Source organism: Molossus molossus, unplaced genomic scaffold, assembly GCF_014108415.1.
Source record: "Molossus molossus isolate mMolMol1 unplaced genomic scaffold, mMolMol1.p scaffold_m16_p_1, whole genome shotgun sequence".
NCBI lineage: Eukaryota > Metazoa > Chordata > Mammalia > Chiroptera > Molossidae > Molossus > Molossus molossus.
In genome coordinates, this window is record NW_023425344.1 from 213,102,759 (window position 1) to 213,224,654 (window position 121,896).

Genomic DNA, 121,896 nt, shown 5'->3' on the forward strand with positions numbered 1-121,896 from the left:
ACCCAGGTACTTTAAGAAAATGTTTCTAGAAGACGGGCTCAGAGGCAGTTTATGAGCTGAAGCCAAGGCTAAGCCATTGCTAAGGGAATCTGTTTCCCTGGGATACTAATTAACTCCAAATATCGCATATAAACTAAGCCAGCGGCTACTGAGAGAAGCAGTTTACGGCAGAGGAAAATGAAAGAGGTTTAAAAGAAAAGTACTGACTTCTAATTGGAGGGAAAGAGACCTCAGGGAGGAACCTTTTTTCCTCCACCCCAGCATTCTACTTTTTTCTAGAAGCTTCCATCCTATTTCCTTTAGTTTTCCTTTCTCCACTATGACAGGTGTAATTTCTTGGACAGCTGCCTAGTGAGGGTCCCTCCCCACAGGGTCTGCTCTCCCTTCTCTCTTAGAGACAGAAGTGGTTCTTTGGGTTGATGCTCTGCTACCTGTGTAGCCAGACTTGCCTGGGCATGGGCACCCCAGCTTCTCCCCCGAGACTCTGGTTCAGAGGGTCTGAGGCAGGGCTTTGGAATCGGTGTGTTTAACAGTCCCTGTGCCTGTAGTGGGACCCCCACAGTCTTGACGGAGAAAATTCAATTCAGAGGGGCAGGTGTCGGCAGCTGAAGCTGCAGCTATTACCCCAGGCAGCTCTGTTCCGCTCACTGTTAAATGTTTCAAGCTTAGTGGTTAGAATAAAGAGCTGACTCTTCCTTTTTCATGTGCAAATATAAGCACATGAATCATTTACTTTGGGTGGTCGCACCAGTGCCTGACCTGCTACTTGCACTCTGGTCCGCGTTGGCCAGGACCTCCTCCGGCGGCAGCCTCTATTCCCAGGCTTTGTTAAGAACACGACAGGCAGGCTTTCCTGATGCTCTTTTTTTTTTTAACCATATTTTTTTTATCCTCACCGGAGGACATTTTTCCATTTTTTGTTGTTGTTCAGACAGAGTGGGAGGGAGAGAGAGAAAGAGAGAGAAACATCAACGTGAAAGGGACACATCAAGTGGCTGCCACCCACACGACCCAACCACGGCCGGGGACAAACTGCAACCGAGGTACATGCCCTTAGCAGGAACCGAACCCGGTCTCTCGGGACCGCAGGCCAACGCTCTAACCGCTGAGCCAAACAGGCCAGGGCACTGATGCTCTTAAATCATCTGCTCCACCCACTGAACATCGTTGCTCCACAGCGCAAAGAAAATGGCCAAAATAAACATACCAGCTGAACCATCCACAGAATCTTCCATTTAACCCAGATATTTAAAAAGGTTTGTAGAGCCTGGCCGGTGTAGCTCAGTGGATTGAATGTCGTCCCATGGACTGAGAGGTCCCAGTCGATTCCTGGTCAGGGCACATGCTGGGGTTGCGGGTTCAATCCTCAGGAAGGGGCATGCAGGAGGTAGCCAATTGATGTTTCTCTTTTACATCTACATTTCTATCTCTCTCTCCCTTCATCTCCCCTAAAAAAAAATCAATTAAAAAAATTAAAATTAGCCCTGGCCGCGTCGGCCTGTGGACCAGAGAGACCCGGGTTTGCTTCCAGCTAAGGGCACGTACCTCGGTTGCAGTTTGTTCCCGGCCCTGGCTGGGGTCGTGTGGATGGCAACCAGTTGATGTGTCTCTCTCACATCAATGTTTCTTTCTCTCTCTTCCTTCCTCGTTCCCTCCCACTCTATCTGAAGATAAATGCAAAAATGTCCTCGGGTGAGGATAAAAAAAAATTAATTAATTAAATTAAAGAAAAAAGATTTGTAGAAAAATTTGTGATGTGAGTAAACTTTTTCTGTAAACAGTCACCTGTTCCAAAAAGGACTGAAGAGACATTCTGCTTAGGCCTAAATGCACATACATGTCATCCCCATAGCCCTCTGGGAAAATAAAAATATATTATTGGTGACTGTATAATACTATAGTTTGAGACTCCCATGGTCTAGTTAAGACTGAAGCTTCAGAGTAGCCTGGGGCAGAAATATCACCCCTGTGCTGCTAAATGCAGTAGCCTAGTGTGTGTCCCCTACCAACCACTTGTCAAGAATAAAAGACAGTAATGTCACATCATGCTTGCCTCCTCCCAAATGTAGGAATACTTACAGCAAAGGGCTGCTCCTAGAGAAGGAAACATACCCCGTGCAGTGCCAGGATGTCTCTCCTCATGAAATTGCAAATTACTTCTGAGTGTCATGGTTCTGGATTCTATTTTTAAACCTGACCTTGAGCTGATTTGTCACCCCATAACTTCTACTTGACTGTACAGAGCTTCTCGTTTCTTTTGACCAACTTCACCCATTTGCTTACATTTTTTAGCAAAAAAGAATTTAAATTATTTGATGAAAACATTCTTCTAAGCCAGCTATCATTCAAGAATGGATTCTGGAAAGATTTCTCTGTTAGTTCCCCAGAGGTGATACTTAAATGTACGTGACTGTAAAGGAGATCGCTGAGGTGGAAGAGGAGAGAAGTTGTGTGAGTGAGCGAGAAGGGGTAAGGCATCGTCCATGTAACAAGGGCAGACACTTGTATGAAATGTTCCTTGACTAAGCAGCTATTTCCTTAGAACCTTGATTTTAAAGAGGGACCAATGTCACTGCTTCCTCCCAAGTATGTGGAAAGGGCACTGAACTGAAGACAGGGGTGCATGGTTTTGAGTCCAAGTGGATTCTAGTCCTGATTCTTCCTGGGTATAACTCTGCATACTCAGTTCATTTCTCTGCTTCCGTTCTGTCTTCAGATGAATAGAAGAATAAAAACATATGTCCTACCTCACACAGTAGCTATAAGACAAAACTGTGCATCCTGCCTTAAATATAGAACAGACTCCAATAAATGGGAACAAGTCCTCTATAGTGAATAGCACTACGAACAGTGTTATTAGTAACCTCTATTCCCCCACAGAAGTGAGCCTGCTCTTTACCCAAACACTCAGCTTACTGGAAGTCTCAAATACCCAGATTCAAAAGATAGGGCAAGAAATTACATTCCAAGGGGAGTAAGAAATTATCTAACATGGTCCATCATCCCTGAAGTGGGGTACCTTGAGGGAGGCTGGTTTTTTCATACTCTTCGCTGTATATACCAGGACTCTGGCCACTGAACCTACTTCTACCAGAAAATGTCTGTTTTCCTAATAAAGCCAAATAAGGACCAATGGCAGCCCAATCAGTCCATGACCAAGACCACAGGTACAGAAAAGCAACACTTCGAATAATTCAAAACAGTTGTCGTGTAGGCACAGTACCAAATGGTAGAGAGAAATGCTCTGGGAACTTACCTACCCTCATGTTCTTCTTGATTTCTTCCTCATTTCTTCTTGACAAGGTCAGATGGTACCCAAAATGGACATCTCACATCACTTAATGATAAACACGTAAGAATCTACTGATAGGTCTATTGGACTCAGTTAACACTACTTAAGAAAGCAAGCATACATTTAGACTGAGAGTCAATTTAATGTATATTTCTGGAGCATTTTTTTTTTCCTTGCCAAGAATAAGAATAAATCAGAAAGAGAAAAAGGATAAAACTGGGAGACTGAAATACATAATGCAAGATACATACAAATCTACATATAATCTTCATGTGCTGAAAGATTTTCTTGACAAAAGATTTCATTCCAAGTTGCTGCTAGTTTGGATGCAAATGGGATATGTATCTTGGCCCACAGGCCTGTGGTTTCAAGTAGGTAGAATGCAGTCATCACAAGCTATTCTTTGTTCAGAGTTAAGCATGCCTTGGTAGCAATAACTGTTATACTTAGTGCAGGTAATCCAAACCAACGAAAAGACACTGTGGAAAAACACAAAATATTTACTCTACCTAACCTAGCAACTCCTAGAGAACAACATGTGTGCTGCATATGTATGAGTTGTAGCTCGTGGTTGTGGAAAATTCACTACAGAATTAAAACCAACACTGCATATCACATTTAGTATACAGCATGCCTTTCCCGCTCAGTGCAAGAAAAACCTACTACCCCGAAGTTAATGAGACTGGTGCCTGACTGCAGCCATGTGGCGAATGTTGTTCTTTGTTTTGCCCCCAAATAAAAAATAAAATAATAACGTGGTTGACTATCCCAATTAAATTCCAGTCCAATTCAAAACTCATCTTCGGAGCTGTCAGCTAGGAGCATTACTCGATCTTGCATGCTGTTGAATTCTCTCTGCTGGAGAAAAAAAACAGAAAAGTATTAAAACTCCTCCTGTAGCAGAGCAAAGCTGAGGAACAGGCCCCCTTGAAAAGACACACTAAGGAGTGAGCGAGCCAAGGCAGTGGCTCACGCTGCTAATCCCAAACCTCTGGGCACAGCCAGACCGTTCATGCATCATTAAGCCCCATGTGCTTTAATAGACAAATTAGAAAAGCAAAGAACGTTCTGAAACTGATGAGGTTTTTGCTGTTGTTGGTTCCATACCTTTCTTTTGTGCCTTTTGAAGCCGTTTCTCCTTCTGCGATTCATCACCTTAATGCTGTAGAACGCTCCCAGGATGAACAGGGCCCCCGCGATCCCCACCCCTACGGGCGCCAGCATCCCAGACATGTAGCCAGCCTGCAGAGAGAAGGGACCTGCATCAGGACTCTCGACTGACCGCTGCCCTGGGGTCCTCATCTCTGCTGGAGGGCAGCAGGATTTTAGACACAGTGAATTCTCCCATTGGCTTCAGTATAAAAGAAAATAGCATCTAGAATAAAGTCACTTTGGAGGGGAGAAGGCAAAGAGAGAGAGGCATGATGACTCTTTTGGGATATTTCCAACACTCAGAAGTATTACCATAAATCAGCCAGACCAAATGGCACCTCCAGCCACTTGATTATGCACATTTGTCAACATCAGGTTTGGGTGACGGGAATATAATTTGTATTAAAGATGGATGAAGTAAGCTTCGCAGAATGCCAGGACTATTAAAATGCTATAAATTGGAAACATCAGCCTGAGTCGAGCTCCGGGGCAAGTCGGGGGCTGGGGAAGTGTCCTCTGGAATACCATGTTTCCCAGAGGGCGAGCGAGAGCCTTGACCTTGGGGGTCTGCTCTCTCAGTCTTGGCGGCATTGCAGGAAGAAAGGAAGAGGAATGTGCTTGTGAGTGAGTGAAAGGTGAGGGCTTCTGGAAACAACAGGGAAGAGAAAGACCTGCAAAGGAAAGAGGGAGGATGTTAGAGGTTGGAGCACAGGCAGAAAAGACAAGGACGAGGACAGAGTGTGCACAGAGTGGATGGATTCATGTCTATGAAAGGGAAAATCTGCCCAGTGGACAAGACTGAAGTTTGGGAATTCTGAATGTCCTCAGCCCCAAAGAAAGGAAGTGGCAGAGAAGGGCATAAAGATCACTGCCAATAACATGGATACCTCCAATAGTGCCCGGAAGTCTTAAAGCCATGCCTGTCTCCAATGTCCCCAAGGTGTCACTATGGATACCTGGGTCCTAACAAAGCAACGTGATCTCCCCACATGCCTGGGCTTGAGTAAGCAGCTCCGGACCTACCCAAGCTCAGGGTAAGGCCATGACACTAAGGGTGCTCCCCGCATCTTAGCCAATGAGAAACCTAAGGGTTCGAGGAGTATGTCCTAACCAGAGCCCTTTCATTGGGGAACCTGACACTGGGAGGCCTTCCAAGAAGGCCCTTTCTAAAAGCCTACCCAGACAAAACACATAAACAATTTAAAACTTTTAAGCTATAATAAGTACTTTATTTTTTTTATTATTATTTATTTGAGAAAGAGAGAGAAAAGGAGGGTAGAGAGAGAGAAAAAAAGACATCGATTTGTTGTTCCACTTCATGCATTCATTGCTTGATTCTTGTTTGTGCCCTAATCAGGGATCAAACCCACAACCTTGCCATATTGCAATGATGCCCTAACCAAAGGAGTTACCCCGCCAGGGCTTAAGCTGCAATAAGTACTTCAGATAGGCATTATTTTAAGGGGGAACTATCAATCTATTTATTTATTTGACTATTTCTCAAATTTCTAATTTCTCAAATCTATTTATTTATTTGACTATTTCTCAAATTTCCAATTTCCAGTATCTTTCCGAATGAGCCAAAAACAGAGGGACAGAGAATAAAAGTTTTCTAAAAAGTGCTGAAATATGCAGTCTGCGATGCTTTCCCAACATCTTTAGAAGTAAACGAGAGGCGCAGACAAGACGACAAAAGTGCACCCTCCTCTGCACAGCTGGCCGGCTCACTGGCTCTGCGTCCCAGTCTTCAGTTAGGGCAGAATATAAAAGCATTTCCATTAATTTGAGAACAATAGCATTGTTCACCAGCATATTAAGTGTTTTCTCCTACAGAAACAAAGCCCAGTCATTTTTTTCAACAAATCACTGGGCTTTGCATTGACCCAAACTTTTTCTGAAGTTCGTCCAGATCTACTTAAGACGTATAAAACTTCGTAATTTTCCATGCGGGAGAATATCGAACAACAGCAAGATCTGGGGACTCTTACCACAACTGTGAATTTCTTTTTTTTAATTACCACTCCCAGAGAATAGAAACATAGCTACATATTGAAAAATTATCAACTTTAAGCAGAAGAGACGACTTGACCGAGCTGTACATTCAAATGGTGATACCTGAGCTTTTGGAAGTTCAGCTTGATCAACGTCTCTGTGTGGGTCTCCTTACGCTACGTAACTTAACCCCACACCAGTAACAGGAACGTCACAAAGTACGTCACTCTTGCCATATTTCTTATTTACATATTTAAACTTCTTGTTTCTAGAGCTTTAAATCATGTAGACTTCACAAAAATTCAGTTAATATCTTTCTCCCTCTCTCTCCTTCTTTGTCCCCTCTTGTGTATGTATGTATGTATGTGTGTGTGTCTGTTTGTCTGACTGTCTATGTGGCATCTACCTGTGCTTTGAATAAATTAAGAGATGGGAACACAGCAACCTATCCTCTTCAAATATAATTTAACCTTTCCTCTTTCAAACCTACTAATTGAAATTAAGCTCTCCTTTTAGAATTGTCCATGACTTGCTTCCTGCAGAAATGAAGACAAATAAGAAGCATGTACATATTTTGTAAGTTATAAATTCTGCCTAGTACCTTTTGTCTGTTCAAAAGCATTGTTTGTGTATGTAACACCCTGAGAAAATGACTACAGTGTACATTCCAGCCGAGAACGTGTAACTTGAATCTAGTCACGAGGAAACAGCCAAAAAACCTAAAATGAAGGATATTCTATTTGTTTTAAAAAGAACTACAGCCCTAGCCGGTTTGGCTCAGCGGTTAGAGCGTCAGCCTGCGGTCCAGAGAGACCCGGGTTCGGTTCCCGCTAAGGGCATGTACTTCAGTTGCAGTTTGTCCCCGGCCCTGGTTGGTCGTGCGGGTGGCAGCCACTCGATGTGTCCCTTCACGTCGATGTTTCTCACTCTCTCTCCCTTCCTCTCTCTCCCTCCCACTCTATCTGTACAAAAAATGGAAAAATATCCTCGGGTGAGGATAAAAAATAAAAAATAAAAAAATAAAATAAAATAAATAAAAAAGAACTACAGGCCCTGGCCAGTTTGGCTCAGCGGTTAGAGTGTCTGCCTGCGGTCCGGAGAGACCCGGGTTCGGTTCCCGCTAAGGGCACGTACTTCGGTTGCAGTTTGTCCCCGGCCCTGGTTGGTCGTGTGGGTGGCAGCCACTTGATGTGTCCCTTCACGTCGATGTTTCTCTCTCTCTCTCCCTTCCTCTCTCTCCCTCCCACTCTATCTGTACAAAAAAATGGAAAAATATCCTCGGGTGAGGATTAAAAAAAATAAAAATAAAAAGAACTACCGTATATTCTTCTTTTTTATTTTTATTTTTATTTTTTATTTTTATTGATTAGAGAGAGCAATATCGATTTGCTATTCTACTCATCCACACATTCATTGGTTGCTCATTGTATGTATCCTGACCAGGGATCAAACCCACAACCCTGGCATATGGGGATGACACTTCAACCAACTGAGCTGCCTGGCCAGGGCAAAAAGGACTAAGTTCTTAAAACATGTCAGTGTCATAAAAGACAAAAGATGGCTATTAAAAAATGCTTCGGATTAAAAGAAACTGAAGAACCATGACAACTGCCTTGGCTGGCGAGTGTTGGCCCACGCACCACAGGGTCACAGTTCAGTTCCCGGTCAAGGGCACATACCTGGGTTGCAGGTTCGGGGTCATGCGGGAGGCAATCAATTGATGTGTCTCTCTCACATCAGTATTTCTCTCTCTCTCACACTCCCTCCTGCCTTTTCACTCTCTATAAATCAATGGAAAAAATATCCTCAAATGAGGATTAACAAACAAACAAACAAAAAAGCACAACAACTAAATGTATTACACGACCCTAGACTAGATTCTGTACTGGAGGAAGAAACTGTTTTTATAGAGAACATTTTGGATTTATTGAAAAAAGCGAAATATGGATGCCAGATTAGATAAAGGTACTTCTTGATGTTAAGTGTACTCAAGCTGATAACTACACTGGCTAACAGAATGTTCCTATTCATAGGAAATACACACTGAAGTCGTTGGGATCAAGCACCATGATGTATGCATGTTTTCCTCAAATGGTTCAAATGGGGAGACAGTACCAGCAAATAATAAAGCAAATGAGGTAAAATGTTAACGACAAGCGCAGCTGGGTAAAAAGTATAGGGGTATTCTTTGTAATATTCTTGTTCTTGTATCTTTTCTGTAAATTTGAAATTGTTTCCAAATAATGTTTTAAATTTTTAAATAGATGGTAAGCCAAGGTAATGCTAGATACAGTTGATTTGTGTTTGTTTTCTGTTTGTTTTGCTTTACATTTATGAAAAAGGTATCCTTCCTTGGGATAATGTATTTAGTTCAGAAACATTTTCAAGAAAGCGGTAAGGAAACTAATGATATACTGTACTGACAGTGCTCTTACGATTTCTCTGCAACAGTGGTTGTCAAGCTTGAGCCAGCATCAGAATCACCTTCAAGACTTGTTAAAACACAGCTTGTTGGGTCCTTTCCCAGAGTTTCTGACTCGGTGGGGCCCGAGATTTTGCATTTCTAACAAGCTCCCAGGTGATGCTGATGCTGCTGGTCCAGACCACACATGAGAATCACTGTTATGAAGTATAGTCGGGGGCTTCTATTTCCTGGATAAGTTCCTAAAGCTAGAAGAAATAGAACAAATGATCTCGGGGACCTAACAACAGAGCTAGTCTTTATTACATAACTAAAATTGTTATACATCTTCAGTGTTGAGAAGCAATTTAGATGTTGAAAAACATATCAATAGGGAGCCAAGTAAGGATTTGCCTAACAAACACCACTAACTTGGACATTAACCAGGAAAAAGGTTCATGATGGAAAGAGGATAGGAGCTGCCCCTCAATCTCCATTTGCCCCTTCTTTAGAGCAATAGAACTTCCCATCTGAGCTGGGTGCAGAATTGCGATGACATCTCCCTGCCTCTGTGCAGTTGGGTGTGACCATGCGATGTCTCACTAAGGAGATGGCACGTTAGCAGCACATGTAACTTCCAGGACATGCTCTTTAAGAGGGCAGGGGAGCCTTTACCCCCTTCTCCCCCACCCCACCTTTAAGAATGTATATGTCAAGTAAGCATATATTTCACTAGTGGGGGAGGAGAGATTTTGGAAAGATTAGAGCGAGTCCCTCCAAGAAAGACTGAAAATATGAAGACATAAGGCATATGAAGGACACAAAGGCAGTGCCTTTGTCCTCCCTTTTAAAAAGGAAAGGATATCCTGACTTCCCTTTTTCCTCCTTCCTTCTGGTTAGAACACAGACCTAGCTAAATTGATACTGCCATCCAGGACTTTGAGGTGACCTTGAAAATGAAGGTCACAAATGGTGGAGCATCAGACGAAGGAGCCTAAGCTTTCACAGTGTTTCTCCCCATTAATTCTTGACTGCTACCTCCAGACCCATAAATAAGATACAAATTTCTATCTAGGTTAAGCCAATGTCATTGGGGTGGTCTGTCACTGATCTTAATCCCAACTAATAAATAAACAATAACAACAAAAGAAGTAACTCAGAACTTTTGAAAACATCACCCTTTCTGGAGCCCAACTAACTAACAGGGAAACCAATATTAGGAACAATGAAATGAATATTAGGAACAATGAAATGAAGCTAAACTGAAAAGTTCAGTCCTGGGTTGGCTGAAGAGCCAATTACACAAGTAGTTTAGTTTTCACCTCTAGGGTATTCTGTGACTTTCATCAAAGAGACAATAGTTTTGCCCTGACCAGTTTGGCTCAGCAGTGAGAGCGTAGGCCTGTGGACTAATGAGTCACAGGTTCAGTTCCACGTACCTCAGTTGCAGTTTGTCCCTGGCCCTGGTCAGGTGGTGCCAGAGGCAACCAGTTGATGTGGCTCTATCACATCGATGTCTCTCTCTCTCTCTCTCTCTCTCTCTCTCTCTCTCTCTCCCCCTCCCTCCCTCCCTCCCTCCCTCCCTCCCTCTCATTCTATCTGATAATAAGTAGACAAATATCCTTGGTTGAGGAATAAAAAAAGAGAAACAATAGTTTTGTTCTCAAATAGTTTCTGAAGATAATGACTAACAAGACTTTTATAGATGATAACTAGCTAGATGAAGAGAGAGAAGAAGACAGGAAGGAGGGAGGAAGATATATGTATATATATATATATACATACATACATATATATATATACACACACACATATATGTATATGTATATGTGAATGTATATGTCAAGTAAGCATATATTTCACTCTTGAGGGAAGAGAGATTTGGGAAAGATTAGAGTGAGTCCCTCCAAGAAAGACTGAAAATATGAAACATAAGGCATTAAGTAAGTCAGCCATGGTAGGAGTCTCAACTATTTTTCCCTGAAAAATAACAAGAAGTACTACCAAGGTAAACAGATCCAGCTCTAAACTTTTGAGCTTTTCTCCCCTCCCCCCAAATCTTTTTGTTTTAATTTATTTATTTTTATTGACTTTTTTTAGAGAGGAAGGGAGAGGAAGAGATAGAAACACACCTGACTGGTGTGGTTCACTGGTTGAGCATCGACTCATGCACCAAGAGGTCACCAGTTCAATTCCCGGTCAGGGCACATGCCCAGGTTGTGGGCAATCAATGTTCTCTCTCATTGATGTTTCTCTCTCTCTCTCTCTCTCTCTCTCTCTCCCCCTTCCTCTCTCTCTCTCTCACATCAATAAAAAATATATATATTTTAAAAAGAAAGAAACATCAATGAGAGAGAACTTCGATTGGCTACCTCCTACATGCCCCCCACTATGGACTGGGCCCACCCCTGGGCATGTGCCCTGATCGGGAATCAAAATGGTGACCTCTTGGTGCATGGGTTGACACTCAACCACTGAACCACACCAGCTGGGCTTCCCTCAAACTTTTGTTTAGCTCATCTGATCAGACCTCCCTCAGACAACTGGACCCTGTATTACAGATGCCAAAATGGCCTCTATGATCCTCAAGAGGCTTAATTTTTTTCAATATCCCTTCCAATATTTATAAACACAAATAGTTTCATTCTCAAAAACTGTATTTGCTAAATTTTACTGAGAAGCATAAAAATAATAGTGAGGAGAATAAACATAATTTATAAAGGTAATCACAATTGCATCTATTCTTTCATTTTTTTTTTTTTTTCATTTATCTTCAGATAAAGCAGAAGGGAGAGAGGGAGGGAAAGAGAGAGAGAAACATCGATGTGAAAGAGACACATTGACTGGTTGCTACCCACATGACCCCAACCAGGGCCTGGGGACAAACTGCTACCGAGGTACATGCCCTTGTCGGGAACTGAACCCAGGACTCTGTGGTCCGCGATCCAATGCTCCAACCACTGAGCCAAACTGGCCAGGGCAATTCTTTCATTCTTTAACATTGCGCTATAGTAAAATAAAATATTAACCATTTAAATATGGAGAAAATTGACCCCAAATAATAAAAAAGATGTGGATGCCATCAACAGAAGTATATTCTAAGACAGATGAATTCGAGGTAGCTCAGTATCTGGCAGTTGAAAAGATTCTCCTTTAACTAACCGCCAGGGAAAGCTGAGCTGGGCTGTAGTAATGGGACATGACAGCTGCGGCAAGGCATTCGGATGCCGTCAGGATTTTCATGAGTAAGTCCAAGTTAAAATTACAAAGTAACCAGAAATGAACATTTGGACAATGCTGAAAATCAAAAGAAAATGAAAAATGTGAACCTAGAATGAAGTTAATATTGTCAGTCACCAAGTAGATGGCAGAATTAAAGCAAGAGAGGAAAATATTTTTCTATAGTTGGCCATTCCAGACAGGTCTGCTCATTATCATTTAGTAGGTAGTGGCACTGTGATGAACCACATAAAATTGGGTCTAGCCCAGCTGATGTGTCTCCGTGGTTGAGTGTCAGCCCATGCACCAAGAGGTCACCGGTTTGATTCCCAGTCAGGGCACATGCCCAGGTTGTGGGCCCAATCCCCAGTGGATGGCATGCAGGAGGCGGTCAATCGATGTTCTTTCTCATCGATGTTTCTATCTCTCTCTCTCTAAAACCAATAAATAAAAAATATTTTTAAGTAAAAATAAAGACAGTGCTCAAGTATTCAGGTATTTTTGTCCCACACCCACTATAGCTTAAGGATGCCTGTTTCGTCCCAAACTTTAACTCCCAAATCAAGTCCACTCATGAGTCAGAAGAATCAATGCCTTCTAAATCCAAGGTACTCATACGGGAAGATGAGGCTTAAAAGAGCCTTGCATTGGGACAAGAAATGCCCAATAGAATGGGATTACAATCCTGAAATTCCCTAGAAAGATCTACACTCTGCTATGTCAAGGATATTGTTTCTTGTATCACACTTACTCTTTAGAGTACCATTCATCCTTAAGGCAATGTTTGGTATGGTCAACGACCAGAGATGTTGCCCTAAGAATGAATGGTACTCTAAAGAGTTATACAAGAAGAAATTACAGGGAAGACCTTTCTTGCTGGGCCCTGAATCTTTGCATAGATTACTGGAATCAGAACAATGAATTAAAGCTCCACTACTCTGAAGATTTTGTATCTGCCAATACCCTCTAAGGTAAATCTGATGAAGAAAACACTTCTCTTACCTTGTCTTTTAGTTTTTCCATCCAGCTTCTCACTAGGGAAAATAAGAGAATAAAATGTAAACAGCCATCATTTTACTTATATTGCATCGTATTAACTTGATAACTTGTATTTCATGGTATTAAGTTAATGTGATACAATGTTTTATTGTATGAAATACAGTAAAAGGGTCAACAGTATTCACATGACAGAATAGCCTTATTTTTAATCCTCATTTATTTTTCTAAAATGCAACAGAGAGCATAAACATATCCCTCATATCATTGTTAGATGAACAGAGAATATTTTGGTTTGCTAAATGTATTTTTGTACTATTATTAAATGCCTTGCGGGGAGGTCTGGGGAAGGAGAAAGGAAATCATCTTTAAAGTATCAAGTTCATTTCTTATCTGACAGTTCTCCTGAGCTGTACTCCTCATCGTTCTGTTTTTAAGCTCAGTGAGAATTCTGCACTTGAGTCCGTGTCAGAGCAGGCCAGCGCCGCCCAACGCTCGCTCCGAAGAGTAGCATTTGCTTTCACATTTGAAGAAAAATTTGACCAAAGGCAAGAGGGTAGGAAGTACTTCTGAAATATATGTAGCTTGCAGAGTGTGCCTTTCCATCACAACATAACCACTATGAAAAAACAAAAGCAATAAGTAGTATTTGTAAAAGGCAACTGGAACGGACTGCATCACCTTTGAAATGCTTCCTAGACCAGTATTTCAACCATTTGGAAATATGTGTGCCAAGAATAGAAGGAAGCTTCAGTCGAAATAAAGGCATGTATTAGAATGACTGTGGAGAGGGTGGTTTGAAGTTAGTGGTGGTATTTTTCATCCTCACCTGACTTTTTTAAAGTTATAAAACTGAATGAAAATTCATTTTTAAAAACCATCAAAAAGGAGAAAAAAGACAAACATGTCCTCATTTCACCTTTATTATCAAATAAAAGAAATGTGTTGGGTTTTTTTAACTTCTAATATTTCCCAAAATTTCCTGTCCTCTCCAGGAATTTCAATAGACAGGAAGGCAGGACACAGACTGGCAGACCCAGAAATGGCTCCCAAAAGGCGTAGGCCAGGGCTTGACACACTTTTCTTGGAAAGAGCGAAGTAGTAAATATTTTAGGCTTTGTAGGCTGTACAATCTCTGTCACAACTCTGCTGCCCCGGGTAAAAAAGGAAGCAGCCACAGACAGCACAACAGTATATAAATAAATGTGTTTCGGCCATGTTCCAACAAGCTTTATTTATAGACATCGACATTTGAATTTCATGTTATTTTTGTACATCACAAATACTTTTTTCCCCAACCATATTAAAGCGTAAACAGCATTCTTAGCTAATAGGCCAAATGAGAACAGTTTGCTGACCCCTGGCACAGTACCCAAAAGTTGGTGTCTCCATTTACAATTTGACTTCAGCAATCATACACCTGACAACAGTGGTAACAGTGAACACGTGTACGGCCTTACCTCCTCCCAAAGCATGTTCAACTGGAGCATCATTTGACCAGCAAACCAATGACAAGCATGACAGTCAAGTAAGATGATGCTCAGGAAAAAGATAAAGAAAATGAGATTAAAAGAAACTAAGAGACTTGCCCATGATTAACTGGGAGTAAAGAGTCATTGGAACTCCTACCACTATCTGATGTAATGACCTACAGGAACAAGACGTCCCAATTTCCCTTTTGTTTTGTTTTGGGTGTTTTTTTGTTTTTTTTTTGGTGATAGCACCACTCTCTGCTCTCTCAGGTTGAGGGGATACTTTTGCCTCTTCTATCTCCTGGAGTCCACAGCATCAATCCCTCATGTCAAGACCTTGGCAAGACCTCTCAGGTTTGTCCTCCCTTCTTCACTCCTTTCTCAACAGGATTCAGGCAAAGACGATGGTGAGCAATCAGAATAAGATCGGAGTCATGGGAAGGTCAAAAGAAGAAAGTGTGGAAACTTTAAGAATGAGGCCAAAAATTAGTGATTCTAAGAGTGGTTCTGTGGACAAGTGAGGGCAACCACTGATTTGCTAACTGACTTTGGAGAAATTAATAACCTCTTGGACCACAGTTTCCTCATATATGAAATGAAAATGATAACACCTATCTTGCAAGATTGTTGTGAAGATTATAAATAACAGGTGCAAAATGTCTAGTACAGTACTTAGTGTAGAGAAAACAGAAAACTGAAACAAGAAATCTGGGACAAGAGGGTGAAATTTGACTATTGTGTTAACATGTCTCAACTAAACCCAGGACATAAAGTTAAACTCAAGTAAGAGAATGCTTCCAATTCATTCGTTCATTCAACAAATATTTATTATACTTATTGTGTTGGCCAGGTATTGGGCTCTACACTGGGTCAGTAGAAGGCATGGGGACCCAATTCCAGTGGGAAAAGGTATAGGCCACCAGGTCTCTGGGAAGTAGATGACAAGCAACAATGTAGACCCAGAAAGACTGAGAGACAGAGCAGGAAAGCCAGTTACTGTAGCTCAAGGCAAAACTCCAAACTCTGAAGCAGAAGTTTGTAATTAGGGACTAGGTTGGGTATCATATAAGGGGCCAAACAAGGAAGGTGGGAGCAGGGATGCTGGTGTGAGCACCTCCTGGAGGAAGTGAGCTGGGGCTGGCAGGGCAAGGGTAGCTCGGAGAAGAGGGAAAGGAGCCACAGATCAAGCCGGGGTCTGAGGCACTGATGGGCTTTTGAACTGTAGGAAATTCACTGCCAAGAGAAATGTTTTCAGCCTCATCAAGCCGGGCTTCACTAGTAAACTGTTCATATTTAAGGTTCCTAGAGTAAGATGATCCTTAAGGCAGAAATTCTCCACTGAAGAAGGGAAGGCACATCAGCACGGGTGTGCATATGCACAGGTAGCTTGAAAGAGCGCGTTCAGAGCAGCTGGTTCTGCAGTGTATAAGAGAACTACCGAAAACAGTGTATCACTGCTGTGATACACTGAAGACGAGACTTGTTTGTGGGGCTGGGGCATGAGTCTAAAAAGGATTGAGCAAACACAGTTCTTTAGAGTATGTCAGCTTGGTTATGTTTCTCCATTTAAGAACATGAGACTGCCTGGTTGGTGTGGCTCAGTGGTTGAGTGTCAACCCATGCACCAAGAGGTCGCTGGTTCAATTCCCGGTCAGGGCACATGCCCAGGTTGTGGGCCTGATCCCCAGTGGGGGCATGCAGGAGGCAGCCAATCAGTGTTCTCTCTCATCGATGTCTCTATCTTTCTCCCTCTCCCTTCCTCTCCCTAAATTAAAAAGAAAAAGAAAAAAAGAACATGAAACTCCTGAGGGCCACGCCTTGTGTTTCTCAGACAGAGAAAGAAGTCAACAGCATGACAGGTGAGGGGATACACACTGTGCCCCAGTTTGGGGATGCCCTCATCTTTAGAACTTGAAAAAGCCCTACTGTATGCTCTGATTTGGTCCCCCACACCCCTTCCCAAAATGACCCTCTGTCTCCTCCATGACAAATGCCCTCCTCTTTCTGCTTCTATGTGAATCTCCCTCTGACTCTGTCTCCTCTGGCTCTGTATATAATACCGTGGCTTGTGTCTCCTCTCTCTTTGTCTCCTTTTTTCATTCTTTCTCTCATACTCTGTCAGTGTATCTATATGGCTCAGATGTTCTCTGTATGTACCTGGCTTTCTCTTTCCTACCCACCGTGTGTGTGTGTGTGTGTGTGTGTGTGTGTGTGTGTGTGTGTGTGTGTGTTTGAGAATAAACTAGATCTTGGCCCAAAGATTTTTCCAACTCAGTCCCGTGTGCCAGGGTTGCTCTCCATTGGACAACAACAGTCCTGAGTGGCAGAAATCTTAGGATGAGATTTATAACTCGAAATGAGCAATACTGAAGGTATTGCGTTTGGGATCAGAGTACATGGTGGACACTATAAAAAAGACAGAATAAGAAGCAGGAACAAATTCCTAGGGGATAATAAGGGGTTTTACTCTGAATATGCAGAGTTCGAAGTATTTACATGGTACCCATGTGGATGTGTCTGTTGGCAGTTAAAGATGTGGATATGGAGAATTGCCAGCATATTGATGGAAGCTGAAGTCAAAAGAGCAGATAAAATCACCCTGGAATATACAGTGTATATTAATTAGACAGAGTTCTCCAGAGAAACAGAACCAATAGGATACATGACATTTATTATAAGGAATTGGCTCATGTGTATGGAGACTGACAAGTCCCAAGATCTGTAGGATGAGTCAGCAGACTGGAGACCCTGGAAAGCAGGCAGTGTATGTCGTTCTAGTCCAAAAGCTGGAAGTTCAACACTCGGGAAGGATTGACATTTCAAGTTCAAATGCAGGAAATAAAAACCCATGAGTCAGGGACACAGACAACAGTGTGTTGATTGAGGGGGTGTGGGGGGAAGGTGGAGGAGGGTATGGGGGGATCAATGGTGATGGGGGGAAAAACATGAGTCAGCAGAAAAAATTCTCCCTTATTCATAGGAGTATCCGCCTTTGTGCTCTGCCAGGGGTGGGGAACTTCCAGCCCGCAGGCCTATAAGGCCTGTGAAATCAATCCCAGCTAACATCACACACCTCACCAAATGAGCCTGACCCAAAATAGCAGGCTAATTTTTAAGTTAATAATTTTGTATGGCCCTCAAATGATGTTATAAATATCCAAATGGCCCTTAGCAGGAAAAAGGTTCCCCACGCCCTTCAGACCTTCTCCTGATTGGATGAGGGCCACTCATATGAAGGAGGGCAATCTGTTTTACTCCGTCTACTCATCCAAATGGTAACCTCATCTACAAACACCCTCACAAACACACTCAGAATCATGTTTGACCAATACAGTGCGCAGCACAAGGCCCAGTCAAGTTGACACATAAAATTAACCATCGCAGCCAGGCTGGTGGGGCTCAGTGGACTGAGCGTCATCCCATGGACTGAGAGGTCCCAGTTGGAATCCCCGTCAGGGCACATGCCTGGGTTTCGGGCTCGATCCCCAGTGAGGGGCGTGCAGGAGGCAGCAGATCAGTGTTTCGCCCTTATATTGATGTTTCTCTCTCTCTCTTCCTCCCTCCCTCTAAATAATCAATAAAACATTTTTTTTTTAAATTAACCATCACAGAGTAAGGCTGGACAAGACCAAAGTCATAATGCAAAGAATCTCAACAGGTAAAGGCCAGGCAGAAGAGACAGCAAAGGAATGGGCAGAGGGCCTCAGAAGCCTGGACTGTTATATAAAACAACCCAATAGCTCTAAGTGTTTATGAAGACATTTCCAAATTCTCTTGATCTAATCCTTTTCCAGGTACAGCCGAGTCCACTGAAGAGGTGCTCTGCAGAGGGCTCCTTCCCCGGCAGGCCGGAGAGCCTCCCCTCTTGAGGGTGTCCTGAACGGAGCTGGCCAGGAGCACCGAAGAAATTTTGCCCTAGAAGCCATCCTCAATCAATGAGAGCTGCAAGATGGCAGTTATATTGGTTTCCTGTAGCTGCTACTGAAAATTTAATGGTTTAAAACAAGACAGTTTGTTATCTTATATTTCTGGAGGTCAGAAGTCCAAAATCAGTCTCATGGACTAAAATCAAGGTGTCGCTGGGGCTGGTTCCTTCGGGAGGCTCTGGGAGAGAACCTGTGTCCTTGCCTTTTGCAGCCGCTAGAGGCTGCCTGCACCCCTTGGCTCAAGGCCTGTTCCTCCATACTCAAAGCCAAAGCATAGGACTTGAAGTCTCTCTCTCTCTCTCTCTCTCTCTCTCCCTCTCTCTCTCTCTTCCTCTCTCTCTCTCCCTCTCTCTCTCTCCCCCCTCTTTCTCTCCCCCTCTCTCTCTCGCTCTCCCTCTCTCTCTCTCCCTCTCTCTCTCTCCCTCTCTCTCTCGCTCTCTCTCTCGCTCTCTCCCTCTCTCTCTCTCCCCCTCTCTCTCTCCCTCTCCCTCTCTCTCCCTCTCTCTCTCTCTCTCTCTCTCTCTCTCTCTCTAAGCTCTGCTTCCTTTGTCATATTTTCTTCTCTCTCACCCTTGTACTTCTCTCTTATGAGGACCCTTGTGATAATCTTCCTCATCTCTGGGTCCTTAACTCAATCTGCATAGTTCCCTTTGTAAGGTAACATATTCACAGGCTCTGGGGATTAAGACACAGACATCTTGGGGAGAGGGGCGTTATTCTGCTCACCACACCAGGTACATTTCCCAATTTTCTACCCCTGAGGTGTGTTCCACGTGGCATCTCGGAGAATCCCCAGCAGTAACTCACTCGGGAACACCCCTTCACTGGCCCCCCACCCACCTCTGTCTCACTCATTCCCTCACACGCTTCCTGGGTTCAATTCCCAAAACACCTCCTTGCCCCCCAGTCCAGATTCAGGGTCTGCTTTTAGGGAAATCTCAAATGAAGACACTATTCTGCCACCAAAGGCAGGCCTGCCCTTTGCCATGCTAATTTCATTTATTTGATACATTAAAACGAACTCTTAGAACAAACAAAAAGGAACAAGGAAGACAGCAAGCTGGCCAAGTGCGAGGCAGACGCCATCTCCATTGACCTCAGCTAATTCTGACTGAAGGACTTCAGGCTCCCCGAGTTTACCAGACACACCTTTTCCAGGTCGCATTATGGAAGGTGTAGTTCATATCTGGTTCCACTTACCTCACATTCAATTTTTAAAAGGTTATAAATATAATGTCTTTGATAATCAAATTTTCAACATCATTTATATCTTAAATAATGTAGGAAACTTGATTTTTATCTTAACCAGTGAAAAGAAAAATGTACATTCCACCTAAATAAAAAATAAAATGTCAAAACATAGTCTTTTGCTCAAAGCACAGGTAACTTAATTTCAACTACAGTAATTCTACAGTATCAATAAATAAATGGAGACCAGCTCTTAATCTTCCATGGTATTTAACCATAAGTGCTTCTTCTAGCCCAAGAAACAGACAAAGCTTTTCTCCAACTTATATAATACATTTAAGAATAATAAAACTTAACAAGTTTTAAATATTGTCTGTATGTTGTTATTTAAAAAAAAAAAAAAAAACCTTGAGTTTTTCCAGCTTTGGATTATTCTCTAACGATGCTAAATTTACCTGCTTTAAAATTACACAGAAACCCTATCTATAATCATTTGCTCTTCACATAATTACAGAACAGCAAGATCCCGATGAATAGAATGACCTACTTCTCCACATAGGGCTAAGTGAGCAGTAATCATGCATCTAAGAAGCAATTAATTCTGAAGGCTCTGCACAGATACTCACAGAATAGGGTGCAAAAAGCCAGATATCCTAATCTCAACTTTCAAGTAATATTAAGTATGTCTTTAGTTCACTGCAAGCTAAGAATGATACTAGATACCAACTGGGAAAATGCAAAGAGAACGTCTTGTAATCAACTGCACATTTTGCCAGGGTCATTTATTATTACCAACCAAGCTGATGAATTATATATGGTACAGTTACCAACACTAGTGATGAGAAGGCTGTTATGAATTTCAGCCACATGGAAATACAGGGTGCCGAAATGAAGAAGTGTGTGTTTCGTCCTAAAAAGAGACCCATGATACCCAACATTGCTCACCAGGGGAGAAAACAACGTGTCTATGCTCCTCTACACCTGGTGGCGAGAAAACAACAAAACAGACAAGTCACTGTGCTTTGCGAGACAGCCTTGAACATTCTGCTAAGCACTGAGGTTTCTGGTCTACGCTTCTACACTCAGCAGCATCGAGTCCACACTCAGGGGACCCGAAATTCATCCTACTCACCATTACAGGTCTCTCTTCACATCTGCACTACCCGATTTTCAATCCTTTGGTGAAAAGAAAACATTTTGGTATTCAGACTTTTTTTTTTTTTTTTTCTTTATCCTCACCCGAGGACATTTTTCCGCTTTTTGTTCAGGTAGAGTGGGAGGGAGAGAGAGGAACAGAGAGAGAGAGAGAAAAACATCGATGTGAAAGGAACACATCGAGTGGCTGCCACCCGCACAACCAACCAGGGCCGGGGACAAACTGCAACCGAGGTACGTGCCCTTAGCGGGAACCGAACCCGGGTCTCTCAGAACCGCAGGCCGACACTCCAATCACTGAGCCAAACCGGCCAGGGCCAGACTTTATTTTTAATAGAAAGTGTACTGTTTCCTGAAGTGCAGTATCATCAGGCCTCCAGGGCAAGGTCACGTCTGTGTGCTGCTTGTCGGATCTACTGAATCTAAAATTTACCATTTCAAGATACATGTGAGGCTTTAACAACTGTCAAGTCCATCAGCCCTGCCTGCAGCCCCCCCCCCCCCATTATCACTTTTATGTAAAGTTATAGACCACTTCACTTTAAGACAAAGTCCCCATGTACCCTCTTCTTCATATAAATTTGGGGGCTTCTACTGATAAAAGTCATGGCTTGATCCTAGGGAGAGACAAAGAAAAGACTGGCTATTGACTAGATAATTCTGAAGTCTCGTGTTCACTGATGACCTTACCTGAGCTTTCTGACACGATTCTACATAATCCACATGGAGTTCCCACTTCCCTGGTGTCATGGCTCAGCCACTGGTGAAACCAATGAGAAGTGGAGAGCTGAGTGAGTCCTCAAATGGTGTCCAAGGCAGTTTCAGGGTTTGCTTCCATTCACCAGTCCATAACGTGTCACCCCTCAAAATGAGTAATGGACAAGTAGCAAGCCGCACTCGCATGAGAAATTCAGGCAAATCTCTGGTTCCGAGCACCGGGGCGTGGCAGTTAACCAGAGGCAGCGCTTTGCTGCCATCTCAGTGGATGACTTCAAAGGCCTTAGAGAGCAGGCAGGCAGCTCCGGTGGGTGGGGTTGATGGGGTGGTGGAGGGACTGAACATAAAAGAGAAAGAAGCCCTGGCCGGTTTGGCTCAGCGGTTAGAGCGTCGGCCTGCGGTCCGGAGAGACCCAGGTTCGGTTCCCGCTAAGGGCATATACCTCGGTTGCAGTTTGTCCCCGGCCCTGGTTGGTTGTGCGGGTGGCAGCCACTCGATGTATCTCTTTCACATCGATGCTTCTCTCTCTCTCTCTCTTCCTCTCTCTCCCTCCCACTCTATCTGTACAAAAAAATGGAAAAATATCCTCGGGTGAGGATAAAAAAAAAAGAGAGAGAAAGAACTCATAGACACAGACAACAGTGTGGTGATTGCGGGGACGGTTAGGGGTGAAAGAGGGTGTAGGGAGGATAAAAGGGTGATGGAAAAAATTTTTTTCAAAGAGACTGAAAAAAAAAAGAAAGAAAGAAAAGTCTCCCTGAGCTCTTGCTCCTTAGGGCTACAAACCTAAGGGTTCCCCAGACCACTACAGGACAGCAGGTGAACAACCCTGGTCTCCACCTTTTCCCCTGTTAAGTCCCTTAAGCAAACTTGACACACACGCCCCTGGAGCAGCTGTTCAAACCACCCTGGGGGAGCCTTTTATTAAGGTAGTAGAGCCGATCTCAATGTCCTTATTCTTCAATCATGTCAAAAACAATTCTTTTTTTTTTTTTTTTTTAATATGTTTTCTTGATTTTCTAGAGAGAGATGAAGGGAGAGAGAGATAGAAGCATGGATCAGATGCCTCCTGCATGCCCCCTACTGGGGATAGAGCCCACAAACTGGGCATGTGTCCTGACCAGGAATCAAACAGGGACTTGGGACAACAGTCCTTGGGACAACACTCAGTCCACTGAGCCACACTGGCTGGGCAAACTGATTCTCTTTTGCCAGGTTCCTGTGTGTTGTGCTTGCTTACTTTCCCTCATGCTGGAATACTTCCTTGTGTGAGCTGTAATTTTTCACGTGAACCTATTTTTCAGTGGCTGTTGTTTTTCCCTAGGAATCTTGTGCACCCTGACTTGTGGAAATGTCACTGTAGATGAGCATTTCTTGCTTGATTGTGCTGAGTACACCAGAGCTTTCACCCACCCAGAACAGGGTTGTACGTTAATTTCTGAGTTGTGGGTTCTTAATGATGGAGGCAGACCTGGGCTTCCGCATGTCATTTCTTTCCCACCCAGAGCCCCAGGAAGAGAGACATTCCCTTGCTGCTTCCCTGGCTTCAGGGCGGTAGGGGGGGGAGGGATGGTATTTTTAGACCCTCTTTTACAGAGAGGGCAGCTTTTCCAGAATGCATTCTTGTGCAAGGATTTTAGCTCCTGCTCCCTGCCCTACACCAGCCCAAGGCCATGTCTCTTGACCCCCACATTGGTGTCAAACTCCACTGCTCATCCTAGCATCTAAATGTGGTCCCCTAGACACCTCAACCTCAGCTCAGGAAGCCACTGCTCGGATCTCAAGTTGCAGCCTTTGAAAACAATGGCTTCTCTCTCAAGCTCAGTTGTGTATTTTAAAATTTTGTTTTAATTTATGCTGAATTTCTCTAGTCCACCATGCTGCTGGAATTAAAAATGTACATTCGACTTCTAACCAGATATTTTTGTTTTTTCTTTATTAAGGTAAAATTCACATAAACTAAAATTGACTACTTTAAAATGTACAATTCAGTGACATTTAGCACATTCGCAATGTTTTATAACCATCACCTCTGTCTCCTTCCAAAATGTTTTTGATCACCCCAAAAGGAAACCCCATACCATTAAACAGACTCTCCATTCTCTCCTCGACTAGCCCCTGGCAACCACTAATTTGCTCCCCACATTTATAGATTTACCCGTTCTGAATATTTCATATAAGTGGAAGCGTACATTGTGACCTTTCTGTGTCTGGCTTCTTTCACTTAGTATAATGCTTCAGATGTCCATCTATGTTGCAACATGTACACAAATAGTCAACAGCACATGCAAAGATGCAGAACAGCATTAACCATTTGGGAAATGCAAATCAAAACCAAGAGAGATACCACTTCACACCTACTAGAAAAGCCATAATAAAAATGTTTTAAAGTAGAGAATAACAAATGTTGGCAGGGATGTGGAGAAACTGAAACCCTCATACACGGATGATAGAAATGTAAAATGTGCAGCCACTGTAGAAAACAATTTGGCAGTTCTTCAAAAAATTAACTATAAAATTACCATATGATCTCACAATTCCACTCTTAGGTATATATCCCCAAAAAATTGAAAGCGGGTCCTCAAACAAATATTTGTCCCCTAATGTTAATAACAGCACTATTTACAATAGCCAAAAGGTGGAAACAGTTCAAATGTACATCAACTAATGAACTGTATGGTATATCCATACACAATGGAATATTACTAAGCCATGAAAAGAAATGAAGTACTGATACTTGCTATGACATAGATGGACCTTGAAAACATTATGCTAAGTGAAAGAAGATGGGGTATTATGTGAACCCTCCTGGAAGTTGGGTGAATGACATAGAGAATGAAAAGAATAGATTCATATTTCATCCACACATATTCCTCTCACTGTGCCTCAGACCCCATGTGACACCCACCTGAGGCACTCCCTATTGGAGCAAACACCCAACATCAGCCTGCCTGGATGACTAGAAAATAGGAGTCTCCTATTATTGAAATATACAAATATAAAATTTCTACCCGGCCAGTGTGGCTCAGTGGTTGAGCATCAACCCATGCACCAGGAGGTCACTGGTTTGATTCCCGGTCGGGGCACATGCCCAGGTTGTGGGCCAAATCTCTAGTGGGGGGCATGCAGGAGGCGGCCAATAGATGTTCTCTCTTATCGATGTTTCTATCTCTCTCTCCCTCTCCCTTCCTCTCTTTCTAAAATCAATAAAGAAAAAAAATTAAATATATAAAATTTCCCACTTAGATTATTTCTCTGGAGTAATCATAAAATGTATAAAGTCTACTGCTAGGCAAGAAACATAGGAACCAGAAGCAAAGCCTTACTTACATTTCCTATGTGATATATTTTCATTCGATTAGAAGAAGAATCCAACATTTTTTGAGTATCTAATAGGTACCAAGTACTGTGTCAGAAAATATCTATAAAGCCTTGTATATTTATCAATTAAAATGAAGACTGCAGTTATGTTTAAAAGAAAGGAGGAGAAATTGAACTGTATTTTGTCAACAGAAATAATTAAATCCCAAAGCTCTGAGCATCAATTAGACACTAGAAATAAAATCTGAATATCCCAGAGACTCATTTCCATACAAACACTTTTATGAGTTATCTAACTGTGCATGGCCCTGAATTAGCCATCAACCAAAATGGATTTGTTTTTACCTAGTAACAAACAACCCTGAACCCATTCACGAGTTACTAATGAAGCAGCCAGAAAGCTTTCATTTAATTGCAAGATAATCATCTACATTCTTAATAATAAGTTTATTTTCTTCTTAATGTAGAAATCTAAAGGCCATCAATGCTAAGTAACCAATGTACACTAAGAGAACCTCACCAGACAACATCCACTTTCTCTGTGGCCCGATTATTATGGAGAAATATTGTTCAAGATTTGTGTGAAGTTTCATGTTCACACAGACACATCCACAATAGACTTCAGAGAGAACTACAGCCTCTATAAACATCTGAACTCTAAAAAAGATGCTTCCAAAATTTCAATGCAATTTGCAATAGACTAAATTGAAAGTCTAGACCCAGAGCCAAAATGAAATATAAAAGGAATAACTTGAAGTCTTTTGACACTGTTTTCTCCTATCACATACTTCATAGAAAGTTGCCATCATTTTTCTTTTTTTTATTTTTATTAATTTATTTTTGTTACAGATGTTTCTCCTTTTCCTCCCTAAACACCCTCCTCCCCAAACACCCTCCTCCCCATCCCGCCCCACCCCCAACCCTTAGCATTGTTGTCTATGACCATTGGTTACACATACATGCATATAAGTTCTTTGGTTTATCTTATCTAACCCCCCTACCCCCCTCCTCTGAGGTTTGTCAGTCTGAACCATACTCTTTTCTATGTCTCTGGGTCTATTTTGTTCATCAGCCCACCTTGTTCATTATATTTCACAAATAAGTGAGATCATGTGGTATTTGTCTTTCTCTGATTGGCTTATTTCGCTTAGCATAATGCTCTCTGAGTCCCTCTATGTCATCTCAAAGGATAAGAGATCTTTTTTCTTTTTTTTTTAATCCTCACCCGAGGACATTTTTCCATTTTTTTGTTCAGATAATAGAATTTATAATCGTTTCTTTAGCATTTTATATTTTTATTTTATGCATTTAAAAAAAATCCTCACGAGAGGATACTTTTTCAAATTTCTTGAGATAGAGTGGGGGGTTGGGGGGTGGGAGAGAGAGAGAGAAACATTGATATGAGGGGGACATATTGACTGGTTGCCTCTCGCACTACTTCGATCAGGGCTGGGGATAAACCACAATGGAGGTACATACTCTTGACCGGAATTGAACCCACGACTCTTTGGTCCTTGGGCCAACGCTCTAACTGCTGAGCCAAACTGGCCAGGACTATTTTATGCATTTTTTTTTTTATCCTCACCCGAGGACATTTTTTTCCATTTTTTGTTCAGATAGAGTGGAGGGAGAGAGAGGAAGAAAGAGAGAGAGAAACATCGATGTAAAAGGGGCACATGGAGTGGCTGCCACCCACACGACCAACCAGGGCTGGAGACAAACTGCAACCGAGGCTCATGCCCTTAGCGGGAACCGAACCCGAGTCTCTCTGGACTGCAGGCCGACGCTCTAACAGTTGAGTCAAACCGGCCAGGGCTACCACAGTTTTTTTATCCACTCATCTACTGATGGACACTTAGGCTATTTCCAGATCTTAGCAATTGTAAATAGTGCTGCTATGAACATAGGGGTGCATATATTCTTTCTGATGGGTGTTTCAGGCTTCTTAGGATATATTCCTAGAAGTGGGATCACTGGGTCAAATCATTTTTCATCTTAGTACCATAAGAGCCTCCCTTGTTTCTTTCCAAGCAGTATTTTTGAAAGGCAATCTGATCACATGACTCCCTGCTTAAAAACCCTTTAAAACTTCCTATTGCCTTGGGGGGGAAGGGGGGGTCTAAACTTCTTCACTTGGCTTACAAGGTCTGCCTGATTTCAGTTCTTACAACAAGCTAAGTTCACCTCTCCTCCAAATCTTTGCTCCTACTCTAACTTCTGTCTCCACCTCCCCTTCTCACAACTCACTCCTCCTCACTCTCTAGAGTACTTTTTAAGAAGGTCTGTTCTGACCTCTAGACTAGCTCCTTCTCCTGGGGCACCCAGAGCGCATCGTGTTCTCACGTTGTTAACATCACATGCCTCGTGTAATATAACATTGACTGTTTTTATTTAATAAGTGTCTTTCCTGTTAGTCAATACAGCTCTCTGAGGTCGAGACTGTGATGCAGTTCCAGCAACACAGGGCCTGGCCCATGAAGGACACTCTCTGTTGACTTAATGAACCATCTTCCACGACAATGTATTCTCATGGGGACTGGGGCCAGGCTTCCATATTTGCAGCCAGGTAAAGGATAATTGAGCTAATATATTTAATATGGTCCTACTGAATACTATCTGCAGGAGGGGTTTTTAAACACTTTGTGCAATGCACCCGTATGTCAGATGAAGTCTATCGACTCCTTCTTGAAATAATGTTTATAAAAATCGATAAAATAGCACTGGCCAGTTTGGCTCAGCAGGTAGAGCATCGGCCTGTGGTCCAGAGAGACCCGGGTTCGGTTCCCGCTAAGGGCACATACCTCGGTTGCAGTTTGTCCCCGGCCCTTGTTGGTCATGCGGGTGGCAGCCACTCGATGTGCCACTTTTACGTCGATGTTTCTCTCTCTCTTTCTTCCTCTCTCTCCCTTTCTTCCTCTCTCTCCCTCCACTCTATCTGAACAAAAAATGGAAAAAAATGTCTTTGGGTGAGGATAAAAAAAAAAATGCATAAAACAGTCCTGGCCAGTTTGGCTCAGCAGTTAGAGCATTGGCCCAAGGACCAAAGAGTTGCGGGTTCAATTCCGGTCAAGAGTATGTACCTCCATTGTGGTTTATCCCCAGCCCTGATCGAAGTAGTGTGAGAGGCAACCAGTCAATATGTCCCCCTCATATCGATGTTTCTCTTTCTCCCATCCCCAACCCCCCACTCTATCTCAAGATATTTGAAAAAGTATCCTCTCGTGAGGATTTTTTTTAAATGCATAAAATAAAAATATAAAATGCTAAAGAAACCATTATAAATTCTATTATCAGGTTATTTTTAAATGTGTAATCCAATAGTAAATAAGCCTTTTTACTCTCTCATTAAATCAGGTCTAGTGACAGGTCTAATAACTACCGTAATCTTAAAGTAATGATGAGCATAGTGACATTGAGATATCTGTAACCACTTGCCCTGGCCAGTTTGGCTCAGCAGTTGGAGCGTCGGCCTGCGGTACAGAGAGACCCGGGTTCGGTTCCCGCTAAGGGCACATACCTCGGTTGCAGTTTGTCCCCGGCCCTGGTTGGTTGTGCGGGTGGCAGCCACTCGATGTGTCCCTTCACATCGATGTTTCTCTCTCTCTCTCTCTTCCTCTCTCTCCCTCCCGCTCTATCTGAACAAAAAATGGAAAAATGTCCTCGGGTGAGGATAAAAAAAAAAAAGAGAGATATCTGTGACCACTATAATTTGATATAAAACTATGTGTAATATTTATTGTGAGAAAGATGCTATTACTGCTATGGATACTGGCTACACTTATTAGACAAAACACTACAATTCAGTTAGAAGTTAGTGAAAACAAGGATGTAATTTTACCATCCAAGTTCATGGGCCTCTAGAGAGTCCCCGGAAAGGCGGAATCGCACTGCTTCGCTCTCCTGCTGTGGGGGAGTGTGGGTCACCCCCACCAATTCCTGGACCCATAACCACACTTGTGCAGTGTCCATGTTTTCCCTGGCTGCTCTCAGAGCTGACTGGCTGAGCGTGGTGAGGTACCAGTACAGGCCCATCCCTGTGGGCCGTGGGGTCCCCTTGTGAGCAACGCTGGCTCAAGAACTCAGTCGGCCTGGCCAAAACCTTCTCAGACCTCAGCTGTCACCTGAGTCTCTTCCTCCCCAGCCTTCCCCTCCCCCTCTCCTCTCACAGATGTCAGCCTGCACTGCAGTGGGAGCTCTCCCAGCCTGCCTGCTCCCTCCCCGGATCCCACTACTGCTCCCAATAAATCTCCTGCACACATAATCCCCTCTGGACTCTGCTTCTCAGAGAATCTGAACACAGTCCCTTTCAATTAAGGAAAAAAGAAAAGCCCATTTAACTGAATTCATGCAGACCTGATCACTCTGAAGATATCTGGACACACTGCATTTACAACACTTGACCAGTATCTACTCCCTGATTTCAGAACAGAGTTTTACAAAGAATTTTTATTTTTAAAAAACTGTTCTATTAACTCTTTGTCATCTAAAGGAAGGGCCATATAGGGTTAAGACCAAGGACTAGCCTCCCTAAACAGATGACAAAGGCCTTTTAAGGGGCCTGGAACAAAAGGAAGAGGGCTGTGACCTGCAGCCAGCACAAACACTTGGTTTGAAGGCTGCGCAGTGTCAGCCCCTCAGAACAGCCTGCTTGTCTTTCCTGGGAACTCCTCTGGCTCGGTACCATGGGACCCGCCGTGAATACATCGGGACTCCTCATGCACAGTGAAGAAGTCAATACACTGGATGGCGAGGGCAACAGCACCGGAGCAGACGCTGAGAAAACAGGACGAGGACACGTGAATTCTACGAGGGAAGCGAGACAAGGCGGTTGGGAGCACAGCATTTCCCTTTCTCACTCTCCACTCCTTGCACATGGGACTTCAGATATAAGAACTACACAGAAAGTCATATTAGAACCAAATTAGGGAACAAGAACACACCAGAGGGGGCGAGGACAAGCACACAAAAATCAAGATGAGAGAAATAAACACAAATACCAAGTTTCTAAGAGCTGATGGGGGAACATGTGTTCTTAACAGCCCAAGTTGAAACTTGGGATCTATTTTTCCGCTGAGATCTCTTCCGGTGCATTGGTAAGATTTTATAGGATCCCTAGATCACAGTGCATTGTGAGCCAAAGAGTCGTTATGGGCTGCCCCAGGGACCTCACCGTGACATGTAACATGGTCTCTAAGGGGTAATGTCCTCTGCATTTCAAATCCATTTGGGGAAAAGAATTCACTCAGAAATATAAAACATTGTGTGTTTCCCTATGTAGGAAGAAACATGGTGTTATGGGTCTCCCAAAAAAGATATGTTGATGTCCTAACCCCCAATACTTCAGAATGTGACTTAATTAGAAATAGGATGCTTGCAGATGTAATTAGTTAAATTAAAAGGAGGTCATGCTGCAGTAGGATGGGCCCTAATCCAATACAACTGGTGTCCTCATAAGAAGAGGAGAGAGACACACAGAGAAGAGAATGCCATGTGAACCACAGAGACACGCCGCAGCAAGATGGCCATGTGATGACACAGGCAGAGACTGGAGCCCCACATCTACAAGGCAAGGAACACCAAGGATCCCCCATAACGCCAGAAGCTAAGGAAGAGCACTGAACAATCAACGCCTCAGGGAGGAACCAACTCTGTCGAAACCCTGATTTTGACTCCTAGCCCCCAAAACTGTGAGAGTGTAAATTTCTCTTGTTTTAAGCCACCCAGGTTATGGTACTTTGTTCAATGATGGCCCACGGAAGCTAATACAGTAAGAACAGGGCTCCCCAACACAAACCTCCCCTGTCTAGCCTTCCTGCCTTTGTTACCACCAAGTTACTGATTTGTAAATCTCACAGTAATGTACCAGGTTTCGTGGGGCTTGATACCATGCCAGAGATGGACCAACGCTTTTGGAAACTGAATCCTTGGTAGCAAAATCAGCTTGCTAATGCTCTCTAAGGACCGGAGTCACCTCTCAGTTCCTTGGGAACAATTTGCATGCTGAGACAATGCAGTTCAATTCTGGCCTCGATATATGTACTTTTATTCCAAGAACACTTATGAAAATTGCCTCATTAATTGTCATGACTCTCCTATACAGAAAGAAAGGGACAAGTACTATTATCTCGATTTTGCTGATGAAGACACTGAATTCTAAGATCCCAGGACTACGATAAACACTGAGAAGTCATCTGCTCCAAAGAGGCCCTGTTGCTTAGCAGAATTACCTGAGCAACTCAGCAAAAATACAGATTCACAGGCTCGGCTCAGCAGCTCCAGGACACAGCCCGACGTTTATTTCTAACAAGTTTCCCAAGGAATTTTTTTTGTCTAAATAACCTGACTAACACAATTTGTGAAATGTCATTTGGGAATCACCAAGTAGTCTAGTCTTTCTCGAGTTTTAGAAAGATTATGACATTTTGTCAATGATGGACTGTGTGTATGACAATGGTCCCATAAGGTATAATGGAGCTGGAAAATTCCTCTGGCCTAGCCACGTCATAGCTGTCATTAACAGAGAGATGTCCATGATGCGTATCTGCCTACGATTGAAAAAAGAAACAAACCAAGCAAACCGCCATGGACATATTTCTGAAATATGAGTGATACCTCCTCAAGAAGAGCCTCAGGAAGGTCCTCCAGGAGGTTTCTGGAAGAAGGCATTGTCACCGTTGGAGATGTCACATCCATGAGTGTGACTGCCCCGCAGACCTCCCAGCAGGACCAGATGTGGAAGCATGACCCTGGGTGAGCCTAGGCTAATGTGTGTGCTTGTCTTAGTTTTGAACAAAAAGTTCAAAAGTAGAAAAATTAAGTCTTTAAAATAGGAAAAAAGCTTAAAGAATAAGGATATAGAGAAAGAAAATATGTTTGTATAGCTATATATCGTGTTTGTGTTTTAAGCTGTATTATTATAACAGTTTTACAAATTACAAAGTTTATAAAGTAAAAAAAGTCACAATAAGCAAGGTTAATTTATTGGGGAAAAAAAATTCTTTATAAATTTAGTGTAGCCTGCCCTGGCCAGTTTGGCTCAGGAGTTAGAGTGTCGGCCTGTGGACAGAAGAGTCACAGGTTCGATTCTGGTCAAGGGCACGTGCCTGGGTTGCGGTTTGGTCCCCGGCCTCAGTTGGGGCCGTGCAGGAGGCAGCCAATCAATGCATCTCTCTTGCATTGATGTTTCTCTCTCTCTCTCTCTCTCTCTCTCTCTCTCTCTCTCTCTCTCTCTTTCCCCCTCCCACTCTATCTGAAGATGAATGGAAAAGTGTCCTCAGGCGAGGATTAAAAATAATAATAATAAAAATAAATTCTGTGTAGCCTCAGTGTACAGGGTTTATAAAGTCTACAGTAGTGCACAGCAGTGTCCTGGGCCTTCACAGTCACTCACCCCCCCCCCTCACTGACTCACCCAGAGCCATTTCCAGCTCTGCAAGCTCCGCTGGTGGTGAGTGCCCTCGGCAGGTGCACCACTTTTTATCTTGTATGCCATGTGTTTACTGTACTGTTTCTACGTGTAGCTATGTTGGATATACAAATACCACTGTGTTTGTATGCCTACAGTATTCAGTACAACAACATGTGGTACAGGTTGCAGCCTAGGAGCCATGGGCTATACATACAGCCGAGGTGTGTAGGCTCTACCACCTCGGTCTGTGTGAGTGCACTCTATGATCTCACAGTGGAGAAATCACCAAATGGTGCATTTCTCAGATTATATCCCCATCACTAAGCCACACATGACTGTATATGATAAACTTTTACAAGATAAACTTTCTATGATCCTCCAGTACTAATAAATTATTTTTATTATAAATTTAGAAAAAATGCAACCCTAGCCCTGGCCAGTTTTGCTCAGTGGTTAGAGCGTCGGCCTGCAGACCAGAGAGACCTGGGTTTGGTTCCCGCTAAGGGCATGTACCTCGGTTGCAGTTTGTCCCCGGCCCAGGTTGGGGTCGTGTGGGTGGCAGCCAGTTGCTGTGTCTCTCTCACGTCAATGTTTCTCTCTCTCTTCCTCCCTTTCTCCCTCCCACTCTAAATGAAGATAAATGCAAAATGTCCTTGGGTGAGGATAAAAAAAAATGCAACCTTAAACCTAGATAAAATCCCTAATTCTAATAATTCTTTTATATGACTATAAAACCAAAACAAATTCAAAAATTAAATAGAATCTCAATAAAATTCTAATGGACACCACCGGTCTCCGTGGCTACTGCACTGACTGCTGCAGAGCGGGTCCCCAGCAGCAGGCTCAGGCCACATGTGCTGCCGGAAACTCCATCCTCACCGCTCTTCCCTCCAAGGACCGCGGCCAGGACTGCCTTCCTGCAGCCTGTCTCAATGTCACGGCCTTTACTGCAGGAGAACGTGATCATCAACACAATGCAAACGCAGGCTTGCCAATCACATGGCATGCTCAGCTTCAAGGAGTCATCCAAATGATCTGAAATAGGCTTATCCTAAAGCATTCACATTTTCATCCAAAAGTGAGCACCAGATTTAAAATTTCTCATAGTAAACTTGTGGAACTCCCTTTGATAAACCTAGAGCTCATCCTGCCTTCTTTTGGACAATGTCATAGTTCAGTGAATGTGGGCTTCAACTTCTTAGTAGAGTTAACACTATACCATGCTTACTATATAGCAAACACACTGTTCTAAGCCCATTATATGAGCTAACTTGTCTATTCCTCACATCAACCATGAAAAGCGGGTACAACCATTAGCTAGCTCCATTATGCAGATACGAGAACTAAGCAAGAGAGGGTAAGTAATTTGCCCAAGATCATACAGCTCCTAATCGGCAGACCTGGGATTTGAGCCCAGGGAGTCTGGCTCCAGAGCCTGGGCTCTTCACCACTAACTACAAATACTTCTCAAGTGAGGTATTAGCATTCCAAGATTAATGGTAGAGTCTGGCTTCTCTCTGCTCCCGACAAGTGGGACTCCAAGGCGGTGGACCCAGGCCAGCATGAGTCGTAGCAATTAGGAGCTTGGGCCAGGACGCACTGCATAGAGAGAGGGAAAAAGGGCCTTAGGGACTCACCAAGTCAAAAAGCCAGGCAAACCACCCACATAGGCACCCATCCAGAAAAGCTGGGTAAAGTGGAAAAATCCAGGTAGCTATCAATAGGACAGAAACCAAGGAAACCAGATGAGTGAGCAGGTCTGAAGCCGAGTGAGGCAGAGCTTAGCAATATTCTCTAAGCAGAAAAGAACAATGTCTGCAGCCTTGGGTATGTCAGGAAGGAAGCTGCTAAAGTTGCCAATTTGGCTCCAATTGAATCCTGCAAAGAAAGGAACCCCGGGGAGCTGAGTATGAACCTATACATGTTACCTCACAGGAGAGGTAAAGGGGACGTTAGACTCTCTGGAGAATTCAAGTCGTCAAAGCTTACAACAGGAAAAACCCAAGGCTCCATCTTCAAAGATAATTATATGTTCTGTCTTGTCTTCTGAACTTTGCTCACTAATACTTACTTCGTACATTCTAAAAATATAAAGACAGCAAGCTACATCAAGTTGTTATGGGCTCACGCAGAGATAAAGCAGGAAGATTAAGGTTGCGCGACCCCAGTGGACGGGCTGCTCTTTGGAAAGCTTAACTGGACATAATTAATAGAAAGCTACCTAAAAGGAAAACTGGGTGTGCGTGGTGAGGATAAACGATATCCTTGCAATACTGACCAACAGGGCTTTCCCCCTCCCTTCGAATTAGCTGGACATTCACCTTGGCAGTCAGCACTGTATGCCCGTCTGCCTCCAGAGAAATCTTGGAACTTTTTCTAATAAAAGGGCAATTTTTTTAAGGGAACAACAACAACAAAATCACAAGGAAAATATGGAAAACAAGAAAATGAAAAAAATGTGAGGACAGGAAGAAGAGAAGTGACACTTATGATGCAGGAAAGCTAGAGAAGGGGGGGCAGAGGAAAAGAACCTTTGTAAGTGACCGACACTGAGTAAGAAGAGAGAAAGTAATTGGACTTTGTGCTCAGAGTTAAACCTTTTGCTTCAGAAATAAGAAAATCAACCCACTGGGCTTTTGATCAAAATGGCACTCAGCCTCACTGATGAGAGAAAAAAACATAAGCAAAATCAAAGAAAAACTGTGCCAGAGAGAACACATGATCTTTCACTGCTGCAAGATACACTTGTTCTGAACTATAAAACACCGTCATCATCACAGGTACTCACATTTCACGTTTGTTTGTTTGTTTGTTTGTTTGTTTGTTTGTTTGTTTGTTTTTCAGAGTCTCTCTCTCCCAGTCTGTCAGCACTAAGGTGTATGTATGGTGGTTTGGCACCAAAGGTAGCATGTATTTTAGGTTGCAAACTAGAAGCAAAGATGTAGATGCAGAACTGAATGTTTTGAACCTGATAAGATAGGTGCTCTGTGCTGACCCAATTCAACAATTTATTAAGCTTCTTCTATGACAGGGCACTTGCTGTAGGTTAGATACAGAGATGATCAAGACCCAGTCCCTGAGCTCATATCTCATAGGAAAGACCTCACAAGAGTTCATATAAGACACGTGGTCAAGTCCCCGTGGTGGCAAAGACGTCTGTCACAAATAATGAATAAAGGCATTAACTAAGGAGTAGTTTTACTACTATGGACACTCAGAGAGAAACTCACGTCCCTTTGAGGATTTTCAAAGTTAACAAGAGCAACGTGAAGGTGCCACACAGGAAGCTCATCCTTCCAACAACACAGGCACTCCTAGCGCAGCTCAGAGAAACAGCACCCTTGTGTTCGTTAAGTCTGAATGTTGAATTCTGACCCTGACGCCCTAGTGCTTCCCCTTATGAGTCACCCTTCTTATGGCTTAAAGAGTGAATGATTCCACCTGGAACCATCTCTGGTAAAGGATTTGTGTCCATCTGGGTTCTCACATGGAGAATCAAAACAACTGACTCAAACCTGGGTTTCACACCTGCTTAGTCTGCGGTGCCCATCTCAGGTCCACAGCATGACATTCACTTTCCACCTGCTGGCTTCCAGTGGAGCACTTTTCAGACAGCTTTTGCCTCTGTGCTTTGATTTTCCAAAGACAAGGCCAATGCCGTTAGTACAACATTGTCTAACCCTGCAGATGCAGTAATACAGAAAGGGGAGCAGATGAACAGACCCTTCTTCAAGTCTGCAGAGCCTGGAGTAGAGCTTTTGGCTGATTTACTTGCATCCAGCTCAGTCCAAGCAAGTCCAATGGGGACCATATTCCTTTGCTCATTATTATTATCAGCTAACATTTACTGGGTGTCCTTACTGGGCACCAACACTGTGCTAAGTGTTTTACAAACATCTCTAGAACTTCTCAAAACAACTCCACTGCCATCCCAACCTATGAAGGAGAAATGGGGAAATGCAAGGTTCATGGGGCCATTCTACAAATGCTTGATCGGAACTGTCTCTTGCCTTCTGAGCTTCTTGTCAAAGCATTTTCAAAACTGTTGTGTGTTTGCCTTTCTGCTGCATTCCCTCAGTCTACCAGTCCCTCTATCTTGTTTTTTTTGTTGTTTGTTTGTTTGTTTGTTTGTTTTCTTAGTACATGCCCCTAGCGGGAACACTTCTCACCTCTCTGATTACTCCTCCTCTGACTCCCTTGGGAGTCTGACCTACTCTCTCTCACCTTTAAATTATTAATGTTTCCCAAGGTCTTCTTCCAAGCCATTAGCCTTTTCCCTCTAAACTCACTCCCTAGGCATTATCATCTACTCCCAAGGCATTAATTACCATTCAATGCTGATGACTGCAAAATTCATAGCTCCAATTCAACCTCTTCTCTAAAACACAGCTTCAAGTGTCTCTCATGTCAAAACGTAAGTCACAATCTCTTCTGCTCCCCTTCCCTACTCTTCCCCTAACTCACATCCTACACTGGTCTTTCCCATCTCTCAGTAATAACATAACTACCCACCCAACTGAATCAGCCATAATCCTATGAGTCACCTTTAACTCTTCCCTTCCATTCCCCTCGAGATCATAATAGAGGCCATATATGACAAACCCACAGCCAGCATCATACTTAACATGCAAAAACTAAAAGTATTTCCCTTAAGATCAGGAACAAGACAGGGATATCTGCTTTCACCACTCTTATTCAACATAGTACTAGAAGTCCTAGTCACAGCAATCAGACAAGAAGAAGAAATAAAAGTTATCCAAATTGGAAAGGAGGAATAAAACTGTCATTATTTGCAGATGACATGATACTATATATAGAGAGAACCCTAAAGATTCCTCCAAAAAAAACTACTAGAATTGATAAATAAATTCACTAAAGTTGCAGGATACAAAATAAATATCCAGAAATCAGTCATATTTTTATACACCAATGATGAACAATCAGAAAGGAAACTACATAAACAATCCTATTTACAACTGCATCAAAAATAAAATACCTAGGAATAAATTTAACCAAGGATGTAAAAAGCCTGTACTCAGAAAACTATGAGACACTGAAGATAGAAACTGAAGAAGATACAAATAAGTGAAAGCATATACTGTGTTCATGGATAGGAAGAATTAACTTCATTAAAATGTCCATACTACTCAAAGCAATCTATAGATTCAATGCAATTTCTATCAAGATACCAGTAGCATATTTCACAGAACTAGAACAAATATTCCAAAATTTTATATGGAACCACCAAAAAAAAAAAAAATAGCCATAGCAATCTTGGGAAAAAACAAAACTGGAGGAATCATGCTACCTGATATCAGACTATACTACAAGGCCATATTAATCCAACAGCATGATACTGTCCTGGCCAGTTTGGTTCAGTGGTTAGAGCGTCAGCCTGTGGTCCAGAGAGACCCAGGTTTGGTTCCCGCTGAGGACACCTACCTTGGTTGCAGTTTGTCCCCGGCCCTGGTTGGTCATGTGGGTGGCAGCCATTCGATGTGTTCCTTTCACATCGATGTTTCTCTCTCTCTCTCTCTCCCTCCCACTCTATCTGAACAAAAAATGGAAAAATGTCCTCAGGTGAGGACTAAAAACAACAACAAAAAAAACCATCATGATACTGGTATAAAAACAGACACATAGATCAATGGAAGAGAATAGAAAGCCCAGAAATAAATGCCTTTAATATTTGACAGAGTAGGCAAAAATATACAATGGGGTAAAGATAGTCTATTCAATAAATGATGCTGGGAAAATTGGACAGATATGTGCAAAAAAATGAAACTAGAGCACATTCTTACACCATACACAAGTATAAATTCAAAATACATTAAAGACTTAAATGTAAGACTTGAAACCATAAAAATCCTAGGAAAAAATATAGGCAGTAAAATCTCAGACATTTCTTGTAGCAATATTTTTTTCTGATATATCACCTCAGGCAAGGAAAACAAAAGAAAAAATAAGCAAAAGGGACAATATCAAACTAAAAAGTTTGCACAGCAAAGGAAACCATCAATAAAATGAAAGGACAACCCACTGAATGGGAGAATATATATGCCAATTATATATCTGATAAGGAGTTATCCAAAATTTAAAATGACTTAAACAACTCAACACAAAAAAATTCAATTAAAAAAAAAACGGGCAAAGGACCTGAATAGAGATTTCTCCAAAGAGGACATACAGATGGCCAATAGACATATGAAAAAATACCCAACGTCAATAATCAGAGAAATTCAATTTAAAAACCAACAAACAAGTGTTGGCGAGGATGTGGAGAAAAGGGAACCCTTGTGCACTGTTTGGGGGAATGCAGACTGGTGCAGCCACTGTGAAAAACAGTATGGCAGGTCCTCAAAAACTTAAAAATGGAACTGCCTTATGACCCAATAATTCCACTTCTGGGAATATATCCAAGAAACTCAAAACACTAATTTTAAAGAATATATGTACCCTTGTGTTCGTTGCAACATTATTTACAAGAGCCAAGATTTGGAAACAGCCCAAGTGTCCAGCAGTAGATGATTGGATTAAAAAAAGCTGTGGCACATTTACGCAATGGAATACTACTTGGTTGTAAAAAAAAAAAAGAAAATCTTACCCTTTGCAACTGGAGAGTATTATACTAAGTAAAATAAGCCAATAATGGAAAGACAAATACCATATGATTCCACTTATATGTGGAATCTAATGAACAAAATAAACTAGCAAAAAAAATAGAAACAGACTCATAGATACAGAGAACAGACTAACAACTGTCAAAGGGGAGAGGGTTGTGGGTACTGGGTGAAAAGCTGAAGGGATTAAACAAAACAAAAAAAAACTTGTAGACACAGACAACAGCATGGGGAGTAGCAGAGGAGAAGGGGTTTGGGGGAGGTAGGAGAGGGTAAATGTGGAATAAATGGTGATGGAAGGAGACTTGAGTTTGGATGGTGAACACACAATGCAATATACAGATGATGCATTATAGAACTGTACACTTGAAATCTGTATAATTTTATTATCTAATGTCACCCCAACAAATTCAGTAAAAAAAAATTTTAATTAAAAGAATATTAGAAAAACAAAGCTTGGCCCCAGAACCAGCAGCATCAGGGCACCACCTGGGAGTCCGGGAAACATGACCGTCTCAGGCACCACCCCAGACCTGCTGAGTCAGAATCTGCGCTGTAATCAGATCCCCAGAGGACCTGAACGCTCAGTCAAGTTTGGAGAAGCACTGCTTTACATTCCTGGGCCCCCGGTCACTGCCCACCAGTAACAAACCTGATGGAAGTCTACTTCGAAAAAGGGACTCTGATTTTGTTGTTGTTACTGTTATTTATCCTCACCCGAGGATATTTTTCCATTGATTTTTAGAGAGGCTGGAAGGGAGAGAAGGGAGGAGGGAGAGAGAGAGAGAAACATCTCTCTCACATCAATTGGTTGCCTCTCACATGACCCTGACAGAGGCCAGGAATCAAACCTGCAACCCTTTGATCCACGGGCCAATGCTCTAAATAATGAGCCAAACTGGCCAGGGCAGGATTCAGATTTTATAAAACAAATGCTTCATACACTGTTTTTAAAGTAAATTTTTGAGCCCACTGGTATGGCTCAGTGGATTGAGCATCATCCCATGGACGGAGAGGTCCTAGTTTGATTCCCAGTCAGGGCACATGACCAGGTTGTGGGCTCGATCCCTTGGGTGGGGGAGGGGGGGAGGCATGCAGAAGGCAGCCAATCGATGTACCTCTCTCACATCTCTCTCTCTCCTTTTCTTTCTCCCTAAAAATTCAATAAAAACATATTTAAAAATAAAAAAATAAAGTAAATTTCTGGGAGATTTGTTTTAGTATTTAAATGTACAAATGTGATTCACAAGCTCAGCAAACTACATGGCCCTGCATTTCAATGATCTGTGTGTGATCCTCAGACCCTTGCCTGAAATGCTAAGGGATTGAAAACTGTAGTTCTAGTCACAGAGGTGAGAATATGTCCTTTTAAAGTTTAATATGTATTAAGTTGACCTCGCAAAAGCCACTAGAGGAGATGAAAACTTTTATCCAGAAGTTAAACTTGATGATAAAAATCTTTTCGAGGGAATGTCACTAAAGGGAATGAAAATGAGATTTCTCCCACTTTAAGAGCTGCTGAGTCACAGAATCATAAAATGTGAACAAAGAAAATACCTTAGAAGTTACCCTCAGCTCTACTTCCCTCCCAAGAAAACCATTCTGCAGCATTTCGGATCTATAGTTTCTCTTTCCAATGACCTCCAAATGATTCACATTTATCAACCAACCGATCAGCTAACCCATAAATATGTATTGACCTTCTGATACCTGCAGAGTGCTGTGAAGACAGAAAGGTACACTTGCTCCTTTGCAAAGCTAATAGTTCCGTGAAATGGAGTCAAAGCTCCTAACAAAAGTGTACGAGTTGTGCGCTGTGGGACGCACGGAGCTGCTTTAGGACTCAAGAAAGAGAGCCCTCGAGATGAGGTGGTCAAGGGGCCCTCCCAAGGCTAGAAGGACTCCTGGAGCTCATGATACTAAGGACACTGAGGGGCGAGGGGTTCGGTCTTTGGCCAAGGACTGTACTGCAAGTCTCTTGACGAACTGGAGTGAGAAGCCAGGCTCCTGACTCCTTCTACCATGCCACACAGCCCCTCATCGTGTTGGCTTTCTGAAGCTGAGCTCTAAGACAATGTCTGCAAGTTGTCCACCAAAATCCATTCTCCTGTTCTGTAGCAACAGAACCATTCCTGGGCATGAGCTGCCCAGTTGCCCTAGTTTTTTCATTCTTTTGAAGTTAAAGAGATGGCCCTGTGACTAAGTTGTTGCCAATGAAAAATCAGAGGAAGTGACATATGTGACTCTGAGGCCCAGATGTACCTCCTTCAACCTTTCCATCCCTTTCCCACCAACAGCAACCCCAACATCAACTACACCCTAGGGGATGCCAGAGCAGCAACTTCAGAAGGAACCTGCATCTCTGAGTCACCCGTGGAGCAGAGCCACCTAACCAGCCTGGACTGCTCACCTCAGACGTCCATGTGAGAAAGGACTCAACTTCCCTCTTCATTAAGCCACTGGATTTATTTTGGAGTCTCTTTCTTTTTTTTTTATCCTCACCTGAGGACATTTTTCCATTTTTTGTTCAGATAGAGCAGGAGGGAGAGAGAGGAAGAGAGAGAGAAAGAAACATCGTTGTGAAGGGACACATCGAGTGGCTGCCACCCGCACGACCAACCAGGGCCGGGGACAAACTGCAACCGAGGTACATGCCCTTAGCGGGAACCGAACCCGGGTCTCTCTGTACCGCAGGCCGACACTCTAACCGCTGAGCCAAACCGGCCAGGGCTGGAGTCTCTTTGTTATAACAGCCCAGCCTTATGAGCAATATAATAGCCAAAGCGAGGCTAAATGAAATTGTATAGGAGCTGTGGTGAGAAGTCTGGTTCTTTCCTACTTTAATAGGAAGTAGTACTTTGCATCCACGTCTTGTCCTAGCTTAGCGCCTGGTATACGTGATGGAGATATAAGTGGACATTTTACTGGGCAAACAGACAGACACACTACTGGGCACTGATTAGGTGCCAAATGATTTGTTAAACACCTGGCATACACATTAAATTAATTAATCCTTACAACAACCCTATGAGCTTGGTATTATTATTGTATTTACACATAAGCAAAAAATGAGGTGTAGAGGCATGAATTAAGTCTATAACTAGTGTTGAGTATGACTGACTCTAAAGCCAGTACACTTTTCTAAATGCTATATTCCGTGTGTGCACATGTGTGTGTGGTTGTATTTTGATGGACAGGGATCAAGTGAATGAAATCAGTGTGGCCGCTAGACATGGTGACCGGAAACACTGAACAGAGACACAAAAGACCTGGGGTTTTCATATGTTATAACTCTGTCCAAGCTGTTTAGCTTCTCAGGGCCTAAGTGCCCTCTAGGGTAAAATGTGTTACCTGAACTAGATGATCTTTAAAGAAACAGCTCTCGCAATCTGCAGCAAATGTACAAAGACCCAGTTGTCACTCACTCACTACCACTGATACAACCAGTCTTTTTCTCTCAAATCCAAACCAAGCAGAAACCCCTGCTGGAGAAATAAGGGCAGTGTGGCTCTGAAGGAACAGCATGGTACGAACATTTCAACAAGCCATGTAAGACAACCACAGTGCCCCCACGCACTCCAGCCATGGAGCTTCAGAGTGTCATAGGTTATGACCCTTCTTCCTGTTCAAATCTGGTTCTTTATTTTTCTTTAGCAAAGGGAGACAGTACTAATAGCTGTCCTAGAATGAAAAGAGAGAAAAGGTAGTTCTTTTCCACCATTGTTTTTCATTGCAGCCTTGAGTATAGAGCAGTAAAGTTAAAGAAGTAAGCGCAGGAACACTATATCACAGGCCATAGAACGGCAGGAGAAGAACTGAGGAGAGTCTTAGGAATAAGCCCTAAGGACGCATGAAGGAGGTGGCTGGTTCCCGTGGCAGGAATCATTAAATGCTGCGTAATGTGGCGGGGAGGGTAGAAAGAACGGACGGTTTCAAGCGAGGCACACAGCCCATCCTGGAGACACAAAGAGCAGGAATTGTGGGGTATAGATGAGCACCAGAAGCGAGCTGCATTGGCACAGGTTAAGGCTGAGACTCTTTAGGAAGAGGAGAAGACTGCATAAAATATTTTAACAGCCTTTCTGGTGTTTTGTGTTTCCCATGTTACATATAAATCCAGAAGGTCACATTCTCAACGATCCTGCTGAATGTCAGATGCTAGGCCACTTTGCCAAACACTTTGCACAAACCTAGACAGTGAGAACATAGAAAGAGGAGCAAGATTGCAGAAGATTCCTGGCCAGGATGGTAAATCTCATCACAGAGTGAGCTCTACTTGTAAGGCCGACATTTACAACCAGACTTTCACTAAGCATGCATACCTAAGACCCAGGGAGTGCAGATTCAAAACCTCTCTTCAGCTGCTGCCTATGGATAAGATTCCAAGTGGACAGTTGGATATGACTCAATTCATGTTTGGAACACTAATCATCTCAAAAGTACCCTGTAAACCCCCATCCATACCACATCACGCACCAAAATCATACCACTGAAAACCCTCTGAAGCAATAACTCTCTCTGCATATGGCGTTTATGGGGAACTAATGACCAGCTGGAGTCTATGGACCATGCTAGAGCAAGCAGTTTTAATACATAGGAAAAAAGTTATATTCTGATTCATTTTACCAAAGGTAGCATCCTTTGATGTGTGCAGAATACAAAACCCTGGACGCTGCACAATATGTGAGTTCCCTGGTATTTTTGTGCAGGCTGGTGGTCTCCCTTGTGACCACAGCTCCAGATGTCAAACGATGGAAAAGCTAAGTAACAAGATGTTAGGAGAATATTACATTCTTAAGCCATATCACCAACACACAGAAAACAAAGTGAGAATTCAGACAAACTGAATCATAAAACTGTCCTAGCATCTGCAAAAAGGAAAAATGTTTTCAATGTCTTCCTATTAAGTCTATTGGATTATAATCCATTTGAATCAATATTGGATTAGGTTTTAAATCTTATTTGATATGATCACAATGGCAATTTCAACTTTTCCTGAGCTATATTTTATGCACTCTTTCACCTGTCCTCCTATGCCATAAAGACTGAGTCATTCATCTCTAGGGTCTCCTGAACAGGGGGATAAAAGCAGCGTTAATGGGTCGGCTTTACTGTTGTTTCTCATAACTCTTTGTCACTAATAGGGAATAGTTTGTTCTTGGCTTTGTACCCCACTGCATTCATTTGCCTCTTTATTCTAACTCCGTGAACTTCTGGAAGGCAATTTGCTTCTAATTCTAACAGATAAATTGAATTCCATCAGCAAAGACTGGTGACGGCCTGATAGGGACATAAAGATTTTGAAAATATCTTTACCCCTTTAGAACCAATGGTCCTCCAAAACCGTGGTTTGCTCCCTAGACACTGCAGCATTGGGGAGCCTTAGATCCGATATTGCAAACAAGGAATAACTGGAAACTATGACATTGATTTTGTACATTATCTCACTAGAACTGCCTGGTGAATCTGTAAAGAGAAAACAACCACAAGGAGCATTTCTAAGTCAGAAAATCATTTACAAAATACTTCTCTGGCTGCAAAAGGCCTCTGCTCTTCACAGCAGTCGAGACCAGGGGGAGGCATCTCCATGATGGTTTGGGCTGGCATGGGGCTTTCACAGAGCACGGACAGTAAATGCACAAAAGAAAGATGTTTGCAGAGTTTCCAGATTCCCAAACTTCCTCTGTGTGTATCTCTTTGCTTATTTCCCATGCCGCTGCCTCCCCAGGTCTCCCCAGCTGGGACTACTGAAGCAACCTGGGCCCCGGTTCCCAAGGGAATGATGACAGAGACAGTCTGCACCAACAGTCCCCACTTCAGCCCCTCAGCCCCATTTGGGAGGCATACAGCTAATTCACATCCAGCTTCCATGTTGTTTTCCAACCCCGTAAGGTTCCTGAACACTGGCCCGGCCTATGGCTGGCTAAGGGAAGAGTCTAGCCATCCACTGCAGCCCTTCCTCTCCAGGCCAGGGGAGGCTCAATCCAAAGCATCCAGATTCTCAGTTCTGTCAACTTCCCAGTCTAGGACCAGAGACATTTCCTAAGCCCCAGCTCCCTGGTCAGGCTCTGAAATCCTGCCTGGTTTGTGCCAGGCCCTCCTCCGAGGCTTGATCCTGGCACCCCACCCACCAGAATTCAATTCTCATACCTATAGCCCACTTCCTACTGCTGACAACCATCCTGCGAACATCTCAGATGAACCATTTCTAGATTACCCGCTGATTTGCTCAGCAACACTCAGTGGCTGCCTTAGATTCAATCACTGCTGAAATCAGGACTGAAATTGTTGATTTCCACCAGACATCATGCCTGGATGACCTACAAACCCCTCTAAAGCCAGAGTCCGGTTTCTGCAAAAAGAGGATATTTCTAAAAACAATAGCAGAAATCAAAGCCAGAAGACGTGGTAAGGACTAAATGAAGACACTAATGATATTAAAACATCAAATATGACTGAGGTTTCCATCTGGTAAAACTTTTACTTAAACATAGTCCATAGATTTCTCACTCTACCAAAAGATCCAGGGCTACTGGATCATCTTAATTCAAGTAAATGACTTCCGTTAGAGTTGTGGAGGACTCTCACCCTAACCCTATTCCTAATCCTAACCCTAACCCTAGCCCTAACCCTAACCCTAACCCTAACCCCTAACCCTAGCCCTAATCCTAACCCTAGCCCTAACCCTAACCCTAACCCTAACCCTAACCCTAACCCTAACCCTAGCCCTAACCTTAATCCTACATGGCAGCTTTCAAGTAGGGGGTCAGAGGCAAAATCAGAACCCAGCTCATACTAGGCCCTATGCTTACATCATCTCATTTACTCCTTACACAAGCCCAGTGAGGTCAAATTATCCCTCATTTTATCCAGAAAACACTGAGCTCAGAAGGTTAACCTGCCCAGAGTCACCCACGTAATAAGTACAGAGAACTGAGCCTGGATCTGTTAGATCCCACCATTTGCGCTCTATTCACGGGCTACAGTGCTCTCCTCAGGGAGGCTCCCTCCGAGCGGCAGCCAGAGGCAGGGAGGACAGCCAGAAGGCAGGGGACGCAGGGGTCCTGGAGGGGGAAATGGCCAGCAGAGTCCAATGTCCAAGAAAGGCAACGGGAACAGAAAAGGGAGGGCATACGTGGGAAATGATATTAATGGAAATAAGTGGACAGGAAGTGCTAGCTCTGTGCCAGGAACTAGGCTAAATGCCTAGCTGTACCAATTCTCGTAAGCCTTACGACAGTCCCCAGGGGTAGTCTCTTCTAACTGATAAACACCAACTAAGACATAGAAAGATGAAATAATCTGCCTAAGTTACATAGCTAGCAGGGAATGGAGTCTGGACTTGAACCCAGGCAAGCGGGCCCCAGAGTCTGCAGGCTTAGCAACTCTGGGAGGTCGCTGAGGATCTCAGCAAGAACAGCTTCAGTGGGGTGGTGCGATCTAGCCAACTTGCAGGTGGGCTGTGACGGGAAGGAGAGAAAGAACGCGGAAACTCAAAGGGGGATGTGTTGGTTTCCTGGGGCTGCCATAACCAAGTACCACAAACTGGTGGCTTAAAACAACAGAAATTATTCTCTCGGTTCTGGAGGCTACAAGTCCAAAAGCAAGGTGTTGACAGCTGTGCTCCCTCCAGAGACCCAAGGGAGGCTCCTTCCTTGCCTCTTCCAGGTTCTGGTAACCCCAGACGTTCCCTGGCTTGTGGCAGCATCAATGCAACCTCTGCCTCTGTCTCCACAGGGCTCCTTGCCTCTGTGTCTGTGTCCGTGTGCCTCCACATGGCATTCTCCTGTGCCTGCGTCTGTCCAAGTGCCCCTCTTCTTACAGGGACCTCAGTGACGTGGGATGAAGGCCCATCCTAATGAGCTCATCTTAATATGATGAAATCTGCAAAAACCTTAAGTCCAAAAAGGCCACATTCACAGGTCCTGGGGTTTAGGACTTCAATATATTTGGGGGTGAGGAGGATACAATTCAACCCATAACAGGAGCTATGGGTTCAAGAAAAGGGTTTACAAAGATAAAGATGAGAAAGATGACCCACTTGCTCTTTTAAAATAACATGTTATTAAAGATGGTAGGCAGGTCCTGGTTTTAATATTCTGCTTCGACTCAGTTGAGTCGGAGAAGGACACAGACTCACGGAGTTTGCTAAGAACATTCTGGTACTATCCATCCATCACACCCTCCCCGGCTCATGTCTCCTCTGATCAATAAGAAAGTGGAATCGATGCCCATGTCAAGCTGCACGGTTAACTCTCAATCACACAGACAGACAAAGGCAGCAGTTGTGCAAACACTAAAACTAACCAACAGAAACTTGCCACCTGGCTGGAATTTGGCTGTTTTTGTTGGTATTTATTGATATTTCTCTTGGGCAATTTAAAAACATAGTTTGAAATCCCTCAGTTTACATCAATTGCAAGTAGGAGTCCAAGAAGTAGCCTGGAAAGAGCTAGACTGTCAAAAAGGAAGCCTTTCTGAGAGTAGACCATCAGTGCAGATAGTCCATACATGTCTAACCAAGGATTAGCTATACTTACAATGTCGATAATAGGCTGATCCAACACTCAGAATATTAGTATTAAGATTTTGCCTTAAACAATTCCAGCACAAAAATTAGTTACCGTATAAATTGCCACTTGTGATATTTATGCATTCTTTAACTTTTCCTGAAATGTGTATTACCCACTCCTTCTTGACTAGTTTAGCATAGTATCCTAAGCACAAAGTTTTCTCAAAACTCTAATTAAAAGCATCTAGCCTGGCTGGTGGGCTCAGGGGTTAGAGCGTCAGCCCGCGGACCAGAGAATCCCAGGTTCAGTTCCCGCTAGGGCACATACCTCAGTTGCGGTTCGTCCCTGGCTCAGTTGGGGTCATGCGGAAGGCAGCCACTTGATGTGTCTCTCTCACATCGATCTTTCTCTCTATCTCTCTCTTTCTCCCTCTCTCCTTCCTACTCTATCTGAAAAACTGTCCTTGGGTGAGGATAAAAAAAAGAAGGATCGATAGCCCAGACAGTGTGGCTCAGTGGATTGAACGTTGTCCCATGGGCTGAGAAGTCCCGGTTCAATTCCTGGTCAAGGCACATGCCTGAGTTTCAGGCTCGATTCCCAGTAGGGAGTGTGCAGGAAATCAGCTGATGGATGTTTCTCTTTCACACCGAAGTTTCTCTCTTTCTCTTCCTTTCTTAAAAAAAAAAAAAAATCAATAAAAACATATTATTTTAAAACCTTATTTCTAAAAAAAATTTTAAATTATAAAAATATCTATAAAGAATGAGCAGGCAGTAGCTGTCAGATAGTTTTAGAGGCCTTGAGACACCTCTGATCCTCACTATCTTTGCTCTTTAAATTCACCACCACTGTGTTTGCTGCAGTATTGGAAGCAAAGAGTGACGGCTCCCAGCTGAGGCAGAAGACATCAACATTATCAACAGGCAAGAATGCTCTTAAAACAAACACACGACTATCTATACAATGGATGTTGTTCTGTTCAAATAAAGAACGCAAACGCTACCATTTATTCAACATCAATTATTACTGAAAACATTCAAAAGACTCCTTTCCTATGATTACCCCCAGATTGTGTAAAACATTTTGCATTCATCAATTCAGCAAATTGTTATTTAGTGCCTGCCATGTACATGATGTTGTGCTAGGTGTCATTGATTTTTTTTAAAGATTCAAGAGTAATTCAGAGCAAAATCAGATGAATGACATTGTTAATTAAGCAGTGTAATGTTATTTAGGATCAAAAAATGTTTCACAAAATGTCCTTCCAGTCAAAGCACGGTTCACTCTGTGTGCATCTCCTTCAGTGGCTCCAGAATCTCTTCAGATTAAGTCTGGCTGACACATGACCTTGGGGGATGAATTCTTAGTAAAAAAAATGCCACTGACGTAAGAGAATCTATCTGCTTTTTCTTACTGTGTGGTCGCAGCCATTCTGGTCCCTCAAGCCTCAAAGCTCCAGGAGACACCTCAAAAAAGACACTTGAGCTGAGCTCACCAGCCACCATCACTATTTATTGCCTTCCTCAGAGACTGTTGATTTTTTTTTGTTTCCTTTGAGAGATCAAAACAAATGGTGAGTCATGGTTTCTGTGCATCACTGTGCGTGTGCAGCATGCTCTCCCAGAGCTTCTCCTCATGCCTGCATCGTCCTTTAGAATGAGCCCGTCTCCTTCCTAATTTACTCTTCAACAGAGGATGGAAATGAGACAGCTGTGCAGGCAGACGTGAGTGACTGGGTGACCTATTTACACAGCAACATGGTTCCAGGTTCTCCCCACCACCTAATACCCGTGTCCTTGAGTGTCCTGATGGTCCTCTTGAGTGTGGGCAGAACCTGTGGTTCACGTCTAACCAACAGAATACGGCGAAGGTGATGCAATGTCCATGTTGTATAAGACTGTAAGGTCTTCCTTGCGCACAAACGCCCCTCTCGGCTTGGATGAAGCACGCTGCCACGATGTGAGCTGCCCACGTGAGGCCTGTGGCAAGGAACTGAGGGCAGCCTTAAGCCAACAACCAATGAGTCCCGAAGCCCTCCGTTCTCCCACCAGCAAGACACTGAATCTGCCAACAGCCATGTGAGCGCGGAGACAGATGCCCTCCAGTCGCCCTGAGACGAGACCACAGCTCAGCTGACACCTGACGCAAGGTCCTGAAGCAGAAGACCTAGCCAAGCCGCGCCTCGCCCCTACCACTGCGTCATCTCCATAAGCTTCCCTCACCACGGCGGTAGTCCGGGTTACTCTCCTCACATAAAATGACTACTACTTTTTAGAAACTCCCAGGACAATTCCACAGCTGCCAACAGCATATATATATTTTTAGTGGTCAACTTCGACACTAGTATCTCAGCATGTACAAATGTGTTATAACATGTCACCGTCACGCCTGTGCACATTCTCTGCCTTCATGTGCCAGATGAGAAAGCTAAACATTTTCTTCATAGTTACCTTCAGGAGGAACTAGGAAGCCCCAAATAGACACATCCAGAGGACAGAAGGCAAGCTCGTGGCTTCCAGGGTAGAGGAAGAGAGGAGTGGGTGGCTGCTTACTGGGTACCGGGTTTCCTTCTGGGGTGATGAGAATGTCTGAGAACTAGACAGAGGTGAGGCTGGTACGACACTGTGACTACATTAAATGCCACTGAACTGCATACTTTAAAATGGTCAGTGGTTATTTTATGTTATGTCAATTTTACCACAATAAAAAAAATTTTAATGTAAAAAAAAAAAAAAAGAGTAGAGATAAGTAGAGACTCGGAGGCTTTGAAGGGTTCAGAGAAATACCTTTTGGACCACAATAGAAGGTCAATTTTCTGAGGAAAAATAAAAAGTAACTGTACTACATACTGTTTTCATTTACTATATTCTTGGACCCTAAGAGATCACTGATTATAAAATTTACGAGCACCATTAAAAATACACATTGTGTGCAATACTCATGCATGATTGTAGAAGCATTAAAATGCAAAAATCATTGTTATTAAAATCAAAGGAAAATACTATCATAAATAAGCACAGTTACTACTATTTTAAGCAGATACATTTTACTTGACTAATCTACACTGCAACTTAGAATGCAGTGATATAAAATGGAAAAACCATAAGGTCAACTATGGAAAAACAGCATAGAAAAAAATCTGGAAGATGACAGGTCGTTCGTTTGCTCTGAATAGAGGGGTTGTGGATGAGTTTTCCCATCTCCTTCTAACACTTTTGCAATGTGGCAGGATAGGGTTCCCTTTCCTTTCTTTTTTTACTCATTTTTAAGTTTATTTTCATTGTTGACACTACTGCAGATACAATAATCACAACCATATTAACAAATCAAAAACCTGCGCACACAAACAAGATGAAAAAAATATATGAAGATGTTAACCACCGTCTTTGGATGGTGAAAATATGGGTGAATTTCTCTTCTCCACTTCTGCATCTTCAAAGTTTCTATAATGGACATGTTCTGTGCTTGTAATGGAAATATATGTAATAAAGATGGGTTGCTAGAATGCTATGACAAAGACCATTCAGGGCTTCCTTCCCTTTCATCTCTCTGTGCCTTCCCATCAACTCCTGGTAAGAAGAGAGCCTTCTGGCCCCAGCACCAACGTGTGCAATCAGAGGGGAAGGCGACGGCAATAGAGAGGTGTGTTTATCTAGGTTGATACTTTCCTCTAAAAACTTCATTTATTCAGTAAAAGCTTACTGACGGTCTATTACCAGGTAGGCCAGGAACAAATGTGAATATGAAGTCTCTGACTGTGAAGCTCCCAGTCAAGACCATGGGGAGAAGTTAGAGCCCCAGCAGGAGGATGATACAGAGGAAGAAGGTGCTGGAGACCAGGAAAGGGGCTCATGCCGGGAGGGTCAGCACACTCTGAGAAGCAAGCCCAGGAAAAGGGTCGCACGGCGTCTGCACTGTTCTCTGGCCTCCAGGTGAGTCTGTGGTCTGCGCTGAATAAAGGCAGAGCCAGAGCCGACCCAGCTGTTCCTGGGCATAATGCCAAGGTTATATTCTTTATCCAAAAGCTTTGCTTTGAGCATCTACTGCTTCACAGCCACAATAAACAAAAACGGGGAAGTGAACTAATAGTAACCCTTGCCTGACTCCTTTTAGCCAACCAAGCAGATGGTTTAGGAGGTCAGAAGTCATGATCTGCAAAAAGAATGACCTTATGAAAACATATATAATAATATCTCCCCAAAAAAGCTGAAATTTCACTTTAAGTAAACAAAAAAGAGAGAAATAAGTGAGGAGAGTGTCACACTTCCCTCTGGAAAGTGTTGGCTTTTTCTGAACTCTAACAGACTGTATGTCACTGAAACAGCATTTAAGTGGCCTGACTGATGTCTCTTTGCAGGATAATAATGGATGTGACACAGTGCTGGGGGACTAAAAGGAAGCAAGAATATGAGCAGGCACTTACTGAAAAGAGATCTTGTAAAAGGTTTTAGTTCTTTTTATTATCCTCATATCTGGAAATGGATATGTCTGCAAACTGATTATAAAAATCAACTTTAGAAATGATATAGTGGATTAGCAATTCATTCTCCAACTACCCCCCTCCAAAAAATAGTTGAGTTGCTGATGCTTTTGCATTAAAGGAAGCATTAACATTCCCACCTTAAGCTTTACACATTGATTAGCACTCACCGACTAGAGTAATTGCCTACACTTGAGGTACGCTGAAGTCCTAAGAGATATTCTTTGCTTCTCGGAACACCACATCACCATGCCTGTCATGATGAGGTAGCATCCTATTTGCCCTGCTCAGCTGTAACTAAGATATTTCACTAGTCTTCATGATGCCTACCTGACAACCAATTCGTCTGGGAATGAGCCTCATGATTTGGCAGTGAGGGACACAAGAGTCGATTTCAGAGAACTAAAAAAAGAGCCAGTGACAAGTTAAGTTGAACAACACGACCTTGTTAACTCAACCAGCAGGCAAAAGTGTTACAAGGGAAGTGTTCCAACTCTTGGATTCGACATGGCCTAGCCAAAATAAAGTTATCAACTCTTACAGCTTAAAGAGGACTCTAAAGATAGGTTCCAAAGATTCCCTGGCCATCAGCTCAGAATGTACCTGCAGGTATCAAAGCCTTGCCTGGAAGATCAGCAAGCCAGTTCTATACTCCCAGTTCTTCTCTCCACAGTTATTGACATTTCCACTGAGATGAGAAATACAGCACTAGCCACATCCATCCATTCATGTACACACATGCAATTCACTCATTTATTTTAATCAATCAACAACCACTTATTGAGCTGCTAAAACAGGCTACAGCTATGATAGGTCATAGGAAATACAAAGATGAATAAGGCATGACTCCCTGCCTTCAAGTAGCTCACAATGGTATAAGGAAGACAGACATTAAATACAATGTAACACATACACAAAGGGTTATAGAAGTATAAACAAGGAAGCAATCAACTCATGAGAATTCTCCCAAATAGGATGACATTTGCACCAGGTATTGCAGAATGAATAGGCATTCTATAGACAGACAGGGGAGACATGGGAAAGAAAATCCCAGAAAGAGAAATCTGGACATGCAAATCTTAGAAACACGAAAGGACATTGCATGCTCAGTTGGAGAAGAATTCAGTGTGCAGGGATGTGAAGTACACACGTGGCAAAGAAGAGGAAGAAGAAGTTTTAGGAAGGCAGATTTGACGCCAAAATGTGCACAGCCTCAAAGGCCATTCAGAGGAAACTCATTTTACCCCACAGGAAGTAAAAGAGGTAGCCCGCATAAGGTTTTAATTTAAATGGGACAATGCTGTCTTATTCAAATTGATTCTCTCTCAGAACCTGTCATAACACCCTCTCACAATATGAATATTTGTTCAGTGGGGTGGCTGCTGCTCAACAGACATAATCAGATTTGCGCTTTAGAAACGTTATCACTGAAAACAGTGTAGAGAATGGACTGAAAGTGGAAAAGACTGAAGAAAGGAAACCAATACAGAGGCTCCTGCAACAGTCTGAGCAAGAGATGCTGCTGCTGGCCAGGAAGGATGAGCTCAACATCACTTAGGAGAGAGAAGTAATGAGGACTGAGTAGAACAGAGAGGAATTAGAGAAGACACCCAGGTTTCTAACCTAGACAAGTGAGTGTTTCCAAGTGGCTCAGTACCCCATCAGCTCAAAGAAGAGGAAACAAGATGGATAGGGTCCAGATCACAAGCAGAAAGGTTAGACTTGGACAGGGGCTGGGTCACCCACTTTTGAGTCAAAAGAAGATACGTTGGAAGTGAGCACAGAGGAAAACACATAGTGACCTCAGATCTATCTAAGGCCCCTTTACATATATGAAAAAACTAAGGCTCAGAGCAATTAAGAGACCACACCACACATTAGAAGCTAAGCCAGAGCAATATAAGAATTTGCCCAGGGCTTCTCCCATGATATTACAATGTTGCCTTTCACAAATTAAGACAGTATCAATCATTTTAACCTCTTGAGCATGGACAGGGACACATATGTAAATTAAATTGTGTACAACTGTCCCTTTCATTATTCTGAATGTCCAGCTCTTGGCAATTTATTTCATGACCTGGTACATTGGAACATTTATTGTTTTTGTTCTAGGAAAATATTTGGAAAGATCAATAGTCATACTAGCCTTGGAGCCATGGTTTTTGTAATGTGACAAATAAATGTTTTGAATAAATTAAATACAGATGAGCACATATCCCAGAGTTAAGCTTTAAAAACAACAATACTAAGTTTTGTAATTTCTTAATTGGAAAAGGAGACAAAAAACATTGCTACTGATTCATCAGAAGACATTTCTGCAGTCTCTGCAATACAATTTTTAAGTCTCCTCAAAGGAGGCATTCAGATTTACTAACTTGTTTTTACTCATCCAAATCAATATTTGGGACTTTTAATAAATTGAATTTAGGGTTTTGAAATGCAATTCATGAATTGCAGGAGATACAGCAAATATTGGACAGAATAACTTCATGTTCCTTATAATATTTCGTTCTTTATTATCTGCTTAAAATGTCACGAATCTAATGCATGGCCCATCCTTCCCTCCAGCCAAGTCACGTAACTGCCACCAAAGTGGCTCCCCATTGTGTTTTAGGCTGCCTTGAACATGAAGCCTCTCGTTTAATCCAAAACCCCAGTGAGCAGGGAGAGTAGAAGCCGGGAAAAAACAGACTGCTTCAGCATTTCAGTTTCATCTTCCATGTATGACACACTAATAAAATATTCAAGAGTATTTGTCAGAGTACCTGACATATAAAAGATGGCAATATAAATCATGGTTAATTTTTTAGACCTTTCAAATTTTCCAAGTAAAATTAGGAAGGAAAGTAGTCTTTATATATTTTAAATGGTGCTAATGACGAAGGAGGTAAATTGGACCACAACAGGAGCCTGTGAGAACCTGAGAGTGGAGGAATCCAGACACTGGCCTTCTTATTTGTGAGTTGACACATGCTACAGGCAGCTTCTGAAACACCATTTTACCCCAGAGACCATCCCTGACCCCTCCCCTCAGCCAAGTCCCATTGTCATCTGCTTCTATTTCATCTAACACATGCCCTATGATTGCACTAACCTCTCTGTACTATAATTACTTTCTTTCTTTTTCTTTTTTTTTTTTTTTTTTTTGCTATTATCTCTTTAATTGCCTGTCTTTCTGAACAGACAGGAAGCTCCATAAAATCAGACTCTGTACTGTTCATCACTGGAAGCCCAGAGCCTCGAAAGTGCCTCATACTTTGTAGGTGCCCAGTAAGTATTTCTTGAATGAACAAACGAGTAAATGAATGAAAGGTGAAATGGAATGATTTCCTGAATCAACTTTTTTTTAAAAGGGCCTTGCCCATAAAATAATATGTTACTGAAAATAACAAATAGTAGCATAATGTAAAGGATTTGAGTTTGAGGTAGAGAAGAAAGTTGGTGCTCAGTTAAGATTAATAGCTACTATGTTCTTTTCCTTTTTCCTCTAACAGAAGCCTTCTTGGTGTTGTTGAAAGTATTACAGTTGTCAGGCCTTTTTTCCCCCATTGACCCCCTCTTTCTTATTCCCACACCCCTCCTGCTTTCCCCAAACTAATGTCTGTGTCCACTGATGGTGCATATATGCATATAAGTTCTTTGGTTTCTCTCTTTCCACCTACTCCCCATCCCCCATCCCTGAGGTTTGTCAGTCTGTTCCCTATTTCCATGTCTCTGGATCTATTTTGATTGCCAGCTTCTTTTGTTCATGATATTCCATAAATAAGTGAGATCATGTGGTATTTGTCTTTCTCTGACTGGCTTATTTCACTCAGCATAATACTCTCTAGGTACATGCAAAAAAATGAAACTAGACCACCAACTCTAACAGAAGCCTTTTGGCCAGAGCTTTCCCGGGATTTTAGTTGACTGCAGCGACATCTACTGCTGAGTTGGAGGAAGATCCATCTTTTCACTTGCTGATTGCAGGTGGTGCCTGATCCAGGGCACTTAGGAGTCAGCCTGTCATCCTGCATAACAATTCTTACAGACCATTATTTCACAGATAGGAAACTCGCCTGCATGTTTCATTAATATATCCCATAGCAAATTAGGGACAACGCCTTCAACAGCAACTCCTGGCTACAATACCCCTCACGGAAGCCTTGCTGAATGAGAAGAGATGACTATAGCTAGAGGAAATGCACCACTAGCATAGTTCCTATTATCTGAATACCATGTTTTTGAGAAAGTCTCACCTCTAGGAATTTGTCCCATAAAAATGTGGCGGATCCAAAGTAAATGAATGGTAAAGGGGAAAAAATCAGAAAACTTTTCAGAAGAGTATATATAAGGAAGCATCCTTATATGCCATTTTGCAAAAATAATATATTCCTCTTATTTTTCTAGTGCCCCTGGTTCAAGAAAGAAGTCACTCTGTTAGCTCATTACTGATGCCAATCTGCTGGCTAGGCTGTAAGAAGCCTAAAAATACCAGAGGCAGTGTTGCTTGTGATTACAAATAAACATACCCCACGCGGTACACTCAAATGCTTACAAAATTCCAGAGTTTTCACAGGGCTGTGTTTATTGCCTGGAATAATGTAAAAAGTCAAACACCACCTGCCCCAAACTGCTGTCCCCTCAAAAGGTCTTTCTGCTGACCAATGCCCCCCTGGTGTGTGCACATTCATGCTCATTGCCTGGAGTTTCAAAGCAAGTCTTGTCCTAGCAAGCAATCCACTGTTACTTCTCTTCACCTCCTCGGGTAATCTTAGAAAGGATGGATTTATTGATTTCATCAGAAAAAAAAAAATCGTCTTTCTAAAGCTGCAATCTACCTTTAGACAGACTTATTTTTCAACTTGGGCTTAGAAGACATATGGTGATGTGACCGTCACTAGCTCAATGCTATGTTCTGTCAGTGATCGAAAGGAAAGGACATTGGAGATGGAGAAAACAACCTGGAAGCCCCGGACCTACATTCTCTGCCAACCAGCTGTGCACTTGGAATAAGTTATGAACTGGCCTGACTCTCAGTTTTCTCAGCAATCAAATGAGGATATTAATAACTCCTTGTTTATCTCACTGTTGAGACAAACATGGTAATATGCATCAAAATGTTTAGTAAACTATAAGAAAGCCATCCAAATTTAAGGAAGTATTAATTCTTAAATCTCCTCATTGAATCATTCAGGAGGTTCTATTATACTTGCGTTTATCTTGATAAATAAGCACAATACTTAATAGCATAAGTTCAAGAAGCAGCTATAGAAATACAAGATTTGAAATTGAAGAGAACTCTTGAATTCACCTTAATTCAAACGTGTGCTTAAGATGAGGAAACTGAGGAGATAACTCATAAGGACTCCTCACTGCTAAGTCAATGTTCATTCCAGGCACCATCCTGGGCCCCCACGAGGCAGGTCTCCTGCCCGGCCCAGCCAGGATCAGCTTCTTTCTGGAATCTGTCAGGTGCCCAGTTCTGGACACCTCAAGTAAAGAAAGGTTCTTGCCCAATTCCAGACTCCTCAGAGGAAACCTGGAAAATAAAACCTACAAAGATAAATGAATTATAGATTATTCCTCCTAGAAAAGAGAACGCCTTGGAAGAACTCCGTAGTACCGTGGTTACAAAAGGTCTTCAGTTCCACAGAGTACCCAACAAATGCAGATGGTGGTGATATACAGGTAAATGCTTAACAATGAGCTCTGCTGAGAAAAGAAAGGGGTGTGTGTGTGTGTGTGTGTGTGTGTGTGTGTGTTACAAATTTTACTCACATTTGTACACAATGTACAAATGACAGTAACAGACATAATATTCTTTACTGTAAATCTTATACAGCCAACTGATTCTCACAGAATGCTTTCACTGGGTTTTGCTAACTTTTCTATCTGTAACTAACCTAAGATTGTAAATCATCTATGATTTGACAAGTGGGGTTGCATCCATTCCACTAACTCTTCTCCCAATAAATTTACTGTCATTAAATCATTTCCTGTTCAACTATTCCTCACTCCAATACAAATTATATTTGTTAAACTGAAGCCACTTTCAACTTTGGCACTAGATACAACACACTTTTTTAAAGTTTAATCTGCATTATTAACATTTGCTCCATCACTTTAAGTCTAGACGATGAACAAAACAACCAACCAAGCCCTGATTTGCAGCATTCATCCATTTCAGCGGTGTAAATAGTCCCAGCACAGCCAGTTCCGAGCTGCCAATATGCCCTCACCAAATGCAGAGGGGAAGCATGCACAGCCACGCAGCTTTATAGGGCATTATTTCCTCCATACAGATGCATTCGATGGAAACAAACTCAAGAGCACAGAGAGAAGTGAAATAATTAGGAAATGTTTTCAGTATGTTTACGTGCATTTAAATTTTTTTTTCTTTATTGATTTGGGAGAGAGAGAGGAAGGGAGAGGGAGAGAAAGATAGAAATTAATGAGAGAGAACATAGATTGGCCACCTCCTGTGTGCCTCCCCAATGGGGATCAAGCCCACAACCTGGATATGTGTCCTGACCAGGAATTGAACTGGCGACCTCTTGGTTCATGGGTTGATGCTCAACCACTAAGCCACACTGGCCGGGCTACCTGCATTTTTAAATAATTCATTTAAATTTAAGTTTATATAATTTGAGTTTTTAAATGGCTATGTTGAGTAATTGGCTTAAAAAATTCCTGCAACTTTAATAATCAGCTCTTGCAATTCGGCACGAGCTGGCTCCAGCGTGGCGCCAGAAAAGGCTCACAAAACCGAGAGAAATGTGAGTTCATACCTGTAAGAGCGGCCTCTTTACAACCAAATAGACATGGGTTTAACTCTTGCCTCTCTCACTTACTGGATATATGAACTTAATCTTCAACTGATTCTTGTTAACAAAAATAACAGTCATGGAATGATCTGCCTGAGTAGCTGGGTTCATGGTGAGAAGATTTAGCAGAAAGAGACTTCCGGTCAAGATGGCGGCGTAGGTAACTGCGGTATCGCCTCCTCCCACAACCACACCAAAGTTACAGCTAAACCACAGAACAACCATCATTCAGAACCGCCTGACATGGAGCTGAATGGAAGTCCTACAACTATGAAATTAAAGAAGTAGCCACATGGCCCTGAATGGTTTGGCTCAGCGGTTAGAGCGTCGGCCTGCGGTCCTGATAGACCCGGTGCCGTTCCCACTAAGGGCACGTACCTCGGTTGCAGTTTGTCCCCGGCCCTGGTTGGGTTGTGCAGGTGGCAACCAGTCGATGTGTCCCTTTCACCTCGTTGTCTGTCTGTCTCTCTCTCTCTCTCTCTCCCCCCTCCCCCCACCCACTCTATCTGAACAGAAAATGGAAAGATGTCTTTGGGTGAGAATAAAAAAAAAAAAGTAGCAGCAGCCACATGGAGACTGGTAGGAGAGGTGGAGGTGCAGACGGGCTGGTGGATAAAAACCAGGAGGATACCTCATCTGGGAAGGTCCTCCATGAGAAGTGAGGGGTCCCCATTTTACACCAGACACCCAGCTCAGGGTTCCAGTGCCAGGAAGAGAAGTCCCCATAACTTCTGGCTATAAAACCAGCAAGAAATGAGGCTCAGGGATGCTGAGGAGGCTGGAGCCCCAGGCAGCTCCTCTTAAAGGACCCGTGCTCGGACTTACTCGGACCCTCTCCCTCCAGGCTCCAGCATGGGGGAAGCAGCTTGAAAGGCACCAGAAACATAAGGGAAAGAACGGAGTTGTTTGGCATTGAGCCAGAGTTGGAGAGGCAGCTTTCTCCTGGACAGACATGCTGGCAGAGGCCTTTGTTCCTTTGGTGGGCCCTTCCTTCCCCCACAGGGCCAGCAGACGGGCGCCATATCAAGGACTCCAGCAACCTGGCTCACACTATTTGCCCCTCCCTGGTGATTCCCTGAGGCCCTGCCCCACCCAACTTTCTGGCTCACTACCATCAGATTGGCCTGTCTTGGCTCCTTCTGCATATTTTCCTAAATTCTCTCAAAGAGCATCTGGTCTTAGCAAGTCTCTACTTCTCTCTAAGTGACCCCAGGCCCAGCACCAGAAGCTGCCAGCCTTGGTTCACAGCTTGACTTTGCCTGGGCACCTCCAAGCCCAGCACAAAAAGAAACCATCTGCAGATTACTTTGTAGCTTATGCCAGGTGGCCCTGGATAGAACATAGGCAGTGGCTGACCTTGCCCCAGAGCCAGCACACCCAGTGGACAGCTTCAGACCATGTTGAAGCACCACCACCCAACCACCTCCACAAGTGACACACTCAACAAGTGGACTCAGTGGGTACCAGAGCCCTGCTGAAGTAAGTCTTGCTCTGTGTGGTGGGCCCCTGCACAGCTGATCTTCCAAGGTAGTCAGAGGTCAATGGTCAGTGGGCACAACCAGTCCTCACAGCTGATCAACCTGAATAAGTAAGTCCCTCCCACTGACGTGCCAACAGCAATCAAGACTCAATTACAACAAAAGGGTGTACAGTCCACATGAGGGGTGCACCTCGAGGGCCCAGCTTGGGGTGATCAGGGAGGCTGTGCCACTGGACCCTACAGGACACCTACTACAAAGGCCACCCGAGGAAGCCTAAGAGACATAGCAACTCTACCTGATACATAGAAACAAACACAGAGAGGCAGCCAAAATGAAGGACAAAGAAACATGTCCCAAAAGAATAGAACAAAACTCCAGGAAAAGAACAAAACGAAACAGAGGTAAGCAATCTAACAGATGTAGAGTTCAAAATACTGGTTATAAGGATGTGCAAGGAACTTAGTGAGAATTTTAAGAAACTTGGTGAGAACTTCAAGGAACTTAGTAGGGACCTTAAGAGCATAAAAAGGGACCAGTCAGAAATGAAGGAGGCACTAACTGAAATAAAGAATAATTTACAGAGAATCAATAGTAGAGTAGGTAAAGCCAAGAAGCAAACCATCAATTTGAAGTACAAGGAAGCAAAAACCACCCAATCAGAACAGCAAAAAGAAAAAAGAATCCAAAAAAATGAAGATGATGTAAGGAGCCTCTGGGACAACTTCAAGCATACCAACATTTGCACAATGGGGGTGCCAGAAGGAGAAGAGAGAGAGCAAAAAATTAAAAATCTATTTGAAAAAATAATGACAGAAGATTTCCCTAACTTGGTAAAGGAAACAGACCTACAAGTCCAGGAAACACAGAGAGTCCCAAACAAGATGAACTCAAAGAGGTTCATACCAAGACACATCATCATCAAAATGCAAAAGGTTCAAGACAAAGAGAGAATCTTAAAAGCAGCAAAAGAAAAGCAGTTAGTTACCTACAATGGAACTAAGACTGTCAGCCAATTTATCAAAAGAAACTTTGCAAGTCAGAAGGGAGCGGTAAGAAATATTCAAAGTGATGAAAAGCAAGGACCGACAACCAAGATTACTCTATCCTGCAAAACTATCATTTAGAATTGATGGACATATAAAGAATTTCCCATACAAGAAAAAGCTAAAGCAGTTCATCACCACCAAACCAGTATTATGTGAAATGTTAATGAAAGAAGAAGGGGAGGGGGGGAGAGGAAGGGAAAGGGAAGGAAGAGGGGAAGGGGAGGGGAAGGAGAAGGAGGAGGAGGAGGAAGAGGAAAAAGAAGAGGAAGAAGAAGAAGGGGGAGGGGGAAAATATGAACAATAAAATGGCAATAAATACATATCTATCAACAACTAAATCTACAAACAAAATGAACAAGCAGAACAGAAACAGACTCATAGATTCAGAGAACTTTTTGATGGTTGCCAGATGGGAGGGGGTTGGGGGGATGGGTGAAAAAGGTGAAGAGATTGAGAAGTACAAATTGGTTGTTAGACTGTTGAACCTCAAAGGGAAGGGGGGTGGGAAGAGATAAACCACAGAACTTATATGCATGTATGCATAACCAATGGACATGGACAACAAAGCTGGGGCGGCGGGGGGGATGGGGAGGAGGGTGTCAATGGGGTAAAAAAGGAGAAACATCTGTAACAAAAATAAAATTAAAAAATAAATAAATAAATAAATATAATTTTAAAAAAGAGAATTCTATGACCCTCCTACATGTTCTGAAGATTAAAATAAATAATTAACGGGGCGGGGGGGAGGGGGGGGGAAGAAACCTTAAAGCAAAAATGTAGAAAAGACACAGAAACCTCATCAATAGCTTGAAGAAGTAATAACTGAAAAGTAAAAAAAACTCTAATCAATCGTTTGTGTTGTCTGAAAGGCAATCACTCCAAATCTCCTCACACGACACGTGAAACCTAAGGCCAGCTGTGCGTGTACAGACGAGCACTGGGTCGTGCCGGAAAGAATGAATGAGCAAAGGTCACTGGAAATCCTTGTCATGTTTTTAAATAGTTCAACTATTATACTCTCAAGCACAACTAGATTTTCAAATATTTGGTACATAGGATTTGGGGTAGTAGATTCCCTTTTCTCAAATGCAGTCTTACTGGGAACTCCCAATGTGTAAAAACGCTCCCTCAGGAGCGTGAGGAAAGGGCCAGAACGTGGGGGCTTCTCACCAGGTGAAGTCACCCTGACCTTTAAGATCTCATAGAAATGAGCTTCTGCTTCACTTTGTACATATGGATCTACTCAGGCAATGTTACAGCAACCCTATGAGCTGAGAGTTAGTATGCCCTTTTGAGAGTTAGGAAAACTGTGGTGCAGAGAAGTTAAAAACTCATCCAGGGTCGCCCTGGCCAGTTTGGCTCAGCGGTTGGAGCGTCGGCCTGCTCTCTGGAGAGACCCGGGTTCGGTTCCCGCTAAGGGCACGTACCTCGGTTGCAGTTTGTCCCCGGCCCTGGTTGGGTCGTGCGGGTGGCAACCACTCGATGTGTCCCTTTTATGTCAATGTTTCTCTCTTTCTCTCTCTCTTCCTCTCTCTCCCTCCCACTCTATCTGAACAAAAAATGGAAAAATGTCCTCAGGTGAGGATAAAAAAAAAAAAAAAACTCATCCAGTGTCATTGGTGGCAAAGCGAAGGCTTGGATTCAGGATTTCCTGACTCCACGTTCTAGACTCTCCTCTACCATCCTGCGTGTTGTCTCGAATGCCTTCCGCAGTTCCCCTCGGTTGAAATTACTATTTCACCCTTTGGTACTTCCAGAGCTTTTTTTTTTTTTTTTGATCCCACAGCATATTATATATCCTGCCTCACATTATAGATTCTTCCTCTCATGACTCTTATGCTCCTGGAGAGCAGGCCCTGAGTTCTGTTCATCACTATTGATCTAGCAATAACTTAGAAGTCGCAAACAGTTTTCTGGGGGTTGCCTTCTTTAAGGTGAGCGCACCCGGAAGCAGACCCCTGAAGATGCAAAGTGCTCCCCAAGCTGGTGTTGCCTCGGCTAAGCTGAATTTACCACCACCTGCTCCACCTCCACCAGGTGGGGTCCTGTGACCAGTTCTCCGTTTCTCCTGCCTCCTGGCTGGATGCAGAGGATCCAGGGAGGTTGCTTAGGCCCAGAATGATGGTGGAGACACTTGGGGGCAGTGGACTGAGTGACAGTGGGAACTATAAATTGACTCTGTTAAGCCACTGACCTTCCCTGACAGACGTAATCCACGTATCCAAAGTCCACCACTCAGCTCTTTCAGTAAACAAGCATTCTTTCACAATGTAAATGCTTTCAAACAAATTAGGGTTACTAAGTATTCTTGCGTTTGTATGTGAGAAAAAAATTTAATTTTGGAATAAGGAAGAGATGATTGGACATCCTTTTACTGGCGTGCTGGAGCCTCTGAGAATTATCTGATTCTATCGGGGCCTTTAGACTATTTTACAGCCCTTTAAACTGTAGGTAACTGGTTCTTCTCTAGACTGCAAACTGACTGTCTGGTGGAGGACCAGCCCTCACCCCTTGGAAAAAGTCAGTCCTGCATCATTTGTACTTTCATTTGAACAGGCCTTGACTCCAGGTAAATACGTGATCTTCTGATCTCTCCTTGAACCAGTGGAGGCATCTGCCTGGTTCCTTTATGAATTAGTGAGTTTTTAAAATGTCTGGTATAGCCCTGACCTGTTTGGCTCCATGGTTAGAGCATCAGCCTGCAGACCAAAGGGTCAAAAGTTCGATTCCAATCAAGAGCATGTACCTGGGTTGCAGGTACACTGATCCAGTCAGGAGGCAACGTCAATGTGTCTCTCTCACACGAATATCTCCACCCCCCCTCCCTCTCTCTTTCTCTCTCTCCCCCTCACTCTCTCCATTCCACTCTATCTAAAAAAATCAATAGAAAAATGTCCTCTAGTGAGGACCAACAAACAATAAATAAACCGAAAATATCTGGTATACATTCGTTTTGTATCTGAATGAAAATCGTGGTGATATCTTCTTTGAAAACTTATCTGTCCCTGAAGAAGGCTCTATACCGAGGTCTTAAAGAAAGAGTGTACTGATGAAGGGACAGGGATTAAAAGAAAGCTACAGCCCCTTTGGATCCCAGGGCAGTCCTGGGTGGGGGCCACCAGTGCTCAAAGGAAGAGTCCAAAGTGAGGATGACTAGGAGATGGCCAGGGAGAAGGAGGAAGAAAAGAGTCCACTGAAAGCAAACTTCCCTGCATCGTGGTTTCTCCATTTTGCCCCCACCTCCTTTGGACCAGTGGATTAAGTACACGAGCTTTCTTCATATCTCTCTGCGGTTCCTATGGCTCAGCCATGAATAGCAAGGTCTACCTGGCAACAACCTTCACTTAACTCTGAGTGCGTGGCCTCTACTACCCATCTGCTTCCCACACAGCAAGGCCTGGAAGCCCAAGGCCTTGGTCCTGTGGGATGTGCAATAGTTTATCAGGCTCGTGAGAAACAAATCCCGGTGGCCGTTCACCCAGTGCCTGTGGCTAACTTCACATCAAACTTCACACAGCGGGAAGTCACCAACATTACTTTGGGTGTTTATCCCCAAGGAGTCATCCAATCCATCCTGTTCCAAAGAGTGGCTGTCTTCTTTCAAGAGGAGCAGCTTGAAATTCAAATCCCATTATTTCAGAAACATTTCAGCCCTGCAGGGAAACGTACAGATGGAAGGTGTAATCAAAATTCCCTTCGCTGTGAGCACTCCTTCTCTTTAAATGCCTTCCCTTCGTGATGGGTACATTTGTAAAGTTTATTTTGGAGATTCTTCCCATGAATTGAAACAGGGACCCCTTGTTGACCATCTATCTACATTTTGTGCCAGGTTCTGTGAAAGAATCTTTCTGTCCAAGAGAAAGGTGGGACGTTCTGAGTTAGAAGAGCAGAACCCCATGGTTATCAATCCTCAGATGCTGAAATGAAATAAACAAGATGGCCAGTGACTTCAGCCTCACCTGATCACTACGCTTAGCTTTGAAGCTTTCACATCCGTCTTCTGTGGTCTCAACTGGAGTTGGGAAAACGTCACTTGCTCGAGTTTCTAAAATGCATAAGTGCATTCTTTTCTTTTTTAATCCAGATTAAGTAAGACAAATAAAACGTGGGAGACTCCAAATGTTCCAGATTCTTAATAGAGTAAACCAATAACATTCAATTAATTGAATTAAGTAACCTGAATTTAGCATCATCTAATTTCGAATCAAAAGGTAAAGACTGTTTTCACTACTTTCTCAATTTTTTTTTATCCTCACCCGAGGATATTTTTTCTATTTTTTGTTCAGATAGAGTGGGAGGGAGAGCGAGGAAGAGAGAGAGAGAGAAACATCAACGTGAAAGGGACACATGGAGTGGCTGTCACCTGCATGACCCAACCAGGGCCGGGGACAAACTGCAACCGAGGTACGCGCTCTTAGCGGGAACCGAACGCGGGTCTCTCTGGACCACAGGTCAAAGCTCTAACCACTGAGCCAAAGCGGCCAGGGCTTCTCAATTTTATTTTAACATTAATTGGAAGCTTTTTAACATCATCTTTGCTTACTTTCCTCTGTATTTTTCAAAGAGGACAATTTATACTCAGTTTCTTCCTTTCTGAAAATGTTCTCCCAGTTCTCACAATATTTATTCTGGTTTAATTTCTCAGAGAGCCTGCTAGATGTTTTCACATGTTAATAATTTCCCAACTGAGCCTATAAATGCATTCTGATTACAGAGAAATTAGTTCACAGCACTCTCCTCAGATGTAATGTGCCTTATTAATGTTTTTATTAACTGTTGCTGATGAAGAGATTATTATCTGGCTTAGTTCCAAGACTCCTTTTCTAGCTCTCAAAAGGAAAAGTGACTGCTGAATTCACATAAGAAATTCATTCCTAGAGAAAGAAATGGGATTTTGTTAGTCCAATTCCTTAATTCAACATAATTTGATTATGAAAATACAAATAAGGGCTTCAGCTTCTGGAAAGCATTAGGTCTATTATCTCATACAGATCATTCCAATAAATAAAGATGAATCCTTTGGAGCTGAGATGTTTGGATTTAGGTTTCAGAAGGATATTCCGAATTAACAAGTTCAAATTTATTTTTGGTGAACCTCTGATACAAGAACCCAATATCTAAGATCTCCTACATGGCATTAAAGACATGAAAAGAGAAATTATTTTTTCAAACCAGGACTCTAATGCATTTTTTTTTTTAATCCTCACCCAAGGACATTTTTGCATTTATCTTCAGCTAGAGCAGGAGGGAGAGAGGGAAGAAGAGAGAGAGAGAAACATCGATGTGAGAGAGACACATTGAGTGGTTGCCACCCACACGACCCCAACCGGCCGGGAACAAACTGCAACTGAGGTACATGCCCTTAGCGGGTCTCTCCAGTCTGCGGACTGACGCTCTAACCACTGAGCCAAACGGGCCAGGGCATCTAAAGCATTTAAAATACTATATTATAGTTGTAATTTTGCTGCAGCCAAAAGTGAGACACAAAAGTGAGATACAATTCTCTGATTCGGTGAAACAATGAACCAGTGACCGAATTAGGATTGATGAACAACTCACTTGCATCCAGGTGATGCTATGGCTGCTTTTATTCTTTAATAGAAGCTATTAACTGTTTGGAAATTTTTTTAAATGATTGATCACTGTGAGAATACAATCATCTGATTCTCATCTGATTCGGCTGCTAATAATTATGACGGTAGTTGGCCCAACATTTCCAAGATCTGACCATTTCTACAGTGTAGAATCATTCAAAGTTCATTCTGAGCCCTGGCTGGTTTGGCTCAGTGGTTAGAGTGTCAGTACATGGACTGAAGGGTTGCAGGTTCAATTCCCAGCCCTGAGTGCGGGAGGCAACCAATCGATGTATCTCTCTCACATCAGTGTCCTCTCTCTCTCTCTCTTCCTCCCTCCCTTCCACTCTATCCAAAAACCAATGGAAAAATATCCTTGTGTGAAGATTAACAACAACAACAAAAAAGTTCATTCCGAAATGTTAGATTGCTTACCAAAAAAGAGAAGTGGCAATTATGTGACATGATGCCAGTGTTAGCTAATGTTATGGGGGTAATCACACAATATATAAGTGTATCAAATCAACCGGATGTATACCTTCAACTTGCACAATGATATATGTCAATTATATCTCAATAAAACTGGAAAATAAAATAATATGTTAGATTATGTTCCAGAAAACCTCGCCTCAAAATGTTATCTGTGATTTAATGACCTGAAGGCATGCTATAATTAATTTATTACTAAAGATTTTGTAGATGTAAATTTGGGGGAAGTAGAGAGAACCAGAGAAAGTTAAGATCAGATGAAGTTCTACCTGCCATGTGATATCTAAGCTTAAGGTCAATTGTAAGCCCCAGTACCTGATCACTTACCAGTTCCCCATGAATCAAACTAACTCTATTTTAAAATCCCATTCCATCACCACATTGCTCCCAGGACGGTTACGTAAGGAACTTCTAACTGGTAGAGTGCAATAAAGCATCCCTGTCCCTCCTCCCAACTGTGTTTTGACAGCTTCAGGCCCATAATGGCTACAGGCTGGAAGAGAACCCCTTATAAGCAACCAACAGTACTGCTGAGTGCTAGGTGCTGTGAGGGCTTGAGAAAGTAATAAGCAAAAGGAGATAGTGCGGTGAGTGGAAACTGAGCAGTATTGACAACTGCTAGAGCAGTTTCCCAAGGAAGGAGTCAGCATGAGTTAGGGTAGCCAGGAAAGGCTTCCGCAAGAGCTGGGTACGGACGGGTGCACGTCCCCAGAAATGCATGTTCTGGTGACTGCAGCAATATCCCAGTGAAGGCACAGGCCTCAGACAGGGCTCCTGGTGAAAACAAAGTGGGTACATAGACCCCAGACAGATCATGGAGGTCCTTGACTATATCAGGGATATGTGTATAAAAGAGACAAATACATTTTCAGAAATGCTATCCGTGAACTGTCTAATCCCCGAGTAACCCGATCTAAATCTCTGACTCCTTGTTTTAACAATGAATCCCTCCTTCACTTCTGCTGCACTGTATTTTCACTTTTCACCACCAATCCTTAGACTTTCAAAAGCGTTGGCTCCCTCAGGCCAGCTTGAGAGGTTGGCAGTTCTTTTCAATCACACAGAACCTATTACTATGGTGCTGGGGAGACCCAGCTGGTGCAGTTTCATTTTCACACCCAAGACTGATTTCCCTCCCTCGACACAGGAACATCCCGAGGAGGCTTTGTGCCCGAAGCAGTTGGCTGCGTGCTCTGGACACACAGAATCATACAAAAGTGTGGTTGCTGTACACACTCTCTCTACTATTTATGGATTTCCCTCATTCGCATTGGAGACTTCGAGTTGACTTCTCACTCATTTTCTCAAAAGAAAGCTTACAAGAGAAAAGGAGTTTGCAGTGTTCCACGGCTGACGTGGGCAAAAGCAAATGGTGTGCGTGAGTGTGGTGTGGGAGGGACTCGGGGGGATGACCTGAGTTATGCCTATGACTCTTCAAATTAATGAATTTCTGAAGCCTCAGTTCTGTCTGCCCGAGATTTCTGGTACTAAAGTCCAACAAATAACCGTGGGAAATCAGTACATGTCAGTCTTTTAAAAAAGTGGGCACAACCCACGAAATCACCCATGCCATCAATCCTCCCCTCTTTCCAAACAGCTAACATTTCCTGTGTTAAAAGAACACAAAAGTTTGACTGTAGCCAATATACAGAACTGTTCATCAGTGGTGTCATAGACATCAAAATAAAAGGAACAAAGGAACAAACAAACAAAAGAATCCAAAACACCAATCAGAAAGAATATATGCACCCCTATATTCATAGCAGCATTATTTATAATTGCTAAGATATGGAAACAGCCTGAGTGCCCATCAGTAAATGAGTGGATAAAAAAGCTGTGGCACATGTACACAATGAAATACTACTTGACTGTAAAAAATGAAATAAAATAAAAACAGGGAATCTTACATTTTGCAACAGCATCAATGTACCTGGACAGTATTTTACTAAGTGAAATAAGCCAGTCAGAGGAAGACAAACACCATATGATTTCATTGATATGTGGAATCTAATGAACAAAATAAACTTATGAACACAATAGCAGCAGACTCACTGACACACAGAACAGACTGACAGCTGTCAGAGAGCAGGAAGATTGGGAGTGGGAGACGCTTGGTGGAAAAGCTGAATGAATTAAGCAAAAAAAATAAGAAGAAAACAGAGTACATTAAAGTGTTTTTAGTCCAGCACCAGATTTTCTTTGGACATGGCCAGCTCTCTTTTTTATTGTTGGTTCATATAAATTTTTGCACTTGTGGTCCTCCGCACACTCCGGCGAGCACAGTGGGAAAGGGGCAGCAGGAAGGAAGTCCATTCATGTCTATGAATTTAACCTATTTATAACCTACCTTGTGCTATAAAGAGGATTTAAGGCTTCTGACAAAAATACCAACAATACAGCAGGATAAAAATCTTTCACCACAGGTGTATGGACAGAATGTGTCCCCTAAACATCCCCAGCTACTACTAATCTGCAAGCAAGCAACAGCTCAGATGGAAAGCTCTGTGAAGAGATACCACCTTGGACTTGGCAAGCATTCTCCTCTGCAGACCTGATTGCCCTCCTGCCCTCATCCTCACGGGGCAAGGAGAGGCAGGGACCACGACCTCTCATTAAACTCTGGTACAGGGTGTCTTGCCTATATGCAAAAGGAGGTCTGACCCCAAGTCTTTAGCTCCTCCTGTCTAGGAAAAATAATTCAGTTCTTTCCAAAAAAAGGGTGCATGACATTACCCATAAATCCAGAAACCTGGGGTACCATCTCAGGACCAGAAGGAACCCCATCCAGGTAACTGGCAAGATGCCCCCTCATACTGGGAGATGCTCAGTCAGCCCAGATGCAGGAGTCTGGGTACGAACTTCCATGGCCAGATTTACGAGTGTGTAATGTGACTGTGGGCTTTCTGAGAAAGTTAAAGCACGAACATTGACTTTACATTGGATCTCTATGTGACTGTAAAAAGCTACATATTTTTTGAGGCACACTAATCCAATACACAAAAAAATCATGAAACGCAATGTAAATCTTTGCTAATAGGGATCCCATTCATAGAAGATATAAACACTTCTTTAAAATCTCTTTCTCTCTCCCTCTGCATAAACAGAAGCTGCCTCACCCCAAGGGAACAACCAATAGCTTTGGTCTAGGACAGTTGTCCTTCAGGGCAGAACCCAGGCACCAGCATTTTTATAACTCTCTAGGTGACTGTGATGTGCCACCAACACTGAGAACCACTGTTCTAGAGGCTTTGGCCAATCTGCCACTCAGTTAGTGCTGGTTACACTGGATTCAGATGTCATTCCCCCCTCTTCTTCTACACACATTTAATTATGTTAGCCTGGCAGCTTCCTGAGCAACCTTTTAATCCATAGCTTAATATGGTATATATCAAAATATACTGACATTTGTTGCAATGAACAGTTTCTTTGAAATCTCACACTTCCCACTATCTTTTTGCTGCTGCAGCCCCTGTTGCACTATATTTAAGTGTTCAGTCTTAGCTACATGGTTTTTTAAAAGAATAAGAAGAGGGAGGATGAGGAGAAGAGCTGACACGTTTTAGAGCTAAAAGTCTGACTTCCTCACAGTCAAGTGCTTGGTGTGTATAAGGTCCAAACACCAAACCCTTTGCCTGCAGCTCATTTTACCTTCCTGCCAATTCAAAAATGCATTTGTCTTGTGTTCCTCTCTCTTCAATCTTAAAAGCGTGCTAAATCATTTTTAGCATGCTAATGAATTTTTTTTTCCTTTATTGATTTGAGAGAGAGAGAGAAAGGGAGAGGGAGAGAGAGGTAGAAACATCGATAAGAAAGAACATACACTGGCTGCCTCTCACATGCCCCCCACTGGGGATCGGGCCCACCACCCGGGCATGTGTCCTACCCGGGAATCGAACTGGCGGCCTCTTAGTGCATGGGTCGCCACTCAACCACTGAGCCACACCGGCCAGACAATGAATTTGATAAATTAATAATAATAAATGATAAATAGGTGATGCTATCTTAATGGGTTAGATAACCCAGGTAGCAGTTCTGTGCTTTTCTAAGGCCTTCTCAAGATACTTTATCTCAATCCAAAGGAAGGCTCTAATAGTGAAAAGTAGGCACCATGTTAAGGCAGGAAGGGCAATGTAAATTAGGGGGTTGGGCAAAGCACCCCGGAAGTCACACCTCACAGATGGCTGCCCACTCAGGGCCATCGCCAGTTATAAGTGACGATTCAGTTCCCTGCTGGGCATGGCTCGGCCACTGGCCTCACACCTGTGGGAGCACTCTCTGCCCCATGGTGATTTATCTCTTTGTAAGCGGGCCTCACAGTATTTCCACAATAGACAACAAACACTGGTAGGCATTCAATGAATGTGTGATAAAAAAGAAATAGACGCCCTGGCCTGTTTGGCTCAGCGGTTGGAGCGTCGGCCTGCGATCCTGAGAGACCCGGGTTCAGTTCCCGCTAAGGGCGCGTACCTCGGTTGCAGTTTGTCCCCGGCCCTGGTCGGTTGTGCGGGTGGCAGCCACTCGATGTGTCCCTTTCACATCAATGTTTCTCTCTCTCTCTCCCTCCCACTCTACCTGAACAAAAAATGGAAAAATGTCCTCGGGTGAGGATAAAAAAAAAAAAAGAAATAGATACATTCATGCTCTTCATTCTTTTGCTTTCCACAAACATCCTTACACCCAATTGAATATCAGGTTTTTTAAAGACCTCCGGAGAGCCCTGGCCGGTTTGGCTCAGCGGTCAGAGCATCGGCCGGCGGTCCAGAGAGACCCGGGTTCGGTTCCCGCTAAGGGCGCGTACCTCGGTTGCAGTTTGTCCCCGGCCCTGGTTGGTTTTGTGGGTGGCAGCCACTCGATGTGTCCCTTTCACGTCGATGTTTCTCTCTCTCTCTCTCTCCCTCCTACTCTGTCTGTACAAAAAAATGGAAAAATATCCTCGGGTGAGGATAAAAAAAAAAAAAAAAAGACCTCTGGAGAAAAATATCACACTTCCTGAATCAAGACCCCATTCCAATGTTAGATGCAGGCTTTTGAAAATCAGCGAAGACAGCTATAATAATTTGACACCTAATTAACTGATGGCTTTTGGAAGACTCATCCATGCAGAACATCAACCAAACTGTCAAGTGTCCAAATGCCATCTCTTCCTGAGGAAGAACATGGAACAATGCCACCCTCAGACCCTCACCCAGAACTCGTGAACTCAAAACATATTTAAAATGAAGACTTTAATTTTACAGGACTTCTCATAGGATTCCTAGAGGATAGAAGAGACACGGATAAGTATCAGCTATAAGAGAAGAAAACAGAAAAGCACAGAAACCATGGGTGACCGGCGTGCTGACTGAAACCCAGCCCCATTCATTTCACCAGCCATGTGATCAAATTCCCTTTGCCAATGATTGTTTAGAATGACCTAATGTCATTTCAGTGTGACTTCATCCTGGCCAATCAGAAGCAAGAAGAATTCCATTGAGGGATTCTTAGAAAGGCTTCCTCTCTTATAAGAAAGGCACAGTGAAAAGACAGTGGCAGCCTTCTTCCCCTGGACGATGTCCTGTCTGGTGCGCCACTGCAACTACAGGGCGGGGCAAACGTAGGTTTACAGTTGTGAGTAAACACAGAGTGTATGCTTTTAATATTATTTAATAATTTTTGTATTATTTTCCATGTGCTCAACTGCAAGCCTACTTTTGCCCAACCCAGTACAAAGAGGCCAGCCTCCGGGCAAAGTCAACACATCAGGGAAGACAGTGCAGCCAGATGAAAAAAACTTGCGTCAGTTGATGAGAGTTGAGCTACTGAGCTATCTCTGGACTTCTTGTTTTGAGAGACAGCTTACTGCCTTACTCTTCAAACCAACTCAAGTCAAGGTTTCTGCTACCTGTAGCTCAAAGCATCCTAACAGATATGGAATACAAAAAGGAAAGAATCTCCCGGCATTAGTTACATTGGAAATGTTTAAACATTAAAATAGATACGTTGACTCAATGTTGGTCATATTGATTTTTACTTCAAAAAGGATAACTGTGAGGTTTATCACAGTAACAGGATAAGAAGTGATGTGGGTCAAACAGCTGTTCCTTGTTCAGGTTCTTGCCAATAAGTCTGAAAATGAACTTATTATATCAGAAAGTAAATTGATTCTGTACATGTGAATAAAGAGCTTCCTGTATGCTACTAGCATTGTACCAATCAATTGATCAATCCACCTCACCCATAGCAAGGACCTTTCTCTCCGGGCCTCTCTGCCTGACAACAAGTGCGTTCCCGTCAGAAAGCTGAGCTCTCTCCCAAGCCGCAGAGGCCCTGTGCGTGCGACAGGGAGACTGAGGCCGGGGACCCACCGCCTCACCTCAGAAAGTCATCTGAGTTTTCTACTCTTCACGGGAAACGAGATTATGATTTATTCAAAGTGTTTGCGTTATTTTGGGCCAATCCCAACTACCCACTTCAATCTGTTCATTTTTCAAAGTTTATGTGGGTTTTAGCATTTGATTTAGAATACTATTCATATTGTAAAATAAAATGTGACAATCTATAAAAATATAACCCACTTAAAAATAGGAATGAAGAAGACTGCCAGTTGAAGTGTTATGCTAAATAAGTTTACTCAATGTAAAGTGTCTCAACGCTTGCATTTTTAATGATTCATTAAGGGAAAGCTACTGAATTTTACAATGTTCACACTTTGACTAAAACGATCATACAACTCTACTTTCTAAAATGATGCTACTTATGAAATACTGAATCTGTATCAGTTTCTTATTTCTACTGTAAAAAAATGACCACAAACCTATTGGTTTAAAACAACAAATGCATTATTGTACACTTCTGCAGGTCAACATCTGAAATAGGTCTTGAGGGGCTGAAATCAAGGTGTCACTGGGGATGTGTCCCTTCTGGAGGCTCCAGGGAAGAAGCCATCTCTTGCCTTTCCCAATTCCTGGAGGCTGCCAAGACACACTAGTGATAACCCAGACCAACACCGACATTTTCAATGAAATCCCCCAAAACTAGTTCTTTGGCTCCTGGCCACATCACTCTGACCTCTGCCTGTCATCACCTCTCCTTCTCTGACTCCAACCCTCCTGCCTCCCCCTTACGAGAACACTAGTGATTATACTGGGCCCACCCAGGTCATCCAGGATAACGTCCCCATCTCAAGATCCTTAACTTAATCACATCCACAAAGTCCTTTTGCCATGTAAGGTAACATAGTGGCAGCGTCCAAGGATAGGACATAGACGTCTTTGGGGAGCTGTTATTCTACCTACCACAAAATTCATTACAAATAGGGGAGGTTTTCCTGTATTTCATCTAATCTGAGAGTATTTAGGAAGCTGTATCAATTAATATTGATCCAGAAGTTGTTACTGGTTTTCAATTATGAGGGGAGAGTCCTGTCACTCCAAGGAAACATTGACGAGCGGATACGATGTCAGTCCCAGACACTGCTCAAGCCCAGCCTGCCTGCGATGGGAAAAGAACAGCTTGAAAGATTTGTTCCTTGTTTTGGTTCCCAGAAAACCCACAATGCTAAAAACATGCAGACAAAATCAATTCATCAGGAAAAGAAGTGACAGTAACAGGTAAGAGACACTTAGGGAAATGGTATATTATTACAATAAGAAAAAATCTGATATAAAACAGATGTCTTTGCCAACCCATCTGTGTGCGCCATGCCCTTGCGACCCTCCAATGTCCTGTATGTATTCTTTCTTTGGCCTCCTTCCCTGCAGCTACTTGCTGTCTACGTGTCCTACAGCTGACAGCTGCACACTCCAAGCTAAAATAAATAACCCGCACTTCCGGTCAAGATGGCAGGTAGGTAAACGCGGTATTGCGTCCTCCCACAACCACATCCAAGTTACAACTAAACTACAGAACAACCATCATTCAAAACTGCCTGACATCAAGCTGAATGGAAGTCCTACAACTACGGAATTAAAGAAGCAGCATCGAGACTGGTAGGAGGGGCGACGGCGAGACGGCTGTGAGACGGGCTGGTCCCACGCCCACAATCAGGAGGACACCTCGGCTGGGAAGGTCCTTCCTGAGGACTGAGGGGTCCCCGTCCCACACTAGGTGCCCCGCTCAGGGTTCCAGTGCCAGGAAGAGAATCCCCATAACTTCTGGCTGGAAAAACCAGCAGGAACTGAGGCTCAGGGAAGCTGAGGTGGCTGAAGCCCCAGGCAGCTCCTTAAAGGGCCCGCGCATGGACTTATCGGACTCTCTCCCTCTAAGCTCGGAGGGGAGGCAGCTCGAGGGGCACCAGAGACATACAGGGAAGAACTGAGCTGTTTGGCACTGGAGTGAGCGCTGGAGATGGGGCTTTCTCCAGGACAAACGTGCTGTCAGAGGCCTTTAAGGTTCCTTTGGTGAGCCCTTCCCTGGGGCGGCAGACAGTGGCCATATCTGGGACTCCAGCAACCTGGCTCACACTGGTAGCCCCGCCCTGGTGACTCCCTGAGGCCCCGCCCCCCCCACCCAACTTTCAGGCCCACCCAACTTTCAGGCCCACCCAAGCTGTTGGTACTTGCTTAACCATAGGATTGGCCGGTCTTGGATCCTGCTTCAGGTTTTTCCTAAATTTTTTCAAATGAGCAGCATCTGGTCTCAGCTAGCCCCATACCGCTCGTTAAGTAATACACAGAAACAAACACAGGGAGGCAGCCAAAATGAAGAGACAAAGAAACAGGTCCCAAATGAAAGAACAGAACAAAACCCCAAAAAAAGAACTAAGCGAAAATGGAGATAAGCAACCTAACAGATGTTGAATTCAAAATACTGCTTATAAGGATGCTCAATGAACTCAGTGAGGCCCTCAAGAGCATAAAAAAGGACCAGTCAGAAATGATTGATGCACAGTTAGAAACGAAGGAGGCTTTAACTGAAATAAAGAATAATTTACAAAGATTCAATAGTACAGTACGTAAATCCAAGAAGCAAACCATTGATTTGGAATATAAGAAAGCAAAAAACGCCCAATCAGAACAGCAAAAAGAAAAAATAATCCAAAAAAATGAAGAGAGTGTAAGGAGCCTCTGGGACAACTTCAAGCGTGCCAACATTTGCATCTTGGGGGTGCCAGAAGGAGAAGAGAGACAACAAGAAATTGAAAACCTGTTTGAAACAATAATGGCAGAAAACTTTCTTAACTTGGTGAAGGAAACAGACATACAAGTCCAGGAAGCACAGAGAGTCCCAAACAAGATGAACCCCAAGAGGCCCACACCAAAACACATCATCATCAAAATGCAAAAGGTTCAAGACAAAGAGAGAATCTTAAAAGCAGCAAGAGAAAGGCAGCTAGTTACCTACAAGGGAGTTCCCATTAGGCTGTCAGCTGATTTCTCAAAAGAAACTTTGCAGGCCAGAAGGGAGTGGCAAGAAATATTCAGAGTGATGTAAAGCAAGAACCTACAACCAAGATTACTCTATCCTGCAAAGCTGTCATTTAGAATCGATGGCCATATAAAGAGTTTCCCAGACAAGAAAAAGTTAAAGGAGTTCATCACCACCAAACCGTTATTATATGAAACGATGAAGGGTCTTTTTGAAGAAAAAGATAAAATATATGAACAAACCAAATGGCAATTAATACATATCTATTGACAATGGAATCTACAAACAAAATGAACAGGTAGAACAGAAACATTCTCATAGATACAGAGAACATTTTGCTGGTTGCCAGATGGGAGGGGGGTTGAGGGAATGGGTGAAAAAGGTGAAGGGATTAAGAAGTACAAATTCATTGCTAGACTGACAAACCTCAAAGGGAAAGGGATTGGGGGGGGTGGGAAGAAATAAACCAAAGAACTTATATGCATAACCAATGGACACAGACAATAGTGTGGGGAAAGGCAGGAGGGGGGCGAGAGTGGGGAGGGAGGGGTCAATGGGGGAAAAATATGGAACATCTGTAATACATTCTACATTCAACAATAAAGATTTTTAATAAAATAAAATAAATAACCCTTTCTACATCTCTGCTCTGCCCTCTTATAACCTACTTCTATTGTAGAAACCCTCCCTGCACCGTTTATGAAACGGGCTCTGCTTTAATCAAGAAAAGGCACTGTCTCATTTTTTTTTCTGGGTTCCAAATGCCATGCAAAGTTCCAGGAATGTAGTAGGTGCTCAGTTAAATTTGTTAGAAAAATTAATTAACCATATCTAAAAGACATTTCATCCAAGACTCCGATAAAGGAGAAAAGATGGCTTTAAACATCCTCACGCATGTTTCTTTAGTTCTAGAGATTATGAAAAGGATTCCTCTTCTGATTGCAAACCTTTAAAGGTTTTACCAATTCCAGTTTGAGCTTTAAAAAAAAAGAGCTTGTTTTTAAGCTACCCAATCACAACATATGCAGACCCTGCGACTTGCTATTCCATACTCCTTTGAATGCCCTCACCCTTTCTCAGCACTGATTTAAAAAAGTTTTTATGGGAGGAGAAGAGAACAATCTCTAACGAATGAGACAGAACAAGATTCTAAATTAGAAGTTTCAACCAGGCACCAAGACCCACTAGTGATAACCCAGACCAACATCTACATTTTCAATGAAATCCCCCAAAACATGACTCCTACACTTAACTTGTTGCTTAGGTTTAAGACCAACCTGTTAAAGATAAAGAGAATCTCAGAGAAGGGGTTTTCTTTGCAGAAGAGGCCACTTTACCTCAGGTCAAGAGAGTGAGGCCTCAAGGAATCACCCAAAGCCTAATAGTGTCCCTTCCAAAAAAGCCAGAAGAAGACAGTGCCAAGTGAGGGTCAGCCTGCAGCCACAGTGTCTCCCGGAAAGCACAGGCCACCCGCAAGAGAGAGCAGGGTTGTCTGGACACTGACCGCGAAGATGAGGCTGTATCTGACAAGGGGATGCAACCACAAGGAAGAACAGAAACCCCATCACACTAGAATTTCCCCTGGGAAGTAAATTCTAAAAGGACAAAGAGGGACAAAACACATCTGTTTTCTGACTCCAGACTGTTCACACTGCTGGTTAAGCATCCTGGGTACACATATTCCCTCCCCATTTGGAAGTCCTCCCAAAGCCTAGCGCTGCCCTCCGGCTGGAAAGGAAAAATGGAATTCCTTCCAAAGATCAGGTAACTACGGTCTCAGTGAGCAGGCGGAGACTGTTCGGAGACTGGGAATTTAAGAGCATTTAATATAAACACTGGAAGAAAAATCTGATAGGCTTTCCCCAAATGAACCATAAACACAAAAAACAGAAAGTCCATTTTGCTCCATAATCAATGTCACCTTAGAAACGTAAAGGAAGGGGCGGGAGCAGGGAAGGGAAAGCCCATGGCTCTTACCCAGGCCCTGATTCTGCTGCTCCCACTCCATGGCATCTGGCACCTGGTAGGTGGCTCCCTCCAGAAGGTCCACGTTTTCCTGCTCTAAGCCAGGTTCCTGGGATGTGACGCCAGGGAGGGTAAACCCACGCAGCTCAGCGTCTCCATCCAAGCTCTCGTCCAGGGAGTCTGCATCTTTATCTTCTTCGTCTTCCTCCTCATCTTCCTCTTCCTCGTCTTCCTCTTCCTCGTCTTCTTCGTCCTCATCTTCTTCTCCCTCTGGACAAATGAAAATTAATGAGAAACATGAAGAAATACAGTGACTGGGAAGGAATCTTTTTTTCAAACATGTTTTTATTGATTTGAGAGAGAGAGAAACAAACATGCACACCCTGACCGGACTGAACCTGCAGCCTGGGCATGTGCCCTGCCTGGGAATTGAACTGGTGACCTTTTTGGTGCAGAGGACAACACCTGGGGCCAAGTGAATCTTTTAAATGACCTAAACACTACAAAATAATCATGCTTGGCCTTTTAAAACAAATTTTCTGGCCAGGTTGAGCAATGTGAGTTTTGTGGAATTTTGTGCCCATAATTATTTTTAATTTTTTTATTGAACTTATTGGTGTGACGTTGGTTAATAAAAGTAGATAGATTTTCAGTGTATAGCTCTATAATACGCCATCTGCATATTGTACTGTGTGTTCACCACTCAAAGTCAAGTCTCCTTGCATCACTATTTACCCCTCCTCTACCCTGTCCTCCCTCCCTCACCCCTCCTTCCCTCGGTAATCACCATGTTGTTATCTGTGTCTGTGAGCTTTTTTGGTTTTGTCTTGCTTAATCCCTTCACCTTTTTCACCCTGCTTCCAACCCCCCTCCCCTCTGACAACTATCAGTCTGTTCTCTGTATCTATGAATCTGTTTCTTTTTTTTTTTTTTTTTAGTTTATTTTGTTCATTAGATTCCACAAATAAGTGAGATCATGTAGTATTGTATTTCTCTGACTGGCTATTTCATTTAGCATAATGATCTTCAGATCCATTTATGCTGTAGATAAATGTAAGATTTTCTTCTTTTGTATGACCGAGTAGTATTCCATTGTGTAAATGTACCACAGCTTTTTATCCACTCATCTACTAATATGTGCCCATCATTTACCTACTTTTTAAATAACAACTATGTCAGATAATTATTATGCATCATGTTTATTTGGAGTCAAAGTTCTGGTAACATGAATTTTTTTTTGGCCATATTTATATTTACAAGGATAGGAAACAACCCCTTCCTGTTTTCTGGAGGTCATTAAAGATTGATCCACTGGGAAGCACACTGAAATGCTAACTGAGTTTAAAGGGCATGTCCCAATCTCTTTCTATCTTATAATACTAAATAAGAGAATTCATTATTTTAATACAATTTTCTTTTCATTCTTCTTCTTTTTTTTTTTTTTTTTTGTACATGCCCCTAGTGGGAACCGAACCCAGGGCAACAATCCAACCGCTGAGCCAAACCGGTCAGGGCTCTTTTCATTCTTCTTCCACATCAGGGAGCAGAATGCACAACCATGTTAAGTGAGAGGTACCTAAATCCACTCCTAAAACTGTTCTCTTACAGAAAAGTGTCCCAAGAAAGTTAAGACAATTCCATCAACATTCTAGTCCAATGCAGTGGGGATTGGGAGACCAGATATCGAGTAAGAACACTCGGAAAAGCAACAGGGTTGAAAAATCATTTTTGTTACTCTCATCATAAGAGTTAAGTCACGATTTGCCATTTTCAATGCTTTAAGTGGAGTAGGTTTTAGGAACGTAAGATCTCCAATTTCATTTTGTTTCACCAATTTTAATTTTCTAGGAATACTGTGAGGCCCCACCCTCACTATGGATGGACTCCTGAAGCTACCGAGGAATTCTGACTCTCCTTGGAAACAATTTTTCCCAAACTTATCCCTTTTCATCCATCATTTAGAGTAGTGTTTTTGTTTTATTTTTTTCACTTGTGTGTGTGTGTGTGTGTGTGTGGTACGTGCCCTTAGCAGGAACCGAACCCAGGACTCTCTGGTCCGCAGGCCGACGCTCAATCGCTGAGCCAACCTGGCCGGGCTTTTGTTTTTTTCACTTTTAAAAAAGTATTATATCTAATCTTTTTCATTCCTATCATTTAACTTTGCAGGACTAACACGTGCCACTATTCCAAAGATTCAACACATATCTATCAAGCACCTGGTTCCAGGCGCTAGGAACAGAGCAATGCCTCTGCCTTCGTGGAGCTGACACACCACTCAAGGCAACGCACCATGAACAGACAGACAGATGATACAAATTACACTCTGATTAAAACTGGCAAAAAGATAGAAAGTGCCAGGTGTTCTATTGTGGATGGAGAGGTCAAGGAAAGCTTTTCTGATAAGGGCAAGTTTGGAAAGAAATCATACCAAAATAATGAATTTTCTTGTTTAGTTTGGGTTAATGTAGGAAGAGCATTCCCAGCAGCGGGGAGCAGAGGGAACAGCGAGGGCAAACACCTTGAGGCAGATGTGTACTTGTCGTATTCAAAGAACGGCAACCACTGGGCTGGGGGCAACCACTGGGCTGGGGGCAACCACTGGGCTGGGGGCGGGGCAGGCAGGAAGGGAGAGAATCTAGGAAATGAAGGGGAGGGGCAGGCAGGAGCCAGAGCTGACACGTATTTACAATGGATGATTCTGGTGGGGAGCAGGCTCTATCAAAGCAAGAGACAAAGCAGGGAAGCCCGTTAGGAGGCTGTTGGAAACCCCAGGGGAGAGAGGTGGTGCTCTGGACGAGGGTGCAGTCCTACATGTGGGTAGAGATGGTCTGACCTGGGATGTAATTTGAAGGGAGAGCCCTGCCGATAATTACAATGTGGAATGTGGGAGGAAGACCACCCCCTTTTTTTAATCCTCATCTGAGGATATTTTTCTATTTATCTTCAGATAGAGTGGGAGGGAGAGAGAGAGAAACATCAATGTGAGAGGGACACATGAACTGGTTGTCCTCCAACACGACCACAACCACGGCCAGGGATGAACCGCAACTGAGGTACGTGCCCTTGGCGGGAATCGAACCCGCAACTCATTTGGTCCGTGGGCCGATGGTCTAACCGCTGAGACAAACCCGCCAGGGCGGAAGACCCCCATTTTAACAAAAAATGGGGACGAAAGGATAAAGAGTAAAATCAAGAATTTTATCTGGAACAATAATTGAGTGATGGCTGGCCTGCAACCCTCAAATGGAGATGTTGGAAGCCCGGGGAAGATCAAAGCTGTAGATAAAAATCTAGGCGTCGTCCGTTTATACATAATATTTGAAGCCTTAAGACTGGCTGAGATCACCAAGAGAATGCGTGTTGGGAGAAAGCGGAGTTGACGGAGAAGAAGGAACGGGGTCATTGGATTATTGAACATTTAGAAATTGGCTAGCAGAGAAAGACCAGCAAAGGAGACAGAGAGTGACGGCTTTGGTGGGAGGAAAAGCGAGGGTGTGGTGGCAAGGAAGCAAATGAATAAACCCTCTGCAGGGCTGAGTAACACCGACAATGTCGGCCTGACTCTGACGTTACCTCTGCCTTTGACAGTTTGGAGGTCGTTCGTGACCTTGACAAAAGTTGTTTTGGTGAAATGATAGGAACAAAAGCCAGACTGTGTGGTTGAAAAAAAAAATTAGAAAAAAGTTAGTAGATAACAGCAAATATAACTCTTACAAGAAATCTGTAAAGGAGAGGGGCACTGTGTGGGGGGTGGCGCTGCAGGGAGACAGAGGTTAAGGGAAGGTTAAGATGGGGGAGACTAGAATTTGCTTGTAAGTTGATGGAGATCTGGTAGAGGTGAGCAAGGAGACAGCTGCTGGAGCAATGTCCCGAGAGGCAAGGGATCAGAGAGAGCGGTGACACGCGTGGACTCCGGAGCCACGCAGACTTCCCGTGGCTGGGTCATTTTGAAAGTTTACTGAATTTTATTGTGCCTCAGCTGCCTCATCTGTAAAACTGGTATGATTCCAGCCTCGCAGGGCCGTTGTGGGATTACAGTAGTTGATACCCGAGGCATCAGAACTCAGCGGGCACACATGGCATCTATCGCTGCGAGGGGATGGAGCCAGGGCTACTTCCCAGGGCTTCTCGCTGCAGCGGCGCAGGTGCAGGCAGGTGGGTCGATTTGGTGGTGGGAGTATGTGAAAGTTATCTTCATTTTTCTTTTATTTTCTCAAGTAAAAAAAAAGCTGGAAAGGGAAAGAGAAATGTTGGTGATTTGAGATGAGAGGAGAAAAGTGTGAAATAGTCAGCTTGGAAAATGGGGGAGTGAATTCTGCTTAAGATGAGACAGCATGCATTTCAAGTGAGGCAGGTTAAGACAGTTGTGTGTTTTCTCCAGCCACATTCAGCTGCTTGGGTGCAGGCATGGGTGGAGGGGTGGAGTAGGCAGAGAGATTAATCAGTGGCAAATTTTGCTAAAAGAGCTCAACTGGGGAAGGGCTGGGGACAGAAGTAGTAGTTGATTGAGTGTGAGGCGAGTGATTATAAAGATGGACCAGACAAAGTGTACAAACTCTCAGCAATAAGATGAATAAGAACCGGGGTCGAATGTACAACATGGTGACTACAGTTAACAATACTGTATTATATACTTGAAAGTTATTAAGAGAGTAGATCTAAAATATTATCAGCACACAAAAAGGTAATTATGTGAAGGGATGGAAGCTAAATAACTTTAGTGTGGTAATCATTTTACAATATACATGTGTATCAAATCACAGCATACATTGACACTGTAAACTTCCATTTGTTACATGTAAATATCTTCATAGACCTAGAGGGATTCTTATTAAAAAGAGAAGCTGAGGAGGATGTTTGATAGAGAAAAAGCAATGGGGTTATTGGACTACGAAGAAAACTACCATCAAGACCATTTGATGGCTTTGCTGATCTTCCTCCTGTAGACAGAAATTGGTCATAGACTAAAAAAATTGATTTGGAAAACACGATAAAATCATTTTTAGTTACCCTTCCTCTCCACAAGCCTGAGAAGGTGTACTTGGCTGTCTAACTGACAGTATGACCCGATTCCCTGGGGATGCAAAGCCAGAGCTCTGCGCCCTGAGCTTTCAGCTCATCTTCTGACATGTCACCCCCCAAGGACGACTCCTACTTTGTCCTCAGTGTGTTAGGTTAATTCCTTCTCTTTAAAGTATACAGCTATATGAGCTGGAAATTTCACTTCTGGGTGTATATCCAAAGAAAACAACATCATTATCCCAAAGAAATATCTGAACTCCCATGTTCATAACAGCATTACTCACAACAGCCAAGGTATGGAAACAGCCTAAGTGTCCGCTGGTGGATGAATACAGATTGATAGAGTGAAGCCGGGAAAGTCGAAGTGCCAAGTGGCAAGGGACGACCTGTAAATACAGAATCCTACTTCGTGGAAATTCATTTATCATGGTAGAGTCTGGAACTGATTAGCCGCAATAAACGAGGGCCTACTGTAATAGATTTATATGTATATTAATGTATATAACTAAATATTACTCACTCTTTAAAAAGAAGGAACATGGAGGGCATTATGCTAAGTAAGTCAGAGAAAGAAAAATACTGCACAGTCACTTATATGTGGAATAAAAAAAAAGTCTGCCCTGGCCGGTTTGGCTCAGCAGTTAGAGCATCAGCCTGCAGTCCAGAGAGACCCTGGTTCGGTTCCCACTAAGGGCACGTACCTCAGTTGCAGTTTGTCCTCAGCCCTGTTGGGTTGTGCAGGTGGCAGCCACTCGATGTGTCCCTTTTATGTCAATGTTTCTCTCTCCCTCCCACTCTGTCTGAACAAAAATGGAAAAATCCTCAGGTGAGGATAAAAAAAAAAAGTCTAACTCATAGAAACAGAGAGTAGGGGACTGGGGTTGGGGAATAGGGAGAGGTCGGTAAAAGGATATAGACCTTCAGCTATACGATGAGTAAGGTCTGAGGATCTAATGTAAAACATGGTGACTACAGTTGATAATATTATATTGTATACTTGAAATGCGCTAAGAGTAGGACTCCAATGTTCTCACAAAATAAAAGTAAATGTGTGAGGTGATTAATGTGTTAATTGATGCACTAGTGGAAGTCCTTTCACAATGTATGCATGTATCAAACCACCACAATGTACACTTTAAATATCTTGTGCGTTTATTTGTCGATTATAGATCGACAAGCTGGGGAAAAAATAAGTTCAGATAAAAAGAATACAAGGGACCTCAGAAGTCATCGCACTCCATCCTTTTGTATCCCGAAGAGAGGGCTGCATCCAAGCAAACCTCGGCCAATAAAGGGGTGCTTGCCTTCATGATGCGACTTGGGGGACGTTGCTCAAGTCAACGTGTGTCAGATGTCATCATCTTTCCCACGCTCCCTCACCATGGTGGAGCCTTCCTTCTCCTCTTCCCTGCCCTGAAATGCCTGACATGAGACGTCCAACTCCAAGTCAGGCCATGAAAGCGGGGAGTACTCTCTGCAGAAGCACCCTGTCGGGAGGACGCTGACTCACAGCTGCTCTCTAACCGACGACACTACGTTGTACTTCCCGTCTCTTCTCCTAAGAAACTCAAAACGCTGCGTAGGCCTTGTCTGCCAAGCCTGCGTTGTTGGCTAAACACAGAGAAAGTTGTAGGAGCTCTGCCTTACTTCCGGCCTACTCAGCGGGTGACCTTACTGCCAGTGGGTGCTCAAGGGTCACCTCAGAGCCTCCAACGGGCTTGTTAAACCTGAAATTTTTGACTCTCTAGGTGAGGCCTATTTTCTTGATTTATTGAGTTTAATTAAAGAGTTTTAATTTGGTTTCAGATCCAGGGCCAATGGTTAACCCCCAACAAAATCAATAGAAGATATGGGAGGAAACTTGCCCTTTGACCCCAACCTGAGTAATCTAATCTGACTCTGCTACAAAGTCCAGTTGCCACTTAAAAGGCAGTTCCCACCAAAGGTGCTCCGTTTCTCTCATTCCATTTCTCAAACTGTTTAGATATTTTTTGATTTCCAGAAGAAAGAGACATAAATAGCATTCCCATAGGATCACTGATGAGTCAAAGGGGAACCCTTGGTTGAGACCATGTCATCTCAACAATGGGAGCTGGAGGAACCCCAGCAGTAATACTTGTTCCCCAATATAACCTGTCTATTCTAACTGACAAGAAGAATAGGATCTCACTTGTCCTTTCTGTCTCTTGGGAACTGCAATGATTAAATCCTCGTCTTTTGCCTAGTCATTCACTAGTTTCAAGCGTCAAACCTCCCTTTTGAGTGGCCCTTTTCTTTCCTTGACAAAGTTTCAAATTAAATCTAAGGTTAATAAAGCAGGAAGGAGAGGAAGGATAGCAGGACTTTGCTGGGCGGAGGCTGAACGTGCTTTAGTCTCTCTGCAGCTGCCCCTTTAAAGGGAACGGCTCTGGTACATCCCAGGGGCATACTTCTAAAAGAAGAAGTGTTTGTTGAAATCTGTTATCCTGGAAACCCCTATACCAAAAGCCACTGTAGCAAAATGGTTTCCACACATAACAGTGACAGAAGCACTGGAAATGGCACTGCTTTTACCTTCCAGATTTTTTTTTTTCTTTTCAATTTGGGCATCAATTTAGGCACAAGACTTAAAAGCCAGAAAAGAAAAAAATTAAATCTGTTTTGGGGACATGAAGTGATTGTCCAGCAGATGGCGCTCTAAGATCACAAGGGGTTGAGGAACCCCAGAAGATTCTGAATAATGACCACAAAGTTCAGTAGCCCAATGTTAAGCTGAGTTAGAATTTATAGGCTTTCATTACGTTTCTAAAATCTTAAATATTCTTGACAGCTAAGTGCTTTTTCATTTTTACCATGTAATAGTAGACATATACAAAAGAAAAGATACACAGTATTTGTTATTAAGTTTAATACTGAAATGAACCCCAGAGAACTCACTATTTAACTTAAGAATTGGAATATTACTAATGCAGTTACATTTATTTGCATATTCCTCTATCATCTTAACCAATTTCTTCCCCTTAATCCCATAAAAAAATTACTGAATTTTATCTTCTGGGACTTTTTTTTTTTACTTGGATTATTGGTTTTAAGTTTCACACATCTTGTACAAAACACTGGTTTGTTTATTACACACTGACTTACGGTATTCCATTAAGCAAATATGTCACTATTGCCCTGGCCGGTTTGGCTCAGCGGTTAGAGCGTCCGCCTGCGGTCTGGAGAGACCCGGGATCGTTCCCGCTAAGGGCATGTACCTCGGTTGCAGTTTGTCCCCGGCCCTGGTTGGTTGTGCGGGTGGCAGCCACTCGATGTGTCCCTTTCACATCGATGTTTCCCTCTCTCTCTCTTCCTCTCTCTCCCTCCCACTCTGTCTGGACAAAAAATGGAAAAATGTCCTTGGATGAGGATTAAAAAAAATAAAAATAAAAAATGTCACTATTTATTTATTTATTTATTTACCCAAATCATTTGGGTTATTTAGTTGTTGCCAATCTTTTCCTGTTATGCATAGTGTTGCTTTGAACTCATAGATGATCTCTAGTGTGTCTATTCAAGAGTTTCTCTGGGTGTATTCTAAAAGCATAACTGCTAGGTCAAGTGTTCAATGCTCTAAATAATATCTAAATAAATTTCTGTAGCTCCACATCCTCACCAACCTTTGCAATTGTCAAAAGTTAATTTTTTTAAATCCAGTGTGTATAAAATATGTCACCGTAGATGTAACTTGCATTTCCCTAATTACTTCTGAGGCTGTGTCTTAATCATATGCTGTGTAGCTCAGTGAAATGCTTATTCACAGGTTTGCTCCTTTTCCTTTTGGGTTGTCTGTCATCTCCTATTGATTCTTTTGGAGTTCCTTCTATTGTAGACACCAGTCACTTATCAGTTATATGTATTACAAGTACATCTTCTCTAGTTTTAGACATTGTACTTACACTGCCTTTCTCATATCTTTTTAGTTTTTAGTTTTAATAGAGCTGAATTTACCAATATTTTTTATGCAATTTTTGTGCCAGGAAATTTTTTAAATCCTTTTGTGTTATTAGTTCAGAAGGCTATTTTATAATTGTCTCCAATTTTTAAGTTTCACCTTTCACATTTGTTTTGAAACCATATAAAATTGATTTTTTTGTGCATCATGTTACATTCCGTCTGGCTTTATTTTTTTCCATATGGACAACCAATTGTCCCAGACTATTCTGGAAAAAAGAAAATAAGCTTTTCCCTCTGCTCTGCAGTGCCATCACTATCATATATCAAGGACACCTACAGGAGTGTGTCTGTTTCAGTGCTCTCTGTTCTGTTCCACTGGCCATTGTCATGACCCCTGTTCATGACCACACTGAATATATACAGAAATAGTGAGAGCTTTGTAAGTCTTTTTTTTCTTCTTCTTTTTTTTATCCTTACCCGAGGACATTTTTCCACCTTTTGCTCAGGTAGAGTAGGAGGAAGAGGAAGAGAGAGAGAGAAACATTAACGTGAAAGAGACACATCGAGTGGCTGCCACCCGCACGACCAACCAGGGCCGGGGACAAACTGCAACCAAGGTACATGCCCTTAGTGGGAACCGAACCCGGGTCTCTCTGGACCACAGGCCAAGTCTCTAACTGCTGAGCCAAACTGGCCAGGGCAGCTTTATAAGTCTTAATATCTGGTAGGGCAAGTGCCGCCTCCTCCAATTTATTCTTCTTTAGCAATGCACTGGCTATGGGGAGGGGGGCTTTTGCTCTTCCACACAAATTTTACAAGAAGTTAGTCAACTTGTTATGAAATAATGAAATGGAAAAATAAAATCTTATTTTTCTTTTTCTTTTTTTTTTATTCTCACCCGAAGACATTTTTTCTTTTTTTGTTCAGATAGAATATGAAGGAGAGAGAGGAAGAAAGAGAGAAACATCGATGTGAAAGGGACACATCGAATGGCTGCCACCCACACAACCCAACCAGGGCCGGGGACAAACTGCAACCGAGGTACATGCCCTTAGCGGGAACCGAACCTGGTCTCTCTGGACTGCAGGCTGATGCTCTAACCACTGAGAAAAACCAGCCAGGGTTAAAATCTTATTTTTATTACATCATTCTCATATCTTTGGGGCTTTTTTTGTTTTTACAGCTTAAGGTAGAGGCTATTTAGCTCATTAATTTTCAGACTTTATTCTTTTCTAATAAAAACTTTAAAGGCTAAATATCTCCTTTTAAATATCACTTTACTTTCATCTTACAACTGTTGATACACTAGTTCACTATGATTCAATTCTAATTATTTTTATTTTCTACTATGATGTATGATGTTTTTTATCCATAAGTTATTTAGAAGTGGGTGGTGTTGTTTTTAGGTATGAACAATATACCTTTTTTATTTTTAATTTCTAACTGAATTGAAAAGCCATCAGAGAACATGGCCTGCATGTATCATTCTTTGAAATTTATCAAGATTGCTTAAGGACTAGTACATAGTCAGTTTCTGTAAATATTTAATGTGTGCTTGAAGATAATGTGTGTATTCTCTAATGGTCTGGTACAGCATTTTATATATGTCCATTAATGCATTTTGTCTTAAATTTTATTTTGTTTGAAAATTTTAGCAAATCAAATTCAATACACAAAAAGGATTATGCATCATGACCAGTTAGGCTTATCCCAGAAACACAAAGTTGTTTTAGCATTGGAGAAATCAATCAGTGTAATTCACCATATTAACAGAAAGCCATATCACCATCTCAATAGGTGCAGAAAAATACTCAATAAAAGCATATGAAAAAATCCAGTATCCCTTTGAGACCAAAAATCCAATTTTTTAAAAAGTTCTAGCAAACTAGGAAAAGGAGAAAACTGCCTCAAGCAGACAAAGACATCTACAAACACCCCACAGCCTGCAATGTCTTCAAATTGATCTTTCAGGTCACCAACTCTCTTATTGCGTATTCAGTCACTCAATTATTGAGGGTTTTCCCCCAACAATTATATTTTTATGTTCTATTTGATCCTTTTGAAAAATCTACTGGATCATTTTCGTTAGCCTCTTACGACTTGTTCATTTTTGTGGCTTCGTTTTCTATTTCTTTAAACCTTTTATACATGGTTATTGTATATTCTATTCTGATAGCTTTAGTATCAAGGTCCTAGATAGGGAGCAGGCCAATCAATTGTTTGCCTTTTGCTGACTCTCAGTCATGGCTGTTTATTTCCTTGTTTGTTAATATTTTATTACAAGCTTATATTTATTTGGTTTTCATCTTTGAGAAACCAACCAATGGATCTCAGTTGGGTGGGATTGTTTTCCCAATGAGGATTTAATTGGCTTCTGTAGGGAGTCAAGTTGTGATGCAAACTTGAACTTTATTCCCCTTTTAAAGACACAGGCTTAAGTCCAGGCCATAAATAAATAAAAATAAGCCTGCTTGATGTGGGAATTTCAATCCAGGTCCCTCTCCTTGCTCGGTACCCACATGTAGACTCCTGATTTTACCATTTCTCCTGCAGCACCTGTGCATTTCCAGTGTGCTTGCTCCCTATAGCTAGCTCACTCCTTGGGTTTCAGCTCACATTTGGGATGGATCGAGCTAAAAAGTACAACTCTTGGAGATTTTTCTAACTAACATGCACTCTCATTCATACATTAAAGCCTATGCTTTACCCAAGATCATTTTGCTATGGTAGGTTCCGGCAGAGTCTTCTTCAGAAGCTGAGATCCAAATAATGTGCTTTCAAAAGCATCCATATCATCTGTATTTGAAGTGAGTCCAACAAGTTGAGTAACAGCTCTTATTGGCTTCGTAAACTCCACTTTTAATTTCAAATTCTCCAATTTCAAACACTCATAAGAGCATCTGTAATCTGCATTTTTATATTAAATAAATCTAAAATGTTACTGTTCATTAAATATTGTGCTTTAAACATTTCTGTTAATTTATTCAGTTCTCCCTTTTTGAATTGCCTCCTCCTCACAGTGATTTTTAAAAACCTCTTATATTAATATATACAAATTTCATGAAAACTTCTTACTAAAGTTTAAACATCCCATGAACTCTATATTAATAAATATAATAATTAGAAATGTCCTCCATTCTAACCTTAACAATATTTACAAGGTACATGCACGAGAACATAAAAAAGCTTGAGACAAGATCATCTGTTCACTTTAAATACCAGTTGCAAAATGTTTTAGAGTGAGCCCACATTTCAGATAGATGTTTAAATATTTTCTTATTTTGTTTAATCTTACTTCCTTTAAATTTGAGGTTTCTGCTCTTGGTAATGTTATCTCCTATATCTGGTTAGCAAGTGAATATGATCAGGGTACACATGACCATCCTGTTTACTGGTCATGACAAAATCCCTTTGCATCCTTGACACCATACAATTGGTGTTTTCCAATATCTTCTATAAATCCTACCCAAAATCAAATTGTATTCTCAATGGATTAAGCCCTAGAGCAATAATTATAAGTTTTAGAGTCTGACTCCTGTTCATTAAACAACTCACTATGGATTCAGATGACAGCCTTTCATGTATTTCCCTCCAGAAAGTAAGACTACAGCAATACTATTCTATTTCCCAAGGGTGCTATAAAGAGAAACATAAAAGCTATACTAATATTGTATCTATAAATTCTGAACCATCCAGAATAAAACCTTTCTCTTTAATAATTTAGTAGTCTTAAAGGAATAGCTGCTTTAAGCAAACATATACAGAACTTGTATATAGAAATCCATATATACTCAAAACACAAATTATAGGTTAGTTAGGTTGATTATCAATTTTTCAAAACTACATACAAAAGATGATTTCTTCAAACTTTGAAACATGACTCAACTAATCCAAAAGGAGGTTTTCATATTAATTTGTGGAAACGTGTTTGCTTTATCACACCTGTGTGTTAAGCTCCTGGAAACCAGGGGTCCTATCTTTTTTGTGTGTGCCCTATCTCACAGGATCAAGCACTGTAACTTGCACAAAACAAGCAAAAATAAGTTGATTGAGCAGAAATAAACTGAACAGCACTTGAATTATCTTCAAAATAAGTAGTAATTCCCTTAAGGGTTCCAATATAGTTTTTACAATTTATATTATGTATATGCTTCAAATGCTTATGATATCAACTTTTTAAGGAAAATCCACATACATGCTTTAGTCACACTGGGATGGGAGGCGGGCCCACAGGGGGAAATGACCTTCGTACAGATTAACTCCAATAATGTTTCCAGAGAAGGGTCTCCTTCCTCCAGCCTTTCCCTTCTTTCCCTCCCTCCCATCCGGCTTCCCAAAGTGGGTTTAAAGAATCACTTAAGTTTATTGACTTACCCTTACCTGCCTGAGTGCAGCGGTTAGTATGGATTCCAACAAGAAAGAAATAAAGTAATGTTCAACCCCACCATGGGATGCAAGCAATCTAAGCAAATTCCCGCTGAATTTCTAGTAGAATGTGATTGGCAACCACAGCTTCATTCATGTAAAAAGTGCTCAACTTCAGGTCCTAAATAAGCACTGGATTTAATATAGTAGCAACATCAAACAGAGCAAGTCAAACAGGAAGCACATCAATTAAACAAAGTAATGGCCCTAAAACCATACACTCCGTCACTGTCATCATTTACCCAGCACAGGCAGGTACAGGCCGCTGCAGACACAAGGCAGAAGGAGGACTCTGCCCCTGAGGGAGGTTTTGGGAAATTCAGCTGAGAGCACAAAGTGATGGTCAATGGCTGGGAAGATAGATCTATTGTGGACGTGTATATTCATAAAAATAAATGATAGGCAAACACTTGAAATCATTCCCAACACTTTTTTAAAAATCAGAATATTTCACAGTCAGAACCTTGCCCTTATCTTGGAGATTCTGAGATCTGGCATCACTGAGCTCACTCTCCTCCCACTACAATAGGAAGAGTCGCGTCTGGAGGGGAGGGAGTGTGCTCTCTATTGCATCACACTCACAACCCCCTACTGTCTGAGGCACCTTCCTCTTTGCTTACTCACGTTGTCTACCTAGCCCCTGGCCCTCGGTTCCAAGGGGAGGGTGTGAATATTTCATTATAACAATTAACCCACTTTACACACTCACGCACCTGCCTGGATCGGCAGCTGTGGGGGAGGAGGGAGAAAAGGGAGGAGGGGGAAGAGGTGAGTGGGGGAGGGGAGGTGCCCCCGAGGAGCCCAGCGATTCTCCGGACCGCAGGCCAACGCTCTAACCGCTGAGCCAAACCGGCCAGGGCGCGATTCTCTTAGAGACAGCCACTCGGCAAGACGCACAAGTAACACAGAAGATGTGACACTCTTAGCCAGGAGTAACTCACTCCTAAAATACATCACAGAGAAAAATGAAGAGATCGCTCAGTTTAACGTAGAACAAAAAGCAAAGAAGAGAATGAAAACAAAGATTCAGTGGAGCCAGTAGAAGCTGGAGGAGTGGAAAATGAGAATTAAACTCTTATCACTGTTTGGAAAAAGCAACCCTCAGCGGACAACTATTATTTTATTCTTTTCTTTCTGGAAAATGAAAAATCTAATCGTTTTTTTCTTTTGCTTTTACCCAGAAATGAAAGGTTGGTAAGTGGTAATTGAAAAGAAAAGAAAACAACAACAATAATACATAGTAGTACATGATAAGTAATATATAATTTTAATTGCAAAATATTCATATTTGTTATGCATTTACCCCATGTCATGCATGTACTTACTATATGCAAGATCCCATATTATTCTCACACCAATATTCCTGCTTTACACAGAAGGAAAAACTGAAGTAGAAAAAAATTACATAATTTGATCAAGATCACAGTGCTCATTCATTATGGAGCTAAGACAAACTCAGTTATGTCCATTTGAGCCCAGAATCAGAGCTATTTTCCACTATACTGCTCATCAGTGCCGGTTGGGTGGTCTCAAGCTTCACAAAGGAGGTTGTTTGAGCTGAACTGTTTCTGTTTGGCCTTCCTGTCCTTTTAACTTGAACTTCACAGACCTCTATTTATGGAGTAGTATAGCTCTGAGTATTATTTGCCACAGACTGTGACAGAATCTTCCTATCATCATACGAGTGTATCTCTTGTGTGGTGAGAACAGTGTGGTATTGCCTAGACATGAATCATGCCTCGCTTTTAACAGAAATGAGATTTCCTCTGAGAGGTGGGATGTACATGGTGTCAATCATGAAGTTGTCTGGCTGTCAATTGCCTAGGGGTTGTAGGTGTGTCCTGCAACAGGGAAATCAGGACAGACAATGTATGTATGTGGGGATGTAGGTTCCCTATTCAGTGATGGACCCTGGAGGAAACTTATATCTTGATCTTGGCTGTTCTATGTGGAGTCAGGGATGGAGAGGAGAAGAAGATAAGTTACCCTCTGTACTGGAAACAAGCCAAGCACTGAGAAGCCAGAAAGCCCAGCAAGGTGCCTGAAAAAAATTGTTCCAGTGCTTTAGGTATAGAATACGAAGAAAAACTTTCTCAGACAGAGCATGGAGTGGGTCAGGGCACGGGAGCCCTGGGAGCTTGTTAGCTAAGGTAAGATCAGAGAGGGCTTTGTACCTTTTGAGCCTAATTCACTTTATGATTCTTTTATTTTCTTGATTTTATTGCTTTGTGTTCCCTTAGGTTTCAGCCAAATAGTTTTAAATTTTCTATTTATTTCAGTTGAAATAAGTGAAAGTTTTCATCTACACTTAAGCTAGAGTCTTAACAGGAAATGGGACTCAGAGAGCATGGGAAGCAGATACCTTGAGAAAATCCAGAGGCCAGGGTCGGGCCCTCTGTCTACCTGGAGAATCTCCTTCTCGTGCTAAAGCCCTGGAGGTTCTTTATAACATTTTTATAAAAGAAATGTCTGTAGAATATTTTGTTTGCAGGTATCGAACAATGGGGAAGGAGGTGGAAGGGCTGAAGAAGAAAAGGCACTGATAAATGCAGACAGAATCGATGCAAATCTTACTTTCAGGACAAACTTAATGTCTCCAAGTGTGAACATTTTTTAAATCTTATAAGACCATTCAAATCACTGCATTGTATTTTTCCTCCAATCTTTTCCTTTGGGGATATGTATGCATTTACATGTAAAGATGTAGTCTGATGCCAAAACAACTTCATGGTCATGAATACAGCCTGAGAAAGTGCAGCTGATAACACCCTACATGATTTCATACATTGTTAAGGTTTGTAACTGTTTACACTACAATGCAATAAAAAATCTCATGTTTACACCAGTAAAAGGAGAGTTATGTCTAGCCTTATATTGAAAAAAATCATGCCTTAAAAAAAAAGTCTTAATCGTCTGCAAACATCTAAAATGTCTGAAATCGCCACAGCCCATGATGCAGCTGCAAACTACATGTTTGCTTCAACAACTTCATAAAACCCACCACATGTAGAAAGCCCTGCTTGGCGCTCACAGGGATTCTCAGCCCCGAAGTGTGAGCCAGATGCATCACTCAGAACCAATCCATCTACCTGGGATCTGAACATCCCCTTCAAGACAGACATGGTGGTTTCCTATAAATGAAGTATTTGTTAGCTTGAGGCTAAGTACCTGGTTGCCTCTGCTACATTGAAAAACAGTCACTTCTGTTATTAAAAACTATTCTTTTTAAAAAAATTCTTTTTTTTTTTTTTATCCTCACCTGAGGACATTTTTCCATTTTTCTGTTCAGATAGAGTGGGAGGGAGAGAGAGGAAGAGAGAGAGAGAGAAACATCAATGTGAAAGGGACACATCGAGTGGCTGCCACCCACTCTACCAACCAGGGCCGGGGACAAACTGCAACCGAGGTACATGCCCTTAGCGGGAACCGAACCCGGGTCTCTCTGGACCGCAGGCTGACTCTCTAACCGCTGAGCCAAACCGGCCAGGGCTAAAAAATTCTTTTAACAATGGCAGCATTCGTTTTTATTTGTTTATCCTTCTGTGATTACAGACATTTGGGAAAGTTTTGGTTTAAAAACAGCAACAAAATACAACAGATGGGTTGTTATTTCCAAATAGACATTTTTTAAAAATTACCCATAATACGAAGATAAAGACTTCCAGGCCAATGAACACAACACTGTTAAAAACTATGCTTAAGAAATAATTCATCAAACCTCAGAGGAAAAGGGGAGTGGGGGGGGAAGAAAAACCAAAGAACTTATATGCATATATACATAACCAATGGACACAGACAACAGTGCAGAATGGGGAGGGGGGGACAGGACGGGGAGGAGGGTGTCAATGGGGGGAAAAAAGGAGGGATATCTGTAATACTTTCAACAATAAAGATAAATTTTAAAAATAAAAAATAGCTAAATTAGAAAAACCTACTTGATTACATGTGTGTAAAATAATTATTGCTAATGTTTATAATGCTTTTCATGTTTTTGGATTTGTCACTATTTACTTTCTTATTATTATCAATAGAACAATGAATATACTAAACCTACAAATCTATAAACATAAACACAATACAAACACACATAAGACTCACAAGCATAAATATCAGTTTGTTGTTTCTCTAAGCTGAGGCTAAGCCCTCTCTTGTCAATCTGTAAGTCCTTTTACTGTAATTTTTTTCTGTTATATTTTTCTACCTTGCATTTCTGCTATTTATGTATCTGTCTTACTTCTTACTAAAATGTATGCTCCCTAAAGAGCAAGATCTCCCATTTCTTCTTTGTATTATCTAAATCACCAAATAATTATAAAATGCACAAATAAATAAATAAATAAATAAATAAAACTGCTGAATGTATACAAAGTTAAATCCTTTTGTCATCATTATGTAAAAACTCATGAGAGTCTAAGGGAGAGCTTACTACGCAGAGCTGGTGTTGGGCAACAAAGGTGGAAAAAAAACAAAGACAGGGAGAATCAACTGTAGAACCATGTTTACTTATGGTGATTATACCAATAAATGAATTCCTTGCAATAAGGAAGCATACCAGAAAACTTAGAGTGATTTCAGTTATCTTTCTTCAACAGAAAAATTTATAAGCAATGCTTTACGGTAGCATATCACAATATTGACTTTAAATATTTTTACAATACCACAGGCTATGTAAGCAAATGTGATGACCATCTGAGTGCCACATAATTTACTGTACATTCCTACAGAGCATAAAGGTACTCAAGAACAGAGATCTCTCATAAATGCCAGAGAAAGTATGATGACTTCAGGACAAGACAACGAAGTGACTTACCATAAAAGGCCATCAATAACTGAAATCACCAACAATTCTGGGTTTCCCAGTCTGTCACATAATACACTTGAAAATGATGCAAAGAGGAAAACTAAAATATCTGGTAATATTATTTGATGTTTCATGTTAATAGAGCTATAAATGAATTATTTTTTATGCAATTCCAATTGCTTTTGCCAAAACAGGTGGTGGGGGTGGTAGGCAGGAGAACCCAGGATTTACTTACTAAAATCAAACAAAGGGCACATCCCACTGAATTGAGGACTCGTTCCCACACCTTCCCCACTTGTATGTCATTTTAGTGGCTCTGCTACTGAGAAAAAATTTCATCCAAAGCATTTCCAAGAATAAAGGCCAAAACTCATACCCATTCTTGACATAATTAGAGTGAACATCTTTAACCTCATACTACAGTGTCACAAGTAGCAATGATAGTTCAAGTTCACCACACTCTACTTGATCTTTAATAGCATGTTCCACACCACAGCACCCAGAGGTAAACCACATAAACTCGGTTTCATGCATGCGGCCTCGAGACAAGATTCTGAATGCTCCTTCTCATTCATCCATTCTACCATGACTTTTCTGTTGGATACCAAGAATTAAAAACCTCTTTACGTATTAAAAAATATTATATATTTTTAAAGTAATTCCCCAGCAAGTCAAGTACTATGGGTTTGTTCCATAAAGTCTGTAATAAATGGGCCTTTTGAAACAGAAGGAAATGGGAGTTGTTTCAGATAATGGCACTGAATTATACAGCCCCAAGACTCAGAAAGATACTAAATTAGGACCAGTCAGATCAAGAATTCACCTTCTCCAGAGCAGGGACACTGGTATTTCTTCTCTTGCAGAAAGAGCCATAAGCTAACCCAGAGTCATCCTTGAGAATCCAAGCAAATTCACGGTGTTCCCAAGTCTGTCCGGTCAGCACCAGGGCAGGTGCCAGGTGGTTTCTCATTTCACTCTAGCTGGAAGGCCCGGATACTGCTTTCCAAACAGTAAGGGCGGAACTGCTGGGGTTGGGAGGAAGGGTTACCAAAACCTTAGCCACACTATCTCAGCAATCTCTGCTTTTGTACTTGTCTCCCACATGCTAGGACCCGGTAAAAAAAAGACCCACAATAAATTGTTTTCTGAATATTAAATTGTTGAATTACTAACTTTGTACCTAACAGAATTATTGTTATAATTTTACAGCACAGATGAATTTCCATCTTTTGTGGGAACACAGGAAAGGCTAAAATAAGTGTGATTTATTTAGAGTAAATAGATATACTCGGTTAAATTTCTAAAATATAAAAAGCAGCCCTGGCCAGTTTGGCTCAGCGGTTAGAGCGTCGACCTGCGGTCCAGAGAGACCTGGGTTCAGTTCCCGCTAAGGGCATGTACCTCGGTTGCAGTTTGTCCCAGGCCCTGGTTGGGTCGTGTGGGTGGCAACCACTCAATGTGTCCCTTTCACATCGATGTCTCTCTCTCTCTCTCTCTCTCTCTCTCTCTCCCTCCCACTCTATCTGAACAAAAAATGAAAAAATGTCCTCAGGTGAGGATAAAAATTAAAAAAAAATAAATTAAAAAAAAAAAAGCAGCACTCCTTTAAGTACGACATATTGAAAGTTCTAGTCCATTTGACATAAGCATGAAAACATTTTTATACTTATATCAAATAGTTAATCCAAATGAAAAAATTCCAAGTAAGTTTCATAGTAATTAGAAATTTTACTTGATCATTCTGGAACAGAGAAAGAAGAATTTTTGACAAAAAGGATATCAACCTATACAGAGATCATGTCCAAAAACCAGATTATGTAATAAAAATACACACACACACACACACACATATAATTTGTCATTATCTTATTTTAAATAAAAAATTAGAACATGTTTGTCATGTTTATATTTCAACAGCCCCAGCAGAGTTATGCCTGAGATAAGTATAATGCATTTTTATCATTGTGAAAACATTTATTCCTTAAAAAAAAATACAGAGAAGTAAAGAGTATCAGGCAAGATGCAGACCAACTGCATTGCTTCAAAAATCAAACTGCAGTTTGGCTGACAAGGTAAAAGACCCTGAAATAAGCATGAGGCAGTAGCACTTACACGGCGGCTTTCTGCAGAGGCTGAGAAATGTAAAACCCATCAAAACTTCTCCCTCCACCACTGCACATCACTCCGGCGGGTGTTCCAGAGACAGAGCACATTTGCCTTCAGAACCAGCTGGAAAACTCCCCTGGTATGTTTTGAATTTTGTCTCCCCACCCCCCAAAGAATATGTTCGAGTCCCAACCCATGGTACTTATCAATGTGACCTTATTTAGAAATAGGTATTGGCACATACAATCAAGTTAAGATGAAGTTATTGGGGTGAGTCTTAATCCAATGGCCGGTGTCCTTAAAAGATGAGGAAAATTGGGGCACAGAGACACAGACCGGGAAGGTGGCATGTGAAGATAAGGACGGAGATTAGTTATGCTTCCACAAACCAAGGAATGCCTGAGGCCACCAGAAGCTGGAAGAGTCTGGGGACCATAATCCCCAGAGGTTCTGGAGGGGCATGGTCCTGCCTATACCGTCCTTTCAGAGTTCCAGGCTCCAAAACTACAAGAGAATAAATTTCTGTTCTAAGCCACCCAGTTTGTGGTACTTTGTTATGACAGCCCCGTAACACATTCCCTTAGTTATTACGTTGTAGAGCCGTAAAGGAGACAAGAAGACGGGGTGCCAAGCTAATACAATTTTAGGCTCACTGGGGCCATTAATATCCCTTTAAAGATAAACACTCAGAAATTTTTACAGAGGTTCTTGCTTCTTGGGTATCTGGTGTCTGATAAGGGCAGGTCTCTTGCCCAAACCCCACTGAGAAAAACACCCCACTCTCTGGAGACGTGCTCCTATCCCCTAGTGGGAAGGACGATGTTAACATAACATATACGGAGTTTGATAAAGTAATTAAAGGAAGACAGATCTTAGACTGGAGAACTGCATGTCGTTGGTCAACATATCACAGAGATTAAAACTTGAAAGGTAGATAACTTGACCTGGCGCTACTCACAGTTCTAGGTAAGAATACATTGTCTTCCTCTAGCTATAATCCTCTGGTAGGATTAAATGCTTCACCCAAAGACTCAAGCTGACTTATATTCCCGGGCAAGATGGGAAAGCATGCATTGAAAACGGAGGCCTCCACCGCGGACCAGGGAGTCCCGGGTTCGGTTACCGCTGGCGGCACGTACCTCCTCTGCAGTTTGTTCCCTGGCCCCGGCTGGGGTCGTGTGGGTGGCAACCAATCGATGCGTCTCTCTCACATCGATGTTTTTCTCTCTCTCTTCCCCCCTCTCTCCCTCCCACTCTCTCTGAAGATAGGTGCAAAAATGTTCTCAGGTGAGAATTAAAAAAAAAAAAGAAAATGGAGGCTTCCAGTACAGCCAGGAATCTGGTAGGTTTGTGAGTTCAAATAAGTGGTCATGTCAGCTTTCAGAGTGTTAGATGCACCAGCATAAAAGTAATTGTGAAATTATTAATGTATTCTAATAAAACATAAAGTGCACTCTCTGATATTCAGGAGAAAAGATGTGCTCATTCAAAATCTTAAACCCCACAACGTCGCAGAAAGAATCTTTTCAAACCAAAAATGTCATTTGTAAGCCTTGACAAAGATTATAATTTAGATCAGAAACTGACAAAATATATTCTCCAAAAGAAGTTGAAATTGAGTTATGTAGAAAAACTGAAACTCCAGGATACTTTAGACAAGTTAAGAAAATTCTCACACATTTCAATACAACTGCCACCATCTACTAAATATAGAAAATTCTTGCAGTTTCATAAGTATAGATTATTCAGAAATATAATTTTTCTTCTGTGATTTAATGAACCTTGCTGGGCAAAGCTGCCATCTCTAATTCAGGTTAATTTGGAGAAACCTGCCTTTTCCAGATGGCATGGAGAGCAGACAGTTAATAGGAGACTGAACTCAAAGTCACATGATTTTTATCTTAATGTGAAGTGCAAGAACTGCTAGCCTCTGAGCTCGCTTTGATCCATTTCCTAAACCGGCATTCTACTCTGGAATTCTGCACACTACTCAAAAATGACATGTTTCTCTGTCAAAAAACTACAGTGTAACCCTGAACATCTGCAACAGAGTCTGCTGCAAACCTGGCTGAACCACCTTCCCCATGGTGGACGAAATATAAAATAACAGCATGTCCCAGGTCTTCACCGCATCAAACACATGGCCAATTTCGTGCCCCAAAGCCTACCTGTCTTCCAGATTCGTTTAAGAAACCCTGCCTACATCTCCTTGGATATTCCGCACCTCCAGCCAGGAGCTATTCACCTGCCAAAATGCTGATTAATGAAATGGCCTTTCGTCATATGTCCAGGCTTCCTGTTTGTGCAGCTGTGCTCCAAGCATCTTTTTCATGCTCAAAGCCAAAGTCTTGGAAAGTATAATTTGGCATGAATTTCTCAGACTTAACAGGTGAGGCAACTGTCTATTTCCAAATAGTGAAACATCCTCACCCAGACATGTTATGCATAAAAGAGAATAACCCAACATGAACAATCCATACTAAAGCTTCCATCCAAGAAAATCGGGTAGAGAAACTCAGGTTTTCCATGTAAACCAGTAATCTCAATACAACTGCATACTGAACTCATGTAAAGCACTCTTTTAAAACGCAGATGCCTGCCCTGGCCAGTTTTGCTCAGTGGTTAGAGCGTCAGCCCGCAGACCAATGAGTCACAGGTTCAATTCCAGTCAAGGGCATGTACCTCGGTTGCGGTTCGTCCCCAGCCCTGGTCAGGTCATGCAGGAGGCAACCAGTCAGTGTGGCTCTATCACATCGATGTTTCTCTCTGTCTCTTTCCCTTTCTCCCTCCCTCCCACTCATAATAAATGGAAAAATGTCCTCAGATGAGGAATAAAAAAATAAAATAAAAAATAAAATGTGAGTGCCAGATCCCGTCCCACACCAACCAAATCAGAATCACTGGGAGAAGGATTCAGCATTAGGCTTTTTTCAAAGCTCCCAAGATGATTCTAATGTTCAAGCAATTGAGAAATGCTTGCTCTCTCTGGCACAAAAGTAGCCACAAACACAACATAAGTGAACATGTGTGACTGTGTTCCAATACAGCTTTCTTTAGGAATGCTGAAATTTGAATTTTATATAATTTTTCCATGTCACAAAATATTATTCTTCTTTCGATTTTCTTTTCAGTCATTTAAACAATGACTGACCATTCTCAGCTTGCAGGCCACACAAGACAGATGGCAGGCCAGATTTGGCCAGCCCCTGACCTACACTGAAGATTGAATCCACTCCTTAATCTTTTCTCAAAACAGCTTTTGCTCAGTGACTCATTCAATCCATCCTAGGAAAGATTCCCTTCAAAGCACGGATACCTTCAGATTCAAGTTGGTCCAGGCCATATGAGGCAGCTGTGTTTACACGGCTAATGGATGGAGCAAGGGTTCTCACAGAGGATGCCTCAGAATCAGAAAGCGCTGGGGAAATGCTGGGTGCCTCCTCCGTTATTCCAGGGGGTGTCACTGGAGAGCCCAAAACTGGTGTGAATAACTCCTTTGGCCCTGTGACTGTGTCCATTAGGTCTGCCAAACACAAGAGACAGGACTTGACCCAAAGATGATCATTTTGGGAAATGTACACATAAGCTTTTATTTTACAAGCAAGGAGTGATTTATGACACTTAGACCAGCTCCCCCTTCCTCCCATGTTGCATCAGTCCACCTACCCAAGGCAAACACTTTATCTTGCAGGGAAATATATTGTCTCATATCAGCACTTTTTTTTTTATTATTTCAATCCCCCCTCCCCCATGTATTCTACTGATAATATTTTGGATTAAATTTATTATCAAAAATAGAAAATTTAACAAAAATGTATTAAATGTATGCCAAAGACTACTTTAAAATATAAAGTAAATAGTAAGAGTAAGAGTAGATCTGTGTCTGGAATATGCTCAAGTTCAAAGCAGCCAAAGTTAGCCCCAGGTCTTCCCAAACCTCAAAACTCTAGGACAGAAGTATTTTGCAAGCCTGGTTGGTCATCAGAATCATGTCAATATCATGATTTCCACATATCCCAACTGACTGAATTGGACTCTCCTTAATGGTGAAGCCTGAGAAAATATTTTTAAAAGCTCCCAGATATAGATTCACAAAGCCTCATATATATATATTGCTATTGGGAGCATCAATTGGTGCAATCACTTTGGAAAACAGTGAGGCATTGCCTCCTAAAGTCAAACATTCGTACATTTTATGACCCAGCAATTCCTGTCCTAGGTATAGACCCAGAAGAAGCTCCTGCACCTGCACGGTGGAGAACGCGAGAAAGAAGACTCATGGCAGCAGTGTTCGCAATAGCCAGACCTGGAAATCACCCACATGCAAATCACTAGGAGGGACTGGAGGAAGACTGAATGAATAAACTGTGATATGTTTTCATGATGGAGTATTAAAAGCAGTCAAAGCAAAAGAGGTAGAGTAAGTAAATCTTAGCCATAGAATATTAAGTTAAAAAAAAAAAAGTAAGTGCCAAAAGGATTATCTACAGGACAATACTGTTTTTATAAAGTTAAAAAACAACTAAAAGTTTTAAATGTATAATTTTAGGAGTCAATATTGACCCAATAAAATGAAAAGAAAAGGAAGTCAAGGAAATGATGAACCCCAGATTTGGGATGACGTTAACAGAGGAGGAAGGGTTGAGATAGGAAGGATCATGGGGCTACTTGTAGGTTACTGACAGGCCCTTGGGGTTTTTGGGGGGGGCAGGATTAGAAGGTATTTACTACATTGTTAAAAACAACTCAGTTAATAAATAAAAGTGGGCATTACTTAGACCAATGATGAGACAGACACATGAGGTCAAAATATAGTAATTTTGTAATTATTAAAAATTTCAAATATTTTTAATTACTGACTATAATGTTTTGTCATTCTGACAATCACCCAGATTTGAAAACTTCACTATCTATAAGATATCAGAGCATTTGAGAGCTTCCTATACAGACAACAGTTGGTATATTAAAATAACCTATAAGACAGATAGGCATTATTTAGAGATGAACAAACCAAGGCTTGGAGTCATTGAGGAACTTACTTGAGGCCACAGCAGTGGTGAGGGCCAAAGCGGGGATTCTAGCCCCTATTCTTGCTTTCTTCTCCCCGCCCCCGGGCTCCTAGCAGCCGGAGTTCTCAAAACAGGAGAAAGGTCTCAGGAGGTGAGGTCTGGCCTCCTCCAGCCCCTGAGGTGATCCACCAGGTGGTTTTTCTTAGTAAGTAAACCCTTGTTCTTTGAGGCTCCGTGACTTCTGTCCAAATAAGAGTTCGCCTCCCTTTACTGTCTACTCTCTGGGCGAAGTGTGTGTGTACCCTGGTCACAAGGCCGCCTGCCTCCATCATTCCATTGCTTATCCGTTCACAGAAAAGATCCACCCCCATAACACGGAGTCCAATCCCTCCCCCCTTACAAACCTTCCACAGTGGGAGTGACTTCGAAAGACAGAGGCACAGCTGTCGTGGAGACTGGAGTGGCCAGGGGCTCCTGTCTTCTCGACAGCTGAGTGGCACCGGAGGCCGACGTGGCCGCGGGGGGCTCTTTTCCTTCCTCCGCCTCGCCATTCGCTCTGCTCACTGGGAGGGGAGAAACCTGCAGCTCCGGGGTCACCAGTGATACAGTGGCTTCTGCCTCTGGAGCAGCTGTCCTCATCTCTTGACTGATGGTGTCTTAAAAGAGAAGAACAACATTTTAAAATTGATCAAATTCTTATACTTTAAAAAGTCGCTATGTAATCGATAAATTGGGGGGGGGGGAATCAGATATTTCAGGGAATGGGAAGGCAAAGGAGTCACTCAGGAACAAAATGCCAGTAAATGAATGTTCTCAGGGTTGCTGCTTTCAGGAGTAGTGAGTCCATCTAAGACACGGATAAAGAAGTTAATGTGAAAAAATAAACACATAAAAATAAAGTTAAAACAAAATAGGAAGATCAACGGCTGAGCTCCCTTTTAGGAATATCAACATAATCCATTTGTTGAGAAACAAATTATACAAAACTAAGTTACACGCAAAAAATTCTCAGAAGCATGTGTATATATTAATTTTCACATTGGCATTTTTGAAAGTTAGCATTATGAATTTAAGGGATAATAATTCCAATAACTAATGTTTACTGAGTTTTCATTATAGGCCAAACACACAAAAAGCTAAGTGCATGGTGGACATTGTCTTATTTTATCCTCCCACATGTATAACCAGAAGTAAGTATTAATATTAGTCCATGAAAGCCGTATATCACAGTGATCAAGAATGCAGGTTCAAGAGCCAATTTGCCTGAGTCTGAATTCTGACTCAGCCACCTACTAGCTGTGCGACTTTGAACAAATTACTTAACATCTCTGGGACTTGAGTTTCATTAGCTAGAAAATGGAAAGAATAGTATCTATCTCACAGAGTTGTTACAAAGATTAAATTATATAACACATGCAAAACGCTTGGAACATGCCTGGTACTTGGTAAGTATTTAATAAATATCAGCTACTATTACCTGTTTTACAAGCAACTTCAGTTTAAAGAAGCTAAGGAACCTGCCAAAGTTTACACAGTCGGTGCTCTTAACCAATGTGCTAACTATGACTGTCAATAGAGGAATGGATAAAGAGATTGTGATATTTATATTCCATTGTATAGCACTGAAAATATATCACACATTACACAATGGAATATTCTTCAGCCATGAGAAAGAACATCTTGCCATTGCCCAAGGAACAATCTGTAGATCTGCAGTTGCTTTTAGATCATAAAAGAGAATGAACAGACCTATGGGATATAAGTATCTATCTGAGGTCCCTTTCTTTACATTCTAATCCCTGTAAATAAATTATTAAAGATTATTTATAAGGGTCAATATTTGCCTCCTTCTTAGAGAGAAACTAAGCAGCAAATTTTAAATACTGAGCCACTATTAAAATTTAATTTCTAGAAGACCTGGTTATCTCTCTTTTTAAAATACTAATTCTAGATACATAGTATATTAGCAAGTCCGGTAGGTCACACAGTGAGAAAATAGCATTCTAGGGATAGCTGGAAGAGTTTCCTCTAGGTTTTTATTAATGACATCATATTTCCAATTACTTAAAAATGTTTCACTGGAAACAATTTATTTGCTTTAAAATAGTGTTTGTAGGTTTTTCTATATAAACAGTTCCTTTTCCTGGTCCCCATTCAGTTTGGACTATTTTTTCTTTTGAATTGAAGAGACTTTTACATTTGATGGACTGATATACCTGGTTAGAGGACAATATGAGTTACAGTGAGATGCTTACACAGGCTTCACGTTTGCACTTTGTGCCATTGTTTAAGTTTTGCTTTCTTTTTTCTTTCTCCAACGAGATTGCAAATCTCTTGAGAGCCAGGATTCATTGCCCTTTTCTTGCACCTAGGACAATGCTTCACCATAAAAAAATAATAATGTATAGTTTTATCATTTTAAGCTGTAAGCATTCTTTATGTTGCCCTCATTTTTGAAAGCATAATGAACACTTTTGAGAACAAATATAAAAAATAAATGTACAGTCTATGGCCATAGTTTCATGAAATAGCAAGAAATATCAAAATGACATAGTACTCTGGATAAGTGACTGCTGTTAGAGAAAAAAGAGTGAAACCGAGAAATAGTGATAGGAATTTAAAAAGTAACATCCAGCCCTGACCGGTTTGGCTCAGCGGTTAGAGAGTCAGCCTTTGGACCCAAGGGTCTCGGGTTCACTTCCCGGTCAAGTACCCTGGGCAGGGTCATGTGGGAGGCAACCAATCGATGTGGACACATTGTTTCTCTCTGTCTCTCTCCCTCCCTTCCTTCCCCTCTATCTAAAAAAAAAAAAAAAAAAAAAAATCAATGGAAAGGTATTCTCAGGCAAAAAATACATAAAAATGAAAAAAATAACATCCAAAATTTCTCTAACAAGCAAAATAGACAGAGTCACAGATAGAGAGCTATGTGGGGCGGGGGGGGGGGGTGGGGTGGGGGCTAGGTATGGGGTTGGTGATTATGGGGGGAGGGATTGAGGAGAGGGGGTAGAAGAGTGTATAGGGAGATAAATGGTGATGGAAAATATAAAATAACATAAGAAGTGAAAAAATATTCTCCACATTTCTCATTCTTTCTACTTCCTGTAAAGATCAAATATAATAATAATTATAGATTACTTTTAAAACTTGTCCACTGAACCAGCTGAAGAACAAGCTGAATCAGAACAATCTCAAGACACTCACCTGTTCATAATATCCCAAACACCAAGGAATCATTGCATATCCTGAAGACGATAATGTCCTAAGTAGTAAATGATTGGCATTTGAGTAGCTTATTTTTGAAAAATACTTATAACCACCAGAAAATGGATTGAAAGCTTTTTGGCTATTCCCTAAGTACTATCGTCAAAAATCTCAATTTTTCACATTTTTTATTACTCTATGGGACAAAGAAATTAAAGCGAAAGGAATTATTTGACTGTTCCTCTCTCTACGAAGAACATTTAGAAGCTGTTTGATTAATCTGTACAATACAGGCAGTCAAATAGGATAACTCCAGACTAAAAGGTTCTCTTTCCTCCTTCCTCATCCACTGAACTGTATAGGCACCAGATATGGCGCTATGTTCTGGAAATAAAAAGAAAGTGCCTATTAACTGAGGCAATTACAATTTAGTAAGGAGCATATTCAATGATCAAAATAATAATCTGACAATTACCAGACTCATTTTACTTTTTAGGCTGTATTGATAGAAGGCAGTGTAAGTCTAGTACATCAGAATCATGGATTCAATTCTGCAATGAATGGCCCGGAACTATCTGACTTAATGCTCCAGGAATATCTTAGTGCTACAGAGAATTGAAGTAAACTTCTTGTTCTGTCATATCTGAAACCTTCACGGTCGTGTGATCCCAACTCTCTTCGTGGAACTTAAAAACCAACTTACAAAACATTTTCTGGAAGCTTCAATGAAAACTTACATTATACTAGGTCTTTTAGTCTTAAAAAAATGAATTGGACATGTAAAATTCAATCTTTTATCATTTTAATCCCATCCCTATAACACTTTTTATAACATATTACTAATTTGATGTTTTCCATTATCTAACCAACCACACATAATAAAAGAAAAATATTATCCATCAGCAGCAAATGTAAGGCTGGTCAGCTCACAACATTCCTGATGTAAAGGCCTAGAGAGTGCAAAGTGCAGAACCATGACAGCAGAGAAGACTCGTCTGTGTTAGTCCCCACTCCCCCCGCCCCCCTGCCCCAGTTCTAGATGAACTTCCTTTTGGAAAAACAAAGTCAAAAAACTTATATGGTTAATAGTATAAGATAAATATTTACCTAAAATTTTTTGGTAAAAAATATCAGAGATAGGAGTATTTTTACACCAATGTGTAAGTTAGCAACCTACCTTGTTTATTATACCACTTAAACATATAGCTAATGCTTTCACATTTTCCTATATATTGACACATTTTCATAATAAAATGTTTGAAAAATATTCAGTCCATACAGAGTTTCTCAGCACTGTTGACATTGTGGCTTAGATAAATCTTTGTTGTTAGGGGCTGTCCTGTGCATTGTAGGATGTGTAGCAGCACCCTCAGCCTCTGCCCACTGGGTGCCAGTAGTCAGTAGCACTCCTCTGTTGTGACAATCAAAAATATCTCCAAACATTGCCAAATGATGGGGGGGGGGGGTACAAATCATTCCCAGTTAAATCCCACTGGTCTATATGCAGGCATTATATTGGGGTGTCATTTATATATAAAATATATTTGTATTTGTTTACTTTTACTTTTCATTAGATAAGTTATTTTTTTGCCCTGGCAGTTTGGCTCAGTGATTAGAGTGTCAGCCCGCGGAACAAAGAAACCCAGGTTTGATTCCAGCCAAGGGCACGTACCTCAGTTGCTGTTTGTCCCCAGCCCCAGTGGGTTTGTGTGGGTGGCAACCAGTCAATGTCTTTCTCACATAGATGTTTCTCTCTCTCTCTCTCTCTCTCTCTCTCTCTCTCTCTCTCTCTCTCTCTCTCTCTGCCTCCCACTCTGTCTGAAGATAAATGTAAAAATATTCTCGGGTGAGGATTTAAAAAAAAAAAACTTAGAGAACTTTTTTTTTAACAGAGATCCAAAGTAATTTTAATGCAAATAACAAAACAAGTTAGTCTGTCTCCATTTATAATTTCTCAATGAAAGAATTACAGTGCTTTATAAAAATGCCCTAAAATGTGCAAAATACAGTTATTTCTAATACAGTTGTTATCAGTAATATAATTGGTTCTAAAGTTTGCTTCCTGGACATCTCAGCTAATTTTCTTTGCTGTTGTTCTTGGATAACTAATGATAAGTACTGAGTGAGGGCTGATTCTGCCTAAGGTAAGAAGATTAGATACTTTATCCCTCACACCACCACCTCTTTCCCATCTCCCCAGTGAATGTCACACCTCAGGGGGAAGGCAGCTCTCATGTTTCACAAAACCTTGGCATCACAGATGGGTGTGGGCACTGAATGCTACACAGTTGTGGCAACCAGCCAGGAAAATCCATGGGATTGTTGCAGATTCTCACGTATCCCTGAGGTTTCAGGGAAGAAAATTCATGCGTTGCTTGGGAATTAGGCTTCCCAGATGTCTGGTTCTGAGGGTTGTTTGTTTCCAAGGTGGCCACCAGGAAACTACAGAAAATCTACCTGGGTAGAAAGCTTGGGGCACTGTAGAGCCACCTTCTTCCAGAGGCTCAGATAGCATCCTGCACGTCGCAGGGTGGGACCCACACCCCCACCCACCACATGCCTGGTGAGTTTTCCATCAAGGCAGGCGGTGGCATGGTTAAGTTATTTTTAAATCACCACTTTTAAAAAATAAAACAACACCTAAAACGTGTACAAAGTTATATGTCAATTATATTTCAATTTTAAAAAATAATAAAACCAAATGAAAGCGTTCCAAATTAAACAAAGCTTGGATTTGTTTCTTTTACCTTTAAGTGTATTTCTCAGGGGTTGATGAGCCTCAGACTCATATTCTGAGATGGGAACAGTGGTCTCTAAGGAAAACATGGCATTATTTTCCTTAGTGGATTCCACGGAGTCTGCAGTATCTTGCAACATGTTTACAATAGAGACTTCCATATCCTCCGTCAGACTTGTAGGAGTGAAGGAAATCTGATCGGTGAAGGCAGATGATCGCCCATCCCCACGTGCTATTAGCAGGGCTGTCTCCGTGTGTGTTTCCCCTTCAGGCAGCTCCAGGCCCATATGTGCAGCCTCTGTCAACAAAGGTCCGTCCCCGTCCATACCTTCCACACTGCTATCGGTTACTTGGGCTGTCGCAGATGTTTCCATTCTCATCTGAGTCTCTGTATTGTCCCCAAGCTCTGGGGTCTTTATCTGATTTACACTCTCTAATTTGGTGTCATCCCACTCATCGCTTACAACAGACGCATCTGGACCGGCTGTGCTGATGCTCGCTGTGACTTGTGGCACTCCCATCAGGCTGTCAGTCTCTGGCTCAGCATCCAGGCCGTCCACCGAGGTTGCAAGCCCATGCTTGGGGGCCGTCGCCTGGGTATTGTCCGCCGTCATCTGCAAAGGCTTCTCCCTACCAGACACGAGGCTTCCAGGCTCGGTGCCCACTATGGGCTCAACAGCAGGAAAGGAAGTCGTCCTACGATCTGTGTCTGCTTCAAATTCCTCAGTCCTTGGATCGGTGGTTAGTATTTTGTTAGCATCCACATAGGATGAAGGCGAATGTCCCAGACTAACGCCTCCTTGACTTTCAGTTGTGAACAACTCATTATCCACATACTTTAGAAAACCTTGTGTGGTTTCTGTGGTCCCGTCCACAATGGGCTGAGTGTTGGTACTACTAAAGGGTTCCCCCTCATCAATATTCCAAGAAGCAGCTGCTGTGATAGGGTTGGTCACCATGGCCTTGGAAAGCAGGCTTTCAGGAGACTGTCTGTCTGGGTGGCTGGAACCAAACATGTCATCCCCCGCTCGGCCCACTGGCTCAGTCGCAGTGTCAAGGCCGGGGCTATTAGGCTGCATGAGCCCAGCTCCCATAGAATGAGTTTCTTTGTTAATAGGAAATACTTTATTTAATGGCATTGCTGAGGGTCCCGCTAACACTCCCATTGGATCTTCAGAGACCACCGGTTGGGGCGTGTCCTTTGAAGTAATGGAGTTATTTTCTAGGTAATCCATGCTTATGCTCTCGGGCTGCCCTGTTGTCTCCTGAACATGTGCGATCTCCCTTCTCTCCATTTGGGGGAAGGCCAAGCACTGTGTGGCACAGTCAAGAAGCAGAAGGCTACAGAGCGCCAGGCACATGTGTAATACAACTGGTCTTCTCATAGTGGAAGAGAAACGTGCACATAAAATGGCCGCGTGGACACCTGCAGTGATTGAGTCCTGCAGAGAAACAAAGCACATCAAACTGTCATATAGAGATATTTTGTAAGTCAGCCCCTTTGAATTAAACCATAAGTAAAATCATCTCCTTGACTTCATGCTCAGAGGTGGTACGAAAGAGAGAACTGTTCCATTTCTTTGTACCTTTGAGACGTGGATAACCCAGTTCATTTCTCCCTGCTGAATTCTGCATGATTTCACTTGATGCTCTCTAGAAAAAGGTACACATAGTTCAACAACTCAGTTCATTGTTTCCTAAATAGTTACTTGAAGTAAACTACCCTTGAAGTCACATTTGCAATATTCTCCCCAAATTCCCCTATTAATCATGTAGTCAAATGACTGCAGAAAAGGTGACTGCAGAAATGTCCGGGACATAGAAAGTAAATCTTACATTTACTTACATTACATTCAAAGAACCTTTTAGGTACATTTTATTTTGTGTTGTTGTTGTTAATCCTCACCTGAGGACATGTTTTTCCACTGATTTTTAGAGAGAGTGAAGGGGGTGGGGGGGGAGAAACATCCATGTGAGAGAGACACATCGACTGGTTGCCTCCTGTATGCACTCCAAACAGGGCTGGGGATCAAACCTGCAACCCAGGTATATATCCTTGACCAAGAAGCAAACCCGAGACCCTTTGGTATGTGGGATGACGACCTAACTACTGAACCACAATGACCATGTATTTTAAAATGTGTTAAATGTCATCACAAAATACTGGATACCAGCAACATTCAGGAGTTTAAAAATATATATAAATGATTTTCAATTAAATTGTCTTTAAAATGCTTAAATTATTTATTTTCTCTATAACAACTATAAAAATTACGAGCAAAACTTTCATGTTTAAAATGTAGGAATTAGAAAAAGTAGGAGAGTTCATGTAAGTGTATTTATTAAAAGAAATATTTTAAGAGAACCAAAAAACATTTTAAATTAACAATCTTTACTGAAAACACACTATTGTAATATTAAGATTCATTGTATTTTTTTTTAAACTACTCACACTCTCATCACAACTAAAATTATATCAAAATAAATCATTTCTCCCCAAACTTAAGAGTTTCAGGGTTGTTGTTTTTTTATCTATTTGGCTGAGTAGGGCCTTTTCTTTCCCATTGTCAGACATTTCTCAGGTGCTGCAAGTTTTCTAGAAAATTAAACCTCGAAATAAAAATTCTAAAATAAAAAATGTATCTTTATAAAAGTTTACCTTTTCTTTCTTTCATGTGTAATCATTAAATTATCCAGACTAAGTATGTGATATGCACACATAAAATATAAAATTTTACATTTTCATAAGGCATTTTCCCCTTCAGGCGTTCAAAGCTTTCACACCGTTATCCTATCTAGTCTTGCAGATCTTTTTGAGACAGAGAAAAGGTCAAGTCCTTAGTCCTAGATGGCTGCTGAGAAAAAGAAGGCTGAATTTTTCTGCTTGAGGAAAGGGGAGCCCATGGATTCAGAGCTGAGGTGTCGTGCCCAGCTCCCAGCGTCACATGAACGAATCGTCTTAAAAGCAGATCCTCCAGCCCCAGTCAAGCTTTCAAATGACTGTGACCCCTGACACCTTGACTACAACTTCTTAAGAGACCTTCAGCCAGAACCACTCGGTTAAGCTATTCCCAAATTCCTATTGCACAGAAATGGGATGAAATAATAAACATTTACTGCCACCAAGTTTGGAAGCAATTTGTTACACGAAAAGCTTGACTCCACAGTACTCTGGGAGAATACAGAAATGGGCTTGTGGCATGAGGTGCCATGGTGCCAAGTGCAGAAAAGCAACTGCATGTCAGGGATCATACATTTAGCAGCAGCAGAACATCAAAGCCAGAGGTGAGCAGGAGAAATGTAAGCCACCGCTCACCCCCTGCCAAGAATCCTCAGAGACAGTGAGAGAGATGTAGGATCAAGGGTTGAACCAGTGTCATTTAAACAGTAAGTTACATACAGGTAGCTAGCATTGTTTCAAAAGGAGAAAATACAGGAAAGATATTTGACAAAGAGGAAATGGCATGGGCCCAGACATGTCAACATTCCGGGCATTAGTTATCATTTTAGATGAGCCATAAAGCATCCCAGTTCATAGCCAGGTAGCAGATTTGGTAACAGCAGTTGGCCTGCTGCCTCTATTTTCTTTCCCTAAAACAAAAATATATGAGAGCTGTAAAGCATGAGTGCTCACAGTTGATGACATTACACCTTCAGATTTCTGGGCAGACAAATTGAACTATGAAACCCTACATAGTGGAAGATATGTAAAAGCTACAGAACTCTGGTGCATTTCTGATCTGCTCAGACAGCTGCCTTTCCTGAACAAATATTTTTCTAATTCAGTGAAATCTTACTAAACATCCCCGAAGATAGAGGGTGTTTAAAAGCTTAGCCTACGAGATCCCACACTTCTGGATAAAAACCTGGGGTGGGGGGTGGGGCACAAAACCGGCCAGCGTGGTGGCAAGGAAGTTCAGAGGGTCATGGACTGGCCTCAGAAAAATGATTCCTCAATCCTAGCCTTACTGTGTTAAAACTTGCTATGTGATGCTAGCCAATTCCGTTTCTCCTGTGACAAAATGAGGAGTTAAAATAACCTTTGAAATCCCTTCTGCTTCCATAATTCCATTTTCATATTTTATATGACATAAGATAAAAATACAATATTTTCATATCTCACCATTTTGCCATCAAACAGGCAAGGCACCCAAATGATTGAATAAATGCTTCACATTTTGTTTAATATGTTCTGGAACCATGTGGACCAAGAGGAGAATTTCATGACCAAATCAGATCAGGGTGGAGGGGTGCAGGCAAACCTAAAAGATTTACTATAACCTCAATTGCCTTTCCAAAACAGAGCTTTCCTATAAGGTTTTATTTTCACCTAGACCTTGAGCTTCAGAATATTTGTGTGAAAGGAATTCTGTCATGGCTCTAAAAGACTTTCCTTCTGTAATTAAGTGTTGGCCACCTGCTTTTCTAAATCCAATTACTGCAGAAAAAGTGGGGGTGAACTGCTAGCCTAGCCTATGTCTGTGGATTGCAGCCATATGCTCCTTCTCTCCACCATTCAAAACGACGTCTGGACTTTAAAAGAAGCAGAAAAGACAGCCTGTAGAAATGGCAGCAGGGGACATGTCTGCAACTCAGATAAATTGGTAGATGACCTTCAAGTTCCTGGTCTTTCTCCCTCTTTCAAAGCACAGTACAGGTTCCCAGAGCCACTCTCATGAGCTTAGTGTCCCCCATGGGGAGTTGCATAACATTAGAGAATAAATAAGAAAAGACTGACCACTGTCAATTCAATTACAGCATTTCTAAACCTATATAACCATCTGCAACCATATTTTGAAGGCCTTTCCTTTTTGCCTTGACATTGTATCATCCTCTCCCTGGCAAGTGCCTGGCACAGAGGAAGTGCTCAGTAAATACTGGCTGAACAAACAGAGCTGCTTTGCTGGGGGAGGAAGAGGGAGGGGACATTTCATTGCATATTAGAATTCTGTGTCTCAATAATATTAAACTCAATCATAAGAATATTTAATAAACAAACAAAAGAAGATTTCTCTAACTTTTCCTTCACATGGTGACTTTGGATGCTGCTTTCCCTTCAGTATATCAGCAAATTAATTCAAATAAATAAACTCTAGCTGATAGTGGATATTAGCTTCTAATAGCTTAAAAAGCATCCCTTCCAGAGCAAGTCAGTAGCACTTTGTCTATCATTCGCTATCAGGGTATCCTAATGGCTCAGCAGTCCTCTGAACAATTTACTGAATTCCTGCCACCAGCAGGCAGATAAGCCGTCCTGGCAAGTATTATCTTTGACAATCTTAAATGGATACAATCCAGAGTTCGTTTCTTTGTCAAGTCTAGGCGTATTCAAGTTTAAAAGACAAATGAAAGACGACATAAAAAATAAACAAATTAAATAAAGCCTTAGCCATCTTGTTAGACTTAATGAGCCGGGGTTTTTTTAAACACCTGGTCGCTATTTTGCCAATTAAAATTTATACTTCTATTGTTCAGCGTATTACCCAAACGTACACACAAAAGGGGCCCAGCATGTTAAAACATTCTCAGCAGTGACAAAGCTGCTTTTTTCAAATACTTGGGTTGCAGGTATAATATGTAAGAAACATAAGCATTACTCTAAGAGTGCTCAAGACACAGGAAGGCTGTGGAGTTTGCCGCCGCCCCACCCCCATCCCCGCCAAAAAAAACACACACAAAAAACTGGTGATAATCTGCCTGACATTTTTCTTTTCTTAGGATAAACACAAATACCATAAATAGCTGGTGAGATTAGGAAGAAAGCTGCCTAATCTCAGATTGTCATTGTCTATTGGAAGTTACTTGGATGTCCCCTAAAACACACCTTCTTCATCTACACTTTGGTGTCATCTTGAACTCTTTTCTCCTTTACATTTTAGATTCACAACTCCTATGGATCCCTTCCTCATAATATCTCTTGGAATTGTCCCTTCTTGTCACCTCACTGAACTGTTATTATTGTAATTGCCTCTTAATTGATGATTATTTTCAGACTCTTTCCTCTCCAATCCATTTTATACAATCCAGATGGTTTATTCTTAAGAATAAAAATGACAATAATCAATTAAAAATGACTATCACTGGGGATGCTATGTGTCAAGTGTTGTAAGTACCTTAGGTAAATTGTCTCATTTGATTCTAACAGTAACCTAATAAGATATGTACAACCAGTATCCCCATTTCTTTGTTAGATGAGAAAACTACAGGCTGAAAGAGAACTAACTTGCCCATGTGATTGTGTCTGTTTTTGAATGTGTGACTTCTGTCAGACTTCAAGTTCCCTGACTTTGCCACTACAACTCTCTGCTTTCCCAAAACACATTAACTTATTGTGCCCAAACATACAATTGCCAGACTCCGTATCTGTAATGCGACCCCACAGCACTAGTGCCCAGTACAGGCACCATCGCCAGCTGGGCATTTACCCTCTTCTGTGAAATACTCATTTCAGATTCCTAAGTCTTGCTCATGACAGTGCACTAGTCAGAGTTCCCTCCTTCTTCCCTACCCTAGGTATCCACACCCTGGCCCCCCGGGTCACAGCCCTGTTTACTAACTGCTGTTGCAAAACTGCTCTACCCTTCTCTCTTCCCATCCTTCTCTCAGCCTCTCTAGCACAAATGATCATGTCTGTACGTCTTGTCACCTCAAATAAGGTTATGTTCTTTGCGCACAAACACTGATCTTTTAGCTTCCTCTGTTTGCCATATAATTGCTAATAATGGTAGGCACACAGAGGAGGTGTTCAATAAATATTTGCTGGCATGAAGTGAATATAAATAACCATGTAAGAATGTAAAAAAGAACGTGCAGAGCCCTGGCAAGTTGGGCTCAGCGGTTAGAGCGTTGGCCTGCGGTCCACAGAGACCCGGGTTTGGTTCCCGCTAAGGGCATGTACTTTGGCTGCAGTTTGTCCCTGGCCCTGGTCAGGTTGTGCAGGTGGCGGCCACTCGATGTGTCCCTTTCACGTCGATGTTTCTCTCTCTCTCTTCCTCTCTCTCCCTCCCACTCTATCTGAACAAAATATCGAAAAATGTCCTCGGGTGAGGATAAAAAATAAATAAAAATAAGAAAGAATGTGCAGAGTCTCTGTTTTATATTGTAAGATTTCCAATGACATTTCATGGTCTATCCATGTCTAATTGTATGGTTACTTAGTCAATGTGTCATTTTAATTATAGTAATAACTTCTGTATTCTCATTTCTGCTACATTTTAGGCTTTCAGTGTTTATTTCATTTTTAAAACTAGATCAACTGTAACAAGTGACAAGTCTCAGAGCTTTAGATTGACTTGCTTCCCAGTTACCATCTCACCTGTAAAATCCAATTAGTGGTTCTGCGATTGATGAGGGAAATGGAAACTCCTTTCTTTGTTTATGTTTTTATAATCTTTCCTTTTTGTGTTTTTCCTGATCCTCAATGATGAATTTGTCATTGTCTTATCTTTTCTTGTTTTAATCCTAAAGGCCCTCACTGTCAATGCTATTTCATTTGTCTAGAGCTGAGCTTACCAAGACTGTGACCCTATTGACCCAACTGTGGCACACAGCATTAAATTACCTCCTGTCTGATTCACTGTGCTATTGACAACTGTCAGTGGCCTGATACATTGGCTTTAAGATCATCTGGCCCCAGTCATTTTTCACTATAAATTAAGTAGCTGGGATGACAGATGATCCTTTCAGCAGTATGTTCGACCACAGAGGAAGGAGAGAGAATAGAGTAACCACAAAGAAAAGCATAGTCCCCCAGGAGGAAAGCAGCATCAGTCCTGACAGGGGAGTGGGTAAGTAGGCTGGGTCACGATGGTTACTCTGGCAACTACCTGCACAGTGCTTGCCCATTCCTGCAGACCACAGCTAAGTTCTACACATTGAGCCCACAGCTTTATTCCCTGCAATTCAGCACTGGAGACAAATGAAGATGTCTGTGTTCTTCACCCCTCATACACCATCCTATCCCTAGTAAAAAAAAAAAAAAAAAAAAAAGCTAGATTTGGAGATTTAAAAACTGGCTTGAAGTTTCAGCGCTACCTTGGGCAAAATCACTGAAACTCAGTTTTCCTCATTGCAAAATGGAGACAAGAGTGTTTATTCTGTTTTCTTCAAAAGGTGGAAGAGAAACCAAAAATAGTGATACTAGACATGCAAATGGCTTGAAGAAAGTTTTGAGTATCATACAGCTTAAGGCATATTGATGTGGTTCTGACACGCATTCCCCTCAAACTACAGACATGTGAACAATTTTAAGCATCCATAGCATCCTTTTTTTCCACCTAGCTATTTCCATGGAACCTCCCCCTTCAGCTTCTCATGTAGACAAAATGGCCAGTGCATCACCTGATGTTTGCAGAATCCTGCCCTAATCAGTCTTAATCAACAAGCTCTTGTCCATCCATCATAGTTATTTTCATTGACCCAATCTGACACTTCTTCCTGTTCTTTGTGCTTCACAAACCTCATTTGCTTGACAAGATCTCTAAGTACTACCTGCATTTAAGGAGAAGGTAATCAAATCCTCAGGTAGATATTTCAAAGAATAAACATAATATCTAACATTTCAACCTGAAATTTGACTCAGACACTTTTCTTCTAATTACCAAGTAAACACAATAGAAAAAAAAAACAGGATTGACCACATATCTTAATTAAGTGATGAATTTTCATTTTACAGAGATTAAACACAAGTTCCCTTGAACAGCCAGCTTCCCTATTGTAAGAATAAACAAATTTCAATGAACAAAAATACAATTCCATACACAGCTTTTTAAGCAAAAATCTGCTGAATAAACTGTGAAGTACACTTCAGTTGAAGAGTGGAAACAGGTATACCCATCTTCCTCCTTTGGATGCTACACTTAAATTCAGCACCAAACCACATCCGTAATACCAAATTATGATATTGAAAAGTTTAGCATGAAACACCAGACTATAATGGTAAGAAGCTTCCTATGAAAACAAAGACAAATCCACATTTCCCTAATTAGCTCTGTTGCTGTAGCTACATTAGACTCCCTCGGTCTTGGGAGTTTTTGAATAAATGCAATCAATATCAAGTTTGCTGCATAAGTGTTTGGTTCATTCTTATGACAAATATAACAACTCTGCCTTATTCATAAAAATAAGTCTACCCTAAAATCTCTACTGTGTGTAAAAGGAAGTAGCAATGTTCTGGTCCTGTGAAACCTCACCCGGGTTTTGAGTTGCCCGCAAGCCGGTCTGCTGCTCTGTAGGCTCTTGGCTTCAATGAGACTCCTTGGAGCACAACAGCATCACTTGTGACCAGGGAAATATACAAAAAGGAGGGGGAGGCGCGCAATTTCTGGTCCCACGTTTTTCCCCCTGTAGAAGAAATCCTTCAGAGCTCTAAGGATGGTTTTGTGAACCACTCCCTCCTCCCACCCCTTAAGTTTCAAACTAAGATTTCCAAAGAATGAAGGCAGACACTTCAAAACAGTCTCTCTCCTCTCCTCCACATCAGCTCTGGCCTAAAACGAGGTGTCAAGATCCTGGCAGACCTTTGGGATCAGCTTGGAAAGGCAGATTTCTCATCTTTAAGAACTCCAACTCTTAAGAGTCCTTGGCTGCTTCCTCACCAGCCAGGGTTCTACATGTTCTACATGTTCTACACAGGTCAGCTTCCGTCAGTGACCAGGACGCACATGAGACAGCTGGGCACCTCCAGGCAGCACCTCCCAACAACCATCTGGAGTCTCGGGCAGAGCCTGACCTCCGTGTCTAACCCGCAGGCCCTCTTTCCAATTAAGTGACCTTTCCAAGGATCATCCTCCTGCCCCTCGTAGGGGACCGGCCAGGGTCTGAGTAAGGAGGTTTAGTAACATCTCTTCGCTAGGCACTCAGCTGTTTGTTTTTTACAAAGTAACAGAACACATTTCGGTGGCCACCGCAGCCCTCATTCACTCCTCAGCTGCTGGGCACTGTTTGGCACTGGGGACATTGCGATCCATGCTTTGAAGGAGTAAAACCCAGCCTTCGGGAACTTCTCTTTGACTGCTGTGAGATTAGGGGAGAGAGAGAAGAAAGAAAAGCCCACACAAAAGCAGCTAGCCCTGCAAGCTCCGCCAGCACAAAGGCCCATTCGCTGGTGCGGAGCCGAGAGGTTGGGCTGGAGCGAGGAGTGCGGCGAGTCCTCCTCCGAGGCCTGCGCACCGCGCCCAGCGCTCCCGGAGCTGCCCCCGTTCACCCCGCGCCGGGCGCCGCGTTCCGACTGGCTCGCAGGGCGCACGCCTGGCGCGCCCCTGACTGCCGCGCTCCCCGGGCTGCACAGCTCGCGGCGCGACCCCGTGCTGCCCGGGGCTCTGGCTCTGTGTCTGCCCCAGCCCGGGGTCTGCAGCCACGGCCGCCCGAGTGGCAGGAGCCGGGCCCGTCCTCACCTGTGCGCCTTCAGCTGAGCAGCGCGCGGAGAGCAGCGGTGCCTGCGCTCGGCATCCCCGCGGTGGCCCCTGCAGCGGCGGACGCCCGCTCCATGGTCTGGGATGCCAGGGGGAGGGCGCTACGCTTTGTTGCTTATTCATGAGACCGCGGTTACGGCTGAGGATTGGACCGATGGTGTACCCGCCCCGGCTCCGCTGCCACTGACACCCGATGCGGTCGCCCCCCGCCCCTCCCTCCCCATCCACTTCCCCGCCTCTGCTCTTGCCCCGGGCGGGTCCTGCTCAGAGCCAGGCGTCTGAGACCCTTCCCGAAATCCCTGCCCTACTGCCCTTCTTTGAAGCCTGCGCTTCTGCGACAGCTGTCCCTCAGTGATTACCAAGATGAAACCGAGCTCCGTTTTCGCTAGAAGAGCCCGAATTTCTCTGGTCCTCGGATAGGGCAAGGAGCGCAAGTAGGAGGCTGCAGGATGTTCCTTGTGGAAACTACGGTGTAGCAGTGCCCCTAAGTAGGACCCTGTAAAATAGCCCTACTCAAAGTGTTCTCTTCTCAATCAGAGAAGTTGAAAATAAGTGCTAATAAGTAGAGTTTATTGAGCCCTTTACTCCTGCCAGGCACAATGCTAGGTGCTTCCTTCACTCCTCACCTGCTTAATCTACCCAATATCCCGGAAAGACAGATTTTGGCAGGCGAGAATTCTACCACTGAACCACCCATGCACCCAAGATAGATTTTGGTAATCCCCACTTATCAGGGGAGAAAGTCAAGGCTGAGGGCTGTGTAATTTGCTCGAGGTCTAAGGTTAATGTGACCACGGGTTATTCATGACCTTCATTCAAGGACTGTTATCTTTTTCTATTACTAATTGTAGGTAAAAAGAAGTGTCAGGAACCTGGAGGCCCATTCTAGAACAACCCCCACAGCACTTCATATTTGCAACGCACTTTCCATATATATTATCTCTTGTACTTAGTAACGCCTTTCCTTTAAATAGCTGTCTTAGTCCTGTTTTGCAGTTATTTGTAAACACCTCGAAGTGAGAGCAAGGGCTCTTTCACCTTTGACCCCTACATCTAACCAATGCAAAATTGTGCACTGTTATCTTACCTATCCCACCCCTCTTTAGAAGATGATATCTTTGTATTTCTAGGAAGGTAGTCAACAAATAGTTGCTGAATGGAATGTGATTGACTTGAATTAAATCTATAATGTATACTCAATGTAATAAAATGTCATATATTGTACTGTGATCAGGCCTCCTACCTGGATTCAATCTCCAACGGGTGCATAAGTCACACCTGGCCTTACCAAGTTGTGTTTCAACATTTTATTTGTAATTTTATTTTATTTTACTTTATTTGTAAGTCAGTTGTTTGAAACTCAGACCACATCTCATAAAGCCCATGTTATATAGTACGATGAGATTCCCAGCTAGACCATAAAATTGGATCTACTTGACCCAAATGCTGGCAAATAATAGTGCTAATAAAAAACAACCTAATCAATGAGGCTGAATTAGAGGACCAAACAGAATAGAAGACAGAGGAGGAATGAATTCTGGCTCCCAGCTCATCTAGGGCCAGACCTACCCACAAATGAAATAGTCAAAGTTTCTTTGACATCCCTCTCTAACATCCTGGTGTTGTCCTTCTTAGAGACCCATGGTACTGAGTCCCCACTACGGAATTCCACTGCCCACACCTGCCTCACACAAAAAGTTTTTTGTTC

At 42.2% G+C, this 121,896-nt stretch overlaps 1 protein-coding gene across 2 annotated transcripts; it reads right to left on the bottom strand.

The window, feature by feature from the left end:
* Nucleotides 1-3,462: 3,462 nt before the first annotated feature.
* Nucleotides 3,463-120,252, bottom strand: ARMH4 (armadillo like helical domain containing 4). Of its 2 annotated transcripts, XM_036270034.1 has the most exons (8): nt 120,171-120,252; nt 109,787-111,218; nt 104,240-104,491; nt 102,143-102,349; nt 78,570-78,827; nt 13,059-13,090; nt 4,400-4,534; nt 3,463-4,150 (listed from the first exon to the last, which is right to left on the bottom strand). In XM_036270034.1, the coding sequence occupies exons 2-8, from the start codon at nt 111,159-111,161 to the stop codon at nt 4,082-4,084; spliced, it is 2,328 nt and encodes a 775-aa protein (XP_036125927.1). In that variant the 5' UTR covers nt 111,162-111,218; nt 120,171-120,252; the 3' UTR covers nt 3,463-4,081. The 2 variants fall into 2 exon arrangements, with proteins under 2 accessions (XP_036125927.1, XP_036125934.1); XM_036270041.1 differs by lacking the exon at nt 102,143-102,349.
* Between the last annotated feature and the right edge of the window lie 1,644 nt (nt 120,253-121,896).

Coding starts and splice junctions, on each gene's coding strand:
- ARMH4 (XM_036270034.1), bottom strand. CDS start 111,161: ATGAGAAGACCAGTTGTATTACACATGTGCCTGGCGCTCTGTAGCCTT. Junction 104,492..109,786: donor CCTGAGAAATACACTTAAAG/GTAAAAGAAACA, acceptor TTCTCTTTTAAG/ACACCATCAGTCAAGAGATG. Junction 13,091..78,569: donor GCAGCAGAATCAGGGCCTGG/GTAAGAGCCATG, acceptor TATTTTCCCTAG/TGAGAAGCTGGATGGAAAAA.